Raw genomic sequence first — 144,179 nt, forward strand, 5'->3', positions numbered from 1 at the left:
TAGCTGAGTCACTTTTTGTGTTAAGAACCAAGTGACCAAGTGTACCTGAAAAAGTGCCTGGTGAGTATGTGACTTCTGAAGGCAATTGTGCATCATTCTGCTTCACAATTCTGAATGCTTTTTGCAAGGCAATGTGCATACTAGGAATATGTCTGACGATTTGCCCCCTTAAGTACAAATAAAATGAGAGCAAGAATTTAATTACAGGCAGATTTCCAGAAGGTTTGCATGGCTCTTTTCCCTCAAACCCCCATTTGTTAGGTCATCTACATGAAATATCTACTTTATTTGTCTATTTCTTTTTGTTTTTCTCATTGGGGTAACTCCTTTCTCCAGCCCACACATCAGTTATTGTTTATGTTTAAAACGTTTTTCTTCTTATCAAAAGTGACATAACGTTTGTGAAACATGACACAATTTTTTCACCAAAGTTCAACCCACTTACTGACACCTTTGTACCTTCTGTATATAATGAGCCTTGGAGCTTTTTTTGAATCTGAGAATATGAATATGAGAAAATATAATTTCCATGGAGGTTTCTGTGTAAGTGCATGTTTTTTGTACACAGCTAATATTTCCTGCAGATAAATAAGCATCAAATACAAGGACATTTAAATCAAAATGTGCGCGTTTCAGGTTTTTATCCAGCTTCTAGATTGCACATTGCACCAGTAAGAGCAGAGTGTGAAGGTTCAATTAGCAGGGTAAGAGCACAGTTTTGCTCAAAATATTGAAATGCACACAACATTATGGGTGACATACCAGAGTTCAAACGAGGACAAATTGTTGGTCTTGCTGGCGCATCTGTGACCAAGACAGCAAGTCTTTGTGATGTATCAAGAGCCACGGTATCCAGGGTAATGTCAGCATACCACCAAGAAGGACGAACCACATCCAACAGGATTAACTGTGGACGCAAGAGGAAGCTGTCTGAAAGGGATGTTCAAGTGCTAACCCGGATTGTATCCAAAAAACATAAAACCACGGCTGCCCAAATCACGGCAGAATTAAATGTGCACCTCAACTCTCCTGTTTCCACCAGAACTGTCCGTCAGGAGCTCCACAGGGTCGATATACACGGCCGGGCTGCTATAGCCAAACCTTTGGTCACTCATGCCAATGCCAAACGTTGGTTTCAATGGTGCAAGGAGCGCAAATCTTGGGCTGTGGACAATGTGAAACATTTATTGTTCTCTGATGAGTCCACCTTTACTGTTTTCCCCACATCCGGGAGAGTTACGGTGTGGAGAAGCCCCAAAGAAGCGTACCACCCAGACTGTTGCATGCCCAGAGTGAAGCATGGGGGTGGATCAATGATGGTTTGGGCTGCCATATCATGGCATTCCCTTGGCCCAATACTTGTGCTAGATGGGCGCGTCACTGCAAAGGACTACCGAACCATTCTTGAAGACCATGTGCATCCAATGGTTCAAACATTGTATCCTGAAGGTGGTGCCGTGTATCAGGATGACAATGCACCAATACACACAGCAAGACTGGTGAAAGATTGGTTTGATGAACATGAAAGTGAAGTTGAACATCTCCCATGGCCTGCACAGTCACCAGATCTAAATATTATTGAGCCACTTTGGGGTGTTTTGGAGGAGCGAGTCAGGAAACATTTTCCTCCACCAGTATCACGTAGTGACCTGGCCACTATCCTGCAAGAAGAATGGCTTAAAATCCCTCTGACCACTGTGCAGGACTTGTATATGTCATTCCCAAGACGAATTGACGCTGTATTGGCCGCAAAAGGAGGCCCTACACCATACTAATAAATTATTGTGGTCTAAAACCAGGTGTCTCAGTTTCATTGTCCAACCCCTGTAGATATATATGTATATGCGTGTGTGCATATATATATATATATATATATATATATGTGTATATATATATTATGTATGTGTGTGTGTGTGTGTGTGTGTGTGTAAAACATTGCTTCAAAGCATGGTTAGTGTACATTGGTAGATTTGTCCTGTCTTTTACACACAACTGAGACGTTGGCTCACTATTGTTTAGAATTCATTTTTTAATATTAAATGAACTAAAAAAAACAAAACAGCACAATAAAACATTTTCTCATTTTAGTAACAAAAGTTGGTTACTGCAATGGCTTCTCATTGCCTTCACAAGGGGATCTGAACAGTGGATGTCTAACAGTTAAAATTTTCCGCTCTTTTGAAAAAATCCCCACCCAAAATATATAACTTTATTTGCTTAATTAGGGTATATACAGGGCATAGAATCCTTGTTTTTTAAAAGTTATCAAGAAAGTCTGAGGTATACAACCAAAGCAAAAGCCAGTCAAAAAAGTGAAATCGGGAAAAACAAACAAATATAATTAAATAAAGAAAGATGGAGGTTGTTATTGTCTTCTAGGAGCACAGAATCACAACATTAGTGGGAGATGTTGCCATATTTGTGCTGGTGTGATATATGCAGTTGTTTCACCTGACAGTCACAAGAGTAAAACAACAAAAAACCTCAGGCTTTGGGCAGTATATACAATGGAGCATACAGTCTGATTGGTGATAGAAAATTATTTAAATGCTCATTTTTATTTGCTTTATCACAAATACACAGAATGTAGAAAAGAAATGACAAAAACCATAAGTAATGATGGGTTTAACTTACTCTGTATATGTTTGAGCCCAAAGCAGGTTCGGATACACATGCAAGTTTTGAAAGTGGATTTAGAAATAACAGTATTGTACAAAATAATAATTACATTTTTTATAATTATCAAAATACACCTTCTTTCTTAGCACCACTATATACTTTTTGTGTTTTTTTTTGATCAAGCACCATTGTTGTTGTTTTCATACAGCACCTGGGGAATTCAGTGAAGAGATCTGTTTCACCTCATGTCACCAGACCCCTTCTCTTGGTCACCTCCGACTCCTCCTCCTCTGCCACAAGCTCTGATGTCCTTCACCTTTTTTCCATAACGAGCTATAGTCATGTGGTTCGAGCCCTACGAGGGCAACAAGCCTTTCTGGATTACACGTGCATACATGGAAAGACATGCTTGCTACGCCATCTCTCATTCAAAACTTGCATGTGGCATAGAAAAGGGTGGGGGACTTAAAATGGGGATTTGGTGGCACCCAGGATGTCCTGGCTCGACTTTATTTGCTGTCCTCATCAAGTCCTTTGTTTTACTTTTGTTTATCCAAGAAAGCAGACAGGTCCAACTTCAAACCCAAACTTCTGGTTCGGGTCCCCGAAATCAGTCAACATGACATCGACGATCGGAACCTGATCGATTTTGGGAGTATTGATCTCCATCACAGTCTTTCCATAGCCATTTCTTGTCTGCAGTGAGAGAGAAAAGGAAACAAAGTTCAATGCCAACTATCTGTGAAAAATCTCAGGGAATAAAAAAATGTTTTGGCAAGAAAGAAAGATTAGCAGTCGTTTCACGTCTAACATACCAGATCAACAGGATAAACTGCCTAAAAAGGTGGAAGACAAAAAGGCTCTTTCCCAGTTACCAGCAAAAACTAGCTACAATCACAGCTTTTCAGTTCTATTTTATTCATTCAGGAATAATATCTCTGTTTGGCAGGCATTGACCGGATGAAACACTTAAGAGCTCCCCAAGGTTTATTTGAAAAGCAAATGTTAACCTACTGGTAAAAAAATTCATTATTTTATATATCTGCTGTTTTCTTAATTACTTGGGAAAAAAAGTAACCATTTTTAGAAAAAAAAGAAATGCACTAAAAAATAAACTAACAAAGGATAAACTCCAAATAGTAGTTTGCATTTTGAGTTACTGAGTTGCTTCACATCACACCAAAGACAATACTACTGTCTAGAGAAGCACTGGCAAAATGAATGACTTCAGTTTGATATGGCTTGATTGATGAATGGCTACTTGGAAGCGTCAATATTCAGTCTTTTTCTGCAGAGAATGGAGCATACAAGTCTTACCAGGGCAGGCTGACCACAACACTCTTCGGTGTGGATGCTGTTACTCAGTAAAGAGTACCCGGGAGTTGGCTATTTTTAATATTATTAAGGTATTCAAAACTAAAGTCAGAGGAAGCACAGCGATGTAAGAAGCAACTTAAAAGAGAACTGTACTTTCTAGAACATGTCCAGAAATGCCTGTGGTTTATTAAGGCTGCTTGAGAGTAAGACTTTCAGAAAATAACAAAAACAATAAATGGAGTAAAGCCAATTTGATGTGTGTCCTTCCTTTTGAGCTTTAAGATATTAATGAACATGATGGATTTGAAAATATTGGCCACCTTTTGGAAGTCTCATCGTTAAGACAAGGATCAGCATTCTATAGGGAATACACACTCAGGCCCTGTTTTCCCCACAATGATAATTGAAAAAGGGATTTTTTTCCCCCCGTATCTGTTAACACATCTACATGACAACATTTTAATTACAGTCTCCATTCACACGGCAACAGTTGAGACATGAAAATGTCCCACTAGTTGGCATGGTGGGTTAATTATTCTTTGAAACGTTCTTTGAACGAGCGCAGACACACTTCCTGCTTTCAAAACGGGGGAGAAAATGAGCACTTTGTTAGAGAACCTTTGTTAGATTCAAAAGCATCAGCTGTACAAGTAAGGACTCTGCAATCCGCCATTGTTATTGTTGATATCATTGTCTTCTGTGGGTTTTAAACTCGGCAACCGTTTTTTTAAGCGTGTGCGCATTCATTTCTACTCATCTCAGTCTACCTGCACATGAGCCAGGATTTACTTGTAAGAAAGATTCCATTTTTCTTACCATCATCTACACCACAATGGAGACTGGGACGTTTTCAAACCATTACACTCTAGAACCCGTTCTCAACTTGCGCCATTTTTAGAGAAAATGTACGCCGTTGTTGTGTAGATAAATAGTATAAAAGTAACCAAACTCTTCAATTTTCACCAGAAAATGTTGTGTAAACAGGGCCTGAGACCGCACAGGTTTATACACAAATCACCAATAAAATATCAAACAGCATGTAATGTAAAGACATGTTTCCAGTTCCTTCAGGCGATAGAGTGATAGACAGCCAGACTGTATTCAAGAGACAATAAGAAGATTGAACAGAGTACAACAAAGTTGCTCTACTTTAGAGCTACATGATATCAGCAAAACATGTAATTGCGATTGCTAAAGCTTGCAATGACAATATTGATTAAGATTCATTATTTACTGCAGCTTTTATCCTTTTGAGCTTTCAGTCTCTGTCTGTTATAGAACATACTGGATATGCAAATGTTGACAGCCCTTTATAAAGCTTACAGTTAAGGTAATGATAATAGACACACACAGGCTGTTGTTTTCAGTTAGTAATGCCAACCATGCTAATCATACTATTCATTTTTAAAAGTTAGTAAAGACATTTTAAATGTTGTAATCATTTTGTCTTTGTCTTACAATGACTGCTCTCTCATACAGTAGTTTGAAAATCAGAATTAACTAAAAGAGGGGCCCGACAAATTGTATCTAACAACACTGCTTACCGAACATCCATCTGAGATGGCCTGAATGTAAGGGTTATTGTCGTAAGACATCTCCTCATCGTTAGCGCCCAGGAAGCGCAGCGCCTTATCGTAGCTGTCGCTGGATGAGTCGTGCCACACCACAGACTGGTGGCAGTTGTAGGTGAAATTTTGCCTGGCTGAGGCTGTCAGTAGTCTGAGGAAGGTCATTTGTACCATGTTGATCGAGTTTCCATCAACGTCCACATAGGAAAACTATCGGGGAGCACAAGAAAGCAGAAGATAAGATAATGAAAGTAATAGGAATTTTCACAGTTTAATTTCTTTGACTGTTTAAGAGTAGAGTGAGAAAGGTAATACAGATATTTTACACAATGGCCGGTGCAATCACAAGGAAGACGACTGACTTGACAGTTGTTCAACAGACAGTCACTGACAACCCCATAAGACGGTAAACCGCAAACAGGCATTGTTAAAGAGCAAGTTGTTCAGAAAGGACTGTGTAAAGTCATATTAATGGAAAGTTAAGTGGAAGGAAAAGGTGTGGTAGAAAAAGGTCCACAAGTTCTTCTCAGATGAAAGTATTTTTTTATTTAATTTGGAAATTAAGGTTTTAGAGTCTGGATTAAAAGTGGAGAGCCACAGAACAAGCTGCTTGAAGTCCATTGTTTTTAGTGATGATTTGGGGAGCCATGTCATCTGCTGGTGCTGGTCCCCTGTGTTTTATCAAGTCCAGAGACAGCACAGCACAGCCATTTTTTATTTTAATGTTTTTACCTGAGAAAGTGAATAAGGGGTTTTCATTACCTGTAAGCCATGGATATTCACTTGATATATATCACTGTTTGTATAATAAATATATATGTTATACATGAGTTCAACTTCTTAAATAAATTAATAATAAATTAACTTTTTGATGATACAGCATTCTCAAACATTGAGATTTCAGTGGTTTTAAAAAGTGTATTTATTCTTCTGCAATTGCAACAATAATGCCCTAAACTATTTCGATATTTTACAGCAATATTTGCTGCCATGAAGACTACATCCATCTTGTCTTGAATGCAGCATATAATTTAGATCTCATCTTAAATCTCCAAAGTGTAGGGGTGGGTGCACATTAGCCATGAAATTAAACTAGTGAAACAAAACATCAAAGATCTTGGATTCATTCAGTCTGTTATGAAATAAGGATTAAAGAAGATTTTATTTAAACTCAAACTGTTCACATAGTTTAAACATTTTCCTGTCAATTTCTGCACACAGAGCAGATGAAACATTAAATTCACTTAACGTTTCTGTGTTGGAAGCAGCAAAAATGAGCAAAGATAAGCACCTTAGTGACCTTTAAGGGTAAAACACAATGCTCCCCTAAAGTTTCTCAAAGTTTTTTTGTACAGAAAGGTTAGTATCTACTTGAAGTATTTCAGTGAGAGACAACCACCGATCTGATGACAGGAAAATAGACATCTAATGTTCAGTGAAGTGCAAAGAGAACAATCTCAGTGAGGAGATTAAACAATTAGTCTACCACTCTTTGTCTTGCTTGCTAGCACACACAGTCAGCACAGTATGAGGCTATATAGACCCAAAACAGTCAGGGTACCCCAACTTACTGCCGCCCTCCAAGATCTTTGCCAGCAGCGCTCACATGGATGTCACAACTACATCATCAAAATATAGAAGAGTGAACCTCTGGCTAATGAATTATCATTTTATAACATCTGTGTGCCTGTTGAGTTGGCATGAACCAAGCAAATGGAGATCAATATGCACCCCTTTTCTGATGGTAGTGGCCTTAGAGGGTTACGTGCCATACCATTGTTTAACCATCGTTTTAAAAAGGTTTAAAGAACATGATGAAGATTTTAAGTGGTTGACATCCAAATTCCTCATTCAGAGCCGCTGGCATATGCTGGAGAAACAAGTCATATAAGGACTGCATCTGCTAATATTATTTGACCTGACTGGCCTTTAAAGGTCCACACCTTGATTTCCAAAATATTAGTAACTATAGGCTCACAGCTGACTTTTAAAATGTAATGATAAAGTATACATATATAAAAATGCCATGTTTTAAATACAACTAAACAAATAATGAATAATTTGGGATTCCTTGCTAAATGAATCTGTTCTGTATTGCAGTTAAACGTGGCTTTAGTTTAACAACTATGTTATACTATATGTTCTTTTCATCCCTGTTTAGGCTGGTTTTTCTCAATCATATCTATGTTAGAATCTAAATATCTACTCCACTACCTTCTTGGTTTAGAATAATTTTGTTTAATATATATCCTTATAAGGATTGTATCATTTTCCTCTTTGGAAACTAATTTCACTGGTTTTATTGTCCATAACTTGTGATATTTCTAGTAAAGTTTCTTGCACTTGTGTTGTTGCCAGGCACGAACCTTTTACTTATATCGATGCACATCAAAGCTTATAAAAAGTTATGATTTCAAAACTGCTCAAATATTTTGTCATGTCATTATTGTGGTTTCAAGTCTTTTTGATGAAATGCCAGAGAAAGTGCCAGACTGGCTGTAAGGAGCAAAGAGTAAAGCAGAGCCGAACCCTGAACCAACAGTCTCCGTGCACTACCACTCAGCTGGCTGAAACAACTGCGGTTTTCTCCTGCTAGGAAGAAAGACATATTCAGTTGTTTAGAAAATGTTCGAGCATTTAGAGCAGTCACGGCCTGGAAGCTAAAGAAGGACTATCAGTGTTATCAGAGAAACGTCGTTTTAACCTGCAGTTAGTGAAGTGCCATGTCTGTTAAGCAGTGGACTGCAGGCTGGCTAATCAACCTGCTAATACCAGCTTGGTATACAGGGGTTGGACAATGAAACTGAAACATCTGGTTTTAGACCACAATAATTTATTAGTATGGCATAGAGTGTCCTTTTGCGGCCAATACAGCATCAATTCATCTTGGGAATGACATATACAAGTCCTGCACAGTGGTCAGAGGGATTTTAAGCCATTCTTCTTGCAGGATAGTGACCAGATCACTACGTGATACTGGTGGAGGAAAATGTTTCCTGACTCGCTCCTCCAAAACACCCCAAAGTGGCTCAATAATATTTAGATTTGGTGACTGTGCAGGCCAAGGGAGATGTTCAACTTCACTTTCATGTTCATCAAACCAATCTTTCACCAGTCTTGCTGTGTGTATTGGTGCATTGTCATCCTGATACACGGCACCGCCTTCAGGATACAATGTTTGAACCATTGGATGCACATGGTCCTCAAGAATGGTTCGGTAGTCCTTGGCAGTGAGCCCATCTAGCACAAGTATTGGGCCAAGGGAATGCCATGATATGGCAGCCCAAACCATCACTGATCCACCCCCATGCTTCACTCTGGGCATGCAACAGTCTGGGTGGTACGCTGCTTTGGGGCTTCTCCACACCGTAACTCTCCCGGATGTGGGGAAAACAGTAAAGGTGGACTCATCAGAGAACAATACATGTTTCACATTGTCCACAGCCCAAGATTTGCACTCCTTGCACCATTGAAACCCACGTTTGGCATTGGCATGAGTGACCAAAGGTTTGGCTATAGCATCCCGGCCGTGTATATTGACCCTGTGGAGCTCCTGATGGACAGTTCTGGTGGAAACAGGAGAGTTGAGGTGCACATTTAATTCTGCCGTGATTTGGGCAGCCGTGGTTTTATGTTTTTTGGATACAATCCGGGTTAGCACCCGAACATCCCTTTCAGACAGCTTCCTCTTGCATCCACAGTTAATCCTGTTGGATGTGGTTCGTCCTTCTTGGTGGTATGCTGACATTACCCTGGATACCGCGGCTCTTGATACATCACAAAGACTTGCTGTCTTGGTCACAGATGCGCCAGCAAGACGTGCACCAACAATTTGTCCTCGTTTGAACTCTGGTATGTCACCCATAATGTTGTGTGCATTTCAATATTTTGAGCAAAACTGTGCTCTTACCCTGCTAATTGAACCTTCACACTCTGCTCTTACTGGTGCAATGTGCAATCAATGAAGACTGGCTACCAGGCTGGTCCAATTTAGCCATGAAACCTCCCACACTAAAATGACAGGTGTTTCAGTTTCATTGTCCAACCCCTGTACTTATGTTACTCTATAAGCAGCAGAGTAGCAAAAAAAGGATGATATTCTGTAAAATAAGCACTGGAAAATGTATTTTACTAAGCAGGGTGGGTGTTTATTCTATATTTTTGCATAAGTCTATATATCAAAACTGAAATAATGGATACACATTATAGATAACATTATTATATTTGTACAATAAACAAAATTTAAATGTATTGTATCTTTATCTTTAAACTATTGTATAAAAACTGCAATACAACAAAAACTTTTTTTTACTTAAGAATAATATATTTGCAGGAAAATTTGGCCATTTAGTTCCTCAACCGGTCAGTTAAAATTTACATGCACAAAATTTTTTTTTTTATAAAAAAAAAAAAGATATTAATGGAAATGTAACTATGGTAAATTTTATCTTTTGGACACAGAAGACAACTATTGAGATACCACATTTGTTTTTTTGTGTAAAAACTTAATTCGATATCCAAGACTGCCCTTTGTAAGGGTATACGGTAGTTCAGTAATGGCATGAACTATTTGACAACCTCATATAAAAAATAAAACTTCTGTGGAAACACGTATACCTGTACACCAATCTGATGGGGAAGATCAAATGGTAACTTTCTTACTACTGTCTACAGACCAGTTCTTGACAAGAATTAAAAATATACTGATAATACATAAAAATGAGACACAGCTGGCTGCACATAAATTGCTTTCAAATCGGCTCTTGTCCACTATAAAGATCTTCTTGTTTGCCTTTGTCTAAAAAATACGAAATCACTTAAAAATGTGAAAAGTTTAGGTTTTCCTGAAGCAAAGCAACCCTTGGTTACTGGCTCATAATGAAAAAGGAGTTATTACTGTATGAAAACCCCTTGGAAGCTGCAAACAAACTCTAAGAATGCAAAAACAACACAGGTGATGAAGCACAGACTGAAGTGTGGTGCGAGCAGAGGGAAATGGATGAAAGCCAAAAACAAAAATACTTACTATTTTACCACGCTTAAATTCACTGAACCATGAACCTGGAACCTCCTTAGGCCATGAGGATATTTTGACCTACAGACAACAAAACAAAACACATCAGAGTGTGGAGAATGTGGACATTATCATGGGTATTATAACTTGCAATCGATCATGAAGAAAACATAAAAACAGTTTGTTGTACAGGTCCTTCTCAAAATATTAGCATATTGTGATAAAGTTCATTATTTTCCATAATGTCATGATGAAAATTTAACATTCATATATTTTAGATTCATTGCACACTAACTGAAATATTTCAGATCTTTTATTATCTTAATACGGATGATTTTGGCATACAGCTCATGAAAACCCAAAATTCCTATCTCACAAAATTAGCATATCATTAAAAGGGTCTCTAAACGAGCTATGAACCTAATCATCTGAATCAACGAGTTAACTCTAAACACCTGCAAAAGATTCCTGAGGCCTTTAAAACTCCCAGCCTGGTTCATCACTCAAAACCCCAAGACTGCCGACCTGACTGCTGTCCAGAAGGCCACTATTGACACCCTCAAGCAAGAGGGTAAGACACAGAAAGACATTTCTGAACGAATAGGCTGTTCCCAGAGTGCTGTATCAAGGCACCTCAGTGGGAAGTCTGTGGGAAGGAAAAAGTGTGGCTGAAAACGCTGCACAACGAGTAGAGGTGACCGGACCCTGAGGAAGATTGTGGAGAAGGGCCGATTCCAGACCTTGGGGGACCTGCGGAAGCAGTGGACTGAGTCTGGAGTAGAAACATCCAGAGCCACCGTGCACAGGCGTGTGCAGGAAATGGGCTACAGGTGCCGCATTCCCCAGGTCAAGCCACTTTTGAACCAGAAACAGGGGCAGAAGCGCCTGACCTGGGCTACAGAGAAGCAGCACTGGACTGTTGCTCAGTGGTCCAAAGTACTTTTTTCGGATGAAAGCAAATTCTGCATGTCATTCGGAAATCAAGGTGCCAGAGTCTGGAGGAAGACTGGGGAGAAGGAAATGCCAAAATGCCAGAAGTCCAGTGTCAAGTACCCAGTCAGTGATGGTCTGGGGTGCCATGTCAGCTGCTGGTGTTGGTCCACTGTGTTTTATCAAGGGCAGGGTCAATGCAGCTAGCTATCAGGAAATTTTGGAGCACTTCATGCTTCCATCTGCTGAAAAGCTTTATGGAGATGAAGATTTCATTTTTCAGCACGACCTGGCACCTGCTCACAGTGCCAAAACCACTGGTAAATGGTTTACTGACCATGGTATCACTGTGCTCAATTGGCCTGCCAACTCTCCTGACCTGAACCCCATAGAGAATCTGTGGGATATTGTGAAGAGAACGTTGAGAGACTCAAGACCCAACACTCTGGATGAGCTAAAGGCCGCTATCGAAGCATCATGGGCCTCCATAAACCTCAGCAGTGCCACAGGCTGATTGCCTCCATGCCACGCCGCATTGAAGCAGTCATTTCTGCAAAAGGATTCCCGACCAAGTATTGAGTGCATAACTGTACATGATTATTTGAAGGTTGACGTTTTTTGTATTAAAAACACTTTTCTTTTATTGGTCGGATGAAATATGCTAATTTTGTGAGATAGGAATTTTGGGTTTTCATGAGCTGTATGCCACAATCATCCGTATTAAGACAATAAAAGACCTGAAATATTTCAGTTAGTGTGCAATGAATCTAAAATATATGAATGTTCAATTTGCATCATGACATTATGGAAAATAATGAACTTTATCACAATATGCTAATATTTTGAGAAGGACCTGTATGAAAGCATTGCCTCTATGGGAAAATCAGAATTTATTAAGCAGGAACAAAAGAGAAATTCCAGTGTTTTTTTGTAATATACAATGCCAGAGGGAACATTCGGATCTTTGCAACATTCAGATGTTTGCAAAAATCTCTACCAGTTAAAAGAACATCCTTCTTTGATAACTACAGTGTGACATGAATGTGCCATGAAAGCCTATTCTTTGATTAGGAGCATAGTGATGTTACATGTAAATCCAGTCACTTACCCCGTTCGATTTTTTATCTGGATAAATGCAGGTTTCGCCGCCAGCAGTGAAGTTACAGTAGACTTTAAAAGAATCGCCAGAGCACCCTTGGTTTGGATCAATCCAGTACTCACCTGAAGAGAACCAAGAACACTTAACTATCCTGTTCATCTGATGTCCACAGATAATAATAAAAACTTCAATTAATCCACCTTTAAATGTGACATTTAATAAAAAATAAGTATAAAGTTATTTCTTTCACATTTGTATGTATGGTGCCTTCCAAATGCATTCAAACCCCTTGATCCTTTTCACATTTTACATCCACAAACTTTACTGTACAGTATTAAGATTTCAGGTCTTAGACCATCACGCTATACTGCAGGACTGTGAATTGGAAGAAAAAGGATACAAACAAAATTCTGAAAAGTGTGATGTGCATTTGTATTCAGCTCCCTGTATTTTGATTAACCTAAATGAAAACTGAGCAACCAATTGCCTTTAGACATCACCAGATTAGTAAACGGGGACCACTTGTATGCCAAGTTTTTAACACCTCACCAAGCACTGTTTAGTTTATCATCTGAAAATGGAAAGAGTATTGCAAAACTGCCAACCTACCAAGACATGGTCATCTACATAGAGTAAGACATAATGGCAAAAAGAAAGACATTGTTGAAAAAATGTGGCAAGAATTCCCATTTAAAGCCTGCCATACGTCATGTGGGGGAAACAGCAAACATGTGGGAGAAGGTGCTCTGGGCAGAAGCGGCTGCAATGTAACTTTTTTGGCCAAAAAAATAAAAATACAAAGTGTGTAGAAAACAAACACAGCACATCTACATGAACTCACCATCCACTTGGTAAAAGAAATGGTAGGAGCAGCATCATACTGTGGTAATGCTTTATTTCAGCAAAGACTGGGAAGCTGGTCAGAGTTTATTGGAAGATGGCTGGAACTATAGACAGGGTAATCTTGGAAGAAACCTGTTAGAGGTTGCAAAACACTTGAGACTGAAGGTTCACCTTCCATCAGCACAATGATACTAAATGTAAAGCCAGACCTTCTACAGAATGGTTTAGATCAAAGCATATTGTTGTGTAAGAATGGCCCATTCAAAGTCCAGACCTAAATTTCAATTGAGAATCTGTGGTTGAAAACTGATGTTCAAAAATGGTTTCCATCCAGGCTGAGCTTGAACTATTTTGAAAAGAATAGAGAAAAGAATTGAAAACCATGAGTTCATTTCCATCCACTTCCCTGCTTTGTGCCCGTTCTGTCACATAAAATCCTAATATGTCCATACAAATTTGTGGTTGTAACATGAGAAAACGAGAAAAAGCTCAAAATATAAAAAAGTTCAAAGGGTTTGAAATCTTTAGTTTTCATTCCAGGGTGACTATTATTAAACCGATCCTAATCCTAAATATGTCTCTGTCTATCAGCACAGCTGCTGCTCTCTGCATCCTGACAACTGTAAAAAAACAACAACACTGACAACAACAAGGTTGATAATTTTGGAAGAAAATGTGGGGGAAAAAAACTAAAATGCCACTGAAAAGCCTCATCCCCATGAAGGTTTCTGGATCACCTTTTAAAGCAAAAATGTGAAAGATTTTGTTCTGAGAATTAAAGCATCATTAGAGCAAACATCTACAGGCACATATCTACATAGTTATGAATATTCTGGTCCAAAATAGAAGATTATGTTGCTCCTACAATTTAAACCTAACCAAGCCAGTCAAAAGGCTGTGTTTCTTTTTATTAAAAGGAATTAGTAGAGGTGCCCAAACCTTTCATTGGTAGTTTAGAAACATAGATTAGATGCAGTGCTTAAACTTACCATCGGGAAACTCAGGGTGGCACAGCTGGAGGTCTTTGCATGTTCTGGCTGGGTTGTTTTGTGTGCCCATAGGGTATTTCATGCGTTCAATGTCCTGTTTGAGGTTGTTAAGTGAGGCAAAGATGTCCTCCATGCCTTCGCCATAATCCATGAAAGTGCCAGCAGCATCTGACTGCATGTCACTGGAGCGCTTGGTCTTCTTGGGCGACTGAATGGGCAGGGGCTGGATAACCTCACCTGGTGGACCCTGATTTCATACAAGATGGCTAGGTTTACCACTTGGCCTTGTGTAGATATGATCATTTAAATATACGCAATCACAAGAAATACTAAAAAGGTCTAAAAACACTTACAGGCAGTCCAGGAGGACCTATTGCACCGGTGTCTCCTTTTGGACCAGCAGGACCCTAAGAAAAAAACATAGGTGCAATGCATTATCCAACTGAAAACTAACCTGAATTGAAAACTAACTTGTAATACGTATAGGCTAAATGTAACGGTTTAGTTGGTACTTACACTTGAACCCTTGGTTCCCTTAGGACCTTGAGGACCCTGCATCACATGGGACACAACAGTAGTTTGGCAATCTATTCTATCAGGGCACCACAACATAAATATACATTTTATTAAGTATAATACATACAGGTAGACCAGGGGGACCAGGAGGACCGAGAGGACCAGCAGCTCCACTGATACCCTAAAACACAAAAAGCTTAATTAATGGATGTAGAAACAATTACATGTTTCAGTCTGAAGCTTCAGAGCGAAAGCTAGAAACAAAAACCAGCATGAACGAGGACATTAAATGAATGTTTTTCATTTTCAAGTATTTATGAATGGAAAGCAAATGCAACTCTTATGATATGCTGTTTATTTTTTAATTAGTGAGCCCATTATCCTATCAAGAAAGCCCTAATTAAATAGGACCTTCTTTCAGGTTCACAATTAAAAATAGCAACCTTAATAAATTGATGCTTAAGCCCATTTTGCTTTCATAAAGTTACATCTCAATTTAATGCATCGCTTTAAACTACAAAGAAAGACCAGACTAAGTTTTATTTACAGTCATTATGCAAGGTTTATTTTAAAATGGACTGAGGTTGCTGTTTGGCCAGATGTTTTACTTGCTTTTTGTTAGGATCTGCCATGTTGGACTTTGTTGTGGTTTTGTATTTGTTTAGTCTTCTGTTACCTGTTTCTATTTCTTTGGGTTTTGTAGTCATGTTTGTTTATTTCCTTCTGTTTCCTGATAGTTTTGTTCTCTCTCCTGCCTCCTAGTTTTAGTAAGTTATTTTTCCCCTCGCCCATAGTTTCTTTGGCGGTTGCTTTCTCATTTATTTATTACTTAGAATGGTGTTCTCTTGATTATTATTATTACTATTATTATTATTATTATTATTACAGTTCCCTTTGCTTCTTTGGGGGTTCTAGTTTAGTTTCCTGCTTAGTGTTTCTATGCTATTTTATTGTTAGGTTATTTGTTATTGCTGCACTCTTCTAGTTTATTAGTTTCTTTGCCCTGTTCCTCCTCTTGTCATTTGTTCCCCTTCAGTTATTATTTACTCAGTGTTCGTTTCCCTTTATGTTTGTAGTTCTTCCCAGCCTTATTCCTAGTGTAGTTCCCCGTGCTGGTTTCTATTGTTTCAGTTCAATAGGTTCAAGATTAGCTTGTAGTTATTGTTTGGCACTTTACTTAGTTCCACTTATTGTTTACGTTTGGTTTGCATTTATTCTAGTCTTCGCTTTCTCTGCTCCCCTCCTTGTTGGTTTCAGTCAGTGTTTGTTTGGGTTTGTTTACTTTTTAGTTAGGGTTTCCTTTATGGTTTCTTTTGTTAATTCTTATTTGCCAGGTTCTTATATCTTAGGTTGTTGTGGTTTTCTTAGATCTGTTTCTCTGAGTTTGTTAATTAATCCCTTCTCCCATGGTTTAGTTTTGTATGAGTTTCACCTGTCCTTCAGCCTCCCTGCTTGCCATGTCACACCTGTCCCTAGTTCTATTGATTACCTGCCTTTTGTTCCACATTCATTTCCATCTATATATTAGTTTTCCTTGTTCCTCGCTGGTTTGTTTCGTCAACTTCTTCAATTGTTTTCATGTTACTCTGTCAAACCTGGACTCCTAAACTCTCTGTTACTACCTGCCTGCCTGCCTTCTGTAAGTCGGAGTTTAACTTTAATAAATCATCGTTCTGCTCGTTATGCCGTCTCCTCGCCTGTCTCTGCACTTTGGTCCACAAACCCTCCCGAATATGACACTTTTAACATTACTTCTCAGTGGAGGGGACAAAACTATGTTTGATGCTGTGGCTTTGTAAGAATCTACGACCTGTATAAAGCAATCCACAGTGTAAGGTTATTCCAGAAAACATTAAACAAACTGAAAATAATCACAATCTTAACATGTGCAGTAAATGAACATAAAGGCTTGAAGAGTCAAAAAGATAACATAATGGAAAACATATATTAAACAGAACTAAACTCTATTAGATAGAGTTAGCGATGGACAGAGAAAATAGCCTGTTTGCTAAACAGAATAATTTTTGATTGGTCCTGATATGGTGACTGGATGGGCAGAAACTCAAAAATCTGATTTATTTTTTGATCAGTGAATACAGCATTGTAGGGGATGCCATTACTGACTGAAGACTGAAAGTTACTTATTTTCAACAGCAGGTGTTAAGGTCAGAGAAATCACAGAGATACGAGGATTATTTAACTGTTTTAAGCAAAATTGCATTTTCTCGTATATTCTGGCTGTGAGAACGTGAGAGAGAGCAAGACCTTCTTTTGCAGATTAAACGAAGACCTGAAAACGAGAGAAAAATAACCCCTGTCTGTCATGGAACAAACTAGATTTGGAAATGTTGGCAGCCTTTTGGAAATCTCAGAGGTTAGGTAAGGATCCAGGGCCTTTGGGAGATGACCCACAGACTGTTTCTTAAATAATCTTAGCCAGGCTAAATGCATTGTTCGCTAAAAAAATGCTAAAGACAGTTTAACATGTCAGCTTGATAATCATTATTTTTTCTTTTAAAATTGTAAAGTACATTTATTATTCAGAATATTAATGATAAATGCAGGATGAGAAGAAAAATAATTTTCATTGGCAAAAACATGATATTGGCAGGTGAAAGCTTCGGAAATCGGCCACAAAATTCTTAATGGTGCACCAGTAATAGTTATATTTACTCTGATGATGGTCCAAAGACAGTGATAGTGACAGAGACAATAAAGTACTGCAGTAATTGTATTTTAAACTGCACCTAACAAGAGGCTAAACAAATTGAAACATATGCTTCTATTTTCGACAGCAGTAGTTGAGAGGACGCATGCTGCAGGGCTTAGCTAGAAGTTATTATGGCTATACCTTTGGCCATGGTGGAAGGGCAAATGGGATTAACATGGTAGAAATTGAAGGTCAACAGCACTTACAGAGTCACCTTTGCCACCAGGAGCACCCTGGGGCCCAGGAAGACCTCGATCTCCCTTCTCTCCTTGCTCTCCAGGGGGTCCAATCAGACCAATCAAACCTGGGTGACCCTGCAGGGTGAAAACAAATATGCACACAGCGTCAAATCAAACAGAAATGTCAGAAAACCAAAATATCTACATCGTGCCGTCCAGGGTAGCTTTAACGTGCAACCCTGGACGGCACGATGTAGATATTTTGGATTGGCTAACCTAATTTAAGCAGGTAACCTGGGAGGCTGTTTCTGCAACATATATGAAAGAAGCTCTCTGCAAATCAAAAGGTCGTTTCACAACACAGATGCAAGGACTTTTGAAATAAGCAAGCTCCAGACAGGCCCCGTGATTCAACTGCATTAAAAATGTCAACCACACACACACACACACACACATCACAGATTCTGTTGTGAGCTTTCATAATAGTTTCTCTCAAGCCATAACGTCAGGGTGTGGGAGGCAATTTAGATAGAGTAATGTGCCCTGTCTGAATATCCTTAGCAGTTATTCTTCACCAGCAAATGTGACAGTAGGAGCAAGGAAAATAGAAAGATTGGACAGATTGGAGTGATACATCATACTCTGTTATGATTGGGTTTGTTTGGTTTTTTGGTTTCGGGTTTTTTCTTTATGTTTTTCACAGTTAAGGTTTTGAATCATTTTCTGTTTATTATTATTATTATTATTGTTAGATTTTTTAATCATGTTTCTGTTTGTTTTTCTGGTCATGCTTTAGTTTTGTCGTCTTGTTCATGTTTTGTCAAGTTTGGTTTTCAGATCTGGTTATGCTTTTGTTTCATGTTTTTTCTGGTTTCTGTTAGTTTGTGTTTAAGAGTCTCTGTTTTTGCTCCAGCCACGTTTTGTTCTGTCTGTTAATTAACGTTATCCGGTTCACCTGCACCTAGTTAATCTCTCTTCTTGCTTCACCTGGTCACACTCCATATTTACACACCTGTCCTGTTTATTCCTCGTGGAAACATTCTCAAATCATGTCTTGTTTACAGATCATGCTCATGTCTTGCTTTTTGGACCATGCCATGCCTGTCTAGCCAGCCTGTTTCTGTTTTGTTCCTGCCTCATCTGTGAGTGAATTTTTGTTGATTAAATCCTTTGTTTCACATACCATTACGCTGCCTGCTGGTCTGCATTCTGGAGTCCTTTTTCGTAAGCCATAACATACTCAGCTGCTTTTTGAATCCCATGAAAACATTTTCTTTTTCAGAGGCAAAGACAAAAAATTCATTTCTTTCCTAAAGATTATTCAAAGGAAACATGGTAATTATACTAAGATAAATTTACCATCGCTGTTTACATGATGTAACTCTGGCTATATTCTGAACCACACTTCTGCTTAGAGGTTTGTGTAAGTAATGTCAGGACTTCTTAAATTCAAAATGAAACAAGCTTGCAATTGGATACAAGAAAACAGGAAAAAAGGGACTCACCTTTTCGCCTTTAGAGCCAGGGTCACCTTTCAAGCCTGGGAGACCTGGAGGACCCTGCATGAGAGACACGTTGAAACATTTATTTCACTCAGAAAAATCAGTCAGAGCAGTTAGAAAAAATAAAAGCACTAAGAAGGAAAGGTGTAGATAGAAAGCCAGAGTGTGACAAAACTAATTCAATAAAATCCATAAAATATGAGGTAAACAGGGGCAAAATTGTGCAAGCCTTTTGGTACAGTGTGGCTGTGGTTTCTAAAATTCACTGAAGAGAGAAAAATCTGATTACATAAATAAATCCAGACAGAGAGAGAAGGCAGAACAGATTCTGAATACTTACCATTGGACCTGGTGGACCATCCTGTCCTGGGGCACCGGGCAGCCCTTGTTCACCCTGTGAAAAACCATTCAGTTGTTGAGAGCATTATGGGCTGCTGTATTTTCAGCGCTCTACCATTGATTTCCTGTGGGCAACTCGATGATTAATAGCCCAAACAGGGAGAAAAAGTGTGCTGAAATAAACAAGTAAAACTAAAGTATAAGCCAAATGGGAGTATTGATTATTCCATGAAGTCTATCATCATGCCTTAGCAGTGCTTTTATGTGTGTGTATACTGTAGGTGTGTGTCTCAGCTGGCCTGGGCACATCTCTTTGAGAGTGCTGCACACATCTACTGTAGCTTGCCACAGCATTCATGTCAAAGGAACGTTTTCACATTTTGTCACGCTCCATCTACAAACTTCAATGTATTTAGTTGGGATTTTATATGATGAACTAAGTGAAATGGAAGAGAAACTAAACATGGTTTTGAAAAATCTTCATAAATTGGAAAAGTGGAGCATACATTTGCATTGGTTGTACTTGATTTTACTGAAGGATATTGGAGTAAATGGGTCCAAATGCCCATCATACTTTTCAGATTTTTACTCATAAAATTTTTGAAAACAATGTATTATTTTCAATACACTTTACAACTATGCACTACTTTAGTCTGTTACATAAAATCCAAATCCAATACTTCAGAGTTGGTGTTTGTAACATGACAAATAAAATTCAAGGGGCAAGAGTAGTTTTGCAAAGCACTATAACCTGAAAACATCACTGCTGTTGCTGTGACTTACAACAGGGCCAGGGATTCCACGCAGACCCTCAGGACCTGGCTTCCCAGGAGGTCCTTGGGGGCCAACAGGTCCTGTTTTACCAGCTGGACCTTCAGCACCTGCTTCACCCTGTATGTGAATATAAAAATCAAATCAAAATAGGACACCAAAGATGTATATAATAAATATTTTTTAATGTGGTCTGAAAGAACAACACTGTTTTCACTGTAAGTAAGCAGCTAGTATTTTATTTTTGTCAATCTAAATCTGAATGTAATGCAAAATAAGAGAACATAATGCAATACTGTAGATAAAAACACAGCATGTGTGGTGGCCTCAAGAATCTGCAACCCATAAACAACTTTGGTATCTTGTTGCCAACACTTCTTTGTAGCCTTACAGAGCTTCAGAGTGTTTTCCTATCAGAGTTCAGCTTTAGCCTACACAGAATTTAAAATAAATGTGCAGTTTGCATATCAGGCAAATGCCAACAAGTAAGCAAGGGTATGAAGTAATATGTGCTTCTGATGTTTTAAACAAAGCTGAGGACGGGCACAACAATAGATGGTCTAGTGCTGAATACCATCCAACTACAGAATAAAAAGAAAGTACATGGCGTACATGGAGAAACGTTACAGTAAATCTAGTTTGAGCTGAGCAGTAAGTAGAGATTACAGGCTTACTACGAAGCTCTTAACACAGTTTCACAGGATTTCCTGCCACAGTTGGATACAGCTGCACTGCTTTCTGTTTCTGATTATTAAGATTATTTCAAGAACTAGAATGCTTTTCATTTTAAGAGGTTTTCACAAAACGCAAATATTAAATTAACACATAAGTGTACTGAAGGATCACAAAACTATTTACATTTTAATTATACCTTGCTGGAAATAATTACAATCTGACTCAAGCAGCTAAGGTGGCAGCAATACAAGGATGGATTGTGCTGCTTGTGTCAGCTGATGATAATTGATTCTGAAAGAAACATATGTCTAGATTTCCAGGCTGATGAAAATAAGACAGTGGTTGTGGAAATTACAGCACAATGTCACCAAACCTTGGAGCAAAATAACAAAGAATGATGGCTAAACAAGAACAGAAGCATTGCTTTACTTTGATCAGGCACAGAAGATGCAGCCGTAAATTTCCATGTATTCTTCAATGGAAGTTAAACTATTTGCTTTTCGTGCAGAGTCCAGCTGAAGTAACTCTGCCAAACAGCACATAAATTAATTTTGTTACCTTCGCGCCCTTCTCTCCTTGTCTGCCCTCTGCTCCAGGAGTTCCAGGAGGTCCCTGAGAAGTCACAAGACACTGTTTCAGCATTTTAGTACAACACACTGTACAACAGCAACATACATTAAAGTGGATGTTCTTCTCAGATCTGTTATAGTGCATTACAGTACAGTGCAGCAGGTATATAGCTATCAGCACGTCTGCGGCTGCTGTTTAAGATACAGTTTCTTGCGTTGTGAATACATTTCTGGCTGATTCGATGCATAAACACATGGTTAATTAATCTGTCCAAGGTCCAGGTTAGATCGATAATTAGAAATACTTTTTATCTCAATATCAGAATTTAACTTCAAACTGAAAAATAATGCAAACTGAATGTATCTTTGTGACAAAGCAGATTATTCTCTATCACTGTATTTAATGGTAATAAAATCATAATCTACATTAAAGAACTCGACTCTTTGGCTGAATTCAAAGAACTGGATGATTTATTCTAACCAATAAACAACTGCAGAACATTTATCAAAAATATTTTATGGCAATATCTGAAAAATGTTTCCAAATAAGCCATATTTTTTGCTCTCAACGTTTCCCAGTTTTCAAGGTAAACTAAGCAACATACAGTTAAGGCCATAATTATTCTCACCCCCTTGGGAGATTTAGATTTAAGATTATTTTTATTCAGCAATGAACTTTCTTTCTGATAGGAAATGCAACAGGTATATCTCAAAAAATAATAAAACAATATTTAAAGAAGTATCAGTTTGTTAAAAGAAAATCTGTGCATAGTTACACTTCATTAAAAAAATGGCATGTTAAAATGTATTTATACCATTCAATGATCAATAGAAAAAGGTTTATTGGCATTGCAGCAGTCACAACCTTTTTATAACTGCTGACCAGCTTTTCTTTAGTGATCAGCTCAAGTCTTTGAGGCTGGAAGGCCTCCTGGCCATTACCCTAATACTTAGCTCCCTTCACAGATTCTCTTTCCGATTCAAATTGGGACTGGTCACTTCAAAACATTAATAAAATTAAAAGATTACTTCAAACCTAAATCTGCCTGTGTAACTATTTCGGAAATGTTGCTAACAAAGCTACTTACAGGCTAACTCAAAGCAAGAAAACAAACAAACACAAAAAAGAAATACCACAAAACGTGCCACACTCGTGTCTTAAAGAAAATAAGGATCTTCATTACAAGAGATTTTTTCAGGTCATCTCCTGGGCTTCCCAGCATCTTGGTATTTAGTTTATTCTTATTAGATTTCTTATTGACTATTTGTCCTGGTTGATAAATGGAAAGCAGAAAACCTTCTTCAAACACAGAAAGTAATCCAGTGGCATCAAACATGGACTGCTTCAACTATGTCAAGATATATTTGAGTGAGTGTCCTTTGTCTGCCCACAGAAACACACAATCATGCTGAGAGATTCAAACACACAGCCTTCTTCAATCACGCCAACGTTTGCTCGGTCATATCTTCTCTCCTACCCATAACTATCTCTTTCAACCCCACCTCTAGTCTCCATCTTCAAACCACCCTCCACCATGATTCTGTTCTGATCTGCCTGACGTCGTCCTGAGTGTTGTTGACTGAGAGCCTATAATGCGAGCTCTCCTCAGGTCTTGGAGCTTTCATCTTCTCCTGATTTGTACCTCTTACTGGTGGTGAAGAGGCAGGCTCTTCATCGGCACAAAGAACCATTTCAGCTGTGGCATATTAGACTGCAGAGGGTGTCAGTGTATAGGTGTGCTCCTCGTGTCAAGGTTCCTCAAGCACCCTTAGTGGTAATGCGGCAGTGCTGTGTTTCAAAGGCTGATTACCAAGGTTTTCACTGCATAACATTTCTTCAGATAAAAGTTCATAACTGTCTCACAGCTTGGTAAAACGAATTAAAGTCTGATCAAGTCAAGGAACCATATGCAAACCAGAGTGATGAAATGAATAATGTGGACAGGCACTTTTTTCACTCAGGAATCCTTAGCTAGGCAAAAACACTTAGAAATACTAGTACTGTCAAAATGAAAAAAAAAAAACTAGGAAAAAGACTCAAAAGGTCAAAAAAATCTTCTGCTAAGAAATTACACATTCAGAGGACGGACATGAAGGGTACTGATCACTTTAAACCCTCTTCTCTTCCTGAGCCCCCTTAGACCTGTGTGTGTGATTACAAAATAGCCTTTTCCTAACCATAACCCTCTGGCTATTCAGGTGCTGCATATGTTTATACCGTGATAATAAATCGAATATACATTTCTGTGGACGCAGCAGGAAACCAACCAGCCTTGGTTTGAAAAGGCTGCACATGCTTGATTTTCTCATGAGGCAAAAACACGTAACACTATCCATTTACATAGACTTAGAAAAACAGCAAAACAACAAACAAATAGGACATGTGAGGCAGATATTTTCCATCAAGACACAGTTAATGAAGAGATTATAAAAAAAATAATAATAACAATAATCAACAACGACAGCAAGTCATGGCTTGTGTGCATCCAAGTAAATATAAATAAATATTTTATTTATTTATTTACATTTCTTCAGACGTCTTCTGTCTCACAGGACAATTTGGAATAAAAATATTCATCTTATCAACTCATATTTCAGCTGTAGATTTTACTATCAACACTTTCTTCTTTGGTGGTCATTGTGTTGTGCACTGATGCCCGCATTTTCTGTGATGTCATAACTTTTCGAATATTATGGGCTGGCTTGTGCTGTTCTATGACAGCACAATCAATATCACTATCGTGAGGTACTAAGACAATTAATAAGGGAAAGTTGTATAATTATGCTATACAGTAACTTAAAAGGGACATCTAATTCTGTTTCTGAAGGCTGACTGTCAGAAATGACCAATGACTGCTCTGCATGGTGCTTGTTTGGGTCTGTGTTAATTGGGGTGAGTCATATCTGTCTGAGTTTGTGTTGACATTTTAAATCTGCCCATCAAAAATGATTAAAAGCAGTAAACAAAAGCATCTATGTCAAGTAAAACTAGAAATTATGTGAAATAATAATCGCATCACAATGAACCCATTCGAAGATTAGAGCTTTCATTGGTTTTTTATTTATTTATTATTTGTTGAATCGACCCCTCATTTCCTATAACCTCCTAACCACTTTACAAGATGCATGTTATGCTTCTGTTTTGCAGCAGCTGTCTGTCAGACAGTTGTGGATCAATAATGTGTCAGACTTGCTACACATCTTTTGTTTGATTTTTTTCACTGACAAGGACATAAACTGAAACCCACAGCTCCATTTTTCCAGCTTTTTTTGGTCTTTTTTTTCTTTTAGTAAGCCTTTCAATTTCTTACCATGGGGAAAAATTGATTCAAGATTTTCACATCCTGACATTCATTTCTCCACAGGCTTTAAAAAGGCTTTACTTCACAGATAGCGTAACACCTTGACCCCGTAAATCACCCATTTTGTTTTTGCCAATCTGCCTTTAATGAGAATGTATCTCTCCAGCTTTAGAGCCAAAATTGGGTTGCTGAGGAGGAGCTGCTGCCAGGTGAAGCAATATTCAACTGTTAACTAAGAGGCCAGCATAAAAATGCCCGTCAACACACAATACAATCGTCTTTTTAATTAAAAGATAACTATCGCGTTGTTTTGCCAAGAATTCACTAATCACTAATTCACAAATGTTGATTTAAAAATCAACTTTTTAAATAATAATGTTAATTAACTATTGGGATCATCATCTAGTTGAGACTAGACAGTGGCTGGAAACACGATCAGTGATGCATACACACAACTACTGCAGGCAAATTAGCTCTAACAGCCAAAGACTTACTCTCTTGCCAGGTGAACCGGGTGGACCAGCCTCTCCTGATGGACCTGGGGGTCCCTGAAAACAAGCACAGAACAAAGAATGATGAGAGGGGAGAATGGATCATTAAATCACACAGTTCGCTGGATAGTTCCGTTCAGTAAGTGCGACACAGTCAATAAGAGTAACTCATACTTTGATAAATGGATGCACTTCTTCATCCAGTTATTTTTTCAGTGAATTGCGAGCAATCATAGCACCTGTTTACGATTTATTCTGGTCAAAAATTGATAACAGATTTTTTTTCACATGACAGGATGACAGCAAAGTTACAAATACACTGTAAAAAGGAATTTTGGAGGATATTAAATCTTAGACATAACGGTTATTTAAGTTTTAACCAAGTACATTAGTTTTAAATAAAATGTTCAACAATACATGAATAGCATTGCTTAGGTAACCCATCCCACGCAAACTGTTTAACAAGAATTTACCTGAAGATGTCGGTTCAGTCAACAGCTTCTCTTATTCACTGTGTGTAATATCCAGCACAGACCAGTAAGGCTGGCATGTTCATATTTATGGATGAATCTATCAACTTGGTATGAGTTAAGAACTGTTATTAGAGTTTTGATTGAGAAGTTCTCTGTGTCTTGGAGCCAGAATTTAAGTTTGTATCCAGCTTTAGCTTGTTTAGCGACAGGGCTAATGCTAAAGTCAAACTTTCCAGCAAGCCGAGCTTGCTGAACGCCAGACAGCTGTTGCCGCTCAACAGCAAATCTTTAGCTGTGGTTGTCAGGGACAGGTTTAAATCACCTTTTAGAATCAATTTGAAGTTTAGCATTATTTAAGTACCATTTCATGTCTCAATGCCAACTCAGTCCATATGTTTTGTTCCTTTTTAAAATGGAGGACAAACCACAAACCTTCACAAAAGAAACGTTAAAGGTTCATATTGGTTACAATTCTTTTACAAAGGAGATTCTGGATTGAGAAATTTTATGTATAAAACTATTATTGTGTTGTTTTTGAACTGTTGATCGTCCAGATGTTTTTTTCTTTAATTTCATCCAACCATCCATTTGATTAATAAAATATAAAATAACAAATTGTGCTAACCACAGTACAGGTGCATCAAATTGGTACACAGAAATCATGATATTTTCACTTGTATGATTTGCAGCAGAATAAACATGAATATTATATAAACAGTGACTTATCAGAATTCATTTTTACTATAATTGTCAGGTATCTGTGAATTTTTTTTCTGCTTAGACTTTGCTATCTTCAAAGTAACCTGGTTGAAATCAGCATATACTATATAACAATCATTTTTTCTTTATTTTTGAATCAATGTGGTTCTTGCTAATCTTCTCAACCCCAAAAAACTAGACTCTTCTTTTCTTTTGTTAACATGTATTCAGCTTTGATCTGGTAATATCAATATATAGCTAAAGGATAATTTAGGGAATGGTGCAAATCAATAAAAGGAAGTGTAATTATGCAGTAAACACATCCCATAATCCATTGAACTTGTAATGATTTTTAAGAAACTTAGACATTTTTTTCAAATGTTTGGTCTCATTTTATTTGAGTACATTAATTAATTCATTGGGAATTAAATTATCTTAAAATAGCTATAATTTACCTAGGTTTGTAGAGTAAGCGTATTTTAGAAATTGCTTAAAAATTGGTTACATTGGGTTTATTTATTTATTTAGAGTATTAGCTGGTAAATGTACATAGTTTCTACTCAGAAATACTAAATGAACTAATCCAAATAATATGTATGCAAACTACAACGCCACTTTTATTGTTGAAATGAGTTTATGCTTGTGTTATCAGTGCAATTACAAAGAGGAAACGTTTCTTATATTTTAATGTTTGTCAACCTTTTCACCATTTACTTTCAGGGGAAAAACAAGCTTCATAAGCTTTTTCTTCTGGAAGTCATGTAGCCTTCAGTCCAAGTTGATGCAATAAGAGCTGTGATTTGTTGTTTTTCCACAGAATTGGCACATTAGTGTTTGGCTTTCTTTTCTAATTATACACAATAAATCAGCAAAGTAGGACAATTATTTTACCTATTATTTGTCCTAGAGTATGTGATAAACAACCTGAATTTAAGTTCTGCATAATAAACATAAATATATATGCAGATTTTTATTGGAAGCAAAACTGTAACTGGTACTATATTACCAAACAAATGAACAAATGGAGAGATTATTAGATACTAGTATATGCTTATTATGGTTCTAAGTAAAAGACAGAGTACAACACATATGCACCTCCAAGTAATGAAAACTATTAGCAACTTACAGGTTGACCAGGCTCACCATCCTCTCCTTTCTCTCCTGGTTCTCCATCAGTTCCCTGCAAAAGATTCATGTGCAGGTTACAGAAGGCAAAATGAAAAAGGCGGAAAATCCTAGCTTTACTGACTAGTGTACAATTTTAGCATGAACCATAAAACAAAAACCTATATCATCTTTTTATACCAAGGCAGGGGAAATGTTTCATACTTACAGCAACACCTGGCTCTCCAGGGGGGCCTGGGTCTCCAGGGAACCCAACAGGTCCCTGTTAGAGAGAGAAATCGGTTAAAAAAAGGAAATATGAAAAAGTTAAAAGAACAGCAGAGGAATAGCTACTGAGAAATAATTTCCTTAGAAATTGGATTTGGAATGCTGGAGGTAATTTGGACAGTGATTTAGTCCTGGTGTACTTGGTTACAACTGCATAGGTAATGTAATGAACTTAATGATGATGTTGCAAATCCAAGAGAGAAAATGTCACAGCATGCCATTACCATGCAGGCATAAATTCTAATTGTCCTCAGTAAAAAGGCTTTTTAGCTCTTAAATATGAAATTGGGTAAGATGCCCACCTTTGGGCTGTGTGAGACCTTTTTTTTAAAGCAGATTGTGACTGAGCATGAGGAGCCACTCTTTCACGTGTTTTAACAGCAAATTTGTCAGACTTACAGGGTTGCCCTTTGGACCATCATCTCCAGGGGGTCCTTTGGCACCAGCAGGTCCAGCAGCTCCAGGGGGTCCAGCCTCTCCTTTTTCTCCTCTCTCACCTTTAGGTCCCTACAGGGATGGGGGAGCGAGAGGCATTTCTTATGTCAACATCAAAGGAGGCTGCTTTTTTTTTTTTGGTCTACATTAAACTCAGTGGAGGGAAAGCAGTCGTGCAACCAGAGACTGCTGACAGATATTGGATCTAAAGAAGATCGTGGACTGTTTAACAAAGGGCATCAAGCCTAGACGGTCAACACTGCTGATGTGAAATGAGATGAAAGGTCTGGGTGTTTTATGTACTCTTAGATATGATGGAGCTGTGCCTTTGGATAAATAGGGAACTTAATCTCCAAGGTGATATTAGCTGTTAAAAAAACAACATAATGGAAATTACAAGAACATTCCACATATGAAAATATAAAACCTCATCCAGCAATTTTGCTGTATGAAAAATTTATTTTTAAATATGCCATGAAAACACTCAGAGATTTAGTGGCACATCAGATGGAGATCATTCTTATTGTCATTAATTACCGAACCAGCTGTGTTACAGTCAGCCATTTCCCACCACACAGTAGAGCTCTACCAGACATAAGTGTAGAACTTATCTAGTTTCATTAACTTCCTAGCTAATTCAAATCGCTATTTGGCCATTTTATTTGTTGATTTTACTTTCTGCACATAGAAAGTAGCATCCACATTTTAACACTATAACTGTCTTTTGTGAATTTATGACCAAAGTACCTAAGTAGTGCAGAATGTAAACTGACATTTCAGGTTTTTACAATTTAATAACCTGACATGTGTAGCGTCCATTTTTATTTAGCCCTCTTGAGTCCATACTTCAGAATGAGTCTATACTTCATTTAGAATGAAATTTCACTGGAAGTACAGCTGCAAGTATGTTTTTACTGACTTTGCACATGTAGATACTGAATTTTTTGCTACTTCTTCTTTCAACATTAGCTCCTGATCAGTCTAACTGGATGGTGACTGCATATGAACATCGATTTTCAAGGTGAACCCTGATCCCTGTTTTATTCTTCAAATAAGACGCTTACCAGCCCCCAGCATGATGTGACCACCACCATATTCCACTGTGTTCATGGCGTATCCAGGCTTAGTTTTTCTCCAAATAAAGTATTTTGCATGTTGGGTTTAAAGTTCAATTTGGTCAAGTCAAGTCAAGTTTATTTATATAGCGCTTTTCAGCAAAAAGGCACTCAAGCATACGGAACATACATACGTACATACGAGAAAAACATTACAATGATACAGAAAATCAAACAACAGAGGTAATTTAAAAAAAATTAAATAAAGAGAGCAGAATGATGGATAGGAAAATTAAAGGAAAATTGGACTGAAAGCATAACTAATCATGCCTAAATGGTACAGTCAAAAGCCACTCTAAACAAATAGGTTTTTAATCTTGATTTAAAGCAACTTAGGGTTTCTGCGTTTTCTGTGAGTTTATTCCAGATTAGTGGAGCATAAGAATTAAAAGCTGCTTCTCCATGTTTGGTTCTGGGTATGCAGAATAGATTTGAGCCAGAAGACCTGAGAGGTCTGGGTGGTTGATACACTGACAACAATGTATGTATTTTAGTGCTAAGCCATTCAATGATTTATAGACTAACAGAAGTATTTTACAGTCTATTCTCTGAGCTACAGGGAGCCAGTGTAGGGACTTTAGAACCGGGGTGATGTGCTCCACTTTCTTAGTTCTAGTGAGGAGCAGCAGCGTCTGATCAACTTTTTAGGCAGACCTGTGAAGATACTGTTGTCGTAATCAATTCTACTAAAGATGAACACATGAATTAGTTTCTCAAGGTCCTCCTGAGACATTAGTCCTTTAATCCTGGAGATGTTCTTTAGGTGATAGAGGGCCGACCTTGTTACTGTCTTTATGTGCCTCTGAAGGTTCACGTCTGAGTCCATCACTACACCCAGGTTTCGAGCCTGACTGGTGGTTTCTAGCTGTATTAACTGAAGCTGTGTGCTAACTTTTAAATGCTCTTCCTTTGGTCCAAAGATTATTACTTCAGTTTGGTTTTGATTCAGCTGAAGAACATTTTGGCCCATCCATGCATTGATTACTTCTAAGCATTTACTCAGCGCTTGAATGGGTTCATAGTCACCTGGTGACATCGTAACGTATAGCTGTGTGTCGTCTGCATAGTTATGATAACTTACGTTGTTGTTTATTAAAATCTGAGTTAGGGGGAGCATGTAGATGTTGAATTGGAGGGGCCCTAAGATGGACCCTTGGGGAACGCCACATGTGATCTTTGTGCTCTCTGATGTAAAGTTACCTACTGACACAAAGTCCCTGTCCTTCAAGTAGGATTTACACCAGTTGAGTGCTGTACCAGAAAGGCCGACCCAGTTTTCCAGGCGCTCTAATAAAATGGAGTGATCAACAGTGTCGAATGCTGCACTAAGGTCCAATAATACCAGCACTGTGGTTCTTCCACAGTCTGCATTTATATGGATGTCATTGAACACCTTGACAAGAGCAGTCTCTGTACTGTGGTGAGCAGGAAGCCTGACTGGAAGACATCGAAGCGGTTGGTCGTTGTTAGGAAGTTGTTTAACTGCTGAAACACACCCTTTTCAATAATCTTGATGATGAAGGGGAGGTTTGACATAGGCCTGTAGTTCTGTAGTAGCAGCTTGTCCAAGTTGTTCTTTTTCAATAGAGGTTTGATAATTGCTGTTTTCAGGGCCTGGGGGAAAACACCTGACAAAAGGGACATGTTTATTATTTGTGTTAAATCAGATGTTATTACAGGCAAAGCTTTCTTAAGGAAAGCTGTGGGTAAAACATCGAGACGGCAGGAAGAAGAGCTTAGTTGGTGTACGATTTCTTCTAAGTTTTTGTAGTTTATTTGGTGAAATTGGGAAATTTTGTTAAAATCAGTTCTAGTTGGAGACAACTTTGGTACTGGAGTTGATGTGAATGTGCTGACTGCCCCTCTGATCTTTTGGGTTTTTTCAGTAAATAATTTAGCAAATTCATTGCAGGCCCTGGTAGAGTGGAGTTCAAATGCTACAGTTACAGGAGGGTTTGTTAACCTGTCGACCATGGCAAATAATGCACGAGCATTGTTAATGTTTTTGCTGCATGTCTCTTTGGCAAACTGAGCCATTGGAGATGATGCTTTCAAAAATAACAGAAAAGTGGTCAGTTACAGACACCTTGGAAATGTTTAGACCCTTAGTGATGATCAAGTCCAAAATATGTCCCTGTTTGTGCGTTTGCTGTTTAACATGTTGAATCAAACCAAAATTTCTAAGAGTGTCACATAGATCTATTGCACTTCTGTCTTCAGGATTGTCCATGTGAATGTTGAAGTCTCCCACAATAATTAAACAGTTATAATCAACACATATCACAGATAAAAGCTCATTAAAATCACTGAAAAAGTTTGTTTTGGACTCAGGAGGCCTGTAAATATTCAAGAACATGGTTCGGACCGGGCTCTTTACCTGGAGAGCCAAATATTCAAAAGAGTCAAATTTGCTCAGAAATACTTTTTTACACTTTAGTAAATCTTTAAACAAAGTGGCCACCCCTCCACCTTTTCTTTGCTGTCTGCTCTCACAAAGAAAAATGTAGTTCGGAGGCGTCGACTCTATCAGAATGGGAGCTTCATTAAATTCATGTAACCATGTTTCTGTTAAAAACATAACATCAATATCGTGGTCAGTAATAAAATCATTGATTAAAACTGATTTTCCTGACAGAGATCTAATGTTCAATAAAGCCAGTTTATATGACTTAGTTGCTGATATTAACTCTGTGTCTGGTTGCACCTGACAGTTTAAGGCTTTTTTTGATTGTTTATTACTGTCTCTTATCCTTTTGGGTTTGCTCTTTCTGTCACGTATAAGCACAGAGATTTTACAACTATCTCCTGTTAGGGGCCCAAGTTTTTCCTGGACATGCTCATTTCTGATAGAGTTACCACTGGGGCCCAGACTGTATCACAGAGAAGTGATTTGAAGTTCCTGATTAGGAGGAGATAGATTTGGAGGTGGTGGGGCTCTGCGGCATTTGGAAGATGTTGGTTTAGTAGCAGGGCCTCGGCCACGGGGGGTGTTGAATGGAGAAGATGTCAGAGCCGTTTGGGTCCCGATTTTAAGAGCTCCTTTCATGTTATCAGAATCCAGTAAAGCACATAGCGGGCTCAGTGGGGAGATGGGAGTGTTCTGTGCAGTCTGGGTCGGGGTGAGGGGGGTTTACCGGGGGTGTCGGTCTTGGTCTGGGTATTGGGGGAGGGGGGTTTAACGCGGGGGGGTGTCCACCTCTCTTTTGACGGGAGACCTTTTGTGATGACCTCTCTTTCTCAGCCAACTGGCTGATTGTTTCTGTTGGAGCTGTTGGAGGCAGCATTATCATTGTTGTTGATACTCCATGTTCTCTGCTGAAGGTCGAAGCTGTTGGCGGATTATTTACTGAATAGAAGAGATTAGATGTGAGACGTCTGCCTCCTGGCTTGTTCAAAGTTAGTTGTGGTCTTATCCGACCACAACTAACTCCGACTACAACTAGCTCTTAGATGCATTCACTAAGACCTGATTTCTCTGTGACCCTTCACACATTTCACATTTAGTTACCACTAGGGGACGGAATGTGCTGTCCAAGATGCATAACACAAAGGAGGAGAGACACTTTGTTCCTATAGAGATCCAGCATCTGAACTTTGAGCCTTCTCTATTCCAGCATGCACCTCATCTCCTCATTCTTATCATGTAAAATGTAGGGAACCACTGAGTCTTAAATGGAAGAACAGCAATTAAAAGGTGACTTTTATAGAATGTTTGACCATCTGAAGGTTTTACCCCTCTGCTAATCCTAAAATTCTACCTTTTCAATCTGCTGTTGCATCTCTTTAGTGTTATATGACACAGGATATGTAATATAATTAGCAGAATTTCTCAGACATTTCTGTCTGTCCAGCCAAAAATAAATAAACAATCTTTTTCAATGAACGATAACATTTAGTAGAATAGCGGTATGTACTCAGAAATGGGTGTTTTGATAAACTTTTTCTTTGTGCAAACATTGTGCTTTAAATGTGAACCATCAGACAACTCGCTCTAATAATTATGTCTTAAGAGTCTGAACGGAGACTCAATTTGGCAGGACATGTCCACACGCTGTGCAAAGCAGCGAAGCCATGCTGAGATGATCCAACAGTCTAAATGTGAATAGCAATTGCTTCTGTTGTGCGGCACTGCTCTCATTAGATTGTTTGCTGTTTCATATCTGGCCTCAAGCTATGCAGGATATTCTATCTGGGTTACCCAACAGATTCATTCTGCAGGGAAGGAAAACGACCACAAAGGTAAGTATATGTTAGAGAAGCGTTCTAAACAGAGAGTGACGGTAAAAACAATCAGCAAACTGAAACAAACAAACATTTTCATGAAAATGTAGGACAATTCTGGTGCATATATTAGTGTTGACAGACGATCACAACAAAAGCCAGAGTTTTCTTACCCCAGTTCCAGGCTCTCCAGGAGGTCCTGGGTTTCCAGCCTCACCTTGTTCGCCCTGCGGTTAGATAAATGTCAGTGTCCGAACTGGTAAACCTTCAAGCTGATGCACGGAGAGTTTTCAAAATCAGATGCAACTTTGAAATAATACACACGAATGAATCATCTTTCAACTACTGTTAAACTGGGGTACTAGTGACGTTTCAGCTCCATTTCCTATCATGACATTTTTCCAGGTAAAACACCCTGTGGAGCCCTGTTGGAGTCTTACCTTCTCACCTACTGATCCCACGGGGCCCACACCACCTGGAGGACCTTGCGGACCCTGCAGCCATTAACACAGAAATAAATGAGACATCATCCTTTATCTTGGAGTCATGAAATGCTGCCATTGACGCATGACACAACTTAGGTATAACAACTAATAATCAGAGTTACTGCATAATTCAGTAAATTCAATTTTAGATATTTTAAGACCATTTTAGGGCTATTAGGATTTGAACTTAAGACACTTATAAATTCTGAAAACCAATCTAACAACTCCTAACTTGCTATTAGCTTAAGTTAAACATAACTTTGTTAACACAATCGTGTTTTTTGGTATGTGTGTTCACTTCTTTTACACTTCGGTCAGCTTTAACATCTTTTGCACAGTATACAATCAGATTCATAACACTTATTTGTTTTAGCCAACTAATGAAATTCTTGTTTTTAGAAGAACCTTATTAAAAATACACACTGCTGTGATGAAGGACGTCGAAGTGGATTTGGAAACAAGAACTTGTTGTTTTCATTTTCCTGGACAAACATCAATAAATGCTAATGGATTTTACAATAAATTTGGGTTGTTTGCTGCTCTGCATCATGACCCTAGTAGTTTTTTCACAGCGTGACAACACCCAAATTCTTCAGGCAAAATTACATCAGATAGAATGGATGAACAGCAGTGCAGCAATGGGAGTACAAATTTACATTTTAAAGGCTTTTTGAGGCCTAAAACATAGATGATTAAGTATAAGACTTTTTTTTTTTAATCTGAGGAAACTCTGAAGGATGCATTGTGTTATAATGTTTTACACAGCAGATCAAAAAGGCAAGTCTTGTAATTTGATTTATACTCATACGCAATACTTACATCAGCTCCACTGGGACCCTGAGGACCTCTGGGACCAGGGGGACCTGGAGGGCCCTGCACAAAAAAGTAAAGTGTGATGTTGCGGTAATGTATTAAAGTTTTACTCATAAAAGTTGGTGTTTCTCTTACCATGGGCCCAACATCGCCATTTTCTCCCTTTTCACCTGGAGGTCCAGGAAGCCCCTGGAGACAAAAAACATTTGTTATCATGTCAAAAAGATAAACAATACCAATATTAATAAAACAATGAAAACAAATCCTCCAGTGATTGGAACTGGACAATTTGCCACTTGATTGGTCCTGATGAGAACTATAAATCCAATCTTTTTTTGATCGGTGATTGCACTAAATATAAATACTACCAGGTCACGATGACATCAGTAAGATGTAAATAGAAAAACAAAGGTGTAAGAAGACTTTTAAATTGAAACTGTATTTTCTACGATATGTTCAAGAAGGAGAGAGCAAGACTTTCCAAACATAACAGGAAGGCTAAACAGAGTACAGCAGAATTGCTTTACTTTGGTCTTTTAACCTTCATCTGTCATGGAACATGTTGGATCTGAACATGTTCACCGGGGTTTGGAAATCTCAGAGTTAAAGTAAGGGTCTACATTCTACATAGAATTCACAGGAGACTGACATTTTTGTCAAGCTAGCCATGCTAACAATGCTAATAACTACTTTAAGATGCTAAAGACAGCTTAAAATGTTGACTATATAATCATTTTGTCTTTGCTGTAAAACAACTTCTCTATCACACGTACGTTGTGACCTCTGCTCCTAACGTAAATAATCAATGACCGCTCATGAGCGGAAAGTTAATATTTTATATATCATGGTTCTGAAAGAGACATTGGAAATCGGCATCTCTGATAGTATATGTATTACAATATTGATGAGCTGTTGCATGAGGAAAAATTTCAATTTGTTTGTATCATTAACTGTATTCACAAAAGCTGCTGCTGCTGCTGAGATTTAATTTAACCACAGGAATACATTGTTGTGATTTTGTGAGTCAAAATAGGCATAAATTAATTAGTGTCAATGAATCAAAATTTCTGTTTTAGCTGCTGCCTCACCCTATTACGTGTTTATTGAATTATTAAAAAAAGTTAATCAACAGTGTGATGTTAAGAATACGTGTATTAAATTAAAGCATGTTTTTGCAATATGAGATGCATCAGACATCCTATAAATGAGCAGATGAGTTCTATGGTTCAGTTGCCATTTCCACACCAACAGCCAGCTTCTGTTTGTTCTCATTTTGCTGTCAGTAACTTGTATATCTTGACTCCAAGGTGCAGGAATTAATCTGGCTCACCCACGCGCAGCAAATGAGCAGCATGTTGGAGAACTTATGCATGTTTGATCCCTGACATTTCATCCGGTGATTGGTGTGATTAAATTGCTGTGATTAGCTTTTTTGTGTGTTTGCTCTTGATCTGGGGGCAGTTTGTCATCAATAAAAGGTGTAGGGTTGTAAGCAAGGACTTCAAAGTATTCATTCTACCTCAGGAACTCGAGCCCACTGTTAAAAAAATTAAGTTTTGCATTTGTGCATCAACACAGCTCTCTATCTAATTGTTTCTGTGTTCACGCCTCTTTTTTTCTAAGTATTATCAGTGGCTGATTGCTGCATGTCAGCTCCACCCAATGCTGAGAAGTATTATTTGTGTAAAGGTGTTTTCTAATGCTAAAATCGGTAGCAGTGGTGCTAATTATGCAGCCCGTTAAATGAGCTTGATGAGGAACAGACTGTTGGAGTAGGTCAGTCCACGCAATTAATGGTATTGTGATGGGAAGTGAATTACTCCCAATTAAAAGTCCATTGAATACGATCCTGCTGAGAAAGAATAGCACCAAGGAATGATGAGCAGCAGTGTTTGTAATTTCATCAAGACAATGACCCTGGTCTTCGCAGTAAACTTCTAAAGTGTAAGGCTTTAGAAGTTGATTACTAATAAATAGATAATTACAAATAAATTGAATACAGCCGTGGGAAAGGTTGCATGCCATTAGATCTCTATCGTGGGCCAACAAAAAATCATTAAGGCTAGCTGTAGTGCTTTGTGTGAAAATTTTTCATGCTACCAGAAACTTTGCACATAAGTAACACTTATTTCTGAACAGCATAAAAATGTTGCATTTATTTCTCAGATATACAATTGCACAGATGACATAGTTGCTAACTAAAGATAGATGTGGTTTCTGAACTGAGGTGAGAGGTGTAATCATTGCAGGTCACCACACCATGCCCCAAAGATCCAATTATACTTCACCGGAACAAGGTGGAGGATGAAAGTCAGTGTAGCTAAAAGAGCCTACACAGGTAATGAATACAATGAGATCGTCCTATATATGTATTATACACAGCTATGGTTGTCATGGCGGCAAACTTACAGTTAGTTGTTTCTTTTTTGCATAGTTGTTGACTTCACTCCTACATATTGGACTATGCTTCATGCTAAATCACATCATCCCTCCAGAGAGTTGAACTTTTTTGAACAGGTGTTTCTGTCATGTTCTCTGGTTGAAGCCACTACTTTTCTCAGACCGTTGCTAACAAAGGGTGGTGCAGCGCAGCCCCTCCCCCACCTGTTGCTGTGCATTGCAGTTCAGCAAGCTTAAAGTAGCCATCTACACTTTTTCCCTCACCTACAGGACAGAAAAATCTGGTTGTTCTGAAATATTTCTGGTCACCAAAAACATGACTCTCATCAAGGTAACGCTGTTTTCAAACCACAGATCGCAACCACAGAAGTGCAGCACAACTTCGGGATGGCAACCAAAGCTGAAAGCTTGATTATTTAACCAGCTAATATAGGCTTGTTATACTTCTGTCATAATATTTGGCAAAATAATATACCAGCAAGCATATTCAGAGCTTATAAAAGTTGTTAGTTTAGTAGGCAGTCTATATATTTGCTTTAGTCTACGTATTAAAATCAGCATAGCAATAAATAAATGTTACACATAAGATTTTGATGACATTTGTTGTTTAAATCAAAAGCAATTAGAACTTAATGCTCCCAACCCCTCTCTTGTTGCTTTGCACTGCTGGTCAGCTGGCTGAGAGACAGATCAAGCTAATGGAAAATATTTCTAGTCGTAAAATGCACGGAAAGTCATGGAGCAGAAACTGAAATAAGACCGCACATGCATTTTTACGTTTAAAATGTGTTTACAATTGTTGTGGAAATACAATGACACATTGAAACAATGGTATTTCTAGTAAATGTTATCATACCACGAGCATTTCATACCCATACCTAGTTTGTGGTATGGTTTTTATTTAGAACATTGTAAAACAGGTAATTCAGGTAATATATTTACATTGATTTCTTGAATTTGGAATTGTATTGTTAGTTCAGACCATTTTACAAGAAATCCCCTCAGTCAAGTCAAATAACTAAACAAAAAATGTCCTAAAGTTACGACTATGGCTTATTGAGCACTGCAGAATATCAAAAGACACCAGTGATTTTCTCCCTCTCTGAGAAGAAAGCAGTAACAAGACCTGAGGAAGCATTGTCAACAGAGAACAACACAGACAAAGTGCTGCAGAAGTAGAGAGGAAAGTCTGACAAAAATCAAGGAAATCTGTCACTTATTAGAATCAAATGGTGACGAAATGTGATTATTCATTCATTCATCTTCTATAAAGCTTCTTCCATAGTGGGTCATGGGGGAGCTGGTGCCTATCTCCAGCAGTCTACAGACAAGAGGCGTGGTACACCCTGGACAGGTCGCCAGTCCATCACAGGGTAACACACATGACAAACAACCATGCACATACCCAATCATGCCTAAGGGCAATTTAGAGAGACCAATTAACCTAGCAGTCATGTTTTTGGACTGTGGGAGGAAGCCGGAGTACCCGGTGAGAACCTACGCATGCATGGGGAGGACATGCAAACTCCATGCAGAAAGACCCCCCGGAGCCGAACCCAGGACCTTCTTGCTGTCAACAATAGTGCTACCAACTGCACTACTGTGCAGCCCAAACAAGGGCAACATTCACTGGGAGCAAAAGCACTGTCTGGCAGCATTGTAGCACATAACTTGGAGAAGAACTGTTATGGTTGCTTAAGACTATGCTGAAAAATTATGAGAAATCAAGCTTCTTTTTCCAGAAAGGAAAGAGATCCATCTATTGCTAAATCGTGTTTGTTTTCAAGTTATATAAAGTCATTTCAAAGTGTGCATTAAACCACATCAGATATGTTAAAAACCATGAAAACAGAGCATATCCAATGAGTTATATAAACTATAAAGAACTGGATGAGGGATTACATGGCTCATGTAAACTAGTCCGCTGTGAGTTGTGTGCAATGTCAATTGAAACCTATTGGCAAAGTGTTAGCATCTGTTCTGGGCTTATAACATATCAACTATTGACTTACCATGTGAGACAACCTGAACAGTGTGTCATTTAAACAATGATGCTTTACCAATAATACTGATACAGTGTGTTATTATAGCTGAATATGGTACAAACCTGCAGACCAATGGGACCAGGGGGTCCAGGAAAACCTCTCGGACCTTCATCTCCTTTCTGTCCAAACATACCCTGCTGACCTCTGGGACCAGGCTCTCCATCAGCTCCCTGACAACCAACACACGTATTGGAGCTTTAACCATCTGATGATGTTTACAGTGTTTAACTCATCATCTTTATTATAAATAGTTTGATTATGTTACTAAAGCTTTGGCTCAGTCAGTCTATATTTGTGGTATAGTATTAAAACTCATTAAATTTTACATGTGGGCCACATGTACTTACAGCAGGACCTGGAGCCCCAATTGGACCTTGGAGACCAGCTGGTCCAGGAGGGCCCTGATAAACAAAGTGAACATGTTAGGAGTAAAACACAAATTTTATAATAGTCAAAAACACCTAATTATAAGTGCAACACTCCAGGTGCAATATGGTAAACAAAGGGTCCCTGCATCCTCTGTGAGGGAATCTAAGAAGGCCACTGGAGTGTTCCTACCCTCTGTCCAGGATCTGTTTAAGAAAAAGCAGGAACATGGTTCTGAACATTGTGAGAGACTCCTCACACCCTCTCCACAAACCTTTTAAACCGCTGCCATCAGGGAAATTGTTCATCAGCATCAAAAGTAGAACCAGCACATAATTCTGCTCCAGTGCTGTCAAAAGGCTGAGCTGCTTTTAGACGATGTCCTAATTGATTTTTTTTTTACAATGAGAAATTGTGTCTTGTTTTGTTTCATGATATTTACTGCAAGAAAACAACAAAGATTGATTTTATTTCAATTTTAATTATTAAAGCACTTCTAGACCACTTCAAGAAATGAAACTATTGCTAATTCTTAATATAATGTGATTTGTTCCTGTTCTATAAGGTGTAATCCAATAAAAACATACAGCTAGCATCATGTGAAGAGGAGATGTAGATTCATGTGCTTCTCATAACCCACCTGCTCTCCCTTGTCACCCTTGCCTCCTTTCTGGCCTGGCTCTCCAGACTCTCCCTAGAAAGGGGAACATACACACACAGACACCGTCTCAAATGCAAATTTCTTCTTTTCTGAATGTCAACAAAATCGGTGACACACCTGCAGGGCAGACAAAAAGCCAATATGTGTGACTATAATACTAAAAGTTCCATATGGATGCAGAGATATGGAGATGTCCATTTTTCCTGTCCAGGTTAGAAAGGAGAAAACCTCTAAAGTTTCAGCTGATTGGCAGATTGAGAGAATACCTGAAGATTAAATCAATGTTTCAGTTTTGCCTCTCCTCAAGCTGTGTTTAGCTGTGTTCTCTGTTTAAATATGCAGACAACATCTGTTCTGATTGGAAGGGCCTTATTGTGAAAATATGGAGCTGATGAGATCAGGGTGGTGGGTGTGGCAGACTGACCTTGTCACCATCCTCTCCGGGTGGGCCTTGGGGTCCAGCAGGCCCAGGCAGACCAACTGGACCCTGGACACCGTCACGGCCGGCTGGACCTTGAGGTCCTTTCTCACCCTAGAAGAAAAAATATGTTTCATTCAAACATTATAATTGGAGGCCAAACATCAATGGTGAAAAATCTTGCAAAATACTCACAGGAGCACCTTTCTCTCCAGCAGGACCTGGAGGACCCTGAGGACCAGGTCTACCAGACAAACCAATTGGGCCAGCTGTACCAGCCAGGCCTCTTTCACCAGGAGAACCCTTGAAGCATGAAAAAGATAAAAACATATTCATTCTGTAAATAAAACCCTGTTTTTTCTGAACAGAAGCTTTCGCCATTAAGATCTTGGCAGACCTGCTGAGTTCTACCACTAATGGATCAATGCACACATAAACAAACCTTTTAAAAGAAAGTGAGAAAACAGCAGAGGCAACACACAAAAACTGGTGCCTTTTAAGTCCTAATGAACGCCGCTGCTCTTTTATAATGCAGTTGGCATTATCTGCTGTCTCCCAGTACGCTCGTCCCTGCTACTGAAAATGCTTTTTTAACTCAAACAGACATGCACCTTTTGTTGCTAGTAAGATGGGTCATGCAAACTATGATTAGATTTAAACATTAACATTTTTCTCATTGTAATATATCTTACTCTATGCCTATTTATTTTTATACTTTAACTTTTTGTGCATTGTTAGTGTTTTCTTTGAAACCTTTGAAGACAAAAAATTGTAATATACAGATTTTAAGAATCTGACTTCAGAAGAAGTAAACAGGTATCAAAACTTTATTCTCAACCTCATTGTCTAAATACATCCATCCATCCATCCATCCATCCATCCATCCATCCATCCATCCATCCATCCATCCATCCATGTATATTCATGGTTCAGAATACTCATAGTAAACTTTATTTACACTTCAACAATAGGAAAGGGAATGCAGGAACAGGTATTTTTAAAATAAAAAATGTGTAGGAACCCTCATAAACAGTTTCATAAAGTAAGAGCATTTTCAGTGGCAAATTAGGCAATTTGAATTAGATGCAGAATTAGATGTAAATTCATCTATTTTCTATTCTCGCTTCTTCCATAGTGGGTCGCGGGAGAGCTGGTGCCTATCTCCAGCAGTCTACGTGACAGTGGCAGGGTACATCCTGGACAGGTCCCAGTCCATTGCAGGGCAACACAGAGACACACATGACAAACAACCATGCACACACCCAATCATGCCTAAGGGCAATTTAGAGAGACCAATTAACCTAACAGTCATGTTTTTGAACTGTGGGAGGAAGCCGGAGTACCCGGAGAGAACCTACGCATGCACAGGGAGAACATCCAAACTCCAGGCAGAAAGACCCCCAGCCCGGGAGTCGAACCCAGGACCTTCTTGCTGTAAGGCAGCAGTGCTTCTGTTTAAATCAGGTGAACTAAACGGCGCCATAATCACAGTCTTTGCTTGATCTTTAAAAAAAGATCAAGAAAAGAGCATGTATACACTCCCGGGATGAAACCTCTGGGATTAATCTGGGATGTGTAGGAGGAACTCCCAGGCTTATACAATATTTTGACTCAGCATATGGAAGCTTCACGGCTGCGTGGTTTTGATCAGATTGTATTTGTTTGTTTCCATCTCTGTTTGTGTGCCAGGAGGCAAAAAAGCAAATTGTCTTGATCCAATATGCTACCGTTTTGCAGGAATTAATATTAGATCATTCACAGAAGATATGAGTTAATGAGTTTGAATGCATGACATCTATTTGGTTGACCCAGAGCAAATGAATTTATTCAGTACATTTAATATCCCCTCCTGTTTATCATAAAATCACTGTCTGCATTCCAAGATTTCTTTTGCTTTTCGTAAGAGCGAAACCAGTGATGTACATGAGAAATGCATACAGTATCTTACCAGAGTATTTATAACCCTTGGACTTTTTCACCTTTTTGCAACCACAAAATTCTGTGTGATTTGTTGGTATTATTTGGCAGCTTCTAACAGGTTCCAGAATTGCTCTGTATTTAGCTCCATCCATTTTCCTATCTAAACAGATTCTCTATCTGTCATGAAAAAGGCATCCCAACAGCATGATGCTGCCACCACCATACTATGCTGTAGGGATTGTGTGTTCAGGGTGGAATGCAATGTTTATTTTCTGCCACACATAGAAATTGCCAAAATGGCCAAGATGCTTAATGTTGGTCTCATCTGACTAGGCCACCTTTTTCCACATGTTAGCTTTGCCCAGTGCATGACTTAAAGCTAGCTTTATGGAGACGTATTAAGAAATTTTTTAACAATAGCTTTTATACTGTAGGTATTCAGTACAGATCTACCAGAGTTCCCATGGACCTCTAGACTGTTCCCCCCATTAATGCTCTCCAACCATTAACAGTTGTGCCATAATTTTTCCATTTGCGGATGATGGTTAAATAGTGCTCTGTGGGATGCTGGCTTAGTGGGAAGAGCAGTTATTTTGCAGTGAGAAGGTGATGGGTTTCAGTTCAGACTCCCCCCAACTACATGTTGGGCAACACACTTAATGCAAAGTAAGTGCTTTCAATGGTCAGCATGACTAGAAAGGTGCTATATAAATTAAGTTAATTTACCATTTGTATTTGTACGGAGATTACACTGTACACAAGTGGACTTTGTATACTAATTAGGTGACCTCTGAAGGCCATCAGTTACACTGATTTTTGACAATTGACTTCACAGTTATGCTTGTACATTGAAATACTTTGTTTTGGTTTATGACAAAAAAAATCCTGAGAAAACTGAAGTTTGTGGTTGTAACAAGACAAATTGTTAGCGTATAAAAACTTTCCCAAGGCACTCTATAACTTGCACAGTGAGTGAATTTCACAGTTCAGTCCAGCCTCAGCAGAACATGATATCAGTCAGACCTGAGTCGATGATAGACAACGCTAAAAAACGAGAATAAATATACCACACTCACTTCTGAGACCATAGCCTGAAACTACAATGATACATAAGCAGATTTTTTTTTATCTATATGGTACAAATCACTTTTAAATGGACTGAACTTATATAGCGCTTTTCCAGTCATATAGACCGCTCAAAGCACTTTACACTAGTGCCACATTCACCCAATCACACTCACTAATGCTCACACATTCATACACCAATACGCAGTAGGCAACTTGAGGTTAAGTGCCTTGCCCAGGGGCACATCAACATATGGCAGGAGGAAGCTGGAATTGAACCCACAACCTTCTGATTGTAAGACAACTACTCTTCCTACTGAGCCACAGTCACCTCAATATAGTCAGCAAATAAGTTAAATCAGGGAATAAAAACTCAGAGCACAGTGTCGGTGTACTTACAACAGGACCAGGTGGACCCTGGGGCCCCTCTCCACCCTTCAGACCAGATGGGCCCTGAAATGAAGAGAGAAACAAATTTGACCGTTAATGTCTTTGTGTCAGCCACATGTACGATCTACATGCGAGATTTCAGCACAAGTTTCATTAAATGCCAGTCGAGCTGCAACTGTCTGCATCGGTTTACTGGTTTGTCACTTAATCCCGACACTGCAAGAAAAGTGCTTTCAGTGCTTTTACTCTCCACATACTAATCCATGAATTACTATTGACATTTCCATTTCAGCAGACCATTGGCATGAATAAAAAGTCCAAAAAGGTAGTAGGCAGGTTAAAAATCATCATTCTAAAAAAGATTTAATGGGGTTGGTTTGAACAGCTTTAAATAAAAAGCATTTTGATGAATTGACACATAGTGTATTATCTTAAGAAGTGAGTCCAAACAAAAATCCAGAAAGCTACTTCAAAAATATGAAACAGTTTTGAGTTCACTTAACAATAGGAAAATATCAAGTTTGTTAACCCTAATTTTCTAATGTGCGTACTTAATCCTTTGAAAAAGGAAGATGTAATTTTACTTTACAGTCGGACACCTAACAATTGCTGGGTTTCATTTGAGGCTTGAATGGCTCATGAGGGCTCTTTTTCATTACTTTGTTTAAAATATATTAGTTGTATCAAGCTGAGTGCAGGTAAATATTTACTACATGGGATACGGGCTAAGTGGGCAGTTGCCCAGGGTGGCATTAGAAACAGGAGCACACAAACCCTCACATAAAAAAAAACATATATAAATGATAAGTTAATTGCTTCTTTAACATTTTTCTATTGCGTTTCTGCATGTGCACTTAATGAGATGTCACAGCCTGCTTGCTGTTGAGAACACGGAGACTATTCTTATATCCTCTGTAGGAAGCTGCAATGTCTTTTATCCCACCTCGAAATGTAGATGATTACCTGCAATTTAATTGGTTAGGGTGTGGCAGAAGGAGGAGCGCCATTCATGCAAGAACTGCCAATGTTGGTTTTTGTACTTGTTGAAATTTAAGTAATCTAAGTTGTTGGAACCAAAACTAAATTAACAGAACCAACCTGCGCTGACTTTTGTAAGTAAAATGTATTAAAGTAAATTTATAAAGTAAGTTGGACAAATTAAATTAACAACTTAAATAAATAAAATAAAATTTGTCTGATTTGGATAAATTAAACATTGTATCTTTTTAAATTGTGTTGGTTTTATAACATGATAAGTTCGTAGGGGTAAAGTTGGATATCCTTTAACATCTCCATGCAGAATATTGTCATATTAATCCCACATTTTTTTAAAGTTGAGCCAGTGTATTTTTCTTCAGAGTCCAACACACGATATGTTTTAATACATGTGCCTCTCTGGATGCTGAGGTTAGAGTGGAGTGGGAAAAATCCAGAAGGCATACAAATGATGAACTAGAACAACCACAATGTATGCAACACAACATAAACAATTCAAATTCATATTCCTGACTCTGTGGTTGTGTGCAGAAAACATTGCATGGGGTGGGCAATCTTATATCTTTATCAGTGACCAACACATACTTGCATAGGTGAATTCATTTGTGTGTGTATGTGTGTTAGTGTCTGCGGGTGCAGCTCCCCAGTAAGCAACAGAGCAGCACATGGCTTTATGGGTAATGAGTTTCTGCAGGCTGTGACTGTGTGCTGGGCTAAATTACAATGGCAGAAAACAATCAGGCATGCCGCTGTCTTGCAGAGTATGCCTGACCTTGAGGAAACCTTTTGTTTGCCAACAGTGTATCCATTCCCGGCCACTCCAGTCTAATTGCCAAGATTTTGACTTAATAATTTATTTACTAAATAACGCATGCAGAAACAAATGCTGCTCCTTACAAAATGCTGGCACTGACAAATGAAAACGATTGAAGTCCTTGAGTTAAACTGGGTAGAGACTTTTCAAAATACGTCCCTAACAAACCCCAAATTCTCTAAAAGAGGCCCATTATCCACTGCAGCGGTTCAAGCTGTGGATTCTGTGGTTGTGGAGCAGTGCAGAAACTTGCCTGCTCATTTGTTAGATGTCACTTTGGATTTCCTCTCACAGGATTGATTGCTACAAGTGAATTCCAGGGCTGCTGCCTCTAATGAAGTGAACAGCTCTGGATAGGTGTGGGTTCATTTGTTATGTAGCTGTGGTCTATCACGTTCTACCAGCAAATGCATGTAGAGTAAAACTATGATGAATAGCTGCAGGCGAAATTCAGTTTTTACCGTAGCACCGGGTAGACCTCTCTCTCCAGGAAACCCACGAAGGCCTGGGGGACCGTCTTTACCAGGGGAGCCTTGTGGTCCAGGATCACCCTAGATACACAGAAAAAGCGTTTTATTGTTATTCACAAAGTTGCACACAATCAACAGTTTGATTCTAACCAGCTGTGATTTGCAAACATACAATATAATTAAAATATAAAATATGCATGTGGCAGACTTAAACTGTATTTTGTAATAAGGAGCAACGACACAAAAAGATTATTTGTGTGGACAGAGAGTGTTTTTTATTTCTTATTTGCACATCCATTCAGTGGTCCAATCAGACATATTTAACGTAACTTACTTTAAGAACATATTGCTGTACACCGCTGTGGATGATGATGCGGTTCGTCTCTGATATTTCTGTTGTTAAAGCAGTTCTAACTGCATTTGATCATGTCTGGTTCAAAGAGAAACCTCAACTAAATAATTCCACAACAAACTTTATGAAATCATAAATTCTATTTGCACAAACACTAAACAGACCGCCTTATACTGAGTCAAGTAACATTTTTCAGTTCCTAATTTTTTTAGCAAGTTATATTAAAAGTGTATTTTTTCTTCCTTGTTGCAGAATATACTGTACTTCGTCATGAAAGTCAACAGGTGTTGGTGTGAGGCGGAATGGGAGCAGGGTGCCATTCATGTAAGAACTGCTACTGGTTGTATACTAAACCATACCTGTACAACCGGCTCAGTCTGTGCACCAACAAACCCAGAGAATGGCAATTCATGAATCAGTGCACCTGTTTTGCTCCTGCTATTTCTTTTCTGCACCAGATTTACAAAGCAAGTTACACTAAATACATATAAACACAACCGCGACCATCAGGCCCAAGAGAGGGCAACAAATTGCATCTGTTTTTATGTCAGGTCACAATTCGTCTCACAGAAGGGGGGAAAGTGAAAGTGAAAGAGAAAAAATGTTTTACTTTTATAATATTAATTAATTAAAACTATGAGCAAAACATTTAAGCGAAGGAACCAAGTCAGAATGGTGTTTCTAGTTGAATTATGCAACCGATTAATTCACATAAAATGCACTAATTAAAGTTATAAGTTTAACAAAGGATAAAATTCTTAAACGTTGTCAACGCAAATAGACTGTAGTAACTCGTAATGGAATCTGAAAAGCAAATAGATCTTTTTCACATATTACACAAATACATATTAACCTGTTAAGGATCCATTGGAACGTTTACAATCATAAGCATATTTTTTGGAATTCATAAAAGCAACAACATGATTTTAAATCCATTATAAACAGTTATTTTCAGTAGGTAATTTTTATCTAACAAATGAGGCTTTTCAGAATGCATATTCTGATTTACTAAATATGACTGTATATAGGTTTAATGTAACTTTACTTTTTTTTTTAGCCATGAATTACTGTTGGTATTATCTTTATTTCTTCTGCATCTGGTATATTTCAACTCCATTTTACTCAAGCAGAACTTGAAAATCGTCAGGTCTACACAGATTGTATATTTTGTAATCTACACTGAACACTGCATTAGACTTTGTATCAACTAATAGCTTTATACTTTCCTCCAGGAATAGAGGCGTACATGTTTCAAAGCCCCAAACAAACCCTAATGGCCCATTAGTTGCATTTACCTGAAGCATGTTTGATATTCTATTCATCAACACTGCTGCAACACCGTCAACGAACAGGTCTTACTGAATCCAATAATGTTTTTACATAAACAGCCATGGTGTGAACATTTAGTCAATAGATATTTAGAAAAAAACATTTTCACTGAAACGAACAGTCTTTATAGCAATAAAGTAAATAAAACAAAATTTCTACTGTTTAAACACTTTATTTTAACAGTTCTTTTATATTTTATTCCAAAGAACAAAATACTAAAAACAACTCTATTTTGTATACCGCTTTTCTAGAACATTAATATTTGAATGCATTAAAAAAAGTATTTTGCAGAAACTTTTATTTCTTTGTGTGTGTGTGTGTGTGTGTGTGTGTGTGTGTGTGTGTGTGTGTGTTGGCAGGTTGACTTTATCTGCACACTGTGAAGCCCAGATGAGTGGGCCTGTGAGGTATTAGAAGATTTGGTCTCTGCTGCCAAGGCCCCAACAAAATAACACTGGCATACTGATGCATAGGTTTGAGCAGAGTGGGAGGAAAGCGGGCCGGTGAGTGGCTCAGCGTTTGGACTTAGCCGACTGACTTGATTAAAGTGTCAGCTTGGAGAAGACAGGAAGAAAATAAGAAGCTCTGAGGGAGGTGGGCGGGGGATGCTGAACGGTCCTGGGAATCAGGGGCTGTTCTGGAGCTGGTCATGGCACTACTTTACAAAATGTGTGCTCTCTGTTCCTAATGGGCTCCAAATTACCAAGCAGGGATGGACAGAGAGGGAATGAAAAGATCTCAGCTACTTGAACACAAAGGATAGGTGAGAATCTTGCAATTGATGAGGTCTGGTTTTGGTTTAATCCACTTTTTGCATATTTTTGCATTCTTAGACAATAATCCAAACCATTCAGTTATCCACTGACTTTTCAACCGTAAGAGCATAATTCTTTGGAAGTGTATACACTGAATAGCAAGCAGAAGCAAAATTTTCAGACCTCGTGTTTGATTTCTCTGTGAAACACCCTTCTGAGCCCATCTCATAAGGTACCTAAACTAAAAGGAAAATGTTTTGTCTACTTCCTTTTAAATATGGTAATGGGTTTTGATTACACAGGTAAACGCAAGAGGATCCTAAAGGTCTTAGACTCTTCCCCCCTTCAGCATTTTATTCTGGAACCATACCTTGGCTCCCTCCTTGCCAGCAGCGCCTGGAAGACCCTGCTCTCCAGGTGGGCCTGGGGGTCCGGGATGCCCTCTCTCACCAACAGGACCAGTCTCTCCAGTGGGTCCCTTAGATGATCACATGTTTAGATTATTATTTTCAGTTCAATATGAAAAAAACACAATGTGACTCATTCGATTTTTTTAATGCATTCATAAAAGGCTTATTTAACAAGAAAGACTTCTGCTCAGTTGGATGGTACATTTGCATTATAAATAAATATGGGGAAGTAACTTTGTGACTTTTTGTTAATGAGATTTTCATATGTTCATGCAATCCTCAATGTTTTATTTTAAAGAATGAAAACATCCCCTTGATAAAGTTATTACACTTTTACATCTATTGCATGTTTGTCCATGTGTGGTGATCTTGCTTACATTGTGTGGATCTTAACAGACTAAGAAGAAAATTGTCTCTTGTTCTCATGTCAGGATGTTCGTTCTCTTTAACTTTCCCCTTCTAATGAAATACTAATTATTAAAGATTTTGGACACATCACTGTAATGGATAATTTTTCCTTTACAGCTTAATACATTCATATACATTCATATGCATAATACATATAATCATAAAAGGGAATAATTCCATTGTTGGAAAATGTCTGTCTTACCTGAGGCCCAACAACACCTCCTGGTCCTGGAGGGCCAGTTTTTCCTTGGAATCCCTGGAATCAAAAAGTGGAACGACAAATTATTATTGATCTGAATCTGTAAATAGTGTAAATAATAAATAGTAGGAATATATATTGACACTTTAACATAAGTACTATATAATATATACCAAGCGGTAAAATGGTACACATTATGCATGTTTGGAATAAATAAATAAAGTTGCATGGCATGGGTTGTTATATTTCAACCAAAAAATGATAACATGAAATAGAATTAATAAATTAAATGAAAGTATTTCCGTGATATAAAAATAATCAAAATTACATGACAAAATACACTTAACACTAAGTTTCTCCAGTTAACTCTGAACTGTTTAAATGCATTAAACTGAACAGCAGAGATTCTGAATAGAGTAGAAACTGTGGTTTCATTCTTCTAGATGATTTAATCTTCTGAATTCAAAACGAAAAGCATGGCTGCAGCAAAGCTGATGACAGAACATGTTTCTATTGAAATGTTATAGTATATTTTTCTCTGCTAAGGAGTTCTTTATAGTGACTTTTAAAGCTGCCATGCAACTTTTAAAGTCCCGTTTTCTTCTTCATAGCAAGGATCTCAACAGATTTGACAAACCTTTGAAATAAGTTCAATTTATGTGATTTTCAAGGATTTAGAGGATTTCAGATTGTTTAAAACTACGGTATATTCGAAAGTGTGAGTGCAAAATAAACAGAAAACATTTTCTCACTGATTTACTGAATAAATTTGATATATAATACTTGCAGCTTATGAGGTTAGGACTACACAAAGACCAGTACAGCATAATAATAAGAAATTAGATAAAAGACAAGTACACTATTTGACATGCCATTAAAAAAGACAAGAATACCTCTTGGTAGTGGGGATAGCTAGAAGCAAAGATGCATTAGCATTCCGGTCTGAACAATAAGCAACATAACGTTCCCAGTAATTGGGCAAAAATGGGCAATTTTGTTCATTCAGGTTTGCTTGTTAATGGTATAACTACACAAGGCCTAAAAGCCAGGACAAATACTCCACAGGCAGCACAGGTCCCTTGCTAATTTTAAAGGCCCTTGAAAAGCTATTTTGTTAAATAATCTCATGCTAGGTGATATTTTTTTCAAAAACACACAATCCCGGGCTTCTCACTTCCTACGCTTTCTTTCCATACTATTCTGATGTCTCTGTTGAAACTTTTGAAGACAAATTGTAAGAGATTTTACATTTTTAGCAGAAGACTAGAACATAATTATGTTCTATTTCTAGAAATGTGTGACATTTACAGGAAACATTTCCAATCCAATAGTATAAATGTGGCACCTGCCCCATGAAGGCTCAGTTTAGTCTGGAGTTCCTAGTTGATCTCACCAGCAAAACAAACATCTGATCTTCTGTAGATCCCATGACTCTTATCTCAGGTGCTCCACAAAGTAGAAACCCTCTATTTACTAATTAGGCGACTTCCAGAGGCACATGGTTTACTTTAGGGGTATCGGAGGAGCTAATTATACATGCTTTGCTTTTCAGATTCTTATTTGTAAAAAACCTTAAAAATCATCTATCATTCTCCTTCCAGTTTATAAGTATGTACTAGTTTGCGTTGGCCGATCACATACAGGTCCTTCTCAAAATATTAGCATATTGTGATAAAGTTAATTATTTTCCATAATGTAATGATGAAAATTTTACATTCATATATTTTAGATTCATTGCACACTAACTGAAATATTTCAGGTCTTTTATTGTCTTAATACGGATGAGTTTGACATACAGCTCATGAAAACCCAAAATTCCTATCTCACAAAATTAGCATATTTCATCCGACCAATAAAAGAAAAGTGTTTTTAATACAAAAAACGTCAACCTTCAAATAATCATGTACAGTTATGCACTCAATACTTGGTCAGGAATTCTTTTGCAGAAATGACTGCTTCAATGCGGCGTGGCATGGAGGCAATCAGCCTGTGGCACTGCTGAGGTCTTATGGAGGCCCAGGATGCTTCGATAGCGGCCTTTAGCTCATCCAGAGTGTTGGGTCTTGAGTCTCTCAACGTTCTCTTCACAATATCCCACAGATTCTCTATGGGGTTCAGGTCAGGAGAGTTGGCAGGCCAATTGAGCACAGTGATACCATGGTCAGTAAACTATTTACCAGTGGTTTTGGCACTGTGAGCAGGTGCCAGGTCGTGCTGAAAAATGAAAACTTCCATCTCCATAAAGCTTTTCAGCAGATGGAAGCATGAAGTGCTCCAAAATCTCCTGATAGCTAGCTGCATTGACCCTGCCCTTGATAAAACACAGTGGACCAACACCAGCAGCTGACACGGCACCCCAGACCATCACTGACTGTGGGTACTTGACACTGGACTTCTGGCATTTTGGCATTTCCTTCTCCCCAGTCTTCCTCCAGACTCTGGCACCTTGATTTCCGAATGACATGCAGAATTTGCTTTCATCCGAAAAAAGTACTTTGGACGACTGAGCAACAGTCCAGTGCTGCTTCTCTGTAGCCCAGGTCAGGCGCTTCTGCCGCTGTTTCTGGTTCAAAAGTGGCTTGACCTGGGGAATGCGGCACCTGTAGCCCATTTCCTGCACACGCCTGTGCACGGTGGCTCTGGATGTTTCTACTCCAGACTCTGTCCACTGCTTCCGCAGGTCCCCCAAGGTCTGGAATCGGCCCTTCTCCACAATCTTCCTCAGGGTCCGGTCACCTCTTCTCGTTGTGCAGCGTTTTCTGCCACACTTTTTCCTTCCCACAGACTTCCCACTGAGGTGCCTTGATACAGCACTCTGGGAACAGCCTATTCGTTCAAAAATTTCTTTCTGTGTCTTACCCTCTTGCTTGAGGGTGTCAATAGTGGCCTTCTGGACAGCAGTCAGGTCGGCAGTCTTACCCATGATTGGGGTTTTGAGTGATGAACCAGGCTGGGAGTTTTAAAGGCCTCAGGAATCTTTTGCAGGTGTTTAGAGTTAACTCGTTGATTCAGATGATTAGGTTCATAGCTCGTTTAGAGACCCTTTTAATGATATGCTAATTTTGTGAGATAGGAATTTTGGGTTTTCATGAGCTGTATGCCAAAATCATCCGTATTAAGACAATAAAAGACCTGAAATATTTCAGTTAGTGTGCAATGAATCTAAAATATATGAATGTTACATTTTCATCATGACATTATGGAAAATAATTAACTTTATCACAATATGCTAATATTTTGAGAAGGACCTGTACAATCCTAGTAAAATACATTTTAAGTTTTGTGATTGACAAAATGTGTCAAAGTTCAAAGTGTATGTATTCAGAGGGCTGTCAATCCTTGACACTAATCCCATAATCAATTGAATACGTGATTAGATTCTCACGCACATCACCTTAGCAAACAGGACGGCATGAGGAAACACCTTAATGATCTGTTTAGCTCAGAACCACTGACAGCGATTACACTAAAGCAAACTGTACTAACAGCTTTGAGCACACACTGGCTTCTTCATTTTGACTTTCACTTGACTTTTCCGGCTTGATTTGATTACTGAATCCCTCAGTTCTCAAATCCATAAGCAATTTCCAGAGGATAAGTTGATTTGAAACTTATCATCCTAAAACCAGAGAAAGCCTTAGATCCAGGTTTTCAAGGAGCCAATCCTGGCTGATATACAGTGTGTCCCCAGGCTTATTGATCACTATACTTTGTCATTCACACTGATGTATTATTCAATGAAATGTCTTCAGGCCACGCCACCGCAGCCTCCGCAACCGAGGAGACGCAAGCATCAACGCTTGAATTTGCACTTCCTGAAATTCTGATTGTTTTGCTCAGACTGGGCGCCTGGAAGCATCTTTATTGCCTTGATCCATTTTCATATTGGACACTTGCGCTGCCTGTTCACCAGAACGTAAATCTGCAGCCCTTAACACCTTATAAGTGTCAATCATTAGGGCTCGAAACGCAGTGCAGCCAGGGAAGAACTTGTGTGTTGTCTATTACATTATCTACAGGAAAGGCACAGGTGGGGGTGGAAGCTCTAATAACAGAGTTGATGATCTGTCAAGCTTGTAGTGAAATTTATTGTACTCTACATACTAAATACAGAGATTGAAGGTGAGAGCGAGGGATTGCAGCAAGATGTGATCGAATCAGGCATTTTTTTTCCCCGTGGGGTAATTATAAAAAGTAGTCCTTAGGACTCTCCTGTTGTGTCAGAGCATCTTTACTAAACCTGAAGTAAAGATGCACTGACACAGCAGGAGAGTCCCAAGGACTCTTTAGTCATTAGGAATAAAAAAGGAGTGACTGCTGGTTGCTGCTGTAACCAATTCCATGTTAAATGGTGCAGCTGTATTTCAGTTACTTTTATTTTAAGAATGGAGATTCTGCAAAGGGATATCCAGCGTCCTCCACATAAGCACTTTTTCTTTTTTTTATGTTTCACTTTTAACTTCACATTTATTCTTTATTACTTCAAAAACAAACACCTTATTTGAGTGAAAAATCCCATCCTTGCTGCATAAGTGTGTACACCCTTAAACCAAGACTTAGAATCGCCTTTTGAATTAATTCCAGCATTCGGTTTTCTTACGAACACACCTGCTATCATTTATAGGGAATCTGATGAACCTGAAGTAAAGTTCAGATGTCCTTGTGTGATTTATTTGACATTGACTCATTTAGCTAAGGACAGGGTTACAAAGGACCAAAATTATATTTTTGTACAAAGGTATCAGTCAGGAGAAGTGACAAAATATAAATATAAATGAAATTGAATAAAATTTCATTAGCACTTACTTTATATGAATTGCTGATGATGATTTTATAAAAACAATTACTATTTAACGTGTTTTTTTTTTTTTTTTTCTTCCACTAAACATAACTTATTGTATATACGTATATTTTTATTCTATTATTACTACTTGTTTTTGCCAATTTACCTTATTCTTCTTTGAATGCACATTTTCCTAACTGTGTGCACCCTACTTATGTGTTACTAAGAGCTGCTGTAACAAGTTAATTTCTCCATTGTGAGATCAATAAAGTCTAATCTTATCTTATCTTATCTTATCTTATCTTATCTTATCTTATCTTATCTTATCTTATGGTGTCAATAAATGTGGAGGGTGCTTTATGATTGCTAGAAATGTTTACAAATTATTTTCAACAATAAGCTCCATCAGACACTGTTTTGTAGTTTAAAGGTATGGTGGAAAAAATTTAATAAATTTTTGCAATTAATGCCCAAAAAAACCAAATACAATGCTGAGATTATGAGTTACTGAAGAAGTCTGAGGTTGTCCCTAAACATAGACTAAGAGACAACTAAAACAGAATAGTTTGTCCTGTCCTCACCGTCTCTCCACGCTGTCCAGGGTGTCCAGGAAGCCCGTCCTTTCCAGGTGGTCCCTGTTAGGAAAAAAACATTTATTACAAACCAATAACTGCTACATTCATGACCATAATATTTATAAATCAATACTGGTCACACAAAAGCCCTTCTGGTCATATGCTCTTGAGATGGTTCTTATGGGAAGCTAAACAAATATTACTTACAGGAGGGCCCTTTGGTCCAGGGAAGCCCACTGGTCCCTGAGGCCCTTGAGGTCCCTGCAACCAACAAACAAAATACCTATTAATAAAGAAACAGTGCAGTTTTAATATGGGTTAGTGTAACATGCAATAACAAAACAATGAAGGAGTTTTAAATCTGGAAAACTGCTGGGTATATTATAGCTGATTCAACCAAACTCTGTATAAAAAAATAAAAGCTATACCATTAACAATTAAAATCATATCTCAAATATGATAATACAGAGATTTCTGTCTGTTTTTATGACTGACAAAATAAATAAGAGTTTTCGAAAACTTTTATTTTCTACTGGTCAGAGAGAAAAGTAACGAGTGCAGAACTATGAAAGGTAACATAGAGAGCATAACGTGTTATAAGACTACTTGTCACATCTTATTTTATCAACCCGGCTGAAGTCAAACCCTAACATAAAAAACTGTTCGTCTCAATGCAAAACTAGACCAGATGATAGTTTTCTTCTTGTGGGCCCCTAATGACTCCCATCACACAGCTGTAAAAAAGGCCATGCTGCAAACGTAGCTTATGATGCGACTGTGGCTCAATGGGTAGAGTAGTTGTTTTGCCATCTGAAAGTTGTGGGTTTGGTTCCAGCGTCCTCCTACCATATGTCGATGTGCCCCTGGGCAAGGCACTTAACCTCAAGTTGCCTACCGATCTGCGTATCGGTGTATGAATGTGAACGCGACTGGATGAATGTGGCTCTAGTGTGAAGCACTTAGAGTGATCTGGTATGATTGAAAAAGCACTATATTAATTCAGTCCATTTACCATTACATATATGCACTAACTTTAAGAAATTTTTGAGCATTATTGTGATAGTACTGTGAATATTGGCACACATTTGTATTCAACCCCTTTTACCCTGATACCACTAAATAAAATCCAGTGTAAATAATTTCCTAGTAATAGTAGTATATATATAGTTTTATGTAATAGTTTTTCAAATTTGTGTTTGATCTGTCAATACAAATTCCAAAAAAGGTGACAAAATGTGAAAAAGATCATGCTAGTAATTTGCAAACCATACTGTGTATTATTTAGTTATTTTATATGTAAAAAATCTGTAACTTTTCATAAAGAGAAAGGATTTGACAAAACAATACTTAAGTCTCACTAAACAGCAGAAATGTAAGATAATTTAGATTTTTTAATCCTGATATGACATTTAAAGACAATCTTTGTCATCAGCTCTCATTTTATTCTCTTGCCTTATAGTGTCAAGGGGGTATAAACTGTCAGGATTGAGGAGTTTATGACCTTCCAGTTTAGCCAACGGATATGCCACATCTTTAAATCCCAGAATTGCCCTCCGCCCATGGAGAATCACAGTACGGGGCTGAAAAGGTTGATAGCTGACTATCAGCATCTGCATCAAAATGCTAAGAAGAGCACTTCTTAAGAAGTTTTAAAGGGCTCCAGTGCAAACCTTTAATCAATAAACAGAAGAAAGAGTCTTTTTTTTTTACTGATATTAAAGATTTGGTAGTTTGCAAACTGTTTTTTTTTTCACAAGAGTAAATAAAAATGATTCTAATTTACTATGTAAAGAACCATCACAAGCTTTAAGATGAAGTATAAGGAAAAAATACTGGACTTTATCTGCATTGAAATGCAATTTACCCTGGCCACTGACAACGACAACTCCCGATTTGACTAAGGTGCTTTTATAGAGTTGGGTAATCCTTCAACATTTTAGGTTCTGCCTCCATGAATTGGTATATATCCCAGTTTGTAGGGTTTTTAAGGATGACTCCTTCTCCCCTTTCAGCACTAAAAATGCAAATGTTAATGCAAATGGAGCACTTGAGGTAGCTGATTTATCTGTCAAAGCTGGGTTTTTTGTGGCTTTTCTCTCAAGAGTCACGTTGAAATGTCACATTTCTCTTTTACAGAGCAAAATCAAAGTGCACCAGAACAACGCTGGAAATCTTGGAAAATTGAATCAAAGGTATTAAATACAGCGCTTCACTGCTGGGAGACTTTTATTGTGAGGCAACTCATTTTCTTTAACTTTGCTACTGAGGTGGCCACCTAGGGCTAAAAGGTTTTGATTGGGAGCATTTTCTTTTTTTTTTTTTTTTTTTTGGAGAAATACTCTTTATTACTCTTTATTATTGTATTGGGAATACAACTATTGAGAATTGGATCAAAGAGACTATAAGGAAAAATAAAATCAAAAACGTTGATAGTATAGAACTTATAGAGCTGAACTCAGAGGACAATTATATTGATTTAGTTAAATCTCTCCTCAGGTTTTTGTTGTTTTGAGAAAGCTCCTTAATATAAAAAAGAAAAAAGTGTCTTTTGAATGGCCCATTAGAAATACCAAAAGTTATTTACAGTAGGTGCCTGCTTATTGTTGGTCCAATAACTCTGATTTGGCTTGAGCTTAATGTAGCTATTCCAACAACATCTGATACCGAGATTCACCTTTAATTAACATTTTAAACTTAAAGACTTTCAGAAAAATCAGCTGGTGGCCAGAATGAGTCAATTTTATACTTGATCAACTCTGATCGGCCAGTTTGAAACTAAAATCTTTTTTTGTGATCAGGAAACACCATACAAAGATTCATGATGAAGATGTTACTGAGTTAAGAAGACTCAGTTTTCTATTTTCTGTATCCATAAAGGTGATTTAAAAATGGGGTTAGAAGAAGCACAACATGTCTAAAAGGCATCTGGAAATGAATCAGTTTTTTCTCCTGAGGCATGTTGGAAATTACCAATTGCCAAACGAGAGTTAGACTTCAGCTAACAGGAAGAAGCTGTTTTATCCTTTGGAAGAGTCCAGTTCTGTCTGTCTCGGATCCAGCTGGGAATGTAGGCAGCTTTTCAGGTATGTCACTGTTTATGTAAGGATCTATTGAGTCCGTCACATAAACATGGTGTGACATCTTCGGCATGTTATATAAAGAATATTGATCAGTCACAGAAAGGCTGCTTACAGCTTCTATAAAGTCCTTAGATAGGACACAAATGTTATTCGTTTAAAATGTTCAAGATTTCAATATTCTGTGATATAGTGTAATCACATTTAAAAGGGGAACACAAATAAGAAACAAGCTAATGAGTTATGTTCTGGGTAGTAAAGGAGAAAAGGAAATATACTGCAACTGTTTTTAGTTTAATTTTATTTGTACAGATACCTCTGTCCCATAACTTGGATGATTTTATTGTTTTGGTAGATTTTCAATGATGCAGACAGAGACATCTTTTGTATTTCATAAAGATGGGATTCAGCTAAAAACGGCAGGTCAAATTTCTAAACAATTTTCATGGTTAAAATATGTATTGTTAAGAATTAACCAATCTGTGTTGCTTAATCCATATTCAAACCTGAGTAAGTGGTGGAAATGGGTGCTCAACAAGTGGACAAAAGTTTTGTATTTAACACTTAAATTAAATTATTCACTAATTCACAATAATAAATTATTCACTACCTGAGACTTTATGCACTGGAGACTGGAAGTGGACAAGCTGTCGAACATTAAAATGGTTTTCACTTAGGGCATGTTCAGGAGATATTGCAATGTGAGAAGCCAGTGAAGGCACTGTATTATAAAAATGACCTTAGATAATATCCAACCACCCTCATCAACCATGGACATGGATGGACGGATTTGTCATCAGGGTCTGGGGCAGCTGTCAATGTTAATTTGGACTGTAGAATTACATGGATTGTGGTATTTTAATCACAAACAGCTTTAATAATCGCTGACACCCACAAAAATCCAAAAGCGGTGTAAATTAACGAAATTCGAAGATTAACTGATACTTTTCATCTTATTTTTCAATAAGAAACACACACTTTATGCCCCAGCCAACTCCACACCCTCTGATCAGGGGCTTCTCCAAGCTGCTGAGGTGGGTAGACAGATGGCGGCTATGAGCCCCAGCTCAGTGGCCTTTAAATGTTATATTCTGTGTGCTACTGCAGGGCTAAGTTATCAAGTTAACACAAAAATTAAACAAAATGCTGAAGTAATCCCTGTAGCAGAAAGCAGATGGCATATGTGACTATGTTCAGAAGGCCTTGTTAGTCCCTGGTGTCTCTGTATTAAGCAGCTCTCTACCAACCTAGCTTTGATTGACTGATTTCTCAATAAAAACGTAGCGTATATCAATGCAAGCAACAGCTTTACAGTGTTTGAACTATTTACAACAGTTTAATCCTGTGCTTTAAAACAGCAGCGGAGCTCTTTTTTCGACCATAGGGAGACCGAGGGGCAGCCCTGCCAGTTGTGACGTCACGCTGCACCGGGTCCATAGAACTGAAAACAACCAGCTGAATCATCATCGCATAAAAAAACACAAACTACGTGTGTTGTAGACTTACTCTCTCGCCAGGCGGGCCAGGGGGGCCGTCGTTGCCTGCTGTGCCCTGCAACACACAACATCACATCGTTACTGGTTAACATTTAGTTAGAATATGAACATATTTAGAACAGGCTTCGATGGGAGCAGCAGAATGTCATGTTTTATTTTACATTTTGCATCAAAGTAATATATTCTGTTTAACTCCATGAAACCCCCATCTTTTGGTGTGATAGGTTTACCTTGGGACCGGATTTTCCTGTTGGACCTCTGGCTCCACGAGCACCCCGAGGACCCTAAAAAGAGGAAGAGGGAGCGATGAGGAGAGAAACAGTTCCTTTATATGACCCAGATTCTGCCTCCAGATTGTTGGATAGTATATAATTAGTAAATAAATCATTAAAGGAGGAGGACATACCGTTGGACCTCTTTGTCCTCTAGGACCAGATTTACCAGCAATGCCCTGTTAAATACCCAAAACAAAATAGTTCAGCCACACATTAGGCTTGTCCTACAAAAAAGTCACTGATTTAATTTGATAGCATCTAGATTAAACAAAACCAGGTCATTTTTAGTGGTCTGCATTGGATTCAAATGCACTAAAGCAGAATCGTAGCTATCTTTGATAAGAAACCTGTAAAACAACTTGTATGCCGAAACCTGCTGAAGTGTTTTTGTTTGCTTAATCAGTATGTTGTTTAAAAATGCCAACAATGAGGTGGCTCGCATTGCAGGGAACGGTGTGTGGGTGGAGCTGTTTAGTGCACTGCAGAGCCCACATACACAACAAGAGCCAAGACAGTCTCAAAGTGTTAAAGAAAAGAACATCCTTCTATTCTGCTTGTTTGTATACTTTTGCACGTCAAGTCAAATTTTCATCAAAACTGAAAACAAAAGACAAAATACTGTCACATTTTGGGGCTTCAAAGTTTCGAAAAATAATTAATTCAGTGTGCAGTTCAGATGTGCAGAAGAAGTCAGGTTTACAGCTAAGAGCGGAAAAATCATCATCCTTATCTCCTCATTAACTTTAACTTTAAATTAACTGCTATTCATCAAAAAAAACTTTTAAACCTTGCTTAAGAATAAAAATGAACTAATTACGTTGCCTAACAAGATTTTCTTGTTTTATAAAATATACAACAGCAATTATCTGTGGCCAGGTTGCAGATTTATTTGTTTATATGGAGTGACAGGCGAAGGGTTTGGCTGGTTTTATGAAGAACACATAAAACTTTTCAATAGTTTCAAACATTTTTAGAAACAGATTCAAACTTAAGTTAGAATCCATATTTGGGGAGTTAACCTCTTCGTTCTGGCATATGGACATTTGTGCTAAAACTGATTGGGGTCCATTCTTCTATTTATTTCTCACAATTTTTTGCCATGTTTATAAACACATCTTAACTTGTTGATAGCTGATCAGTGGTGCTCAGTTAGCCTTAAATCTGTGGAGTTTCCTGACCCTGGATCCAAAACCCCAATGTCATGAAATATTCAGCCACCTAATCACTTTTGTGACACCATGCACCATTATGCTGTACCTTGATGGTCAGAAGAAATAGTTATTGTACTAATTTGGTCCCACTCATGACAATGCTCTTGGGCAGGATGGTGGGTTAGCTAATTTTCTTGGATTAGAAGAAACTGCAAACATGGAGTGTATCAGGGTGCTTTATTCTCATGTCATAGCTGTTGTATGACACAGTGCTTATGGTACTGGTTGATTTTTCTTCTTTAGGCAAACGCTTTCTAAATGTTCTCAGCCTATTAAAAGAAGAATTTATCTTAGGAAATAATTCTGCACCAAGCTTTTGAGGTCCATCCCTGTACTTTCTGTAGATTTCCTGCTAGTTTTTATATATTCTTGGACTAAAATGCAGCAGTTCTTCTCATAAGGCTGTTGTCGAAATATCTTTGCAAGCTCTGCACTGGTGGCAACATAGCTTACTAACCATGAAACTGTCTTGATTCTGGACATATTAAAGCCTTTTTCACTGTAACTGAACCTTCCACCTTGAATTTCTTTGGTGATCCAGAAACCATGTCTTTCACCTGCCATATTCTTGGCAACAGGTTTCTGCATGTCAGGTCATTTTGATGCAAAGAATGCTGAAGACAATGATGTGAACAGTCAACAAACTCAAGGTGCTAAGTTTGTGATGTAATGATAATACACAGAAAGCAGACTGCAGGCTTGTTACTATAATGTAGAATCTGCAGGACAACAAAGAATAAACATCTAAAGAAACTCCTAAACATATGATTATCTACCAGCGTTGTCTCTCCACACCTTGCAGTCATTTAAAATTAACGTTAAGCTCTATTAAACCTACAAGATAACAGGTAACAAGGATCAAATTTTAACCAGTAATGACGTTTTAGCACCGTCCCCTCAAATACTTTGGGTAACAACTCAAAAATAATATTAAAGAGTTTGTTGCACTTTTGAATAATCAACTTTAAACCTGTGTTGTGAACTTTATCTGAACAAACCAACGGCTGTGAGAACAACTTCAGCCTCAGGGTTCAACAACTGCTTCCAAATGAGTTGTTCTCTCCAGCAGCATTCCCTTTGCTGCCTTTTTACTATACAAAGATGCCTTTTTAATGGAACACACTTTATGTAATGCATTTTAATGGAGATTTTTATGCAATAGCAGTGAGTCTACCAAGCTAGTGTATGGATGTGTGTTTTCTAACCCTTGCTCCTTTCTCGCCGTTTGCTCCAGGGAATCCAGGGAATCCGCTCGAGCCCTGTCAATATCAGAGGGAGATATCATGATGAGAGATGAGGCTTCATGGGTCAGTGCATACATAACAATAAGGGATTATGTTGTATTCATCTGCTGAGATTACAGATATGTTTCTGAGTGTTCCACTGTTAGGACTAAGCTTCTCTATATCAGATTATTGAAGCAACAAATGTAAAACCCATCACATTCATGAGAGAAAAAGCTTTTTTTCCCAGAGTTGTTTTTTGTAGAGCCTCTACTATGACTTTTAATCCATCACAGGGTTGACTGTTATAACACTCATAGAAGACATTTCTCAGCCTCAATACATATTTGATTAATTATAAGGAGCATATTTGCCCTAAACAGGGCAAAACTAGAGATGCACGGAGAAATCCGCTCAGTGAACACATTAAATGTAAGTGCTACCAGGTCCAGGTGACAACAACACTCCTCAATGAGTGAAGAAGATTCAGATGTAGCTATTTTCAGTATCAGTAACACTGGAAAAACAAAACTTTATTTTTACAAGTCAAGACATTTCTGCTGTTTATTCAGGCTGTTAGATAGTGAAACTTTGGCAGATAACAGGAAGGCTTATCAGAGCACAGTGGCTTCTGTTTTGTACTTTTGAGATGTCTACCTCTCTGTCATACAAAATGCTAGATTTAAAAATGTTGACAACCTGTTGGAAATCTAAGATGGAAGGTAAGGATCTACATTCTATGGGGAACACACCATGATAACTGTGCGACCTGGTACTATAAGATGCTAAAAACTGTTTGAAATGTCAAATACGTGACCTCACCTGTGCTTCTAAAAATACAAATGTATTGACTGAACATGCCGGAAGGCTAGAAACAGTATTTTGTGTACTGCTCCTATATCTTTTTAAGTTATAGTTTTCAAAGAGATTTCTACAGCGGCTAAAACTAGTATCGGTGAGTCAAGGATCTATAAAAACTACAGATTGGAAATTGACCACAAAATTGTGACCGTTGCATCTGTAGATCAAAGACTCTGCATGCAACACCTGTAAGCACAGGCTTGTGTGCAATCTACTGACTTTTTTAGGTTATTTAAATAAAAGAAAAGAAATGAAACTTCTATGTTAAGATGTCAACTTGTTTAATTTGTGCTTGTTTGTGATCCTATATCTGATAATTGGCTGTTTTTATGAAATAGTATATATTTCTACAGTCAGAGGTGTTTATTGAATCAGATAATCCTCTTCTATGTAAGGCATTATTTCAAATAAATTGCTAAAATATCTCACCTTCAAATCCATTTATAAGTGTACTGAATGTCAACACACTCCAATATTTGAAGAAGATTCATTCTATTTTGCACAAAGGATGCCAGGATAACTGTGATGCTTTGTTAGTTATGATGCTCCTTGTGTTAAAAATAACACAAACTCACCTTAGGTCCTTGTCTTCCAGGATAACCTGGCAAGCCTGGGACCCCAAGTTTACCCTGAGACACATTGACAAGATGAGTAAGAGCAAAAATCCAATTTAGCAAAAGCCAGAAAAATAGAGCTATCTTTACTTTCTCTCCTGCTGGACCAAGGGGTCCAGACTCTCCGTTGGGGCCAGCTCTGCCTTTAGGCCCTTCAGGACCATCCTCTCCACGTGATCCATGCATGCCAATTTCCCCCTGTCATCCACAAAAAGTACAAAATGTTTAAAATATTCTCTCAATGCAAAGAGTAAAGTGAATATTTTAGCTATAAAGTGTAACAAAGCTATCCTTTAATTTAAGCTCCTCACCCGGTCGCCTTTGATTCCCATGTCTCCCTTAAAACCTGGGAAACCGTCCTCGCCCTATAAGAAATAAATATTTGGTCACCTCTTTAAAATGTTCATAAAAAAAAGAGTTTATAAACACCATAAAGTTAAAGCTAATACTTAACTAAATCTACCACTCCTGATGCTCAACTGAGGACTGAAGCTGCCATCTGGTGGCCAAATAAAGGAATAGCTCATGCAAAAAAGAACTACAGTATAAACTCTTCTTCCTTTTTATACACTTCATTTTTAGTTCCAATATCAAATAATTTGGTTAATCAAATCAAATTAATCAAATAAGTTGCTATTGCTGGCAACGGGGGGTTAAGAATAAAATGTCATCAAAGTTCATGTACATGTAAAAGTAGACAGACAAATACTTTTGCCAATTTTAGTGTATATATACTGAGTGACATGTGTATGTGAATATTAAAGGGCACCACGTAGGCCTGTCCTTTCTTTGACACCTTTTCTTTCTGTAGTCGATCTCGTGTGGAATTTCAAAGGCAGCTAATGCATAATGCAGAGCTGAGCATGTTTTTGCCGCTAACTTACTTCCTGAATACTGACTGAATACACACTTCAAGTAAAGCACATCCTTTATTCATAAAACATTTTTCTCCTCAAGGTCCCTTTTTTTTACCATTAATAATTCAGTACAAAAATCAAATGCATACCTGTCACTGCAGTGGCAAAAAGACCCTTGAGTCGGATAACAGATTTTTATCTTGCTTCATAACTGTACTGATTATAAATAAGTCTTGAATGTTTAAGTTGGTTTAAATTCTAACACAGGTTGTCCAGCCTAGTGACCAGTGTGGGACCGATGGATGTGTTCTCTCATAAAAAAAGCTTTTAGCAGGATAGCTTCACATCCAGCAGTGAGTGACTGAGGATCATCCTCTGAGGAGGCATATCAACTGACCCTCGTATTGTATTCAGCCTGCTCTGAACATTCACTTCAGCTCAGGAGAGTCAAAACAAAGCCGACAGGTAGACAGCCAGGGTTTCAGACAGAACACAGGTGACATGAATGCATCTACAAGCATCTCTCAAACTTTTTCCATCTTTTATGCTGTTTTTACTTTCTCCATAGAGTGAACTTCACTCTGCCGTCTGTCGTGTCAAGACTGAAAAAAACCTGTTCAGTCTATTCATTCTTTCAAGGAGGTCGTTATATTACGATTACAGCAGATAGATACATCAATCACATGGCCAATACAGTACATGTGAAAATTCCAGACTTTTCCAGATGTCCGAAAGTTTCTGGCACAACTTCACCCACCTCCAAGGTGCATGAAGAGGGCAAACAAGCTGGTAAGATGAAAACTTCCGCAACACTTTAAGTACGTGGAACAGACTTTATTGATAGACAGCTTGTGGACTTCTTCAGGATCATTACAAATCACCACCTAACTTGTATTTAAATATAAGGTAAAATCAAGCAAATATTCCAATCGACCAATCATATGTATCCACATGCACCAACTGACCAATTGGCATAAAGAGAGATGGTACTTACTGACTGGTTAAGCCAGTGTCCAATTAGACTCTGTAAGCACCTACAAGGGGGCCATGACATCCCACATTTTTAGCAGCAAGTTTTCATCTTACCAGACTTTTCCAGAAGCAAATGTCCAGAGTTCTCAGTCGGTTTATATATAAAATACAGAAATGAATGAAATATTTCTACTGTGTTCAGGCTTTAAATATGGTACCTACAAAAACCACAGACGGGGAGGAAGGAACGAGGGACCGAACTAATTAATTAAGGAGGTAAAGGTGCAAAGAAGGAAGAAGGACATGAGGTAAGATGGAAGAATGGACACAATAAACAAAAAAGACAAAAGAAAGGAATTGACTAAGGAAGAAAAAGAGGAAGGACAAATAAACAAAGGGGAAAGCAAAAGGAAGGATGGATGTAAGGAGAGAACAACACAATGATAAAAGAAAAAAGGAAGAAAAGAATAACAAAAGCAGGTCAGGAAGGAAGGAAGACAAAAGGAAGTGAGGACAAAACCAAGCACATAAGGAAGAAAGAACAAATGGATAAAGTATAAAGGGATAAAGGAGGGGGCAAAGGGAGACAGGACACAGGAAAGGGAGGAATTAAGGATACAACTGGGATAAATAATAAAGTCAGGAAATACAAATATTTTTCCATACTCTTAATATATTTTTCATTACTTATCCAGACACTGAAGATACTAGGAACCCTGTATGTACAAATCTGGGTTCTAACTTAGGAGTTAAAACTGGCTCATGAACAAGGGTTTACCTTCTCTCCTTTTGATCCCTTTAGACCACGAACACCATCAGCACCCTGTTAGACAGGAACCAAAAGAGGAGAATTATAACATAATACAGGAATGGTTGATCAAAGCCAAAATGATGTATTTCTAATAAAAATCATTGCCTCATCAAATTTATTAAAACAATCTTACCTTTACACCCCGAGGACCAGGATAACCAATAGGACCTTGAGGACCCAGTGGACCCTACAGGGAAATAATTATAATTTAGTGACAGCTGAACATTTAAATGCAGAAGTCTAAAATGAACATTCTTCTTAAAACAACAACGTGGTTTCAAGATCCCCATTACATTTATGTAAGAGCGGGTTAATGGTAATTATTTTCTTATTTTATAACATGCAAGCTTACTATACCTTACATTTTAATGTAAAATGTACAAAGACAAACATAGGCAACAGATTTTATTATTACATATATTTATGTCCAAGCTTAACAAAGGCCTCAGCAGACTGGAATAATATGGAATCTAATTTATTAATGTTCGCAAAATCAGGGAAAATTTTAGGATAGGTTAACGAGTCGCTAAACAGACAGTCAATTATTAAACAAACTTTCAAACCTATAAAGAAAATCAATGGTTTTCTGATGATTCTACCAATCAGGCATGATATTGTGACTACTGACAGGGGATGTGAGTCACATTGATTATCTTTTCATCAGGGCACCAGTAGTTGCATGGTGCATATTAGGAGGGGAACATTTTCTCCTCATAGTTGATGTGTTAGAGGCTGGAAAAATTGGTCATCTTAAGGATTTGAGTAAATATGACAAGGTCCATCTTAGTCAGAGAATTTCCAAAACTGTGGCTCTTTTTTTGTCAAAAATAGTTTAAGGAAGGAACAGTGGAGAACATGCGAACAGGGACTCCGGCCATTGGCTCACTGATGAACATGGAAGGCAAAGTATGGCTCATGTAGTCAGAGTCAACAGATGAGCTACTGTAGCCAGTTAATGCTGGTGCCTTTTTCAGCAGAATAATGCATCCTGCCACAATGTGAACATGGTTCAGGGAGGGCTTGTGGAGATGATATGGCCTCCAAACTCCACAGATCCCAATCTAATAGAACATATGTGGGATGTGAAAGACAAAGGAGGCCCCACCTCACAGTGCACGATATTTAAAGGATCTTCAGCTAACAAATCAGATAACAAGCTGCCAATTACCACAGCAGATCTTCAGGGGTCTAGTGGAGTCCATGCCACAAAAAAATGTGTAATAAACAGCATCACTTTGATTTGTTTAATTATGGGGATAAAAGGCTATTTAGACTCTGGTTCATGTTGCTACTTTTTCTTCCAGCTCTGCAAACAAATTGTCAATTCTAGTTGATTCACTTAAAGGCTCCTACCTGAGACCCTTTCTCTCCAGGTGGACCCTCCTTACCCGGATGACCCTGTAAAAATGTCAGACTGGTCAGAAGAGTTATGCTGAACATAGTGATGTGACCAAATGTTATGCAGCAGAGCTCAGAACTCTCTGAGATGCACATGAACTGGTATTGCCAACAGTAGAAAGTATTTTGAGCTGCACTAATTATCTGCTGTAGATGCCTTACAAATCAAAATGTGGCCATATATACTGCAGAATCTATGAATGAAACATCAGACATTTTGGCCTTTTCAAAGACAATACAAGCTTATATTGTATAACCCAGGTATTTGAACTGCGCAGTGTAATTTTTCCAAAGCACAAATTCCACTCTGTACGTTTTGCAATGCTCGAATCATTATTTTTAATACTATTAAATTATTTTATTATAGTAACTCATGTATAGAAAACTAGTTGGTGTGATAAGGCAGAGAGGTTACGTTTTGAGCTTCCTACCGCATCAGAAAAGCTTCAGCTGTGTAGAACTGGCACTACTTAATCAAAGTGTGACATGGAGGCATAGAGCTGCAAGTTAAAGAGCTCTGTGGCCTGAGGGCTGCAGAGGGTGTTTGCTTCTTCGGCGGACTATTCTGTGCAACAAGAAGTCTGGATGACAAACCCCACAGGCCCTTTACTACTGCTGTGAAAAACGCCTTGAGACTGCAAAGGCACAGGTCTGGGTTTGCTGTAAACCAAAAGGGTAAATATATGCTTTATTTGCATGTTTCTTCATAGGATAAAGTGGGCACCACTTATATTTTCTTGATAGTCCAAACATTCATTTGTTAGCAGGCATCTCCCATTATAACTTTCAATCTTGGTGAAATATTTAACTTTTTCTCCACATAAATGAATAAAGGAGGCTTTAAACCCATTTTAACACTTGATGCTCTTTGAAGGTCAATTACTTCCTCTTATTTTCAGCTAGAAAAAAACACATTTAACTGTTCAACAGGTTGCAAGACATTAGGCTATTAGCAAATGCTTCAGCTTTTACTGCTTTTATTAAATCACAGTAAAAGTTTCATACATTTTTGGAAATTTTTAAGCTAATTCTTAGAGAAGTGTTACTTCAGCCTGAAAGTCCACCATAAAGTTTTACAGACAAAACTTTGCCATCTGATGCAGCTGTTTGAACTGTAACATCTGTTCAGATTTAACCTACTAGCAGGTTTGTAGTAAGACTTAGAAAATGTTCTGATTTACTTCAGAATTGTCAGCTAATTTGTGCTAATCCATTCATTTTATAGCATTACGACTTTTTCTAATTTAACCTGGTTTCCATAAAGATTGTAGTGTAAGCTGGAAAAGGTACAACTATAATAGGTGCATTCTTTTCAGACTGAATCAATTGACAATAGCACAACAAATGTGGATCCTAGAGATATGATTTCTGGTAAGACAGAACATAATCTGCAGTAATTTATCGAATGTTGACATTTATGTTTGAGCTTCACATTGTTCCTTTTTAAAGTAAGGTTAATAAATACTAACAGTTTAACTGACCTGTCTGCAGTCCAAACATCCAAATATTTAGTGAAATAAATATTTAGTTATACACCTAAAATCGTGTGTAACTTCCTCAACTACACCATCGGTATTTAAAAGAAGAGTTTAATTCATTTCTATCTCTATATTTTCTACATTTGTTATTCTTTCTATTAAAATGAACTTTAAAGATGTTGAAATAATTCCTTTTCATTTCACACAGCTATCCTAACTATTTGGGAACAAGGATGCTACGGCAAAAACTGTTTCTGAAAACAGCAGCTACAGATGCATCTGAAGAACATACTGTCGCTTGTGTATTTAATTCCTCTACATTTTCTTTCTTCCACTCAATTTTCCAGTAGTATGCTGGGATACAGCTCTGTGTGAACACCCAGCCTCTTTAGGTATGAGCTTTTGTGGCTTTGTTTGTCAGTGCTTGTGTGTTGGACAACCTTCAAGAAACCTACAATGGTGAAGGCTATTACGTGACCACAGCACAACATTTGTTGCAATAAAAATACATTTTCTAATTGGTCTCATGTTATATCAGAGCTGGGTTTTCATTAGATGCAAGAAATACTCGTCAAAATTAGCAGAGAGGGTTCTACATTTTGAATTAAACTGCTGAAATAAATTAACCTATCGATGATATTCTAACTTACTAATAAGATGAACCTGTATAGTGGAGGTGGATTTTATCTTAAATAAGTGATGCATATGTGTGCATTATCGATATACATATTAGGTGAGCACGCACGGGAGGACCATCAGCTCCAGGTAATCCAGGAAGCCCTGATCTGCCCTGAGGTCCCTGTATGAGGAGGAGACAAGCAAGAGTAATGAAAAAAAAAAGAAAAACGTTTTAATGCAGATTAATGCAGTAAACTGTCCACTTCACTTACATCATAAATCAAAGAAGCTCAATAGTTGAACTGTTTAGACATTTTCTGGATGTGAAGCTAGAATTAAAGGTCACCACTGCTCTACATGGTTTCGATCTGATGTAAGAATAATGCTGATCTACTGTAGAGGCTGATAATGTCTTCCTTGCACATGAAGTAGTGTATTGTAACAATACAAAATAAAAAAGTATCTCTAATTATTTTTAAATAAGAATAATAATATACATATTCATTCACAAAAAAAGAACATACTTTTTCTCCAGGTGGTCCAATCGGACCCTGAGGACCAGGAAGCCCCTATAAAAGAATATAACACACATATAGACATGAGCACATCTCTGCAGTACCAACCAACACACACACAGGCCCACAAACACAAGCTGAGTAAACTGAGCAGTTTGTTGGATGTGTAAATAGTGGAGTTGATGCAGGACTATCAGGCTGTGTGTGTGTGTGTGTGTGTGCATCTGTGTTTGTTTGTGGGCACATTTGCATTCAGTTTTTGGAACCGAATGCATATAAATATCTGTGGATGTGCTCCCATGTGTGCAGCTCAGAGTGGCTACCTGATGTATGCTGGTGCTCCTACATACATGTGAGTGTGATAGTACCAGCATGTAGAGGTGCCAAAATGTGTCGCAAATTAATGATTTTAATCTGAAAAAAGGTCAATAAGACTTAACCTATAAAACACATTTATTTAATGTTACTGCACAATGGAATGAGAATTGGGTTGTTGGGTATTCAGTTAATTGAATTATTCTCTGACTCAAAAGAGATCCCTGCAAAAATTACAATTTGCATATCAAAGCATCTGGCCCTAAACAGCCGGATTTATTGTGCATGTCTGATTTATTCACCTGTGTTCCAGGAATCCCTTGCTGACCGGGTGGGCCCGGTTCCCCTTGTGGTCCCTTAAAGAAACAGAACACGTTAGTCAAAATGAAATTGATGGGTGAACATGGCTCTAATATGTGTTCATATTAGGTAGTTTTAGTACAAGAATGAGAGAGTATTTGTTATTATTTAGAAAATAAATCTCAGGTAGGTTAGTCACTGGCTTTTCTACACAAGTCCTAAGGAAACCATGACAGACCCCAGAACCTTGTGGATCACAGTCAAGATAATCCAAATCAAATATTGCCTAATTTGAAGTTGTATCTTCCTGGTCATTTTGATATTCTGAGATGCAACTGTGAAGCCATCTACAAGAAGGGACAGAGCAGACTGTACTTCTTGAGGAAGCTTAGGTCCTTTGGTGTTTGCAGCAAGATGCTGCAGATCTTATATAAGTCTGTTGTGGAGAGAGTGATCTCTTCTACCATCATCTGCTGGGGAAGCAGCATCAGAACCAGGGACCTAAAAAAGCTCAACAAGCTGATAAAGAAGTCTGGCTGTGTTCTGGGGACTCCTCTGGAACCTCTGGAGATCATTGTGGAAAGAAGGATTCTTCATCAAATGAAGAACATTATGGAGAACCCTGAGCATCTTCTTCATGAGACTGTCCTACAACAACAGAGTGTCTTCAGTCAGAGGCTTCTTCAGATCTGCTGTAAGACGGAGCGCTACAGGAGATCCTTCCTGCCCACAACCATCAGCATCTACAACGGCTCTTTGAGGAAAACCTTCATAATATGAGCTATAACAACATTTAATTTCCCTTTGGGATTAATAAAGTATTTTTGAATTTGAATTGAATTGAATTTATTGCATATTTGATATAAAAGGAAAAACGCAGTCTAGATTCTGAGTCTCTGCTTCCTCTCTTTTAACTTTAACCGCTCTGCCTTTTGAAATGCTTTGAGGTGCTGAACTGGCCTTTAACCTCAGCTGTGCATCCTGCAGGCATTTTTAAAACCCTGCTACAGACAGTCCAAGCTGAGAGGAAACGTCATGACACTCCAGCCAGCACCCTCCAAGGTTCGCAGCCTCAGGAGCTGATAAGGGAACATTAGAGTGTGTTTATTGAGAGGAGGCTGCATGTGTACCATGTTTCCTTTGGAACCCGGTGGTCCATCAACACCGGCAACGCCCTGAGGAGGAGAGATAAGCAAAGATTTGTCATATCAATTATGGGAAGTGGGTTATCGGAGGAGGGCAGATGGTAAAAGTCATGGTACATACTGGCACTCCAGGGGGTCCTGGAGAACCACGAGGTCCCAACAAACCTCTAGGACCCTACAAAACAAAAGAAGAAAAAACCCATAATGAGTTAAAATTAGATCTAGTACATGCTGACGTTTTGATTTGGATCAGTAGGCCATTCTGTTTACTGTTGGATGCCATCATGTGATAGCACGATAAACAGGCTTACACTCTCTCCAGCCAATCCTCTAGGTCCAATCTCTCCATCCTCGCCCTTAGGAAAGAAAAAAATAAACAGATAAAGAATTAAAACTTGGTGCAGTTTATAAATTATGCTAAAATAAAAAAAATGAGCATAAGATTTAAACAGATTTTAGGCAGCAATTTAATATGAGCCTGTAACAGCTTTGAGGTGGAAGTAGTATGGCAGTTTAGGGTATTTAGGGTGAGGGGAGGAAAGGTTAAATACAAACTCTCCTCCTCCTCAGTTTATAGTGTCCTCCCATGTGTGGTGCCTGAGGGCTGAGGTGGTGGAGCACAGCTGATTTAAACAAAGTTGTCAGTTACCCACCTCTGTCAGGGGCAACTTTAAAGGGTTTCAACGAAGACAGAGTACTTACTCTCTGTCCATCCTCTCCTGGGGATCCTTGTGGTCCCATTGGCCCCAGCTCCCCCTGAGAACGATGGGAGACAGGTTAATTTTTCATCAACTAATTACCATAAGATTTTTTTGACTTTCTACGTTTTCTCATATTCTACCCTATTTTCAAACTAGGAGAGTCCTGCGACATTCAGGCTTGCCTTAGAGATTTTTATATTGGAAACTTCACAGTTGATCCCCAATGTTTTCTTTGTACTGATTATAAAATCTGTTACTGGTATTGGTCCAACCTCTTTATCAAGTTTGGTTTTATAGGACTGATTTTTTAATCCCCACTGAAATTCTGACCATTACTGTCGCTGTGCTGTCAGTCCCTATCACTTCTACAATATTTGAGACCGATCCAGCAAACCCCACTTTAATTGATGCATTATATGGTTCAATAAATGTATATCCATTGAATGTTTAACTGCAGTTGAACAAGAGCAGAATAGTTATAATATGTTCAACAAAAATCATTTCAAATTACAAATTTTCATATAAACCGAGAAACTACAGTATAAAAAACATATCTGTGCTGTAAAAAAAGTAAAAAAAAACAACAAAATCACAAAAACATAGAAGAAAATACCAGAGAAACTTAAAAAAAATAAGCTAAATTTGGAATTGATTAATATTAATACAGAACAATAGTTTAGAACACACAAATAACAAAAAATACGCCAGTTAAAAGAAAATGGGACATCTTTCTTGCTGAAAGAGAATATTGCTGACAGACGCTGGTGTCAGGCTACTTGCTTCTTCTGAAATACGCGTGCAAACACTAAAGGTTCTCATTGATGGTGTACTGGACTTGCTCAAAATCAACATCGCAACTTTTGACAGTGCAGAAAGGCATTCATTGTGAATTTTCCTCACATTGGTTTGGGACTAGATTGTCTCACAGCCGGGCGCTGTCAAAGCTTTGTTGATTAACGGACTTTGGGCTACTTCAGCACCCATGTTCTGAAGGATTTGTTGCTAATAGTGAAGCATTTTCTCTCTGCCTTTTTGTTGAATTTAACCATATTTATTATAATAATTATTTAGATTTTAATGTTCACATATTTTATTAACAATTTCAGTGAGCATTTTATTCTTACTTATTCTTACTTTGGTTTTGATTGATGGATGGATTGATGGATGGATGGATGGATGGATGGATGGATGGATGGATGGATTGATTGATTGATTGATGTTCAAGGTTCACGGTTACTTTATTGACACATTCATACAAACATCTTAACACAACCAGAACCATTCAAATAAATATAATGGTGCTCAAAGTGTTTCAAGCTCCATACATCAAATCACAGCATGACACAAAGAAGGAGAACAAGACTTAAAATTAAGATAAATAAAGGAGAAATAAAATATTTATAAAACCAATGGGTAAAGACCATGTAACCAAAATAATCTAGTAAAATCTGTTAAATCCATCAAATTCCTTTGAGAGTGGCCGTATCATGTCAGCCCATTCAGTTCAGAAACAGCAGAACAAAGCTTGTCCTACATTTAGGGACCAAGACGCTTCTTCAGGAGGGAAGAAGCTGAAACTCTCCGTGAAGAGGATGAAAGTCATCATTTAAAACAGAAGTGACTTTCTGCTGTACCTGCCGGCTGTACAGGGATGTGACTGACTGTTGGAGCTCTCCAACAGTCTAGACGACAGCTTCACAACCTTCACAATCTTTCAGAGTTGTGTGACCAAACCACAATGCCAAGATACGGACAAAACTGATTTGATGAAAGCACAATAAAATAGATCATTATGAATTGATCAGTATTAAAATGCAAGAGTTTCCTCAAGCAGAAGAGGTGCCAACATTTTGCCCACATCCTCATAGATGGCTTCAAAATTCAATTTGTCATCTAAAATTGTCCTAAGATATTTGTAAGAATCCACACTTTTCTCAATGGCTTAATCTTTTATCAAAGTGACTTTGTGCTTGTCAGGTTTTCTCCTAAAATCAATAATAATAAATTTTGTCTTATTAGTATTAAGTTAAAGATGAGACTCCTCACACCATTTTACAAAGTTATTGATCAATGGCTGATTTCATTTTCTTGGAGCAGACAAACAATGACAGAATTATTAGTGTACTTTATGACCAATCTGTTGTTATCTGCTCTGACACGTTTGTATACAGAATAAAAAGTAGAGGTGATGGCACACAGCCTTGAGGTGACCCGCTAGAAGTTATTGATTGATTCATTCATTCATTCATTTACTGTTTTACTGAAGTGCAGATAAAATCAATATAGCTTGACCATTCATACACTGTTTTCCACATAATGTTTGGTAAATATGGAATTTTTTTCATGTCTAGATTAAAAAATGCATTTCACTTTGAATTTTTAACATATAGTGGTCCTTAAACTGGTTTATGAAACTGTAGTAAGAAATGAATCATATTACAGCCGATTTGGAAATAGCAGACATAGTGCATCAAACTGATACCCTCTAAAACTATTGGCTTGGCTTCTATACTCCCTCTTTGATTTAATCTGCTCACGCATTCTGATTATGCAGGTCAATAAGAGGAACAGAGAACAGCTCCTCATTCAATAGTTCCCCTCCTGACACAGCAGCCGTTCACTCATCACATTTAAATTTAAGGAGCTTACTCAACATGATCATATTAAGATACTGGAACTCCAAAATATAACCAGCTGTATCTAAAACATTAAAAACACCCCCCAGATCTTTGGTAAATCATAGTAATCTAACAATACAAATCACCAGTAAGGAGATTTTTTTAATGACAGTTTTGTGACCTATCACCCATGAAAAGAGTATTTATGTCATAAAACTCAGAAAGAGCAAAAGGACATGTTTTATACAATACTTTACTTCATAAGTCTGTTGAAAATGTGTTAATTTTTCTCAGTGGATTTGTTTCTTAGCTTTTTACTTGGACCTAAATCTAAAATAGTAACATCTTCAAATGTTCATACTTATTTTCCCCTTACGCCTCTGTGGCCCGTGGAATGGGCCCCCAGATGGCCCATATTATTTTTTTTTACATCATAATGTCCCAATTTATTTCTAAAATATTGAATGTCACCTTTACAGAGAAACCAGGCATCTGCAGTTGGGGCACATTGTTTATAGACATTTTGGAGCAAATGCTAAAGGTTAAAATGGCAAAATTATGTCTAAAGATTCTGACAAACTTAAAAAGCAGCCTAACCTCCCGGTACTCACTCTGTGACCCTTTTCTCCAGGCAGCCCGGGAAGTCCATCAAAGCCTCGGTCACCCTGTACATAGAAATAGTGACACACAGTGAAACCATATCATCATGAATGACACATGGCAGTACTTCCCCTCTTTATCCGTTTAACATCTCCAGTTGTGTGGTGGTGTTTTCACCTTAGAGCCTGGCTCCCCGGGCATTCCACGAGCACCATCTGCTCCAGCCCGACCCTTAAAAATGAAAAAAAAAAAAATTTTGTACTTAAACATTTCCACACTGTTAATACATTTGCCAGTAAAGATTTCAAAATAAAAACCCCTATGTTTAAGTTGAGTGGAGGCATTTGTGATATCTAGAAGTCAGCTAATAGTCTTGGTATCTGTTATATTTATTTCTTTATTATCAGCAGGTTTGATTTGTTATAAAATGATCCAACTAACTTTTTGGACTGCCCTAATTTGAGGGTGCACCCAGATTTTTACAACTTTTTTGCAAGCATTGATTAGCAAATTTCACTACTTTGGCTTATTAAATAATCACATTTTTCAGGAGTTATTACAGTTTGCAGAACAAGTGGTGGGTTGGTGGGTTCCTAGTAAAACTACAGCAACACATAATATTCGTAAGGATTAAAGGTTTTACTGAAATGTAAAATTCTGAACTAGAGATGCACCAAGAAAGTTGTTTCTAATTGGAATTTGCAATCAGAAACACACATATAAAATGTTTTTCTGATGAGTGAACGCATCGTACCTAGCCAATGACAGGTCACCCTGATAACAACACTTTACGGTTTGGAAGTTGATACTGAGTAAAGAGGACTCAAAGTTAGCTTTTCTCACAATGAGAGTGGTGTTTAAGAAGAAGTCAGAGGAAGCACGGGGGATGTAAGAAACCATTTATAGTTGATTTTATTTTATCGAAAAAAATCTATGTTATATTCAGTTTGAAAGAGAGTAAATCTTTCAGCAGATAACAGTCCTGAACAGAGTACAGCATAGTTGCTTTAGTATTTTTAACCTCTGACTGTCATTAATGCAGGATTCAGAAATGCTGGCCTTAATTCTGAGCTTAAAAAAGCTCATAGATAAGATTAAGAACTACAATCTAAAGAGAATACACACAGAGACCTCTGTTCTTGTCACTAATTTAAGTTGCAAACAACAGCATAAAATATCAACTCCATAATCATCTTGTCTCTAATAGTAAATTATAGTAAAACTCAGATTTAAAGGGACTCCTCTCTTACACACAGTGTGACGTGACCTCTGATCCTAACAAGAAAATATTGAAGCCTTTGTGTCACTCATAGCAGAAAGACAGTAAAAAAAAAAACCTTTGAACACTGCTCTTTTTATTTGATAATAATAACTGGTATTAACAGGCCAAACCTTCACAGAGAATTGGAAATTAGAAATCAGCCACAAAAATCTGATTGATGCATCTCTACTAATAATAATTAAACATGTTTAGCATCTATTTTGAAGTTTTAAAATGTTACCATTGTGATCATATCATATTTACTATGGTGTTTTTGATATGAAAACTTTTTGTTGCCATATCCTCTTTTTATCAGAAAATATTTAATGTGAAAGCAGGGGAGTACCAAACCAGAATTTCATTTGGAGGCCTGATTTCTGCTAAACCCATCAGAATTAATACCAAATTAGAAGAGTGAGGAAGGAAGAAGTCTAATGTTATGTTTACAGGCCTACAAACAGTTACAGTGTGCATGAAGTGTGACCCAAGAATGCAGATGAAAGATGACTGTTAATATATCTTTCTAATTATGAAGGTTTTTCTTAGTACTATGGGTAGAACTGGTGCATTTGTAAACCTGGCCTATGTAAATTCAATTTCCAAGTTATCACAAAGCTTGCTTATACCTCAGGCAGGTTAAATGTGAAAGCAAAGGTATTAAACTACAAATGTAGTCCAATGCAGGTACAGAAAAGAAGGTTTCAAGATTCATGTAAGAAATTCTGAATCATGTGGCATTAAAACACCTGAGATCAGATTATTTAATTTCGTTCATTTCATTACTTTTTCAATGGTTTATATCTATTATTGTCCAATTAAGTCAGGACGTTTGGCCTTTGTTGAGCTCCTGCACCGTGACACTAATTGCAGCCAGTTTGTCGTTTTAGCATTTTCAGACAGATTAGCTGCGAGGCCATGGATCCGAGGATTGGCAGCAGCGCAGGCCTGTAAGCACTTATCAAGAAATTGTTTGTTGAAGTGAGAACAATCCTTTCAGCATTTGAGCCTAATGAAAAACAAAAACACAGCAACACCCACACAACTGTTGCATACACACACATAATCCAGTGTAGATGTTAAAGGTGACTGAGTTCACTCACCCTTTTACCGACTTTGCCAGGTTGTCCTGTGGGTCCTTGGATGCCACGTGGACCCTGCAAAGACACAGGATACCCATTTGGAACCCAACAACACTCAGTTAGGTGTTGGAATCTAGCCTTTAGTGGAAACTGAGGGACACTTCAATGCATCACTGAATTATAATTCCTCACTTACCTGAGGACCAGGGTCTCCACCTTCACCTTTGAGCCCAGCTGAACCAGGTGGACCCTAAAATCACACCAAATACACTTCATAAATCTTTAAACACTGTTATAAGCCAGAGGGAAATAAGTAACATAATGCAGAACAAACAGTAGATGGCATTATTTAGCTTTTTATGAAAAGAGTGTATCCGACTAAAGGCAACAACAGCTGCATTAAAAACAATGCTATCAATTTATTTGGAGGTTCTTTAATTCCATTAAAACAAAGTTTGTGCAGTTTCCACAAATAGTGATGTTTAATTGATCAAAACAAACCCAAAGTTTTGTCTCAAGCAGGATTTATTAAATCGGTGTTAACTCAGCCACTCTGAGAGGACACAAAACAGATCAAACACAACAACTGTGTCACTTATTTACATCTACAATGAAAGAAAATGACAACTTCTAGGTCTGACGACAACCTTCAAACCAGGGTACATTTGAAAGCTGACTACGGAGAAGCAGTTCAAATATAATAAAACTCCTGACTGTATAAAATGATATATTTTCTATAAAGCTATTATTGAAAATGAACAAAATCAGAATAAAATCCACCAATCCCTTATCATATCTCATGTTATTCCTTTAGATCAACTTATTGACATCTAATGTTATCAGATCTTCATTTTTGCTACTCAGACGAGTGCAGCAGATTGAACAGAGCGTAATTTCCTGTGTCTTTTGTAGGGTTGTTTGCTGGTAATAAGTCCTGGATTGCGTATCAACAAGCCTAAGAAAAATGAAGGGGCTGGGTGCGGTAGGCGGACTGCTTTTTATTGATCTAAGCTGATATCATGAGGGACGCGAGTCACAGGAGATGAATAAGCAAAGAGTAAGGTGACTAAAAGCAGAGCCTCACCACTGGTCCAGATCTTCCAGTCAAACCCATTGGCCCAGGAGGTCCCCTCATAGCCAGCTGCAGGCCAGAAGCAAAGACAAGACCAACAGATCTATTTAGAGAAACATTTTCATTTCATTTCACTCTGTGTAAGCAGCAGATAGTAGATATCAAATGTGGCATCTGGAAAAAGAGAAACAATTTTAAAATGAATGCTTTCATGTCCTGACATGCCTCAGTTTTCATATGTTACAGAAAATAGCGTTAGTTGACGATGTTTATACCCCTGTGTTGATATAGAGTAAAGGATTTGTTGTAAATTACCCTTACCCTAAATGTTTCCCTTTTTCTCCAAGAAGTAGGTTGTAGGTTCCCTTTATTTTATTAGATCTGTAATAACAACAACTTAAGACATTTCTAAATATTTTTGGCGAACCTGAAATATTTAAAATTGAAATATTGTTCATCAAGTAACCTTTAAATCAGGGGTGTCCAGTGTGCTGCCTGGGGACCGTTTGCAGCCCTTTGAATTATTTTACACGACCCCTGATCACAGTTCAAGAATGTTACAAATCTGGCCCCCAGCACAGGTGCTTAATGCAGATGAATGCTTTTTTATAAAAACATTTTATGGGGCTCATTTTTCCCGACAAAATAAAATGGAAAACGTGCCAAGTACATGACTCTCTATTAACGTGCTTTTTGCTTTTAAGTCGACTGTAAATGAAGACCCCAAACACTCAGCGCCTTTTACTGAAAAGCAGCCTTGGGCTCGCTCATTCTTTTAACCTGGCTAAATATAGCCAGCATTTTCGAAGAAAGAATGAACCATGTCATGTTCTTGTTGCAGAGAATAGACCAAAGCAACCTTTCGCCAATGAAAAGAGGAAACAATCAATTCCACAGTTTAAAGCATTCTATGTTTTTTAAAAAGGCAAACATGTGTGACCCCTTTAATGTTTTCAGATCTGATTTATAGGTGCATTTTCTACTCTGACTGCTTTGTTCATTTCATAAAGATTTTGCGTATATAATTTATTTTTGGGCAGGTTAAAAATTACAATAGAATTAATTTTGTGACTTAAATAAAAAAATTGAATTTTTGTGGCCTAAACGGTTAATTCATGTGAAATACAGAAGAATTTACACCTTATTCATCTTTGTCTTTTTGCTTTATTGTCCCTGCTTTTCACATTTTCTCCACCTGTTAGTTTACCCCAACCAAAGACAGCGAGGACCTGAGTATTTTTAACAGTGTCTTCTGCATGTGCATCTGTTCAGTGGCCTATTTATTTTGTTGCCGTTCAGCCCTTCTCAGCACATCTCCTTTTAGACTCACAAAGCCAACAAAATGCAGGGCAACCCCCTCTGCTCCCCAACAAAACATCTCCTTCCTCTCCTTTCCCCCCTGCAACTGTGAGTTAAGAGAAGGGAATGTAGGTGATAGTCTGCAGGCATTTACTTACTCGGGCCTGGGAAAGAATGGCCTGTGCTTGGGCTTCTTGGGCTGACACCACCGGGCCCTTCTCACTGTCCCCACCAAAACGAAACTATACAGCACAGACAAACCGCTCATTATGTTTGTTGTCTCTGTTACATGATGTTGTCTTGCAGCAGAGCGGCATAATTAAAGAAGGATGGCATGTACGTCTTTTGTGGTACACTTACTGGGAGCATCAGCATGGTACCTGGTGGTCCTGGTAAGCCATCAGCACCAGGAAGACCAGCGCGACCAGGCAGACCCTGATGTTAAAGAAAAAAAAAAACAATTAATAAAATGATCAGGGTTGGTCCAACATTAAATCGGAGTAAATACAAAAGATAAATGGGAAAACTCCCAGGATGTATATGAATCAGTTCAAGTCCAAACATATAGTGAGCTTAAAAACTGTGAGCACAACTTATTTTTTGGTCTTTCTTTGCTATCAACGTGTGTTGTGTGTTTACTGGAATATTTAAACATCATAATGGTTAACATTAATATTATTATTATTATTATTATTATGACCACATTTTTCTTAACATGCTGCAGACAAAGAGACTGAATGTACAACCATATGCATCCATAACCCAGAAAACAACCTCCAGAGGAACTTTCCCACATCTGCTGCAATTAACCTGAGCAAACTCAAGACAACACAAAAGCAACCACACACACAGCTGTAAATCCTGGATGTGTGCCCGTTAATAGTCTGCGTATTTTAAGTTCCTCCCCAATCCTGAGCTTGCCTGTCCCTCTGTAGGCCAAACAGTTTTCATCCAAAACCAACATCCTTTCAGATCAGCGAGGATGTGTGTTGTTTGTGCATGTAAGTCAGTAGTAGGATTGTGGAGTGGAATAAACATTTAAAGAAGATATTATTTAACAGGCAAATTTGTTTACACCTTCTACAGTCTTATATGTTAACATTCTACATTTTGCTCTATGTAATTAGCATGTTACATGCTTGTAGTCCCACAAGAGGTGAAAATAAAAATCAACTTCAGCTCATGCAATGCAGTCTAAAATCAACATCTATTTTCCAAACTTCAAAGAAGTGTTAGTGAACTTCCTTCTGGTAAAATACAAAACAAATTCAGAAATTGGCATATTTGTTCTGGAATGAATGAGTGCAATTAAAACTTAAAACCCCTGGGAAAACAATGCATCCAAACAACAATGGAAAAATATACATGATTTTTCCAAACAATTATGACTGATTTGGGAATATATGTCTTCACTCACTCTGTCACCAGGATCTCCAGAAGGGCCCGGGGGTCCCTGAAGGCCAGAGGGTCCTGGAAGACCCTAAAACACAAACAAAAGTAAGTATACCCATCTTCTTATTAAACCCCACATATACGGTATTTACACTGGCTTTTCTTAAACTTTATACTTACAGCTGGGCCGGGTGGTCCTGGTGGTCCTTCAATCAGCATGCCCTTAAACACGCAGAAAAAATTGTTTCAGAACACACATTTTGCTCTTTAGAGCTAGCATCACAACAAGAATATTTCAGACACTTGATGAAAACTGTACATTGTAAAGACAAAGGCAGTATACCCCCAAGTGTCCCAGGGTTTTAAACGGCTAATAAATTGGTAATACCGCTCCTATGGATTGAGAAGATACCAAAGAAAGTGCTGGAGTAAACAGAGTTCTCTCTGGCTGTACATATCATAGTTATGCAGTGCTGTCCTTCCCTCACCTGTTGCTGCGCACTGCCAATTAGCTGACTACAAGTCAAAATTTCTTTTGAGCAGCCAACCCCAGGCTAATTACTGAGCATTAACCAGCTAATATGACCTGGTTATACTTCTGTCACTCTAATGACAAAGTGGTGTAATATTTTTTTCAATCTGAGGCTGAAAACTGTTGAAAGTCGCAGGTGTTTAGTCCATATTTTTGCTTAGACACGTGAAATCAAAATAATACATTTTATAGATAACATATCATGAATACAATATTAAATGTATAATACTCCAGTAGGGATCGTTTTATGCTTTTCTGTATTAAAGAGCAAAACAATATGTAGTACAATGCTGGTTTAATTTTTGTGTAAATACCTTGATACCATTGCATTCCTTCATGAAATCCTTCATGTAATTTCAAAGTAAAATCTCACAGCTTTATAATGAAGACAAATTGTTCAGCATAGTTTATAGCATTAGCATATTTTGACATGTTAGACCTTACAGGTTCAATCACAGCCGGCTCGCCCTTTTCACCCTTCTGTCCGAAAGCTGCTTGAGAACCAGCAACCTGCAGTTGCAGAACAAAAAAAGATGACATTCTTCACACAGTCGGTAAAAAGAAATCCAAGAAGAAATTGTAATTGGAAAGGTAAGTTTCATTGAATAAATCAATAATGAATCATGTATAACACAAAAACATCTGACTCTACAAGACAGTAAAGCAAAATGTTAGTCCTAAAAAAGAAAGAACAGACAGCAGGTTTGAAGGCTTGAAATTAGGTAAAATTGTCATTGCATTGCAATGCATTGCATTGAGCAGTTTCAGTAAATATTGGTTATAATAAAGTGCCAAGTTGCTATTGTAGAGTTCACCAATCAAACTTGTTGTGTGACCTGAAGAACACGACTAAATGAACGCCTTATAGAGTGCAGACGCGTAGGGAAGTCAATGAATTGGTGGGGTTAACTGAATATGCTGATAAAACCCAAATAAAAACAAACACAAGCAAAAATGTTCTAAATACATATTTAAAGACATACAGGGAGACAAATAATTAAACGGTAGGAGTGTAACACTCGCAAGCCAACTATGAGGTCGACACCTACGAGACCTTTATTTTGAAGTAAGAAAAGAAGTAGTTCCTGAGCAGGCTTGCTGTAGCACTCAGTTAGTTAAGCGCCACAGTTTTTAAATTTTTTGTGTGGCAGTATTTTGGTGCTTACTAAAACATGTGAAAACATGAAACTGTGACACAGTAACAGACAAGCTAATAATGTTTTGCAAACCCTGCGAGAATACAGCAACTGGCTAACGATTAGCCGCTAACAATGGTAAAGTTAGCATCTGGTTTGTAGCTTCATACCAAACCTAACTAAAGCTTAAATAAGTCTGCACTGCACTTAGTCATTTTGATTTCAAAATCTAAAACACAATGTGAGATTCATGAAACCTTTATTCTATTTGGGAAACACAAAAAAATGCTACCCCTAACTAAACATAGGGTGAAGGGTTGCTGCCCTACATGTTTATCATTCAGACAAATTACATATCGTACGTATTGCTTGGTGAAAGCCGAGCTCATAACTCTTGGCAGAAAGTAAAGGTAATAAACATCGTCTTTACAATAGTGTGTGTGTGTGTGTGTGTGTACTGTGCAGGCAGTGCCAAAGATTTAATGGTTGTCTGCATTGAACAAAGGGAGCTACATGTCACAGGCTGCTTGTTAAAATAGCAGAGGAGAAGAAAGACGGATTGATTCCAAGTGCTGAAAGATGAGTAGGTGGGGAGGTGCAGTGGGCCTTTCTGGGTATTTATGGGCGTGGTGTAGGTTGGGCTTACATCCACTGATTGAAGGTTGTGTGTGAACAGATGAGATGTGACTGAATATTTCTATGTTTTCTGTTTTGTTTCTTTTTAACAGACACAGATGCATGCAATATGTTTCTACAGAGCCTCAAATTAAACAGTAGAAACAGACATTTTCCAACTCCACACTCAACATTTCAAAGACATATTTCCCCTACCAAGCCACTAGAAATTCATGCACTGGGAGACAGAGGGAGTCCTCTTTACATGCTGTTCATGCACACACCCCTCCATCGGCAGGCCAGGGTGTGATACTTACTGTACTTTCAGAAATGTCAGTTTCAGCAGCAACCCCAGGCCCCACTTCCTCATCATAGGCTGTCGGGGCTTTGGATGGGAGGGGCCCATACTCATCATATGTCGCATAATCATACAACTTGTTGTCAAACTTGCCCAAGTCATACTCGTTCAGGTCATATTCCTTAAAGTCATACGCTTCTGTACCAGTGTTCAAGTTGTCCACCGTTTCCAACACAGTGTCGGCCTCCGGAGTAATAGGAGGGGCTTTGGTGACATGCGCACCGACAAAATCCTCCTTTACAGTCTTCCGATTTTTACACAAGTGAAGAAGCAGAAAGTTAACAATCAGCAAGATATAGAATTGTTAGTCAAGAAACTGAGGCAAAAAATATTTTCAAAGGATTTACATCCCTTTAACCCTTTTTGACATTTTATCATGTTACAACCACAAGCTTCATCGTTTTTTTGGGTGATAAACATACAGAGTTTTAAAGTTGCTTTTAAAAAGAAAAATCTAAATATAGTGCTGTGCAGTTGTATTCTATATGGGTTGTGACAAACTGCAAACAGGACTTCTTTGTTCTTGCATTTTTGCCATAAAGGAGTGATCAACACTCTCCCACCTGAGCAGTGGATTTGTGTAGCTCCTCCAGAACTATCATTGTCCAGGCTTGATGGCTGACTGTGGATAGGTCTGCAGTTGTGCCATATACAGTACTTACTATCTATAGATGTTGGACTGAACAGCACTCTGTGGGATGTTCTAAGCTTGGGATGTTGTTTTATAACTTAACCTGATTTTAAACATCAAGTTTTTCCCTGTCTGCTTTGTCCTTTGATGGTGCTTTTATGGTGCTCTTTGTTCATTCAGGTTCTCCAACAAACCTTTGAGGTCTTTACATATCATCTGGATCTATACTGAGATTCAAAGACCCACAGGTTGACACAATTGACTAATTAGTTGACTTCTAAAAATTATTGGTTCCAATGAATTTTACTTAGTTGTATCAAGGTAAAGAGGAATGAAATACCTGCCATTCTTTTAAGATTATTATGGGTACAAAAAATTGAATAATCGATTTCATTACACTTCACAATTATGCACAGCTTTGTGTTGGTTTAGCACTCAAAATGTCAATAAAAACATGAAAGTTTGTTATTGTAACATGCTAAAATATGTTCAAACCAGTGGTATGAAAAGCTTTTGCACAGCACTGTAGATGTTATAAGCAAACTACATAGTTATTAGGCATAATATTCAATAACAATGATAACACTTTTTAATTTGGATACTTTTACTGGTGTGTTACAAAGACTGTACTTGGTTGAATGGCAGTTTAATTGTCACATGTCTAAGTAAATGGACCAAACATAATAATAAAGTGTTATCATTGTATTTGTTAACCTTTGCAATCAATAGTTTGGTTGACAGAGGAACAGCCTTCTTCTCTTTCTCATCACGCAGCCATTTTTGTGCTGGTGCAGAGAGTAAAGAAAGGCTGCCTGATGTCTGAAGTCACAGTATAAAAACTTTGCAAACATCAAATAAATTATCATGTTGCAACAGCAGTGCATCAAACCCTCAAACATTTTCATTTAATAAATCATTATAATGAATACATTTAAGGAGCCTTAAAAGTTGTTTCATGTTCTCACCAACTTCCTATAACCACAGTGACTTGGCAAAACGTTTTCTCACATAGTGATCACTGTGGATTTAACCTTACAGCATGGCAAGGTAGATGCAATTACACACTTGTTGGCAGTAATCCATCCTGCCAAATAATTCATTTTAAATACTCAGTATAATCACATCTAATTTGTCAAACAATGAGGCAGCAAAAGCACTATCATAGCAGGGTGTGAGAGAATTTTCACTCTGTTGATCATAGTTCTTTTTAAAGTAAACAGCAGAACTATTGATCAAACTAAGTTTATGATGTGATGGACATTGGGGAATATGTTGGCTTTCTGATTAACTGTACCATCGTTAAAAGGCCGGTGTATCGAATCAGACAAATTCTTAGATCACTGACTTTTTTACATTTTTTATAAGGCCGCGGGTCATTTCAACTCTCCACACTGTCCACAGTGAGTTATAACCCAGGCTGGCAATGTGATGCAGCAGCAATGAGCACACAATGAAATTCTATATGTAAAAGGAAATAGTTAAAACAGAAGCCTTAGTTAATTTTGGTAGGAGGATAACTGACTGTCCAGAGTAACAAATAGTACAAAGTGATTAGCATATCAATTCATTTTTGATGCCTAGACTCTCACCTATTCACATAGATATTACTGGATCAGATTAAAAATAAATAAATAAACATAATGTGTTGAGAAAGTGTGCAGATATGCTGACAGCTAATAAAACTGCATGCAGTAGCAAAATTTAAGTTAAAATTCCAACAGATGATGACAAATTGGTTGTTGCCTCCAGCAAAGATGTGTGAAAAAGCCTTAAATTAAATTGATCTTTTATTGCAGCAGCATAATGTCAACCTGAAATAGATCCATCTCTCTACCAGTGGAAGAGAACGTTTTGAGCACTTGGTGTCCATCATTCTTTAAAATACCAGGACCTTGTAAAAAGAAATCGGTTTTCATCTGGAAGAACATTAAAAATGGGTCCTAATTGTGTCTTTTAAAGCGATAATGGTATGGCCGAGTCAACATGAAAAATGTTTACAAGACACAAAATCAACATTCTTCCAAGGCTATTTTATTGTGCAGATCTAAATCATATAGAAAATGTAAGGTGAGCTGAAGAGAAGAAGTTAGGTAACAATCTGAACAATCCAGAAAGTGCAAAGATGAATGATCAAAGATTCTTCTCTTTGTATGCTCCAACCTTTTGAATTGTTATAGTAAAAGACCAAGCGCTGTCCTTCTGACAATTGTGCCACCAGTAACAAATCTTTCCCCTACTGATTAAATGTACACAATTTAAATAGATGTTTTCCAATTGTTTGAAGGTTAAGATTATTCAACGGCAATTAAAGCAGATTTTGTTTAAGGCTTTTAACACAGTTTTACACATTTTGGTTTTTTATGCAGTGGACCATGTAGATTGTTGCTGTCAAGCACTGTTTAACATATCTCATGTCCATCACAAATTCAGCTCCATACCAAAATTTCAGTAAGTTTTCAATAAATTTCAAAAGACACTCAAATTCATTTGAATGGTTGTGTCTTTATCATGTCATACCGGGTACTCCCTCAGGGTAAAATCGTCCACGCTCACATGTCCCAGAACACCAAACTGTGGCTTTTACTTGTAAATCAGACTGAGAAAGAAGAGAAAATTACCTCGATTGGTCCTCTCGTGGCAACAGGGGACTGAGTTTGAGTATCATCTAGAGTTCCGTAGTCAATGTCTGTATAGTAATCTCCCTCTACATTGTTTAGCTGAGTCATGTTGGAAGAAAAGGAAAGAAGAATCTGGGTTAAAACAAGGCTCACACAGAAGGTTAATCGAGGCAGGGCCCTCTCAAGTTCACTACGCACTAAGCTACATCTACAGAGAAGAGGTTAGGGAACTGTATATCCATCATTATAGATTCTCCCTTCATTGTTCAGGGCAAATCTTGATTGGATTTTGGTCTTTTTCCCTAGACAAATGTTTACCCTACTATTGCCTCTGGGTCGTGCCGGGGCTGTGGCCTGGTAGCCCACCGTCGTCTTCTTGTTATGGATAAAGATTTTAACAGGGGGTTTTTTGGCAGCCAAGTACTTTAAAGGCTTGTACTTAGATTTACTGGGGGACCTTCTTGTCATCTTCTTTTTCATGGAGACACTACGTTTGTTTCTTTGTAAGTGCTGACGGTGACAAAGAAAACCAAGACAAACAGTCATATAACAGCAGTCTTCACAACTGGTGTACAGAGTCATTTGTGCTGCACTTATTGTCCATGAACATTTTGAATTTTACACATATTTGAAACAGTTAAACCTGTACAAAAACCTAAAGAGGAACCTTCAAGTGACACAAACGATTTTGTTTAAAGCACATGCAGTGAATCTAAAACTGTGCACACCCCTTTTAAAATGCTGGGCTTTTGCTAAGCAAAATATTAGACCATTGTAAACCACTTTAAAACCTTTTCCAGCTTTAATATGACATGTATATTTATTGGTATGAAGCGGATTTTAAGCAAGTCTTCCTTAATCCGCTATTGTTCTGAATAGTGTGTGCATACACTGAGGTCAACGTTGTGGAATTCACAGTGTTCTGCTACTTCAGGACCGGGAATATTAGGCTACCATCTTGTTTTGCTTTTTAATATTTATGCTGGTAAAAATTAAAGACTTCTACCATACCGAGGTGATTAACACCTCATCATAACATAATATGTAATATTACTGGGTCATTGCTGTGATATTTGGATTACAGTTACAGATTGGTTTATCTAGTGATCAAATTTTGCATGCCACAGTATTAAATGCTCAGGAAGGCAATCACAAAGTACTATTTTCCCACATTATGAATTAATTATAACAGTCAGTCATTTTGGCAACACCTTCTGTAGGTTATAGTGAATCAGATGAACCGGAAATAAATTTTAGGCATCCTCATAGAATTTTCCTGATATTTACTTGTCTCATTTGCATCCTTTAGCTAAGCCATAGCTTACAGAGCTTACATAGCTTACATAGGTTACCAAGGATCAAATGGATCTAATCACGCAAAGGTGTAATCAGTTTGGACACACATATATTGTTGGATGCTTTTTACAGCTAATGAAAAGACAAGACTGCAAGTAGGCTGCTGCAAGGCTGATAGCAACACTTGTAAAAACAATCTCCTGTATTCTCAGTATATCTGGTCTAACCAGCAATAGATAGAAGCTTTTCCTCCAGACGTGGATGTTTCCTTCATAAGTAAAGTCTTATAAAGAAAGAAAACATCAGCCTGCTAAAATCCCCAAAAGCCTTGGAGAAGAATATGTTATGGTCTGCTGAAACCAAACATGAACTTTTGGCTTCAGTTCCAAAAAGTACGTTTGGCAGTAAAACTACTCTGGCCAAAAGTACACCATACCCAAATTAAAACATGGTGGCTGAGGGGTAATATTCATTCGGGTGGGACTCGAGTGGGTTTTGTTCAAAATGGATAAAATTATGAATGTTTCCAAATACTGTTCATTTTGACCCAAAACCATAAGATGTCTGCTAGAATAAAGTTAAGGAATGGTTTAAATTTTCATCAAGACTATGCCTCAAGAGTATGCATCCAAATCAACAAAAGAAAGCTTCATCACAAGAAAATCAAAGCTATTAAAAGTCCTAGCCAAAATGCACACCTTAATGTTTTGTAGATGTGGAAAACTGAACACTGTAACTAAACCAAAAGGTGGTTCAAAAAAGCATTAGATTAAGGGTTTGCACACTTATGCAACTAAGTCATGGTTCCCTCCTTTATACATGGAACTTCCCTAAAACAGATTTACCTGTTTTAAGATGGACTGCACAGCAGACATGTCACATTAAAAGTGGCAAAAGATCTGGATTCATGTGTCTCATTATTTTACATCTGAAAGAGGTATATTAAGGGGGTGTGAACACTTTTTAGATCGACTGTGTATACAAGTCAGTTTGAGATAGCACACGAACACTGGAAAACATGTAACACATTCGCTTTCAGCAGCACCTTACAAATAATGTAGGTATCAGATTAGCATGGACGTCAGATGACCTGCATCTTGCTAAATTATATACAATCTTGCTGATATTCTGTTATGCATACATTATTTTTAAAGACATGCTGAAATGTAAAAACACATTTGAAGCAGGTAGAGTCAGCAAAGAGGGCTGCAGACTCATATATCAGAGAGAAGAAGTATGGACAAACAGCGTGTGTCTACATGTACAATCAGATTCATTCTGCCAGTTCCACACTGTCAGGAGAAAACAGGCATCATGTATGTCCAGCCATGGAGGGGGCTTCTTTCAGTGAGATAGTATAGTAGAGTGCTTAATTCAACTTTTTTTGGACAATTATTTACTGTATGTGTAAAATACATTATGTGTTCTTTGAAACATTGAGAGTACATGTAACCACAACTCTGAGACAAAGACAGGAATGGGAAAGACAACAAACAAAAACAGCTTTCCTTTTCCCATTTTTTTTCATTTACCTGTTTTTCAGAGTATTCCTCAGTGAGGAGGGTGTCTGTTGGTCCTTCAGAGTAATCATAGAACTGTCTGTAATCTAAATCGTCAGTAATGTACTAGGGTGGTTGAGAAAAGCAGAGAAGAGATGGAAAAAGGAAAAAAGAGTGGAGGTTTTTAGTTTCTAGTGAAAGCACTAAGAATGCAAAATGTGATTTCAGCAAGAAGGTAATACAGTATGTATCATCTTCAGCAGGTTACATGTTCCAACACTTGAAGCCACAAGGTTTTGTGTTTAGAAAAACATCTAAATAAAATGTTTGCACACTGCGGTAAAACAGAGAACAGGATTCAAAAAGCAAGTAAAAACTGAATAAATACTGAAACAAAATTACAAAAGAGCGCAATGTCACATTAAAATGCATATGTAAACTACTTAAATTGTGCAGTTCAAATGTACAGATAACAGGTAACCAAAATATAATTGCCCAATAAATTGGATGACTAGGGTCTCATAGTGCTAAACTAAAGAGTAAAGAACAGCTGAAACCTACTATGTTGGTCTAAATCCACAAACATGAAAAGATGGAGTGCTTAAAAGGCCCATAAAAAAAACCCTCCAAGACATAATTACCAGCTGCATTTAAGGGATCTCGTCATAGAACGTTTCTCACAAAAACAGCCGTAAAACAGGGGTGAGCTTCAGAACAAACAGCACACCATCATGGTGTCGTGTAGTGCTAAGGTTTTCCTTATCATGTGTATCATGACCAGGCATGGACCGGTAACAGATCTCAATGTATACCATTAAATCTTTCCCTTCATGTGGTTTAAAATCATTTTAATGTGATCCAAAAGAAAGTGGGGAGGGGACAGGAGTTTTCACCAGCTGTATAGAGCATTGAGTCAAACAGCACTGTCCCTCCCCCACCTGTTGCCGCATATTCCCTGGCAGCTGCCTGGAAGATGGTTTCTGTACCTTTCATTCATTCAAAAGAAAGATAAATTTGGCTGTTTGGAAATGTTTCCAAATGCAAGAAACACAAACATGCAAGGTGTGAAAATTAAAGGAGCTCCACCCAGTACTCTTGCTATGGTAACCCTGTTTTAAACTTCAGTGTCACTCTATAAGGAGCAAAATGACAAAAGGGGATATAATTCTGCTCAATAAGTGTGTTCACTATCTAATCTCAGTCAAACTAATAATTAAATGTTATATTACATTGTTATAACATATAGTTAACAATGCCATGCTATTTTGGCAGAGGTAGGAATAATAGTTGCTATTCTGTTTTAATTAAAGAAATAAATTAATTAAAAGTAATTGGATACTGTTATGCTACATTTTTATGTTAATACCATAACAACATGGCATTTCAACCCAAGATTTTGAAACCATGAGGATCTCATGCAGGTCCATGCCTTGCCATGACACATTAGTCCAAATGCAAACTTGACTTGGAGGCTTCATCTGAGTGTGGCAACCTGCTCAAATGATTAAAAATAGCTGATATATCTGGTAGGTTCAGCATACAATGGGACCAGGTTAATAAATCAATCCCATGGGAACAGCTGGCTCTTCTAATTGCCACTCTGGTTAAGACGTCCAACTGAGCTGATCTTCCGTGAGGCGCTGCTAATATTTAATCAAAATGATTATTTCCAGGAAATATGAAAATAGTAGCATGTAGCAAGTAAAGACTATTGCATTCCTATGTTTAAAGATATTTAAAGGAACACAGAAAGACTATCAGATGGCAGTTTGGGAAACCCTATCATCTCTTTTTAATACCATTTAAATACCATTACAATATATGGTAATCAATATTTGCTGTACTGCTTTCAATTGGATTTATTAGCACCTATTGACCAACACTACTCCAGTCATAACCTGTTAGACAGCTGCAGTAAAACTCCAGCGAGGACCTATTGAGGCCTGCTGCTAGAAGTGCGCTCCTTCAGGTGTACAAATAACATTATGCAGTAAAGAGTGCATGCAATTGTTTATGTAGGCTATTTAGCACAAAAAGCCATTTATTAAAACACTTATAACCAATTTTCTCTAACTTGGCATCTGAATTTTAATGTATCTGAAGCAGGTGTAAATGTACAGTTTGATGTTTTTCAAACCCATGAAAAAGAAATTTGAATGTTACCTGAATTAACTTGATAATCCATTGTACATTTGCTTCTAAATTGACCTTCACATGTTTTATGTTTTTTGAAGTAAAACTCAAAAAAGTAAAGATAAATATTTGATTTACTATTAGATTTAAGTTAATCAGGAGCTCTGATTGGTTTTTTAACCCTCCCTGATTGGCTGACCTCTTCCTCTGGCTCCTGGGCCTGAAGCGAATCCTTGTGCGGAGTCTCACAGTCTGGGCTGTAATGCTCACAGTAGTCATATGCTGCTTTGGGATCAGCAACAATCAGAAGCTGCTGGATGTCACCCTGCGGATAACGGAAACAAATGAGTCAGCAACAAAATATTAGACATACCCATTTCTCCCATGTCTCATCTTCTTTATCTGTTTAAATATATAAACAAGTGAAATCAACAATTTTACATTTGGATGTTTGAATGATTATTAGTCTTACACAATACAAACTTGGTCTGTTAAATGCAGATGATACCAGCTCATTATCAACAGGCCAGTCATGTCTTGTTTCCTCTCTCAGACACAGTGCACAAAAAGTACCATAAATGAAAATCACAGTTTTACAGTGTAGAAGACATTCTTACTCTTATGCAGCTCTGCACAAAGTTCTGTTTTATGTGTTTACATATAGGTGATTGGAAACTCAAAAATCTGGTAATTTTCATGTCATTTAGTGCTTAGGTCAGGTTGCATCAACACCACCAGTCTTCACCTGGAAGTCGTTAATAAATGAAGAGGACTCAAGGTTAGATATTTTCAGCATCTGTAAAGTGTTTAAAACAAAGTCAGTGGAAGCACAAAAGGTGTAGGAAGCTATTTGAAATGAAACAGTATTTTATACAGAGAAACAGCAGTTTATTCAGGCTGCAACATTTAAACAAAGTGAGACAGTAGCAGATAACAGGAAGGCTAAATTTATTACAGCAAATTTTTGTTATTCTTTTGAGCTTCTCAACTCTGCACTAGAACATGTTGGATTTGAAAATGTTGGCAGCCTTCTGGAAATGTCAAACTTAAGGCAAGCCTCTAAAATCCCTGTATAATACACACTGAGACTGCTGTTTTAGCTATGTTACCAATGCTAATTACTTAGCAATGCTAACTGCTAATAGAGGATGCTATAAACAGCAAAGTGGTAAATACACAATAACTTTGTCTTTGCTTTAAAATAAGTGACAACTCTCTCTTACACACACACGCAAACACACTTTGATTGGTGTGGTTTTATGCTGAATATATTACAAACTATTTTGTTACATTATTATTTCTTAACCCTTGTGTGGTGTTCATATTGTTTTTACTCAGTTTCTGGGTCTAGTGGACCCATTTCATTGTGTGATTTTTAATGCCTCACAATCAAACATTTAATTAAAATCGCGATATGAGTGGAAACAAATTGATACAATTAATTTACATTAAGTGTATCATTTCTCCTTCAGTAAATAATGAAAATGGGTCCCACAGACCCAAAAGCTGTATATGATTTTTGAAAACACAGGTGTTTCGCAAATGTACACAAGAACATTGTTTAAAATTCATTAAAAATAGCATCCACAGACAGGAATAAAAAAATCACTACACAGTTTCCCTCATTATTGAAACTATGCACCATCATTCTTGACATCACTCCAGTTGTGTCTTGCTTTGTTGCCTCAGCCAAAGTACACAGCTCACTGTAAGACAGGAAGCACAGTAGTGAAAGCATGTGCGTGCTCTTCAGAGTCTCTAATTGGCTGAACCAAGTTCCTACAGGCTGGTATTTGAGTGTTTGTATCCTTGCAGACTACTGATGAGGGTTCAGAGAAGGTGGAGTTATGAGTGTGTATTTGGTTGGGGCTGTTGGCAGGTGAACACAACTATTATTGTAGAACGATAAAATACTGACTCACTTCATGTTAGCAGGTAGATTACATGCTCAAGAGCAGAGAAGAGTATCTGCATGAAACACATAAGAAATAAAGCAAGCTGTAACATGCTAAAACTATGTGTTTATAAATGTGTTCAGTTTGTTCTAATATGATTTTTTAAAAATGCTGAGCTTCCCTAATAAGAAATCCTATGTGTTGTGCCCTATTAATGTATTGTGTTACAACGTACAGGGGTTGGACAATGAAACTGAAACACCTGGTTTTAGACCACAATAATTTATTAGTATGGCGTAGGGCCTCCTTTCACGGCCAATACAGCGTCAATTCGTCTTGGGAATGACATATACAAGTCCTGCAGGACATATACAAGTCCTGCAAGCCATTCTTCTTGCAGGATACTGGCTAGGTCACTACGTGATACTGGTGGAGGAAAACGTTTCCTGACTCGCTCCTCCAAAACACCCCAAAGTGGCTCAATAATATTTAGATCTGGTGACTGTGCAGGCCATGGGAGATGTTCAACTTCACTTTCATGTTTATCAGACCAATCTTTCACCAGTCTTATTGGTGCATTGTCATCCTGATACACGGCATTGCCTTCAGGATACAATGTTTGAACCATTGGATGCACATGGCCCTCAAGAATGGTTCGGTAGTCCTTGACAGTGACGCGCCCATCTAGCACAAGTATTGGGCCAAGGGAATGCCATTATATGGCAGCCCAAACCATCACTGATCCATTGGTATGCTGACATTATTCTGGATTCTGTGGCTCTTGATACATCACAAAGACTTGCTGTCTTGGTCACAGATGCACCAGCAAGACGTGCACCAACAATTTGTCCTCTTTTGAACTCTGGTATGTCACCCATAATGTTGTGTGCATTTCAATATTTTGAGCAAAACTGTGCTCTTACCCTGCTAATTGAACCTTCACACTCTGCTCTTACTGGTGCAATGTGCAACCAATGAAGACTGGCTACCAGGCTGGTCCAATTTAGCCATGAAACCTCCCACACTAAAATGACAGGTGTTTCAGTTTCATTGTCCAACCCCTATATATTACCTCATGTGTCCCACTAAGACCAACAGTGTGTGCTTGAACCCTGAAATTAGTCCAATCTAATTAGGACACATCTGAGAGCTGTGGACAAAGGTTTCAACTCAGATTAGTAATCAAATGATTACATTTATGAAACTTCTCAATTTCACCGCACAACATTTGAGCTAACAGAAATGGAAGACCATAATGATCTGCATCTTAGTGTATCATGTAATCATCATGATTAAACAGTGTTTAAAAACACTATTTCAAAACTAAAAGTTTATTTTTAACACAAAACGAATGAGAGCTTGATAAGGGAACAGACATGAATCACTGGTACACTTGCCAAAATGGTCACAACAATGTAGAACACATAACTAAAAAGAGTCAGCTCACAAAGCCATAAAGATTTAAGAGGGGAAAAAATGTAAATTCATGAAAGGAACACCAAGAGGTACTCGGAGAGCAGACAAGCGACTAAAATCAAGCAGCTGGGATGGTAAAAAATGTTTTGTGAAGGAAGACACCTGGGGTTCATTACACATCTTTTTATTGTGGACGGCTGAAAAAAGAAGCCTCTGGTATCTAGGAGCTAAGCTAAAACTCCAAAATATTCCTCACTGGGAAACAGGACTGGCCATGAAGCAAGTCTTAGTGGCTCTACTGTCAGATTATCAACGAAAGGACGGGAAGAAAATGAGAAGCAACTTCAAAGTGAAAACAGTGGAGACTGAAAACTATTGTACAACTCTGTGTCTCTTCATATCTCTGCTGCTTTGTGTTATAACATTGGCAGTGAAGATTCTATGTCCAGCTAACTTAAAACTGGTTCGATCAAAAGGCTGATGAGAAATAAATCATGTCATTATTTACTATATTGATTCTTAAATGCAAACTCACTTTGATCAACTCTACAGCAGGTTATTGTGGTATACAGATATGCAGAGAAAAGGTCAAAGGTAACAGCAATGCAGTGTAAAAGTGTTGGATTTCCTTACCACAGGGATAAAAAATACAATTTTCTGTTTGAACATTAGTGTATCTCCACTAAAAACAATCCTTTATGCTGCGACCACAGAACAGGGCATCATTGGTTAAATCAAAACCACACTGTAAATCAGTCATCTATAATCAGACATGCCCATATGGCATTCACATCAACAATGAAGCTGAATACAAAAGGCTAGGAAAACTAACAAACCACAATAAGCCATAACAACCCTGTGAACCTCTTTTTTTTTTTTTACAAGGTATTACCACAGAATTCAATGTATTTTAGTGGGACTTTATGTGATAGACCAACATGAAATAGAACATGTTGTAAAATGGGAGGACAGTGGTGCATGATTTTCTGAAGTGTTAGCAACTAAAAATCTGGAAAGTGTGGTGTGCATTGAGCAACACTGGGTAACCACCTTTTGCTTAAATTGCAGCTTCAAATCCTTTGGGTTATGTCTCCACCTGTTTTGCATAACTAGACTAAAATATTTGCCTATCTCTCTTTGCAAAATAGCTAAAGCTCAGTTAGACTGGAAAGATTGAGCTTGTGAACAGCAATTTTGAAGTCTTGCCATAGATTAAATTAGATTTAAAATTAGAGTTAAAATTAGAATTAGCTCTAGAATTTATCTGGTCTAGAATAACAGCTGAATATTCTTTGATCTAAGTGTTGTTCTCCTGCTGGATGCTAAACCCTGTCTCAATCTTTTTGCAAGTTTGCTTTCAGGATCTCCCACAATTTAGGTCCATGCATCTTTTCATAAACTCTGACCACCTTCGCCAACAGCAAGGTGCTGGGTGATGTTAGTTTTCCCGCTGTGAGATCTCTGCTGGCTGGTTCTGGCACTTCATTGTTCTCAGCTGCAACTCATCCAGCTAATGAGCTCATGGCTTTTTAAGACAGCTGCTGACACAGTCTGTTGCTGGAACATAGTCTCTGTTATGTGGACTTCTGTCAGCCTGCCTGATCGCTTGTTGTCCTGCCTTCCTGTCGATCTGCCCATCTGTCTGCCTGCCTGTCGCCATATGGAACTCTTCTTCAGGAAATCTGCACTGTAATATTTCCACCGCCAGAACACTCTCTCTCTGCTCGGATCCTTGGGGCTTCCTCATCCTCTGGCTTCTAACAACTCTAATCAAGGTCTACCTAAGTTGGAACAATAAAACCTCATTTCAATCTAATTCTGTGCATCGAATCTGTGTCATCTTCTGATTTGGTTATATTTCGACAACCTGAGTAAATTAATGATAGTATGTTCCAGCCAGCAGACATGTCGAAAAACAAATCAGATGAAGATGAACAGACCTCCTGGAGGGAACGCCTCCAATCCACTGAGACCATGCTTCAACAGTTGCTACAACAACAAAGGACGACAGATGCCCATCTCACGGAACTTGGTGGTATGGTACATGCCTTAAGTGAAATATTAACCAAACTCTCACCCGCTCCTTCCAATCCTCCAGTTCGTTCTGAGAATCCTCAGCCACCCACAACCCACTCATCCGGAATCCGAGAACCTGATTTCCGTCCGTCTGAACTTTTTGATGGCAACCCTAATAATTTTGGTGGGTTTTCTCTCCAATGTGAGTTGGCTTTTAGTCGTTCCCCCTCTCTGTTTCCGACTGCTGCTTCCAAGATCACTTTTATTGTTACCTCCCTAAAAGGATCTGCTTTACGCTGGGCGCACGCTTTTCTCACAACTAACCCTATTGAGTCTCTGAGTTATGCTGTTTTTTTCAGTCACTTCAAGGAAGTCTTTGATCAACCACTCCAACAGGAGACAGCTGCTAAGAAGTTACTTACCCTCAAACAGGGAAAGAGGGCATTGGCGGAGTTCGCCATCGACTTCCGGGTGGCAGCACAGGAGGTGGGTTGGGATGAAGCGGCACTCAAGGGTATTTTTGTGAATTCCCTTACAGATCAGATAAAGGACCAGTTGGTTTTAAGAGATCAACCTGCGAGACTGGATGATTTAATCAAACTATCAATCCGTATTGACAACCGCCTAAGAGAGAGACAAGCAGAGAGGAATCATAAGTCAGAGTGGCAGCACTTTATGGCACCTCGGACCGCTTACCTTGATACACCCACTTCCTCTTCGGAGGGATCTGTGGAACCTGAGCCTATGCAGGTTGGTCACACTCGTCTCTCTCCTGAAGAGCGACAACGTCGTTTTGGGGCTGGTCTTTGTTTGTATTGTGGACAAGGTGGACATTATGTTGCAAGATGCCCTAAGAAGGGAAAAGAGGGGGGCTCGTCAATAGGTCAGGGGACTTTGATGAGCATGTCCCATTTTTCCCCTATATCTCGTCTGTGTTTTCCAGTCACTATTATTATTGGCCAAGAAAAGTGTCCAGTGGATGCTTTTATTGATTCTGGTGCGGAACAGAATCTTATTTCCTTGGATCTAGTTGACAAACTTAAGATACCTTCTCAGTCTCTCAACCACCCCCTTTCTGTTTCGGGCATCACTGGTCAAACCATATCTCAGGTGAAGTTTAAAGTGCCCCACCTTCACATCATTACCTCAGGTAACCACCATGAATGGGGTGAGTTCTTTGTTGTCTCCTCTATCTCCCCACAATTGGTTCTAGGATTTCCGTGGTTGCAGAGACATAATCCCGCAATTAATTGGGTGGAGGGCAGAGTAGAGAAGTGGAGTGATTACTGTCTCCAGAATTGTCTAAAGACTGCTGTCTCTCACTCTAGCAAACAAATTGAACCACCTGAGCCTGTTGATCTGTCTAAGATTCCTCCTGAATACCACAATCTTGCTTCTGTTTTTAGTAAACAGGGGGCTCTTTCTTTACCCATGCATCGCCCCTATGACTGTGCTATTGATCTCCTTCCAGGTGCTCCGTTACCATCCAGCAGACTATACAATCTCTCTGGACCGGAGAGAAGAGTCATGAAGGAGTACATTGAGGATTCCTTAGCATCCGGGATCATTCGGCCATCTACCTCCCCCGTTGGCGCCGGCTTCTTCTTTGTGGGGAAGAAAGATGGCACGTTAAGACCCTGCATTGATTATAGGGGGTTGAATCAAATCACAATAAAAAATAAGTACCCCTTACCACTCATTGATTCTATACATGACCAATTACACACTGCCAAGATTTTTACCAAGCTCGACCTGCGCAATGCGTATCATCTGGTTCGGATCCGAGAGGGTGACGAGTGGAAGACAGCTTTCAAGACTCCCCTGGGACATTTTGAATATTTGGTGATGCCTTTTGGATTGACTAACGCACCCGCTGTTTTTCAGGCTCTTATAAATGATATTCTCCGTGATTTCCTCAACCTCTTTGTGTTTGTTTATCTGGATGATATTTTGATTTTCTCTCAGAACATTGATCAGCATCACCAGCATGTCAGGACCATACTCCAGAGGCTTTATGAAAACCAACTCTTTGTAAAAGCCGAAAAATGTGAATTTGGTGTTTCTTCTGTGACCTTCTTGGGTTTTATTTTTGAAGCAGGCAGGTACAGAACGGATCCTGAGAAGACCAAGGCAGTGGCAGAGTGGCCTACTCCAACGGATCGCAGGCAACTCCAAAGGTTCTTAGGTTTTGCAAATTTTTATAGAAGGTTCATAAAGAACTACAGTCAGGTCACTGTGCCTCTCACTCAACTTACCTCCTCTCTGAAGACATTCCATTGGTCCCCTGAGGCAGAGAAAGCTTTTTGCAAATTGAAAACTTTATTTTCTTCTGCACCCATTCTGACTCATCCTGATCCTAGTGCGCAATTCGTTGTGGAGGTTGATGCTTCTGACATTGGAGTAGGGGCCATCTTGTCTCAACGTTCTCCTATAGACAACAAGGTGCATCCTTGTGCTTATTTTTCTCGTCGTTTGTCGTCAGCAGAGCAGAATTACGATGTGGGAAATCGAGAGCTTCTGGCTATCAAGTTGGCGCTTGAGGAGTGGCGGCATTGGTTAGAGGGGGCGGAAGTCCCTTTTCTCATTTGGACTGACCATAAAAACCTCTCTTACATCCAAAATGCCAAGAGACTTAACTCCAGACAAGCCCGTTGGTCCCTGTTTTTTGCTCGTTTTAATTTTTCTATCTCTTACAGACCCGGCTCCAAGAACATCAAGCCCGACGCTCTCTCTCGCCAATTTTCTCATTCTGAGCAATCCAAGACTGAAGCTTCCATCTTACCGGGATCCTGCATTGTGGGCGCCCTCACCTGGGCCATTGAAAAGGACATCAGGGAGGCACAACAATCTGAACCAGACCCAGGTACTGGTCCTGTAGGCAAACTGTTCGTTCCGAACTCTGTCATCAATAAAGTTCTGGATTGGGTTCATAATAATAAACTTACCTGTCATCCGGGGATTAATCGTATGATCACTTTTACCAAGAGGTATTTCTGGTGGCCCACTATGAATCCCGACATTAGAGAGTTTGTCGCAGCTTGTTCCACATGTGCCCGTAACAAGAACTCAAATCAACCTCCTGCCGGTCTTCTTCAACCTCTGTCTACCCCCAGTCGCCCATGGTCCCACATCTCTATTGACTTCGTCACTGGTCTCCCGCCATCTGACGGAAACACAGTCATCTTTACCGTTGTTGATAGATTCTCTAAGACTGTTCATTTTATTCCCTTAACTAAGCTTCCGTCTGCATTGGAGACTGCTCAACTTCTGGTTCTTCATGTCTTCCGTATTCATGGCATGCCCTTGGATATTGTCTCTGACCGAGGCCCGCAGTTCATTTCACAAGTCTGGAAGGAGTTCTGTAGGGCTATTGGTGCTACCGTAAGCCTTTCATCTGGTTACCACCCTCAGTCTAATGGGCAGACTGAGAGATGCAATCAGGAACTGGAAGTAGCATTGAGATGTGTGATTAATGACAACCCTTCTTCCTGGTGTAGACATCTCACTTGGATAGAATATGCCCATAATATTCATACTTCCTCTGCTACTGGTTTATCTCCCTTTGAGATTTCTCTGGGCTATCTACCTCCATTATTCCCCAGTATTGAATCTGACACTGTTGTCCCCTCTGTTCAGCATTATATCTCCAGGTGTCGTAAGATCTGGCGTCAGACCAGGAGGACACTTCTACGCACTTTGGAACAGAATAAAAGGTTTGCTGACCGTCACCGTTCCTCCGCACCAGTCTACTGCATTGATCAGAAGGTCTGGCTCTCCACCAAGAATATTAAATTAAAGGATACTACTCGAAAGTTGGCCCCCCGTTTCATCGGTCCTTTTGTCATAGAAAGGATCATCAACCCTTCTGCGGTGAGACTCAAGTTGCCAGCTTCTATGCACATTCATCCTACCTTTCATGTTTCACAGATCAAGCCAGTCTCGGAAAGTCCCCTGAATCCACCCACCAAGCTCCCTCCCCCTGTTCGTCTCATTGATGACCATCCAGCTTACACGGTCAATCGTATCCTGGATGTTCGACGTAGGGGGCGTGGTTTTCAGTACCTTGTGGATTGGGCTGGATATGGACCTGAAGAAAGAACCTGGGTACCTCGTTCTCTTATCCTGGACCCTGCTCTCATTACATCTTTTTACAGACGTCATCCGGAGAAACGTTCGGGATTGCCTGGAGGCAATCGTTGAGGGGAGGGTACTGTGAGATCTCTGCTGGCTGGTTCTGGCACTTCATTGTTCTCAGCTGCAACTCATCCAGCTAATGAGCTCATGGCTTTTTAAGACAGCTGCTGACACAGTCTGTTGCTGGAACATAGTCTCTGTTATGTGGACTTCTGTCAGCCTGCCTGATCGCTTGTTGTCCTGCCTTCCTGTCGATCTGCCCATCTGTCTGCCTGCCTGTCGCCATATGGAACTCTTCTTCAGGAAATCTGCACTGTAAATATTTCCACCGCCAGAACACTCTCTCTCTGCTCGGATCCTTGGGGCTTCCTCATCCTCTGGCTTCTAACAACTCTAATCAAGGTCTACCTAAGTTGGAACAATAAAACCTCATTTCAATCTAATTCTGTGCATCGAATCTGTGTCATCTTCTGATTTGGTTATATTTCGACAACCTGAGTAAATTAATGATACCCGCCACACTCAGTGTTTTGCATGTAGTTCAATTTCAGTCACACGTTTGCAGCTTGTGAAAAACTGCAAATGGAATTTGTCATGGCATTCTTTAAAAAATATCTTAATATACCACTGAGCAAGAAATCAGAACTATGTACAAATCCTGTCTCTTTTTGCAAGCAATACCAAGGCTCCTAAACGCTAAATAATGTTAACAGTACAGGTAGACAAAGTTTGTGGAAAAAGGTATAAAATGAAGTGAAAAGAAGGCAATCTGCTGTCTAAAATGTACACAATAACAGTGAAAATTGGGAATGCTGTCAGAAAATATCTTTGACCACCAAAATTCAGAACTCTGTTATGAGTTACCTTTAACATTTTCATAGACAACAAGCAGACAGTAACACCTAACGCAAATCTGGTGGCTAAGGCTTCACAGTGTCGAGTATTGCAGCACAAAGTACTCCTTCAGATCAGATGACTGCTTTCAACCCAGGAAGGCAGCGAATAGGCTCAGGTATGTCTATACATGTGAGCCCGATCAGACAGGCAGTGTCCGCTGGGCATGAATAGACAGTCTCATACATTAGGCACACGGGGAAGGCCTCAAAGTGGGGAGGGTACAGAGGGAGGAGGAGGTAAGCGGTGGAGAGTATGCAGCGAGAGGAGTATTTGAGGAAATAAGGGAGGCCTGATGGCCGAATGAAAGACCTCATTCATCCCAGCAAGATCCCTTTTGGTGGTCGCTTGAAATCTAGGGCAGGTATGGCATGAATAGACGTTTATGAAAAATGAAGCATGAATTCCACAAAAAAGACCTTCACTTTTAATGAACATAATATTATTATATTCTATTTATAAGTCTTACACATGTACTATATTTAATCATACTTCGCAAAAATAAAAAAACATGATTTGATAAATGATTAAAAACTGAACCCTGGAAAGTCAGCTCCTAGAATGGTACAGCTTATACTATCTAATTATTCAATTTACTGAAGATTTTTTTTTTATACTAAATCAATTATTAAGAAAAAGTGGTAAAAGGTTTGACATCATCTCTTAGTATAACGTTTGTCTCATATGCTTCAGTTTTCAACCCTTCCACTGGCCTAACTGTGGCCAAAAACACTTGGATATAAATTTTGGCTTCATTGCTTCCATCATGAAGCCAACCACAACCAAAGTTTATTCAAAAAAATAAAAAAGTAGAGATCAAGCGATCCAATACCAATTCCAGGTTTTTTTTTAAGGTCTAACCTGCCATTTATGATTTTTATAAAGACTATAACACATACAAAAGAAAAACGGTTGTAGGCATCAAAGCATATGTCACAATAATTTATCTACATTTTTTTTTTTATTAAACTCAGTAAAATGTACATTTGGGAAATGCATTTACAAGATGAAAATAGTTGGAGTTATTATTTTTGATGCATTTAATAAGTACATAAAAATTGGCTGATTCTAAACTAACTAATGGTACAGTCATTTGTGCCGCTCCATAAAGGAGCAATGTGATAAAAAAAAGTTAAATTATAATCCAATATCATAAGTATTTGTAATATTTACTGACTTCATTAGTATTGTAAGAATGTTTAGTAATTTAACCTCTTAAGCCCTAGGGTCCCCTTACAAATGGACTTGGCTTCTTTAGCAACAATAACACACTCGTAGCTGACTAACTCTGAGACTTACAGACACTTATCAAATGTCCAGATCTTCATCTGAGACTCTTCTACTAAAGTATCTACTTCATTCTTATATCCACTGACCACAGCTCAAACACCATGCAAAAAAGTCTAAACATGTATGACTTTTCAATTGCTTGTTGTGTTGACACCAGACAGGCTACAGATGTCACTCAGATGTTGTAGTTAGAATTTTTTGTGTTTATTTTCTTCTTCATAGCAAAAGTAAGAGCTTTTGTATGTAAACATATGTTTTTTGTTAGGCAGAATTTAGTTTTTTGCATTCAAAAGTCATTTGCTCAGGCCTAGAATAATTTACTATAGCATTTTCACATCCACATCATCCTCCAAGCCCTTTCTATTAGTTGATACCAATATTAGCAGTTTAGGCATTGTACAAGTTGAGATATGCCTTATGAAAGTATCAGACCCTAGGGCTTAAGGGGTTATAGTTATTATGGTTTAAACATTGAAAATAAAGTAAATAATACAACACCAAGTGTTTAAAAAAACAAACATTCTAACCCTCCTAGGAACATCCTGTCTGTGCAGATTGGATTTGGGATTGCTCTTTAAACTAATATTGAACTAAAAATAGAGATAAATCTTGGTTGCTCTTATATAATTCTTGTCAGAAGAGGGTTAATTAACTTTCTTTTTGAATAATAGCCTAATGTATGGTGATGCAGCTGATTGTTTAACCTTATTCTATCAAATATCTAACAACAATACATCTATGTCACAGTCCAAACAACCTCAGAGAGTCTCAGGATGCGTAAAGAGGAATATTGGATCCTTCTTAAGAGACAGAACTTTGATGCAGACTCATAAAAATCAACAAATCGTTGGCTTCATTATCTCCCAGGAAATGAAAGGTCAAGAAATGGCTTTCGGTCAAGACAGTGTGTCTCATTGACAGATGACACATTCACAAACCTTACAGATTCTTCAGCAACAAGTTGTGTCAAATGTGACCAAGAACAAAATTCAATGATTTACAAGGAATTTAAAGGCAGGCTTAACTCAATGTTAAGAGGTTATGTAATCTTTAAATATAAACAGGTATAGTCATTCATGTCCAATTATGGAATAACTGTCCATTTAAGGATCCTCATAAAATATTAATTTGTGCCTCTCTACGGTTTCTGTTTTTTATGAACTCCCATTCTTATCACTCTAAAACAGGGCCAGTGTTTTGTCAGTATAAATCTCATATAAAAGCCTTTTAGACTAGACATTCGCCATGCAAATATTGCAACATTATAAGAAACAATAAGAATGGAGTGCAACGAGCAAGACAAGATTTTAACTAGAAATCAATTCTTTTCCACAGAGTAAAGGTTTTGCTAATCACAAACTGTTTAAATGAGCTTGTACTCCATGTGGAATAATTCAGTCCAGGTCTGGCTTGCCTAATTACTGCACTTTGCAAGCAGAACCCCATTTAAGGGTGTCCTATTGCCAAAAATAGCAGCGGAATATGTTTTCAAGGATCACAAACCGTGTTTTTATAAAAACATCCAGTTCAGATTTGAGCAGTGTTTAAGTTTTCCTTAGGAAGTAGTTAAATAAACCTTTTATTTTGTGCTAAATGAGAAGCTTTAAGCAGGATGCCAAAAAGTAATGAAATCATCATTTTTTGTGAAAAAAGGTTTAACACATCATAAATATGGTTTTAAAGGATCTGCAAATAGGGTAAAACTGTTTATTTGCAATTTGGCCAGTATGAAAAATTAGGTCTTGAACTACAAATAGGGCATCAACATACTGTTATTAGCTGGCTATGGTGTATAACAGTAATTACAGTGCTTACAAAGCCAGCTTGTGTTATTTGAGACTCTTTTACTGTTAATTGTTTCTACAAGGTACTACAAATTAAAAAGGTGGAGCTTTTAAAAAACAAACTTATGAAAAGTTGTATAGCCAGACAGACTTCCTTTAGATGAGAAATACTGTGGTGTTTGAATATTGCAAGATCTATTTGCACGATATCTTGTTACACTCCAAGTAATAAACTTGGAGTGTAACAACTAAAGGCATTTAGAGAATAAATCATCTTCTAGATTTAATAGATTTGCTAAATGTCGAAACAACTCACTACGACCACAGCCCCCCTCTGAAAGCTTTACCTGGAAAACCTCCTCATCCAGAATCCTGGTGCCGAACACTGTGATGCCATTGGTGCTGATGGAGGCTTGGTCACTCCTGAGCAGATGCTTGGTGATCTTCTTCTTACAGTCTACAATGATAGTGACTGTCTTCTTCTCAACACTGATGGCCACACGGTGCCACCTAGTCAAAGTCATGAGAAGCAGACATTACTAAAAAAGAAAGGTGACATCCATAAAACACAGTGTTCTTTGATTTAATAATAATAATAATAATAATACATTTAGAAAGCACTTACAATCAAAGTGCTGTACAGAAAGAAAATCTAAATTAACAGGGACCAGATAAAACACTAAAGCTGTAAATCCAAAACAATTAAAATGCAGTAAAAGCAAACAGAAAGAAATACTGACCATTCAAATCTTCTTTTTAAAATTTTAACTGAAAAAGTTAACATTATGGAACTGTCTGCCATTCCAATGTTGGAGTGCAGAATAAAACAGCTTGCTAGTTTAGCTGAACCAATAAGAAAAAAACCTTTTATTTGCATTAAGTAGCACAAAGTTTTTAGGCAGCCACACATCATCCACACAAGCTACATGTCAAATTGTGAGAGAAGTATTTTGAAGTACTCATGGCATCAACAACTGTAAATCATCTGCTTAGAAGTAAACCCTAAGAGAGCTAACAATTGGACCTTAAGAACCTTAAGAGGCTGAGTACCAACTACAACATCAGATGACCTAATACAACCCCCTGTGGAACTCCATGGCGAAAGGCAAGAGATTTGGGGTAAGTGTTATTATAGAGGACATGTTGAAGTTTTACATCACTGCTTAATCACTAAACCTCTGACCTGAGTTGCCAAAATGAAGCCCCTTTTCAATTTTCCACAACATTTTATAAATGTCCTGTTTTTATCCATAACAAGAAATCTACATGTTCTCTGATCACGACTGAGTAATAAAGTTCCAGGAATAACCCCTTTGTGTTGACTAAAGGGAAAGACCAGAGTTCATGTTTTTTTTCTTTGTCTTTATAACATTGTGACAAACTGTAAGCAATAAACCAAGATTATTGTGTGAGAGTAACTATTCCTTAAAATGAAAGAACATAAAACGTCGGACAGAGAGCATTGGTGCTACTCGGGTCATGAGTAAAGGTCGGTTGCTTGATTTCTCAGAGCTTTTTTTCACATGTTTACTATGTTTTGTGTTTTAAGCACTGATGGTTCAAAACACTCCATCAATGGTTGTACAGGTGAAAAATAGTATAAACCTAGACTGACAGGATACTACTAAGTAATAACCCCAACGCCTTATCCACATTAATGGATATTACTACTAACGCAGCCCTTTTTCTGGGATTTCTGGTTTTTGTTAACAAAATAAAACAGTTTTCTTTGATCTTCATCCATTGCAAAAACTGACATTACATTTTAGAAATTACAAAATATAATTTCAAAGCTGTTGTCTGAAAAGTACAATCTAGGCTTCTGGCTCGCAGTGTCACTGTGCTTTTACCTGAGCACTATAGGTTTTGAACCCAACCCAACCAGTGGTAAAGAAACGTTTTATGACCAAAATGACTGAAAAGACCTCAGAAACATTAAGTCAACTGCTTTGGATGTACACTAAAAAAAATTACATCATTACAAAAGGTTGCATATTTCATCATTTATCAAGCAAATTTCACAAATTACAGTAAAACAAAACTCACATTGCAAGTCATGAAGACTCCTTGCAATATAAAAAGTTTGCAAAACAAGTGGCCCTTATGGTATCCTGCTAGTTATTTCCACCTCCATCTGATATTTGTCAACTAGTGTTGTTTGTATTTTTTTCAAACAAAATCCTTTGTTTATTAGTCTCCATGTCCACGTGGACAAGGCTTTAGCCTTCTGTTAAACTATAAAACCTTCGCTAAGTCTATTGCAAGTCTATTTTACCCACACAACTAAATATTGGTACATTTTGAGTAAAGCCAACTTCTTGTTCAGTGATCATTTCTGAGTTATGTAAAATACTTTTGTGGACAAACATTATTTGCAAGAGTAGTTTTAAAACAAATTCTATGCAAATAACACTAAATATGTGGTGGAAATTGCAAAAGGCAGCACATATGGGTTAAATAAAATGTATTTTTCAGTCAACCCTCCTACCTTATGGTTGTAATAGAGGATTAGGGACAAATGTTTTTAAGAAAGTGCTCAAAAATTGAAACAATCTGATATTTTGGAAAAAATGTACAAAAGCTTTGCTGAATAATGTTGACTAGATCTTTAAACAATGAGACAGATTGTGTACACATGAGAAACACTAGCAGTTCTCGTCCACAACAGACAACTCTAAGAGCAACCAATGCAACTGTCTCCTAGTCAGAGAGATCTTGTGAAGCTTCTGGGCAATTAACAGTCTCTCTCGCACCGGCTGATGTTGATTTACTGACTTTAAAGCAACAAGCTGCTTTTTTCTGCGATCTGTTGATAAATGCATGGATGTAGATGAATCAGAAAGCTGATGGTTAAATGTTTAGGGGTAAGTTTATTGTGTAACAAAGAGCCCGAATGAGGATGAAAAAAAAAAACAATCGATTTTACAACAAAGGCTAATTAATATGAGCAAAAAAAAAAGGTTTGACCAATTTTTGTAAACAAAAGATTAACAGAAGTCAAGTCAACACAGAGCATCATACTATAAGACAGCTTGGGTAGTTTTACCAAAGCCTAGAATTAATGTTTTGGAAAAATTAAGGCAAAAATGCTAAATACCTCAACTATTGTGAACAGAACTGAAGCTCACATTTCTGCCAAAATCAATCTAGAATTTAGGTTGCTGCAGAAAAAAATATTTAAATTAATTCAAACTGATGTGCGACTAATCAAACACACACATTTATTGCCACTTTTAGAATGCATATTTACCCTCTGACTTTCCAAGGTGCAGCCGTTAGCAAATGCTCTAACTTAAATCTTGGCAGGAGCATTTCTGTGTAAAGCTTTTGGGCACTCTGGCTTGCTCTCCTAGTCTAAAAACATGCATGTTGACCCTGTGATAGACTGGCAATCTATCCAGGATGTACCCCCACCACTTGATCTCTGACTGGTGGGACAGGCTCTAGCTTCCCAGCTGGAGCTGCTGTCAAAATGTAGTGAATTGAACTTTAAAAGTAAAATACATTTTGTGGTTAAAAAAACACTCAAGGACCGGACTATAGATTGTTGAGCTCAAACGGTTAACCGGGGTCACACATGAGTCCATCACCTCCGTTGCCTTTCCATGATTTGCCAATGCATTTAAGAGCTATGCATACCAGGCAATAGTGGACCACATTCTTGCCCCCACACTTTGGCCCTATTTAACACAGGATTACACTCATTAAACTCCAAACTTAATCCTCCTTCTGAGTTACTCGGCATGACAGACGTGGTGAACATTGTGGAAAGTGTGTGTCAAGATCCAGGAAGGCCTTTCCTGTAAGAACAGGAGGCAAAGTCAAAACACTGCTCTGAGGTCGAAGATGAGACCTTTGCAATACCATAGTTTAGGATGATAACCTGTATACCCTTAATTTCAAACCTAATATTTCTAAATTTATTTCTATTCATTCAGTTAGTTTAACACTGTTAAACCATAGACACATTCCAGGGCAGGCAATGGAGCTTAGAGAAAAATAAACGTGCAACACTCTGTAAGCTTAAAACCGCTGCACAAAGGTTTATTTGTCACCTATATAGTGGACAAACAAATACTAATTTAAAGAGGTAGTTCAGGATTTCTAAACGGAGGTTATGTTAATAGATAATAAGCAGTTAATCTTACCTACAATAGATAACTCTCTTGGCATCTAGTTTTAGTATCAGTCCAGATAAGTTGGACCTAAAGGTTGAGGCTAATTTCTCATATGGGAGAGGCCAAGACATCATTGGGATTTATGCTAACGGTATTTTATGAACCATTAAACAAATGAAACATTTCCACACAGGAAATGGTGGAAGAAGGCAGTGCACCACTGATAAACAGAACATTTAAAGTGATTACAGTAAGAGTAACTCCCTATTAACAAAGTAATAAGGGTATAAAACTCGCAGTAATCATTATGTTTTAAGGGGTTAGATTTGTTTTTATAGACAGTAGATTTAAATCTGGCCCCCTCTCAGACTAGCTGTTAGCATTAGCAACTGAGAACAATTATTCAGGATTTTAATGAAGTGATGATGCAAAGAGTTAACACATGCAAGATTTTAACAGCTTACATGCTTTTAACTCAAAACCACATACTATCCATTAGAAGTGATCAGGAGAGTAACCTCTCATGTGAAATAATATACAAAATCAGCATTTTGAAAATCTTCTATAAAGAATCTTGATATGATTAAACTGATTTAATCAATGACCCCAATTCTTTGTAAATGTGAAAATTCATTTAATGTCAGCTTTTCTCTGAAAGTGTCGTGTATTTTTCTCTCTATAAGAATAATTGCTGTGTCGCCTCTTTCTTAGAAAAATAAGACTTTAAACATCAAAGAGTGCATCAGCAGAAATAGCACCCAGTACACATCCTGAGCTGCTGAAGATGTAGCCTTAGAATGCCTCATGAAAAAGACCAGTTCAAATTATTCACAGAGAGCATTGTTTCATATACAATAGTTCATAAATAGTTTTTAAAAAAGTACTAATAAAGTACTAATAAAGTAGAGCTATTTTTTAAATTTTCGAAGGATTTACCAAGGATTTACCAAGCAATCTAAATTTAAGCTCTTTTGGCTAATATCACAACAGGCCTAAGTCCAGATAAAAAAAAATAAAAATAAACACAAAATAAGCCCGTTCTTATTAGTGGTTTTACATAATATATTTCCCAAAATGTCCGATATGTTAAGTCATTTCCTGCACCTGTACATAGGCTTATTTGAGCTACAATGATCTGAGCGACAACTCAGCTGGGAGTAGATAATCAGGTTTTCTCTCAAGGGTTAGGAGCACTGTTTCTGGTTTGGGTAAGGTAATCCAAAGGGGCAGAAAGGAAATTTAGAGTTTCTTCTATTCCCTCCTTCCTTCCCCCCTTTCTAAAATAACAGAGGCAGCGAGTTCATGAATGAGGTCAGTTTGCCCATAACAGCCCTGCTGAGGCTCAGTAATCTAATGTCTCTTGATTCTGACTTGTTTTGTTCTCACAGAACCCTGATGAGATGGATGTTCCAGCCATGAGCATCTGTGGCGCAACAAGCGGAAGATCTGGATTGTTTTCAGTGTTTATCAAGAATTAATGGAAATCTAAAAAAGTACAAACACTAAAATGTTAAAATTAACATATAAAATAAATAACAAACAAATAAATATGGACTGAGGAGTAGGGGTGAAAAACATCATGTGGCACAAGATCCAACTGTAGTAAAACCAACACCATACTTTTTGGCATTGTGAACTTGCAAAGCACTTTCCAGTTGCTGTGAGAATGTGACACTTTTTTATTAATATTAAGAGCCACATATATGAGTAGTGTGTGCTTGATATCATTTACTTTTGTTTGAGACTCTTATTTTGAAGTAAAAAGGAAGTATGTCTTTAGCTGCCCTGTTTTATTGACAGAGTCAACGAATAAAACAGGCTAGCTGACTACAGTCTACTACTAAAGTATTGGCGAAGCCTCCTACACTCGCTTACACTCATTTTGAAGTCTAAAATACAGATACTGACCAAACTTAAACTGCATAATTGTACACTGCATATACATTATTTAAAAACAATTTGATGTTTTATGAAAGATTGCAAAAACACACAAAGGGCATTCTTGATATTTTTTAGCTACCATTAGGACCACCTTAGAATTAGACAAGCATAAAAACCGCAATGTTTGAACTAGTGAAACTTAAATGCTCAAATCTGGCAACAGATTCTTTGAAACACAGTCTGCGATTTGTAAAAAACAAAATAAATGGTGATTCTTTGTTTTACCAAAAATATTACAAAAGTCTTGTCTCGTCTCATTCTTGTTAGGAAACGTGAGAAATTTAACATGGTTAGGAAATAGATATTTTATATTTTCATGAAAAGAAATTTCAGATGAAATGAGTTGAACATCAAAGGAAGAAAAAACTCTTATGACATGTGTGAAACATCTGCTACCATGGCCATTCTGAACCAGCTGTAAAAACAGCATCGCAGGATAAATGTTATTTTTGCATTGTTGTTAGTTTAAAATCTCAGACCCTCAATGCTTCAACTTCATGTTATTTAATTTTCTCTGAATACCCTTCATCTGTAAGTCCAGACCTATCTTTTAGAGTGTTACTAGACTTTAATGGTAACAATTTCAAAGATTTCACATACTTTCCATTGGCAAGGTTGAGAGAGCTGAACAGGGGATAGTCCTCTGGGGTTGGCTTGCCGGTTTGATCCTCATAGAGGAAAACAGGTGAGCGTCCCACTTCCACACCTAGCTGCTGAACTCCTTGCTCATTGTAAATGGACAGCAAGAAGGACTGGAGGCCAGACTTGGGGCGCACAGTGGTCAGGATGGAGAAATCCTCAGGAAAAACACCACCTGAATGAAAAAGGAAGGATGAAACAGACAAGTGAACTTATAGCTGAGTGATCTTAACCATTTAAAATAGTTGGTCATGTGAAAGCTTTTAGACCTTATGGTCATATCTCTCATAAACAGTAAACAGTGAGCAACTACTATTTCATCAGATTGAACACCAACACTGTATGCAACATTAAGAAGACACACATCTTAGAGTTAAACAGAAGTCTGGCACATGCACAGACAACAAAGGTTGAGCAATACAGACAAAAAAATACAGAATAAAAACAGAAGGACTTATCTTACCGGGAAATAACTGTGTGGTGGGGGCACTGATCTGGATCTGCTTGGCAACTCTGTAGGCTGAGTCTGGCTTTGATGCTCTTCGGTTTGCACAAAATCCTGTTGTTTTCGTCACTCCTTCAGGGTAATTTTGAAATGCTAACACTTTTAAGACATCCACTGGCTCTGCTGTTAAAGAGAAAACAAATCATCAATTAGATCATTGTACTGTTGAGGTATAAATCTTATTTAGCAGCATGCTTGGCTTGTCAACATGTCTACCATAATGGTGACTCTCTAAATTCTATAGATTGCATAATTAAAATCAAGAGATTTGTTTCAAGTTTTTATTTTTCTGTTACTTTAGACATACATTTACTGCATACCAAGCCTGCAGCTTGATAACAGTACAAGGAAGATGTTGCAAACAGATTGGTTAGCTTTAGAGACTATTTTGAGGTTTATATCGATTTTCTTTTTCAGAATGGAGGTTATATGCTTGTGTGCTGGTCAGCTCTGGGTCAGTTTTTTCCTTTGCCAATTCATACCTCCATTCTGTAACTACGCATTGTCATTTTGTCATGCCCTACTTTTATTTTATACCTGTAAACAAACCAGTACGTACCTATGTATATAATCATTGCACGTTATTTATCCTACTACTTTTGATGAATAATGGAGCTAAATAATTATAAAAATTCTCAAATCAAATCTAGATTTTTTCAGAATAGATTAGATTCCATCACTTTTCCACTTACTATTGCTCTAATCTCTGTTTGGAGCAATTGACTGTTATGATATATGACAGAATCTGACCGGGAGGTCAGTATAAAATGTCCGTTGAGCAGCAGCTCCAGTTCGTACAACAAAAAGATGGAATACAATCAACCAAAATATTAAAAGTACAAAATGGTGAAGAGAGTGAATAGACCAACACCCATCTTGGTCCTTTACCAGTAAACAAGGTAGAGCCTATTCAAATGACATTAGGATTATTAATAAAGTGTTACCAGGTGGAAATCTGTATACTATCCTGATCAAGTGTTAAGGCAAATCACTCATACATATCTGTATAGTTCAGTTAGGGAGAGCTGCAGGGACCACGTTTTACAGGATCCTCAGACAGGAAATGCTTGAGCATACCAAGCACCATAATGAACAATGTGCCAACACAGTTGGAGTTGCATCACCCATGGATAGGTTTACCTTGATAAGGCTCTTCAATCTGATGGACTACACATAAAGAAGCCTGTGTGAGTGCCCGGAAACATCCCTGGGAAGCATCATCATTATTCCTTCTATCGGAAAAACCTCCCAGTGTAAGACATTAGCTTGAGGACAAACTAAAGTACTGACTGTGATAGGCCTGAGACGAGGCCTATTAGAGCATGGGATATATTGGACCCAAACAAACTAAAAAAACAATTCCTGCTTTATTCGCTTCCAGCAGTTGTAACATTGGGACAGACGTTTGGTTGCTAATTACTAATTAGGTGAAACATTAAAGCCCAATTTATGGGTCAGATAAAAGAATAGAAGGAGCCTCAAAATGTTTCACAGACCGCCATTTTGAAACTATGCAACAACCTGACCAAACTTCATTGAATGCCTTCCACAAAATGAAATAAGACCAGGTAATGATGATAAAATAATGTTGTATAATAATGTAAATGTTAATGTCAGTGGGTGGTGTTGTTGACTTTAGTTCACACTAGAGAATGAGTTTGTTCACTTAAGAAAACATTAGCCTGTTATGTACTAAATAGTTAGCGTAAGCTAATGCTAGCTAGCTATAGCCAACAGTCCAACCCAAAGCACAATTTTATTTTACTGTTTTCAGAACCCATTTTATTTAGTGGTTCAATGCACATATTAAGTAAGTAGTTGTATGAATACAGCACAGTCCTAAGAAACTAAATGTGCAAACAAAAACAAAGGATTGGCCTGTTCAAAGAATAAAGCAACATCACGTGAAAAACAGCAATAAAAAGGCAGAAAAACACATATAGGAGCATAAAAGAAAATGACAAAGTCCCCTTTTCCCAACAGCATCAGTAACTCCTCTTCTCCTGTTGTTGTTTTCACTGACATGGACAGAACTAACATTGCATCCATCTCTCTAACACCTAAAAAGTATTTGCCTACTTCTGTTTTGTTGTTGGTCTCACTTAAATATTTCAGAATATAAAACAAATTGTAGTTTTATAAAAAATGCAATTTTTGTAATGCAGTTTTCTAATGATCATTTCATTTATTAGAAAAACAGTTACCTAAACCAACCTGACCTATTCAAAAAAATGTAATTCCCAACGGTAACTCATGAAATACCTATAATTGTTATTTCATTCTAATTTTTTTCAAAAGCTGATGTCAATTTTTTGAGCCAAACCCAGGGCAGATTTTGACCAGACCCGTACAAACAAGAACCTTTCCAGCAGTGGGAAGCCTACCAAAATCAAGAGCCTATCAACAAACTCTCCAGGAAGTCACAAAAGAACCAATAACAAAACATAATCACTGCAGGCCTCACCTGCCTAAAAGAAAATCAGTGTTGATGGTTAAAAAATAAGAAAGAAACGGGGCATCAATGGGAGAGCTGCAAGACCAAAACCACTACTGACTAAACACACAGGTCTGTCTCACATTCACTGAGAAACATCTTGATAATCCCTTTGACTTTTAGATAAATGTTCTGGACAAAAGTAGAAATCTTTGGAAGGTGTGCATCCTGTTACATCTTTACAAAACATCACACTGATATTCAAACATGGTGGTGAAAGTGTGATGGTCTGGGTTCCTTTTGATACTACAGAACCTGGATGGTTTGCTGGTAATTGAGGGAACCAAGAATTCTGCTCTCTAGCAGAAAATCCTGAAAGAGAATATCCAATCATCAGTGTGTGGCCTTAAGCTTAAGCACATTTGGATTATGCAGCAGGACAATGATCCAAGGCACTCAGACAACTCTGACTGGCTCAAAAAATGATGTTAATTTTGGAGAGGCCTAGTCAAAGTCCCGACTTAAATCTGATGCTGTGTGACCTTAAACAGCAGGTCCAGACCTGAAATCCGTTCATCATAGTTGAATTAAAACTATTCTGCAAAGTTCTGTAAATGTAAAAGGCTGCCAATTAAGGCAAATGCTTGATGGCAGTTGTTGCTGCAAAGGGCCAATCATTACTAAGTTTGGGGGGTCGTTCATTTTTGAATTATGAAATCATTTGAAAATTGCATTTTGAATTCACTCTGGGTATCTTTAGTATTAAAATTTGCTGGATGATGTGAAACATATAATTGTGACAAAAAAGCAAAAATAGACTAGATAAGAGGGCAAATACATTTCCACAGAATGGTACTCGTTTAGTTTTCTGCGATCCTTCACATATATGTTCCCCTTATCAATGCCTACCACACTGCATGCAACAAGAACAGACCTGCTTCAGTCAATACATTATGCACTATGCAAAGCCCTGCAAGCCAATTTACAATCACCATTAACCTGCATTTGGTCAAAGGCAGACATGATTTTCTGTTAAGCATATCCCTCTTAGCTGATAAAAATGAGGACCATTTGTATAAACCCCCATCTAACTCATCTCCATTTCAATAGATGATATGAAGGAGTATAAGTAAAATTACGAGTAATCATAAATATATTTAAATCCAAGCAGGATTACCTCCAGTCTGTTTGAATGCCTAAACTATTAACAACAATCACATTTTAAATAGTCTTTGAGAAACCAGACATTTCTAAAAAATGAGGACCTCACTGTGAGTTTGTGCACAGTTGCTTAAGGTCCGAACTCCATATGATCCAGATGCGGCCGCTTGTCCACCGTGTGACCCTCACACAGAGGTGTTGAGACAACACAAACAGGCCAATCCATTAAGGCAACCCGAATGAGTGTGTGCAGGTTTTAAAAGCCACCATCTGATGAGCTGGTGTGTTTGCCCTTAGGGACAAGCAAACAGGCCACATAGCTGATGGAAAACTCAAGATGGCTTGGTAGGAAGGATTATAATATTATATCATGGCTTCTGTCCAAGAGTATGCAAACTTCAGAGGCGTGAAACAATGGGAGGAGCAAAATTACATCAACTTGAAATTTGACAACACCTGTGCCATGTTCAGAGTAAACCCTATCATCTCAGAGATAACATAACACAATTTTTCTGGGCTAAAGCCAGAAAAATCTGAGTTCATCCTTCATTCTGACAAAAACCAAAACACTGTGGCAACATTAACGCTTTCTACACCTTTACAGCAAGGTAATTCAGTTAGATAACACAGGTGAAACCTTTTCACCTGCAGCTCCCTGAGACTCAAATAACATTTTCTGTCTCTCCCTTCATATATCCCCCTCTTCCCAACTCTCCCTCTCCGCTTCCTTCATCTTCCATCATGCTGCCGGCTAAAACAAGACGGCTTTATGCTGGTGTCATACCAAGGAAACTTCACTACCTACCCAGTTTTTCAAAGCATTCCTTCTCTCCACTCTCTCCTAGTTAGGTTTTCCTCACATCAACTCATTCTAATAGAAGCCTACATATAAAAATCCGCCGATGTGTAGTGAGAAAGACATATTCATAAACAATAATGATTAACGAAAAAGACTAACTTCTGACTTGAGGTTTCAATCTGTTCTAAAGCCTTGTCTCTGACTGGTAGGTCAAACATTGTAAATCCATCATTGTTTCAGCCAACAGAGCCCTGAATTTCCCAGGTTAACATATTAAGCAGAGGACTCTGAAAATGCTAACTTTTTCAGTTGGAATGCAAATCTGAGCTTGTGCCCCGGGGGCTGGGAAAACGTGTCTGTACACTGCTGGAGCGAAGTGAGCGCCCTGCAGTAGTTGCTCTGACTGCTATGAAGAGCTCTGAAGGAACTGACTGAGACAGAGAAACATAGGCCCTGCAGCAGAATACTTGAAATGTATATTAAGAGGCAGGACCTGGAGAGTTAAAGAGAGACTTTCAATGTGGCATGCAACTCCAGCAATCATCCAGTAGGATGCATTAACTGAACGAATTGTCAGCAGCAGGCAGGAGGTAAATAAATTAAATGTCATTCCCAACTTAACTCCATTATGCAGTGTAAAGTGAAACTGAAATCAAGCTCTGTTGTCTACAATTTGCTGTGAGTAAATGTCTAACTTCCCTTTAAATTATTTAAAATGCAATGAATTAACCCCCCGTTGTATCCTATATTTCACTAGCATTAAATTAAATCTCTGAGTTGTCTCTAGTTCAATGTGTAAGGCCTGAATAATCCTGAGCCATGTGACTATAGTGGCTATTATAACCATGGGCTAGCTCCGCATGCAGGCCTGCTCTTTGAAGGCTCTCAAATCATAGGGAAGTGCAACAAGGACCATCATCAAATAAGTGCTCAGTACTTAGAGAGGAAGCATTCCCACCAATCACACAACTCAGCTTTGTCCTGCACCCTACCAAACATCTAAGTGCAAAGTTAGACATCGGAGGGGGTTGGTAGGGCAGACACCAGCGACTGGGCTTTAGTGTGGACCAGGGTAGCATGGAGATAGGGTTTATCTCCCTGACCACATTTAGTCCTCTGACAAAAAATTTTACTTCAATCAAGAAGTTTAGAGTTATCCTAATGCCATCTGCCAAAAAATTGCTATGTGGGCCAATAAAAATTGCAGGTTGTTTCATAACCTTCAATTAATCACCCATTCTGCCAGGCCTATCTCCTCTTCATGTCATAGGATTACACCCACTGAAGGCTATAATGGACAGATGTTTAAATACCGAGAATACAGCGAGTCCAAACTTGTAATTTCACATCCCCACAGCTCACTGTATAAAGATAAATTTAAGATGACATTTCCGTAGTACTGCAAAATATTAGAAAAATCATGGAATTGGGATATTATTTAATCTGCAAATGGATTCCAGTTGAAACCCACATTTTCATCATGCTTCTCTTTCTTTTCCACCATCAGGATGACCCCACCACTCTCTTTGTGCTTTAGCATCATTACTAAGATCTATAAGGGAGGTGGGCATAAAAACAATAAAAGTCAGTCCAAGTGCCTAAATATCATATTGACGAGCAAAGTTTTAATGCATGGCACCTGAAGTAATATGGCCTACCAAATATTGCATCCAAAAAGTTTTTTTGTGATGCTTAATTGCATGAATTGATATTGCAATGTTAGTGTATTTTGCGGTTTTACCCGTAAATATAATGGCAACCGATGGTCTCAGTTAAAATATTTGAAAAAAGTCATCATAGTCCAGGGTGCAACAAATGTCTTGAGGAAATCCACCCTGCTAACCGTGCACACATCCACCCAGAGGACCACCACTCTAACAAAGAGGTGTCTTTGAGCTGAAGTGAATCTTAAAAAGCAGAGAAAGCTGCTCTGCTCCCTGGTCTTTCTAAGCACATACCAACAGCTTAGGATCAATTTAACAGAGCGAAGTGTTTCATCCTCTGGGCAGACGCTTCCATTCATGCGTAAATATGCGATCTGGACACCGAGACATGCACTTTAACGCACTAGCTGTCTCCAGAAGAAGGAGGTATCGCTGTCTTTATAGTAAAGTTGTTACAGTGTAAACTTTGTGCATTTGCTCGTGCCTTTTATTGGCTGAATCATAGATTAACAAAGTAACTTGTTCTGCGAATATTCAAACACAGCGCTGTTCAGCAGGTAAGTCTGACTCCCCGAATCAGTTGCCGTGTTCCCCAATCCATCCAGCCGGCGCTCCTTCTCAGCCGCACACAATTCATTACACTTTGCTTCTTGTAATTCTTACCTGCTCTGACTTTAGCAGCCTGCAGAAGCAGTGTTAAAGTGATGAATGCAGTTATTGCGGAATCCATAAACCAACTTTTCGTTTTCCACCTCGTGGACCACCTTTGCATCTCCATAATCGGGTCCAAAAAGTGAATAGAACTTAAGGTGACTTTTTTGGCGTCCCTTCCACGATCCCGAATGAAAAATGGAAACTGTCCTACAGAAGAGCCATATGTGAGGGGGTTTTTCAGCCTCTTCTCTCCACCACAAAGAGGGCCAGATCTTCTTTCCCAGCGCCCAGCCCTCACAGTGTAGGTATTAGGGCTTTAACAAAAACGCACACAAGTGCAATCGTTCCACTTAGTGCGTCCCCGGACAGGAGGGTTGGACAAGTTCCACAAACCAGTGCAACGATTACAGGGGACTGACAAGTCAACCAGCCTCCGATTAACAAATCACGGGGCTGGAAATTCTCCTCAGGGTCCACCCATTAGCTCTGCAATGCGCCCCCAGTAGTCTGTTCCGAGTGCGTGTGAGGAAATAAGTATGTTCAAAACGGTCAAAGTTCATATAAAAACATATGAAGTGCTGGAAAGGGTCTCATTACATAATATAAGCAGATGCATTCATCAGCTGCTGCTCTGCATTGTTTTTATGAACTATTTCAGAACCAGTAAAAGATTCAATTAGCTCAATTACCCCAGTTCCTACATCCATTCCCATTTATCCATATAATTCAAAACATCATCCTCTACTTCAAAATAAAACATCATGTGCTACTATCATAATTATTTATATGACTTTTTCCTTTGGGATTAATGAAGTAGTTTTTAATTGAACTGAATGATGCGGTGGTGATGAGCTCGAAATCCGACAGCACAGTGACTGGCAGAGTGAGACATTTAAATTCTGATTTGCAGAAGTTATGAATTTGATTGGCCTCAAGATAAATTCATCTTTTCTTACAATGGCATAATCTCATTTTTTATTCAATTTTTTTAAAGATGATTACAGTCTCTAGGATTTTTTTAAAATAGCAATATAATAGTCTATGTTTTCCTGACATAACAGAGTCCCAAGGACCCATATTTGCCACCACACAGTGAGGATGAGAAAGAAGGTAAAAAGAGAATCTTCAAAGCCAGGGGTGCCCTAAGTTGGCCTGGGGGCCATTTGTTGCCCTGGACTGATATTGTGTGGCCCACCCTACTCCAATTGAAGGATGATACAAATTTAGTCTGTTTGCACATGTGGTTGATGCAGATGGACATATATTTAATTCTTCATTGGGGCAATTATCACAATGACCAACTAAAATATTTTTACAAGGAAACATGTTAGGTACAAAACACAGTATTTGTCTTTTAATAACCACCACTTTTTGCACTTTAATTTCATAGTAATAGGACCACATCTATCCAGTGACTAAACTTGGCTAAATTCAGCAAATATGACTCAAACGAGTGACCCAAATCCTATTCTTTTTGCTGAGAAATTACTAAACTTTTATTCCATTTTTTTTTTTTAAATCGATGCCTTTCTTTTAATAAAGAAAACATGCAGAACTCTTTTTAGGTTTTGGTTCTACAATGATTTACACATGCCTTTGCTACAACTTTTCAGACTACTTAATTATTTTTATTATTGTTAAAATGTTGCAAGCTTAGAGAGTCACACTGGGGTCTACATAATATGAAGGAAGAATATGGGTTCCATAGTTACTATATTGCAGTCATACTGACAACTCAAAGCCCTTTACGCTAGAACCACCTTCACCCCATCGCACTCACATTCACACACACCAATACACAGATCAGGAGGCAACTTGAGGTTAAGTTCCTCACCCAGGGGCACATCAACACGTGGTAGGAAGAAGCTGGAATTGAACCCACAACCTTCTGATTGCAAGACAACTACTCTTCCTATCATCTTAACAAGTTGTTTGGGTGGGATGCCAGAAAAAAGCCTGTTCTCTCCTACCATCACACATGGTAAATGGTAAATGACCTGCACTTTGTCAAGTCCGGGGACCGCGAAGCACTTTACACTACAATCAGTCATCCACCCATTCATACAATGACAGTGGTAAGCAGACTGACAGAAATGGGGCTGCCATACAATCGAGCCCTCTGACCACCAACAGCAGGCAAAGCGGGTGAAATGTCTTGCCCAAGGACACAATGACTAAGACAGACAGAGGAGGGGTTGGAACCTGCAACCCGTCAGTTACAGGAAAATTGCCTACCACTGTCTCCACCGCCACCCCAAATATAAATATTACCTGATAGTAATTGTTAAATATGGTGGATGATCTTTGATGCTGTGGGTGTGTAAACCTGGGAAAGGTGTTTGACATTCTACACTTTCTGAATTACCAGGACATGTGAAACAGAAATATGTTGGCCAGAAAACTGAAAATGGATCAACAGCTGGCATATCAACACAAAAATGCTTTTCACCACTGAATAAATGTGCCAATATAAAAGGTTGGATCTTTTAAATCATTGCCCAGGGTTGTTTTATTGTAAGGCTTTTTACTCATCTTTGCCAGGGGTGCCAATAAATTTGTTTGTCTCCGTGAATAAAGAAAAATGACATCAATAAATGTTAGGTTGGACAAACACTATAGAAGATGTAATGAAGATATTTGATCTTGCATAGTCTCATAAATGGCTGTATGAAAAAAGAAAATAATATTAAATCACCATGCCACAGACACATGAAGTTTGACTTTTGGAATGTAAGTCAAATATTTTTTTCCATTTCAGGGTTAATTAAGAGCCTTTTAAAGCGAGAACCTTACATCTCCTGGCTCACTCCTGACAAGGCATGGATGTTGACCAGCCTCTGTCATTCAGCCAGCCACATTCACCCCATTTCCAGCCAAATGGGATCAGATGAGGCTCCTAGATGCCCTGTGGCAGACAGCAGAGCCACTTATCTGGTCCTGATTTATGCTTTGGCAGAAAGGGTTTCATGCCACATCTCATCTGTCCGTAGTTCATAAGGCAGGGGTCATATATCCAAATGTTGGCTTCCTGTCATTAAGAACCAAATAGTTCCAAGTCTAATTGTTAGTAGTCATTTTTATGATTAAATCCGTATGCAAAATATTAAAGATAAGCATTGAGAACACATTGGCTTAGTCCTTGCACATTTTATGCTTTGTACTTTGGTACTGACAAAGCACTAATTCATAAGACACAACAAGATTTTGGATTAAACAACCTATTTTGATTTCTTAGGGGTCAGTCAGCAATAAGGGATACACCTGAAAGATGCCAGGCTGACTGGAGCAGATGGTAGCCTCGTGAATGCTGGGGTTGGCTCGCAACTGGAAGTTTGCTGGATTGATATCCTCTTAGATAAAGATTAAGAAAATGAATGAAGCACATTCAGCTTTCATTCAAGAAGTTTTTATATAGCATTCTCAACTGAACACACTGCTGTGTAGTGCGTAGCTGAAGTTAAAACATGAAAAGTTCCTCAAACTTGAAATAACCCTGAAGTAAAAATTTATTCCTCTTATGGAAAATGGAGCTTTCATTTTATCAAGACAGGTTTTTGCTTGTCCCAGTAGGGAAAGTCGGTTTTATTTAACACCCCAAGGCCAGGCAGTGACCAGCATGCAGTGAAACATGACCTAACATTGGTAACATTCCTACTTGGTTGTAATGTTGTAAGGACATACAGTAGGAAAAGGTGCAAAATACAGAAATCAGAGGAAGTGAAATGCCTCTTAAGTGTTATAGCTGGAAGATAATATATTCAGCGTAAGGTGTTCAGCTCTTGACAAGAATAAAAACTTCATTCAGAAACATTTGGCAACATGTGTTTTTAAAAATAAAACTTTACAACATGTTTGAACGTAGGAGTATTCCTACACTACATGGGTAGCAAGAGTTGCATTTTAACTGAAAATTAACCTATTACAAACAAAATAACTAAATGTTTGTCCTTTATACAGTTTATTGCCATACATACATACATTTAGATACATTTGAGACCAGATATTTACATAAACTGCATAAAAAGAAACAAAATCGTTTATTCTAATTGTTAAAAACATCTCAGTTTTAGGTCAATTAGGGTTAGCAAAAAATATTTCTGCCTGTTAAACTTCAGATAAATTAGCAACATCATTTTCATTACTTTCTTCAAATTCAGAAGTCTACATACGCTAACATCACTGTATTTTTAAACAATTTGACAATTCATGGTTTTGAAAGCTTCTGCTTCTACCATGTTAATTTGAACATTTTAGTAAACTAGAGGCAAAGGCCTTGATGAAGCTTAAGGTAACACCTTAAACATGCCACTTCCTTGTGTGACATCATCAACAATTTAAAAGAAATCAGCAGATATATCAGGAATATAATAGTGGAACTCCAAAGGTCTGGTTCATCCATGACGGTGTCATATTCATCAATTATACACAAGTATGAACACCATGGAAATGGTCAGGTATGTCCAGAAAGTGTCATTATCCACAGTGAAAGGAGCCTTGTACCAAAATGAGCAGAAAGGCCACTCAGAGAGGAAGAAGCCATTACGCCTAAAACAAGACAAAAAGCGTGATTACAGTTTGCAAATGTCAGTGACACTCAGTTTAATTTTTTCAGTACATGTTTTGCAGTCTGATAAAACTACGATTGAAGTGTTTGGCCATCATAAGCATCGTTTCGATTGGGAGAAAGAGGGGGAAGCTGGAACACCATCCCAAAGTCTGGAGGTGGCAACATAATGTGTGATGTTTTGCTGCACTAAGGAATGTGTTTGTATTCTGCTAAGTTTTAAAAATGCCTAAATATTCTGCCGCTCTTATTATTCTGGTGTTTAGCAACTAGAAATTATTTTGGTAGTCCTAACTGGCCTAAGACAGGAAGTGTAGTCTGATGTATTACACTGCTCAAAAAAATAAAGGGAACACTCAAATAACACACCTAGATCTGAATGAATGAAATATTCTTATTGAATACTATGTTCTGTACAAAGTTGAATGTGCTGACAACAAAATCACACAAAAATCATCAATGGAAATCAAACTTATTAACCAATGGAGGCCTGGATTTGGAGTCACACACAAAATTAAAGTGTAAAAATACACTACAGGCTGATCCAACTTTGATGTAATGTCCTTAAAACAAGTCAAAATGAGGCTCAGTATTGTGTGTGGCCTCCATATACCTGTATGACCTCCCTACAACGTCTGGGCATGCTCCTGATGAGACGGCGGATGGTCTCCTGAGGGATCTCCTCCCAGACCTGGACTAAAGCATCCGCCAACTCCTGGACAGTCTGTGGTGCAACGTGACGTTGGTGGATGGAGCGAGACATGATGTCCCCGATGTGCTCAATCGGATTCAGGTCTGGTGAACGGGCGGACCAGTCCATAGCTTCAATGTCTTCATCTTGCAGGAACTGCTGACACACTCCAGCCACATGAGGTCTAGCATTGTCCTGCATTAGGAGGAACCCAGGGCCAACCGCACCAGCATATGGTCTCACAAGGGGTCTGAGGATCTGATCTCGGTACCTAATGGCAGTCAGGCTACCTCTGGCGAGCACATGGAGGGCCATGCAGCCCTCCAAAGAAATGCCACCCCACACCATTACTGACCCACTGCCAAACCGGTCATGCTGAAGAATATTGCAGGCAGCAGATCGTTCTCCACGGTGTCTCCAGACTCTGTCATGTCTGTCACATGTGCTCAGTGTGAGCGTGCTTTCATCTGTGAAGAGCACAGGGTGCCAGTGGCGAATTTGCTAATCCTGGTGTTCTCTGGCAAATGCCAAGCGTCCTGCACGGTGTTGGGCTGTGAGCACAACCCCTATTTGTGGACGTTGGGCCCTCATACCATCCTCATGGAGTCGGTTTCTAACCGTTTGTGCAGACACATGCACATTTGTGGCCTGCTGGAGGTCATTTTGCAGGTCTCTGGCAGTGCTCCTCCTGTTCCTCCCTGCAGAAAGGCGGAGGTAGCGGTCCTGCTGCTGGGTTGTTGCCCTCCTATGGCCTCCTCCACGTCTCCTGGTGTACTGGCCTGTCTCCTGGTAGTTCCTCCAGGTTCTGGACACTACGCTGACAGACACAGCAAACCTTCTTGCCACAGCTCGCATTGATGTGCCATCCTGGGTGAGCTGCACTACCTGAGCCACTTGTATGGGTTGTAGAGTCCGTCTCATGCTACCACGAGTGTGAAAGCACCACCAACATTCAAAGGTGACCAAAACATCAGCCAGAAAGCATAGATACTGAGAAGTGGTCTGTGGTCCCCACCTGCAGAACCACTCCTTTATTTAGTGTGTCTTGCTAATCACCAAATATTTCCCCCTGTTGTCTATTCCATTTGCACAACAGCATGTGAAATTGATTGTCAATCAGTGTTGCTTCCTAAGTGGACAGTTTGATTTCACAGAAGTTTGATTTACTTGGACTTATATTGTGTTGTTTAAGTGTTCCCTTTATTTTTTTGAGCAGTGTACAGGTCCTTCTCAAAAAATTAGCATATTGTGATAAAGTTCATTATTTTCTATAATGTAATGATGAAAATTTAACATTCATATATTTTAGATTCATTGCACACTAACTGAAATATTTCAGGTCTTTTATTGTCTTAATACGGATGATTGTGGCATACAGCTCATGAAAACCCAAAATTCCTATCTCACAAAATTAGCATATTTCATCCGACCAATAAAAGAAAAGTGTTTTTAATACAAAAAACGTCAACCTTCAAATAATCATGTACAGTTATGCACTCAATACTTGGTCGGGAATCCTTTTGCAGAAATGACTGCTTCAATGCGGCGTGGCATGGAGGCAATCAGCCTGTGGCACTGTTGAGATCTTATGGAGGCCCAGGATGCTTCGATAGCGGCCTTTAGCTCATCCAGAGTGTTGGGTCTTGAGTCTCTCAACGATCTCTTCACAATATCCCACAGATTCTCTATGGGGTTCAGGTCAGGAGAGTTGGCAGGCCAATTGAGCACAGTGATACCATGGTCAGTAAACCATTTACCAGTGGTTTTGGCACTGTGAGCAGGTGCCAGGTCATGCTGAAAAATGAAATCTTCATCTCCATAAAGCTTTTCAGCAGATGGAAGCATGAAGTGCTCCAAAATCTCCTGATAGCTAGCTGCATTGACCCTGCCCTTGATAAAACACAGTGGACCAACACCAGCAGCTGACACGGCACCCCAGACCATCACTGACTGTGGGTACTTGACACTGGACTTCTGGCATTTTGGCATTTCCTTCTCCCCAGTCTTCCTCCAGACTCTGGCACCTTGATTTCCGAATGACATGCAGAATTTGCTTTCATCCGAAAAAAGTACTTTGGACCACTGAGCAACAGTCCAGTGCTGCTTCTCTGTAGCCCAGGTCTGGGGAATGCGGCACCTGTAGCCCATTTCCTGCACACACCTGTGCACGGTGGTTCTGGATGTTTCTACTCCAGACTCAGTCCACTGCTTCCGCAGGTCCCCCAAGGTCTGGAATCGGCCCTTCTCCACAATCTTCCTCAGGGTCCGGTCACCTCTTCTCGTTGTGCAGCGTTTTCTGCCACACCTTTTCCTTCCCACAGACTTCCCACTGAGGTGCCTTGATACAGCACTCTGGGAACAGCGTATTCGTCCAGAAATTTCTTTCTGTGTCTTACCCTCTTGCTTGAAGGTGTCAATAGTGGCCTTCTGGACAGCAGTCAGGTCGGCAGTCTTACCCATGATTGGGGTTTTGAGTGATGAACCAGGCTGGGAGTTTTAAAGGCCTCAGGAATCTTTTGCAGGTGTTTAGCGTTAACGCGTTGATTCAGATGATTAGGTTCATAGCTCGTTTAGAGACCCTTTTAATGATATGCTAATTTTGTGATATAGGAATTTTGGGTTTTCATGAGCTGTATTCCACAATCATCCGTATTAAGACAATGAAAGACCTGAAATATTTCAGTTAGTGTGAAATGAATCTAAAATGTATGAATGTTAAATTTTCATCATGACATTATGGAAAATAATGAACTTTATCACAATATGCAAATTATTTGAGAAGGACCTGTATATACAGTGTATGGAAATGTGTGGTTTTAGCTGTACAGTCATCATGGACAAGAATTATTTTTGGTGGGTTTATTTCACTGTGGAATGATTATACAACAAAGAACTTTTATGATTTTTAGAAATAAGACTTGGGGCTATTATAGAGTTTCTCTAATCCACACATAGAGACAGAAATTTATCCATACATTCCATCTAAATGAAAGTAATTAGGATTGTTGAAGGTCCTAGAATGTCTTTTATCTAGACAGAGCAAAGGTTGATTAAGCTTGTGATTTTGACTCACTGCAGCTTGTAGGGTCTCTATGTCTGAATGAAAAGGATTCGTTTGACACTGGTGTCGAGCCCGACTGAACTTTGCTGCAGCCCACATGGACCAGCCAAATGCCCTCTGAAGAAAATTTGTATGATCAGGTGAGATAAATGTTGAGCTGGTTGGCCGCATTGATATGAAATAGATTTGGAGGAGTTAAGTGAGGTATTCACACCTGGGTATGCAGCACTATACATCTAGCATGGTGATGGCAGCATAATGGTGTGGGGACATTATTATCCGTACATTACATAAAGTGGATGGAATAATATCAACAGCTTATCCTTGCAGGGTCACAGGGACACTGGTGCCTTTCTTGAGTCATGATTGTGTGATAGAAGGGGTAAACCCTGGACAGGTCACCAGTCCATCAACGGGCAATACACACAGGACAGACAATCATGCCCACACACACACACACATACGCACACACCTCTAAGGGCAATTCAGAGAGAATAATTAATGTATTATGCATATTTCTTAACTGTGGGAAGGGGGTTACCCAGAGAGAACTCATGTATGCATGGGGCACACTCCAACAGTAAGTTGATGCAAAACCCACAAAAATACTAGTTTTGGAATGCATAATGAACTCTACCAATTCTCATTTCTGAAGTATTAAAAATATACATTCAGAAGTATGCCAAGAGTTTGCTGATTGCAATGTAAAAGGTGCGTGGTCTAGGTTTAACTTCCTAAAAACACATCCAGCAAAATATTAGTGTTATAATTATTGGGTGTTTGGGTTTTGGTTTCTTTTGTCTGTATTTTCATCATCTCCCTGTTGTTCATTACGTTCTGAAAGGTGAGAAGAAAGTTCTGTTTATTACTGCTTCTATTTAAGTAGGAAAATAGGTTTTATATTTGCAATAGTTCTGCTTGAAATAATATTTAACATGAAGACCTTTCAGTTACACACCAGCTACTGTTTGTTACTGTTTACATACTGAACAGAGGAGAGCATAAAGAGCTCTTTCTCCACACTCTCCCTAGCCCTGCCTCTAATACAACCAAACTTCACACCAACATTATTTTTGGCTGCCACTGTATTTAGAAAGAGTGAAGAATCTTTATATTCTTCAGTGGGTACGTTTAGAAATTTAGCTTCCAAGGCAGCAGGAAACCTGATTCAAAGTAATTTGAGGGCCAAGACTACATTTGTTTTTATATCTTCCATGTCATTCCATGACATTTGAAACCTACCTTGTTTTTGAGTCCCAAAGAATTGTTAATAAATACCTCAATATATGAAATATTTACAAAATCCCTACAGTGTGTATTTCTATTTTTACATAAATGTTTCCAGTTACTACAGTTCCAGTTCTGTACACTTTCTGAAGTACTAACAAAAACTTCAAATCATTGCACAACTGGGGCAAAATTACTCTTGAAGTTTCTAATAATTAGATGGTGAATCTTGTGGATTTCAGCTATGAGCCAAAAGCTACCATCTGAAGTTCCATGTACAGTGCCTTCTAAAAGTATTTATACCCCTAGAACGTCTTTACATTGTCACATTATAGCCACAAACTTTAATGTATTTTATTGGAAATTCATGTGATAGACCATCACAAAGTAGTGCATAATTGTGAAGTGCAGGAAAAGTTATCAATTTTTTTTTCTTTTACAAAAAATCTAAAGTGTGGATTGAATCATTCCTTTATTGAACCACCCTTTGCTATAACTACAGCTGCAAGTCTGTTAAGGCATGTCTCTCCCAGTTTTGCATATCTTTTGATCTGTTAATTATTCTTTTTCCTGAAATTTCTCAAGCTCAGTCAGATTGAATGACTGGCATCTGCGAACATGGATTTCTAGGTCTTGACACAAATTCCTTATTGGATTTAGGTGTGGGCTTTGACTAGGCCATTCTAACTACTAAACAGGTTGTCCAAGTCTTCCATTGGACCTCCAATTGTATATACAGTTGCCCTCTGTATAGCTCCGTCACTGTTACAATGAAGTCTGACTAGCTTCCCTGTCCACGCTGAAGAGAAGAAATACCACAGCATGATGTTCTCATCAGACCAGAGCACTGTCCTTTACATGTTTGTCCCTTACATGGCTTGTAACATTGTATAAACAAGATGAGCTGTGGATTTCTGTCATTATTGGCTTGGTTCTTGCCTGTGTTCCATAAAGGCCAGATTTGTGCAGTGCACAATTAATAATTGTCCTGTGGACAGCTTTCTCCACCTTAGCTTTTATTTCTGCATCTGTTCCAGCGTTATCATGGGCCTTTTTGACAGATATGAAAAATCTTAGACACTGTAGCAAATTGTATTTCTCTTAACGTTCAGAAGCTGCCTTAAAACTATGAGTAAAGTCAACTTTCAGAATGTTTCAACTCTGACAACTAGCTTAAGAATGGTCAGGACATTTTACAGCTATTAGTTAAACATTGAAAAACACAAACCTACGTTTTATGTTAAATCCTCGTTATAACAAGTGAAGTTTAAGAGATAAAATAAATGCATTTAACCTAAGAGGGGTGTCAGTTTCGACAGTGTTTGTAAATCCATATAAATGTATTGACACAGTTCTAATCAGTGAATGCATCATTCCTAACAAAAAACTATAATTTTTCTTTTCAGCAGAGTAAATATCACTTGCCATTCAGTGAAGTTAGCTTGGTGTGGACTACAGGTGTTCATAATAAGAAGCAGCTTCATTCAACAGAATGAGACAGAAAGCAGTAATACTGCAACCAGACATTCAACACTCTGTTTTAGCATATGCCTGAGAAGACAGGAATGTACTCCTGTCTGGGCACACTGTTGCTTAGAGGCATCTAAAATGATGGCTTAAGTTGATAGAAGTTCAACTTCAAGGCTGCTGGGATGTTCTGATGTGAGGTAGCTTTTTAATTATATGCTGTATCAGCTACAGAGCAAAGCATTTTTGAATTGTTTGTCTTATGCTTTAGGATTTCCATGAATACCATTTTGGCCATTCAGCTTGATTTTAAAGAACAATTTTTTCTACTCATTAACAAGAAAAAGCCACATTAAAAATGTTCAACCGTAACATGAATATTTAGTTAATGGGCCTTTTGGACGTTTCCAGAATTACTTTACAGCAAAGTATCATGATAGCTTATTGGGATTTGGAGCAAAATGTATTTCTCTGCATGTTCACCACCATATGGCAGTTATTTAGAAAGCTTCCAGAAGCCTTCTGATATGCGGAGATTCTGAAAGTTTACTGCAGACATCCCTTCCTTTAGGTAAAACAAATAACCTCAGTTAACCTCAATAGTAAGAGTGTAGTCTATTTTTACCCTGATTGGGAAATTTTCCAGGCAGGAAATGTTCATTATGTTAAAATTAGCTGGGTTGGAGAAGAAAGAAATGAAGCAGCCAGACTGGACAGAAAGCCAAACGGGCTACTGTGACATGAAGTGGGTGGCCCTCAACCAGCTATTAGCCTGTGGGTGAATTTATGTGTGCACAGGTGAATATAAAAAGCCCTTGTATGTGGAGGAAGTAGCAGATTAAAGGTTGTGCACCAGCACTGAGGAACTGTTGGAGGAATTACATTTGAGATCATGTGTCTACAAATTATCTATATTCACAGAAACGGTCCAAAATATTTTAGTTTTTTATTTCACATACAATTAATACAGATTTTTCAGTTTTGGAATTTTAGCTCCATTCACTCCAGTGACAGACCATCCAAATAAAAGCCTGATGGGAAAGTCAAACATCAAGCACAGAATACAAAATCCTAATTCTTTCAAAATGCTATTTTAAGAGACTTATCATGGCCCTTAGGTGCACATGTGTTACCAATATAGTGCAAAGGTTCACTCTTCTTAGTAAGCAGTAGCTAAAATCTTTTCTTCTGTCACATTTCCTGGTCTACTCCACAGGCAGTAGCGATCAACCTCATTCATAGAGTTCCTTTTCATGTGAGTCTCTCCTCCCACTGAGTCAGTAAACTGGTAGGAACTGTCCTATGTGTTAGTGGGGCGTGTACTACTTACTGCGGTTCCTCAAAAATACTGTAGCCTTCAAACAGTATCTTATGAGGCATTAAAAAAAAGCTTGACTGAGAGCTGCATTGTAAGAGCTGAGCTGCTCTTCTGAGGCGGCACATTGGATGCATGGTTAATTCATGACCTTGAGCCTATGATTGTACAGTACTTTAATATTTTAGAATTCATAACCATTGGACTGGTCCATGTGTTGCCACATTACAGCCCCTAACCTCTGTGTTTTCAGCAAGATTTATGAGACAAAACAACAGAAAGTAGCATGTAAATTGTGAACTCGGTTGGAGTACATTTGAATTCAGTCCCCTTTATTCTAACACCCCTAAATAAAATCCAGTGCAGCTAATGTCTTGTGAAGTCACAGGAGTAGTAATGTGTAATGAGTCCTAATGTGTGATTTATTCTTCATGATTTAATAAGCTGTTCTGTAAAGACTTCACAGGGTTATTAGAGAACATTAGATAAACAGTATCATAAAGAGCAAATAGCACCAGATGGTTCAGCAATAAAGTTGTGAAGAAGACCAAAGTATAGTTAGATTATAAAATATGGCAAGCTTTGAACATCTCAAAGCACTGTAAAACATCATCCAAGATGTGGCTGTCCACCTGAACTGACGAGCACCTGAAAGGCCAGTGGTAAAAGAGGAAGATATCCTCAGCTCAGTTAGGAGAATCTGTTAATAGGACAATTATAAGCGTGCACATTACATATCTGGCTAATTATTTTAAGAAACCTATGAAAAAGTCCTTGTTACAACCCCTTATGGTAGGGTTGGGCATTTACCTTTCATCTACAGCACTGATTACTGATATGACACCTGAGAACCTTGTAAGGCTCCCGGTTTCTTTAAAGCCTGACTGCCAACTAACTTGTCTCTGCTCTCCTCCACAGATATGCTGCCATGTTATTCTGTGTGGGTTATTTCGATTGAACATTACAACACTTTCACATACATCCTCCGCTCATGCACACCATATGCCACTGATTTCACTGAAGTTCACTCTTCATATTGAAAACCTTGATTTCTAACCTTAGATTGCATTGAAAAAATTTATATTTCCAAACTCCTATATATATGGTTTGTCTCCCTTTTTGTTGTGGACTTTGAGCCTGATCATAACAGTCCTATTTGCATATCGCAACAAGGTATGTAGGGAATATGGCAAACATGGAGAAGAAGGTGCCGTGGTCCACCATCTACATCAATGGATTGTATCTTTTTAATGGTCTTGATCAAACAACAGTGGAGCAAAATACGTGTTTTGGGCTGTTTTAGGTAATAAATCAGCCAATGAGAGCCATCATTGCGTAGGTTTAATTAAGTTACACAATGATTATAGGGCTACAATACTTTCATTGTGGAACTAATAATAAATGCTGTTTTTACACGCTGTGATTGAGGTTGCAAATATGGTAAACCTTATAAATAATAGATTTTATATTCTGAGAAAACATGATTTACCTAATCTCTTTTTTTGGAAACAAAAAGAGAGTTTCACCTGCACAATGCCTTCATGTTAATATGTTCTCAAAATTTTAAAGTAATAAAATAAAGGATGAGCAAAACCAGCATCTGCACTAAAAGTGTTCCACTGTGACCGATTACCTACTGCAAGTCAAGCGACTGACATGTTTCTGCATATAAGTGCTTTATTTACAGTATAGACCAAACGTTTGGACACACCTTCTCATTCAAAGAGTTTTCTTTATTTTCATGACTATGAATATTGTAGCTTCACACTGAAGGTATCAAAACTATGAATTAACACATGTGGAATTATATACTGAACAAAAAAGTGTGAAACAACTGAAAATATGTCTTATATTCTAGGTTCCTCAAAGTAGCCACCTTTTGCTTTGATTACTGCTCTGCACACTCTTGGCATTCTGTTGATGAGCTTCAAGAGATAGTCACCTGAAATGGTTTTCACTTCACAGGTGTGCCCTGTCAGGTTTAATATGTAGGATTTCAAGCCTTATAATTGGGGTTGGGACCATCAGTTGTGTTGTGCAGGAGGTGGATACAGTACACAGCTGATAGTTCTACTGAATAGACTGTTAGAATTTGTATTATGGCAAGAAAAAAGCAGCTAAGTAAAGAAATGGTTTTCCAACAGTCTTGAAGAAGCTCCCAGAGATGCTTAGCACTTGTTGGCCCTTTTGCCTTCACTCTGCGGTCCAGCTCACCCCAAACCATCTTGATTAGGTTCAGGTCCGGTGACTGTGGAGGCCAGGTCATCTGGCGCAGCACCCCATTACTCTCCTTCTTGGTCAAATAGCCCTTACACAGCCTGGAGGTGTGTTTTTGGGGTCATAGTCCTGTTGAAAAGTAAATGATGGTCCAACTAAACGCAAACCAGATGGAATAGCATGCCGCTGCAAGATGCTGTGGTAGCCATCCTGGTTCAGTATGCCTTCAATTTTGAAGAAATCCCCAACAGTGTCACCAGCAAAGCACCCCCACACCATCACACCTCCTCCTCCATGCTTCACGGTGGGAACCAGGCATGTAGAGTCCATCCATTCACCTCCTCTGCGCCGCACAAAGACACGGTGGTTGACTCATCAGACCAAAGCACAGATTTCCACTGGTCTAATGTCCATTCCTTGTGTTCTTTAGCCCAAACAAGTCTTTTCTAAAACCTGCGATTTCTGAGGCTGGTGACTCGGATGAACTTATCGTCCGCAGCAGAGGTGACTCTTGGTCTTCCTTTTCTGGGGCGGTCCTCATGTGAGCCAGTTTCTTTGTAGCGCTTGATGGTTTTTGCGACTGCACTTGGGGACACTTTCAAAGTTTTCCCAATTGTTCAGACTGACTGACCTTCATTTCTTAAAGTAATGATGGCCACTTGTTTTTCTTTACTTGGCTGCTTTTTTCTTGCCATAATACAAATTCTAACAGTCTATTCAGTAGGACTTTCAGCTGTGTACTGTATCCACCTCCTGCACAACACAACTGATGGTCCCAACCCCATTTATAAGGCTTGAAATCCCACTTATTAAACCTGACAGGGCACACCTGTGAAGTGAAAACCATTTCAGGTGACTACATCTTGAAGCTCATCAACAGAATGCCAAGAGTGTGCGGAGCAGTAATCAAAGCAAAAGGTGTCTACTTTGAAGAACCTAGAATATATGACATATTTTCAGTTGTTTCACACTTTTTTGTTCAGTATATAATTCCACATGTGTTAATTCATAGTTTTGATGCCTTCAGTGTGAAGCTACAATAGTCATAGTTATGAAAATAAAGACAACTCTTTGAATGAGAAGGTGTGTCCAAACCTTTGTTCTGTACTGTACTTAAACTTGACTTTCATGAGCTGGGATAAAACTGAACTGTCACTTTCCCATACTGTTTGAGAAACGTAAGAGATCAGTGTCTGCTCCCTAAACAAATCAACCCGTTAAGCACATTTGTATTTATGCATCTACATTTTCGGCTTTACTCGCAAGCCTGAAGTAGATACTTATCAAATAAATACACGGAACAATTTAACAGATAAATAATGTCACTTTAAAAAGGAATCTAACTGCATACGTTCTCTTGTTTTTATGTTTAGCAGTGATTACTCATACATCAAAATGCACACTATTTTCACATGTGCTACAATCTTTTGCTTTTATTGTTCACTATCAAATAAACAAATCATGCTATGTTCTGAGCAGTAAATAAGTAAAACAAAAAACTAGGGCTGCGACAAATGATTATTTTGCCAATCAATTAATAATCGAATAGCAAAAGGTGCCTAATACGAGCTTTTTTTACAGAATTTGAACCAGGTGAAGCTAAATCTATGCCACTTAGAGGAGTTCTGAATAGTGCATATTAACAGACAAAGAAAATTTTTCATCTTAAATTATTACTAAATTAATTGATGTTTATTTCAATAATGGATTACTCACGATTAATCCAATTAATTTGCCCTACAAAAAGCACAATAGTTAACAAAGTATGCCAAACAAGTCATTTGACTCCAACTTTCAGTCTAACTTTAGAAATGCTGCCTTTACATTTCTGTGGCCAGACTCTGGCAAAAATATTCAAAACACAAGTCTCGACGTCGAGAGTTCTGTAGAAAATGTCTGTTTTTAATGGTAACAAAAAATTTTAAACGGAGCAAAATGTTTTACAATGACAAAAATTAATTTTCCGACACATACAAAATAATGAAACACAAATATTAATGTGTAAATAAGAATTCAGAAACACAGAGGTGGGGTAGTGAGGGGATCAAGCATGGGGCGAGTTGAAGTCGAGGGTAAAAATCTGTGTCCCTGGTCCATGTCCATAAAGCAGAGATAAATGTGGAGCCCGACGCTGGGCAAAGCAGAACAACAAAATCCAGAGGGCAGAAGCAAGGTCATACCCAGGAGATAAAAAACTGGCTAGAAAGTAACGCTGGACATCTACTCAGAGAACTGCTGCTGATAATTTGGCAAGGTGTCTGTGGCTGGAGGCAGCTTAAATGCAGCGGAACACAGATGAGAAGCAGGAGAGCAATTAGCGGCACAGGTGGGCTGAATAAACTTACTGCCTGACATGTCTGCAGGCATGGAAACAAACAAACCCCAATGAAAATATTTGCAAAAGGCCTACGGTAGTTCTTCTAGTTTTAGGCTATGTGAAGTGAAGATTGTCAGATAATGTACGCATTAAGACCCGTCTTGCAAACAAATTTTGAACTTAGGTTTCTATTAGGAGACTAAAAGTGCTTTAATGTCAGGATAGTCCAGGGTGCTTGGTTTAATTTGTCGGATAAAACAGCTATTTTCACAGCTTCATTTAGTTTGGTTCGCTTTCTCATTGCTCTTTTGAAAGTGGGCCAAACCACCTAAAAGTCATGTAGTTATAACAGGTGTTTGGGGTGGAAACCACAAGGAGATGCTTGTTATAAACAGCAACAAGGCAACATGTTGCTCTGTACATGTGACAAATGCAGCAGCACAGAAAAAGACAGCCGAGAGGGAGAGATTGTGACGTTCTGTTGTAAATGCTCACATACAGATCATGTTTATGTGTGTGTGCATATATATATATATATGTATATATATATATATACATATATATATATACTTAAAGCTGACACACAATTCTTCACACAGCCATGTGTTCCTTATTTTCAGTTTAACTGAAAAAACAACAGTCAAAGGAAAATTCCCCTGATTTTGAGTTGCATTACTATTCATATGTAGGTGTTTAAGGCAAGGCAAGGGCAGTTTACTTATATAGCACAATTCAGTAGCAAGACAATTCAAAGTGCTGTACATGAAAAAAAGAGAAAGAGACAAAATAGGAAAAGTACATTACAGTGGCATAAAGGTAACTAAATAATTAATTAACACAAATAATTAAAAAGAAAAAAAGTGAATAAATAGAATGATAAGATGATAATAGAAAGAAGAATGAAAAATGAAAAATTTATGATTAAATGATTGATAAGAAAATGAAAGGCGAGCTGGACTGAAAACTAATAATGTTTAGAAAACACAGTCAAAGGCCGCTCTAAACAAATACGTTTTTAATCTATATTTAAAGCAATTTAGGGTTTCGGTGCTTTTACAGTTTTCTGGGAGTTTATTCCAGATTAGTGGAGCATAAGAACTAAAAGCTGCTTCTCCATGTTTGGTTCTGGTTCTGTGTATGCAGAGTAGATTTGAGCCAGAAGACCTGAGAGGTCTGGGTGGTTGATACACTGACAACAAGTCTGTAATGTATTTTGGTGCTAAGCCATTCAGTGATTTATAAACTAATAGAAGTATTTTAAACTCTATTCTCTGAGCTACAGGGAGCCAGTGTAGGGACTTTAGAACCAGGGTGATGTTCTCCACTTTTTTAGTTCTAGTGAGGATGCGGGGGCAGCGTTCTGGATCAACTGCAGCTGTCTGATCGACTTTTTAGGCAGACCTGTGAAGACACCGTTGCAGTAATCAATTTTACTAAAGATGAATGTATTAATTAGTTTTTCAAGGTCCTGCTGAGACATTAGTCCTTTAATCCTGGAGATGTTCTTTAGGTGATAGAAGGCTGACCTTGTCACTATCGTTATGTGCCTCTGAAGGTTCAGGTCTGAGTCCATAACTACACCCAGATTTTGAGCCTGATTGGTGGTTTCTAGCTGTATTAACTGAAGCTGAGTGCTAACTTTTAAACGCTCTTCCTTTGGTCCAAAAAAAAAATATTTTTTACTTTCTAATTATTACTAACAAAAATGTTGGCACATCCGTGTATTTATTTCTTGAATGGATTCATAGTCAACCAGTGACATCGTAATGTATAGCTGTGTCATTTGCATAGGTATGATAACTTATGTTTTTGTTTATTATAATCTGGGTTAGGGGGAACATGTAGATATTAAATAGGAAGGGCCCTAAGATGGACCCTTGGGGAACGCCACGTGTTAAATTTGTGGTCTGTGATGTGAAGTTATCCACTAACTAAGTCCCTGTACTTCAAGTAGGATTTAAACCAATCGAGTTCTGTACCAGAAAGGCGGACCCAGTTTTCAAGGCGCTCTAATAAAATGGAGTGATCAACAGTGTCAAATGCTGGACTTGAAGAAAGGTGGATGAGACTGGCCGTTTGGACACCTACTTTCACTGTTAGCTCCTTACATCCGCCCCAAATGAAAAAGATAAAATTTTATTTCTGTCCTGGTCTGTGAGGTTTTGCTTTGTTCCTTATCACTGCCTCATTTTGTTTTTTTCTCTGTATTTTTTAGTTAGTTCTTGCCTTATTAGTTATTCCTATTGTATCAGTTTCTTAGTTCATTCTTTTTTTTTGTTGTTGTACATTTATAAACATATGTGTTCTTTCATTGATCATTTCTTTGTGTCCTATTTATGTTGATTAGTCTCTGCCTTTGTCTCCCTGCGCTCCTTCTGCCCCAGCTGATCCATATATCCTCCTAATCACTCAAACCTGGCTCCACTTGTCCCACAATATACAATATATTCTTCCTGGTTCTCCTTGTTCTCTGCTGGATCTTCCCATTATACTCACCATTGCGGTCCCTCTGCCTGTGTTCTTGGTCATGTTCTCCTTGTACTTCCCTGTAACTTTGTTGTTTTTCTCATTTATTAAATCTGCATCATGTTCATCCAATGGTCTGTGCTTGGGTCGCACTCCACACCCACACCTCTTGACATCTTCAGCCAGGCTTTAACTCCAAACCTTCATGTTACAAGAAAACCTTTTGGATTTGTGATGCCAGTTTATATATGGCAACATTAAAGTGTAAACAAAAGGATATAATACAAATGATGACTTTAAGACTAATAATTAACAAAGAGGCTCCATGCGTAAAATCATCACATAAGTAAAAAATGATGATCTCATCTCGGAATCTGGATATATATCTTGTGAGAAACTGCAATACTTTATCTGGAATCTATTAAAAGAATAAAGTTGTGAATAGTTTCCAGATGTGCACTCTTCCTACTAGCGCCATCCAACTCTTAGATACATTACATATATGATTTCTAAAAAATGATGCCATGTTGAGTTTTCTCTACTTTCTTTTAGATACACCTTCTGACAAGGTAAAGAATTTGCAAGAGCTGTTTAAACTTGACATCTTGAAAGCATTTCTTTGAACGTTTGTGGTTGTGTCACTGTACCTTAAGATCGTACATACCATATTGTTGTATTGTTGTAATCACTGAGAGCACATGCAACAGTTGTGGCTTTATTGAGCAACAGAAAAGAAACTGTTACAAGCACACAGCTGTTTTTTAGTCCTCCGTAAGTAAAACCACCTTCAAAGGGCCAAAAATATTTCCCCTGGAGTATAATTTCTACTGGAGAAAAAAAATGTCAACGGGGTGCCTGCTGTAATCCAGCTGTGTGCCATCTTTCACCATGTGGTCCAGCCAAGCTCTGGGTGGTGCCCCTGCATTAGGGACATAATTAAGAGTTTGGAGAGGGCAGTCTAGCTGCACCAATGGACTGGGATGATGTGGAGAGACAAAATCTGCCACAGCAGAAGAGAGGGTGCAGTACTATTTGGAGGACTTTTGAAAATGAGAACAGAAATAGAACAGGTTGGTCTTTGTATACAGTTTGGTTTCTCTGAGAAGAGTGAAACTAAGTTTAGAAGTTTGATGCTATTGCAGTTTTAAAAAAATGATGGTTGCTGGTGCTAATTTTGTCTGACAGGGCAAAAATACACCAGAGATCATTTTTCACACAATAAAGATTTGGCAACCTAAAAGCGGACAACAGAGATCAGTGTTTATCTTTTGCAGCAGAATAACTGTCATTATTTTAAACTAATATGTCTGAGGACTTTCAGCCTCTTAACAGAGATTGAGATAATTTTTACAGCATTTTCACAAAACTGTTTCCTCCATTACCTATTGAGCATTTGATAAAAATGTTCCCTTTGTAACAGGAACAAATGTTTAGTAGTGTTAGCCCCATGGGGGTTGAAGGTTATCTGCCTCCACCAATTGGGACAGGACCAGAATGGACCAGAGCATGTCACAATAGTGTGAAATGTTTAGCCAACTGTGCCACATCCTGTTTATTTGCCAGTGTCTTGTTTGGAGTGGACCATGTAGTGTTTAAAAGAGTTTGTCTACCAGGATTGCCTTGTGTTGAGCTCTATCCAGCTTTCTAGCTCCACTTCAACTGTCTGCAAAAGTATTACCTGTCATAATAAAACTTCACCATCAAAAGAGTCTTTTAGTTTGTCCAATCAAAATCATGCCTTGAATTCAACAAAATCTTCAGAAAATGTAAGAACAGATTTGAAGAAATGTATTGTTTATTTTGAAATGCTGTTTTGTCTCAGCCTGATACTTACATCTAGAACCAGAATTAGGTTTGATAGGATTTAAAAAAAAATCTCATGGTGTCATTTTGAGCTCTCAAGCAACTTCATAAAGGGCACGTCTGGGTATATTGTTGAACATACCTATCACCTACACGCAAAAAGATGAACTCTGCCATTTCCCCAACATCACATGTTATCAAATGCTTCCTGTAAAATACTAATCAAACAAAGACGGCTACTGGCCGTGTTATTTGTGTCTCTGTGGACTCAGATCACCTGGAGTGGTTAGTGGTTAGTTTAGAGCCTGTGAGCCACATAGTACAATTATTACAACCCTTGTAAACAGAGTGGACATCCCAACTGTATCTCACCTTTTAAGCACTATTTAGCTATTAACACAAAACATACATTTAATTTCAGTCCTGTGAAGTTGTCTATTAATGCAAAGTGAGCGTGCACATGTGACAGGGGACCAACAAAACATGATTTGCTTATAGAATCCAACAACAATATTTATTGCATAGTAACACAATATGTTGCATCTGTTGTTCACTTGAGTATTGGGGTTTTTCAGTTGCCTAACTTATTACATCTATCAACAGAAAGGTCAGTTAATTTAAACAGCATGTCCTGTTTCCGGGGCTGACAGAAAGATGATTCATTACATCACCGCTTTTGGAACCACTGATTGTACCTTTGGAACAGTTTAGTGATTAATTTTTAATTTTCTATGATTCAAACGTGTTTTGATAAAGTTATTAAGCCTTTAAGGAAACATGTCCATGATGAATAGGTTACCAATTAAACTTGAAATGGCTGAACTGTACTTAGAGATAAATCTGTTGATTGTTTGTCACAGGCAAATTTGTCCTGTTCTTTGAAAGTACTAAATGAAAACACAAATAATGCTCTGTAGGACTTCCAGATTGGGTTGTGAGATGAAAGAACAACATAAAGTAGTGCATAAGTAGTGCATAAAGTAGTACTACTTTGTGTTGATGAAGTGGAAAGAAAATTATGCATGATTTTCAAAGATATTACAAATAAAATCATTTTAAACAGTGTATTGTGCATTTGCAGTCAGCCCTCCTTTCTCCAATATTGCTTGTAGACCAACTGCCTTCAGAACACTTCTGATTAGTAAACAAAGTCCCCTTGTGATTATTTAGTCTCAGTACAATATAGCTGTTCTGTTAAGGCCTCCGAGGTTTGTTTGGGAAAATGTGTGAACAAACATCATCATGAATGCAAAGCAACACACCAGACTGGTCAGGGATACTTTTGTGGCGATGTTTAAATCAAGATTAAGTTATAAATCAAACCCAAATCCCTGAACATCTCACAGAGAACTGTTCAATTCATTATCTAAAAATGGAAGGAGTGTGCAACAACAGAGACATGAATGTCCACCTAATCTGACAGACCGGGCAAGGAGAGCGTTAATCAGAGAAGCATCTAAGAGGCCAACGCTAACTCTGGAGAAGCTGTACAGGTCCAAAGCTTGGGTGGGAGAATCAATAAATATGACAATTATTAGTCATGCACTCCACAAATTAGGCCTTTATAGAACAATGGTAATAAGAACAATGTTATTGTCTACATTGAAAACAGTGAAGCAAGACCACACCATCCACAAGGTGAAACATTATGGTGGCAACATCATGCTGTGGAGATGCTTTTCATTTACAGGAACAGGTGGTCAGAGTTACGACTGTGGCAGAGGTTCATCTTTCAGCAGTACAACCATCCCCAACATACAGTGCCTCTAGAAGGTATTAACACCCCTTCACTTTTTCCATATTTTGTGACATTGCACAGTTATTCTCAAACCAGCTTGAGTCCAGTTTTGTTTAAAAAAAACTATACAAAATAGTGCACAATGAGAGCATGTTTTAGACATTTGGCAAATGTATCAAATATGTAAACATTGGCAAGTATGGCTGCATATTATCCTCAAATATTCTTGGGTATGTCTCTACAAGTTGAGGACACATGTTTTGGGAATGCTCTTTACCATTCTTCTCTGCAGATTGTCTCAGGCTCAGTCAGGGGCAATGGGCAATGTCAGTAGCAGCCATCTTTAGCTATTTCCAGAGATTTTCAATTAGTTTTAAGTCTGAGCTCCAGTTCAGCCACTTAAGGACAAGATTGCTTCTGAGACCTCTAATTTATTATCTTGGCTTTATTCTTCAGGTCATTGACAATGTGGAAGATAAACCATCTCCTTAGTTTGAGTTCCAGAGCACCCTGAAGCAGGTTAATTCATAAAGAATTTCTG

General features: G+C 38.3%; 1 protein-coding gene across 5 annotated transcripts; it reads right to left on the reverse strand.

The window, feature by feature from the left end:
* Nucleotides 1-2,009: 2,009 nt before the first annotated feature.
* col11a1a (collagen, type XI, alpha 1a) lies at nucleotides 2,010-121,136 on the reverse strand. 5 transcript variants are annotated; one of them, XM_047349689.1, is made up of 67 exons: nucleotides 120,782-121,136; nucleotides 114,019-114,183; nucleotides 113,517-113,730; nucleotides 107,205-107,367; nucleotides 93,628-93,753; nucleotides 91,329-91,421; nucleotides 88,501-88,599; nucleotides 85,211-85,495; nucleotides 83,587-83,652; nucleotides 82,791-82,832; nucleotides 82,636-82,698; nucleotides 81,579-81,653; nucleotides 81,377-81,460; nucleotides 79,932-79,988; nucleotides 79,044-79,097; nucleotides 78,869-78,922; nucleotides 76,685-76,738; nucleotides 76,519-76,572; nucleotides 73,291-73,344; nucleotides 72,900-72,944; nucleotides 72,710-72,763; nucleotides 72,574-72,618; nucleotides 71,446-71,499; nucleotides 70,838-70,882; nucleotides 70,441-70,494; nucleotides 68,173-68,217; nucleotides 66,953-67,006; nucleotides 66,787-66,831; nucleotides 64,491-64,544; nucleotides 64,270-64,377; nucleotides 64,141-64,194; nucleotides 62,687-62,740; nucleotides 60,402-60,446; nucleotides 60,226-60,279; nucleotides 60,006-60,050; nucleotides 55,630-55,683; nucleotides 55,429-55,482; nucleotides 50,068-50,121; nucleotides 49,418-49,525; nucleotides 46,603-46,692; nucleotides 44,341-44,394; nucleotides 41,152-41,259; nucleotides 40,963-41,070; nucleotides 40,518-40,571; nucleotides 39,859-39,912; nucleotides 39,574-39,681; nucleotides 35,202-35,255; nucleotides 35,073-35,126; nucleotides 34,209-34,262; nucleotides 33,942-33,995; nucleotides 28,397-28,504; nucleotides 27,939-27,992; nucleotides 27,732-27,785; nucleotides 25,437-25,490; nucleotides 21,630-21,683; nucleotides 20,409-20,516; nucleotides 19,627-19,680; nucleotides 19,290-19,343; nucleotides 17,812-17,919; nucleotides 15,023-15,076; nucleotides 14,896-14,931; nucleotides 14,733-14,786; nucleotides 14,380-14,626; nucleotides 12,557-12,669; nucleotides 10,531-10,599; nucleotides 5,481-5,714; nucleotides 2,010-3,315 (listed from the first exon to the last, which is right to left on the reverse strand). In XM_047349689.1, the coding sequence occupies exons 1-67, from the start codon at nucleotides 120,894-120,896 to the stop codon at nucleotides 3,169-3,171; spliced, it is 5,436 nt and encodes a 1,811-aa protein (XP_047205645.1). In that variant the 5' UTR covers nucleotides 120,897-121,136; the 3' UTR covers nucleotides 2,010-3,168. The 5 variants fall into 5 exon arrangements, with proteins under 5 accessions (XP_047205645.1, XP_047205646.1, XP_047205647.1 ...); XM_047349690.1 differs by lacking the exon at nucleotides 91,329-91,421 and having other exon boundaries at nucleotides 120,782-121,135; XM_047349691.1 differs by lacking the exon at nucleotides 85,211-85,495 and having other exon boundaries at nucleotides 120,782-121,134.
* Between the last annotated feature and the right edge of the window lie 23,043 nt (nucleotides 121,137-144,179).

Source organism: Girardinichthys multiradiatus, chromosome 21 (genome assembly GCF_021462225.1).
Source record: "Girardinichthys multiradiatus isolate DD_20200921_A chromosome 21, DD_fGirMul_XY1, whole genome shotgun sequence".
Taxonomy (NCBI): Eukaryota; Metazoa; Chordata; class Actinopteri; order Cyprinodontiformes; family Goodeidae; genus Girardinichthys; species Girardinichthys multiradiatus.

Excerpts from the sequence above, each read along its gene's own strand:
- col11a1a (XM_047349689.1), bottom strand. The coding sequence starts at position 120,896 with ATGGAGATGCAAAGGTGGTCCACGAGGTGGAAAACGAAAAGTTGGTTT. Across the intron at positions 46,693-49,417 it reads CTGGCAAGGAGGGAGCCAAG|GGTGATCCTGGACCACAAGG; the intron begins GTATGGTTCCAG and ends CTGTGTATCTAG. Across the intron at positions 34,263-35,072 it reads AGGGTCCCAGTGGAGCTGAT|GGTCCGCAAGGTCCTCCAGG; the intron begins GTAAGTATTGCG and ends TAATGGCTGCAG.